We start from the raw sequence: 129,889 nt of genomic DNA, 5'->3' as shown, positions 1-129,889 counted from the left end.
GAAGGTGGAGAATCATTCTCAATTTAGGCTCTCGGTTTTAGCAGGGAGTCTTACATGGAGTAGACACTCAAGAAACTATAGCTCAGGCTGGATTGATAATACAGTGGGTAGGGCACTTGCCTTGCACGTGGCCGACCTGGGTTTTATCCCTGGCATCCCGTATGGTTCCCAAGTACCACCAGGAGTAATTCCTGAATATGAAGCTAGGAGTAGCCCCGGAGCATTGCAAGGTGTGACCAAAAACACCAAAAAGAAAAAAAATTTAAAAAGAGAAAGAAAGAAAAAGAAGCCATAGCTCTTTACACTGGCGCTGAAGCTAACCCGGCAGTTCATTCTCTAGTCTTCACCTGAACATTTTGAGAGCCTCCCATTCCACTTGAGGACGTTCTGGCCTGGGAACTAGATTCGGCCTTATTTGGAGCAAGACCATCTTCTCTTCCACCTCCTATGCTTCATTTGGGCTGTTTAATGTCTTGTTTTTCCAGTGATATTGTCCAGTTTCTTCCAACAGTTTTCTCCTGATTAATTTTCCACTTTTGGCCCTTGTTTTTCAGTTGTTTTCCTCTAAAAATTTGGCCCTATTTTCTTCTTAAAACTTGACCCACATGAGAAGTGCAGGTACACGGTTCAGTGATGGCAGACTCCAGGCCTCAAGGGATAGGGGATGGGCTGGTCTTTCTCATCCCCCCGTCCCCATGGGACCCTGGAGGTCATGCCCACAAATGCCTCCAGCTGCTACTAAAGCTCCTTAATGGCCATGATCCAGAGGCACACAAAAGAATCTCTCGGGGCTGGAGTGATAGCACAGCAGGTAGGGTGTTCGCCTTGCACGCTGCCGACCCAGGTTCGATTCCCAGCATCCCATACTGTCCCCTGAGCACCGCCAGGAATAATTCCTGAGTGCAGAGCCAGGAGTGTCCCCTGTGCATTGCTGGGTGTGACCCAAAAAGAAAAAAAAAAGAATATCTGAACCAAGAGAGCAGCTCGCTGCAGAGATGCTTCAGAACTTGAAGCCAGGCCAACTTCACTGGGGTGCCTCAGATAGGGGCAGGCATCTTCCCTCTACTTGCTCCCTAAAAGTCCTGGTGGCCACCAACTTCCAGAACCCAATGAGAAGTGCAGGTACGCAGGTTCAGTGATGGAAAACACCAGACCTTGAAGGATAGAGGATGGGCCGGTCCCTCTCATCCCCTGCCCCCATCCCCATGGGACCCTGGAGGTCATGCCCACTAACTGCCTCTTGCTGCTACTTAAGCTCCTTAACAGCCATGATCCAGAGACACACAAAAGAATCTCCAAACCGAGAAGCTTACTGCAGAGATTTCTTCAGACCCGAATGATCTAAAATTTTTAAATTCCAGGAGCTGCTCTTGCACATCTTATGCTATGCATAATGAGAAATACAAGAGAGAATATGGGGGAGATTATCTGCTATAGGAGCAAGGAGAGGAGTGGAGTGGAATGGGTGGAGGATACTGGGGACCTTGGTGGTGGAAAATGTGCACTGGTGGAGGGTTTGGTGATCGATCATTGTATGACTGAAACTCAAACAGGGAACCTTTGTAAGTGTATCTCACGGTGATTGAAAATAATAATAATAAAATTAAATTAACATTCTGAGTTTAAAAAAGCAATGTGGAGTTCATGCCCAATTCAATAAGCTCAGTTAATGGCTGAATAAATGGCAGTACTCCTACATTAATATCTCAAAAAAAAAAAAACACTTGACCCACAGAACCATACTGGCCAGCATAGAAAACAGGGGATCATAGTTGTGACTCCACACTGCAAAGGTGCTCATTTTGTTTTACCATTACATCATTTAAAGCAGACTTGTAGTATACTTGTGGCCCCTTCTACAAGTACAACTTCTACTTGTACCAGAGGTTTATAAATGTTAATATTTAGAGAGATAATTATTTAAATGTATGAATGAGTTATAAATATGGACCATAGGATGGACAGCTCTCTTATCATAGCAAATGAATATATTTCTGCAACCAATACACTTACGAGAATATAGAGTTGCCATCACTCTAGAAAGTTCTCTCATTCATCTTTCTAGTCAGTCTCCTCCCTGAACCCCTAATAGAATTACTATTCTGATTTCTATTCTTTTCCTTTTCTTTCTCTCTCTCTCGTTCTCCTTCTTTCTCTCTTTATTTCTCTTTCTTTCTCTCTTTCTTTCTCTCTTTCTTTCTCTCTTTCTCTCTTTCTTTCTCTCTCTTTTTCTTTCTCTCTCTCTTTCTCTCTCTCTTTCTCTTTCTTTCTCTCTCTCTTTCTTTCTCTCTCTCTTTCTTTCTCTCTCTCTTTCTTTCTCTCTTTCTTTCTTTCTTTCTTTCTTTCTTTCTTTCTTTCTTTCTTTCTTTCTTTCTTTCTTTCTATTCTTTCTTTCTTTCTTTCTTTCTTTCTTTCTTTCTTTCTTTCTTTCTTTCTTTCTTTCTTTCTTTCTTTCTTTCTTTCTTTCTTTCTTTCTATCTTTCTATCTTTCTCTTTCCTGTGTGTGTTTGGTCCACACCCAGTGATGCTCAGGGGTTACTCCTCTTTCTGCACTCAGGATTTACTCCTGGAAGTACCTGGGGTCCATATGGAATGCCAGGGATTGAATTTGGGTCTGCTGCATGCAAGGCAAATGCCCTACCCACTGTACTATCTCTCCAGTCCTGCTATTCTGATTTCTAGCCCCATAGGTGACTTAGTAGGTGTGTGTGTGGTGAGGAATATCCAGTTGTGCTAAGGGCTTACTCCTGGATCTGTGCTCAGGTATCACTCCTGGTGGGACTTGGGGGATACCATATGTGGTGCTGGGGACAGAACCCAGGTCAGCCATGTAAGGCAAATGCCCTGCCACTGCACTATATCTCTGGCCCCCATGAGTGACTTTTACAGTAGCAGAAGTGTTTTTGAAATACATATTACAGGAATAACAGAGTATCTCCATACCAGATTTTTCTCTTAATGTACACTATCACTTTCATTCAATGTAATTATCTTCATCTCAGCCTTTTCTTGCTCTTTTCTGTGAGTACTTTCATCTGGAATCCATCATCCATGTCTGCCTCATTTCTCCAACTTCATACCATCTACAGATTTGATAGAAAATTCTTTCTGGTCCTGGACTGGAGTGATAGCATAGCGGGTAGGGCATTTGCCTTGCAGGCGCGGCTGACCCAGGTTTGATTCCCAGCATCCCATATGGTCTCCTGAGCACCGCCAGGAGTAATTCCTGAGTGCAAAGCCAGGAGTAACCCCTGTGCATCGCCAGGTGTGACCCAAGAAGAAAAAAAAAAGAAAATTCTTTCTGGTCTTAATCCTGCATCTTATATAATGAAAACAAATAACCACTGATAAAACAAACCAAAGGTGGAGTCCTCACAGCTCTTAGCTACAACCCTCCCTTGCATGGTCAAGTTTGGGAGACAGTAAGCACAGCGGAAGTGTTGGTGGAAAAGAGGCTCAGGTATGTCATCCTTGTTGACATCAAATACTAAATTCTGCAGACATGGGCACAGGGAAGTAGACAGACACATCCTGGAGAGAGGGCAGGACTACAGTAGGTCTAAGAATCACATGCATAGGCTTGAGCACGGAGGAAAATGGTTTCCAAGTGGGGAGAACTGAGGGCCAAGTCAGACACCCTTAGTGGCCATGAAAGTTTCCAAGAGCATCTGAGAGGTCCTGGGATAAAGTCATCATTGTTATTGGGTTATCAATGGATATAGTTATCATTGGTTACCTTGGTTACCATTTTATCATTGGGTTTGATTTTATGTTTTGATAAGTCCTATATAAAGTCTGCCTGCTTATAAGGAAAGTTATTTTCCTAGATATCGGATCTACTAAGAGTGTTCAAATAATGAGGGACTCAACCTCCTTTGCACCACTCACCCCTTAACTTCACAGCAGTAAATCTGAGAAGAGGCTACTGGGTGGGGTGGAGGAAAGAACGTGCGGGACATGCTGGCCCTGGTTGTCTTTCAGTCAAGAGACAGCTCGGGTAAAGTAAAGTTCACCTTATCAAAGTGTTCCTTCAATATTTATTTTTGTTTAGGTTTGGTTCAGCGTCCCAGGGCCTCTGTTTGTGTCTCACACCCATGATTCAGGAATGCAGATGAGCACACAAAGTAGAACCAAAGAAACCTGAACTTGAACGTGCCTCCTCGACAGTGTTCTCAGCCACAGACAGATGACAGTGTGTTAGAAATCTGTCTGGAAAGAGAGGGACAGACATAGAGGGACTGCACTCATTTGTGGAGTGTAAGGTAGCATCACATGAGGCTGACACCCAAGGACAGTAGATACAAGGGCCAAAGGGATTGCCCCATAGCTGGAAGCCTGCTTCATGAGCAGAGGGGAGAAGGCAGATGGAATAGAGAAGGGACCACTAAGAAAATGATGACTGGAGGAACCAGTTGGGATGGGAGATGTGTGCCGAAAGTAGATAATAGACCAAACATGATGACTTCTCAGTGTCTGTGTTGCAAGTTATAATGCTGAAAAGTAGAGAGAGAGTATGGGGAATATTGTCTGCCTTAGAGGCAGGGGGAGGGTGGGAAAGGGGGGGTATACCCGGGATATTGGTGGTGGGGAATGTGCACTGGTGGAGGAGGGATGGGTGTTTGATCATTGTGTGATTGTAACCCAAACATGAAAGCTTGTAACTATCTCACGGTGATTCAATAAAATTTTAAAAAATTAAACAAAAATCTGTCTGGACATTAATTTTATCCAAACATCTCTTTAAAAAAATACTGAATGTAAATGCTGGAGGCGCAGGACTGGGGTTAAGTGCTTGCCTTGCACGAGGCTCACCCAGTTCCATCTCCAGCACCACATGGTCTCCCACACATTCCTGGAAGCAACCCCCAAGTAGAGCTGGGGATAGACCCCAACACAGGCAGGCATAGCCCATACCTCCTCCTATCCCAGTCCCTTTACCACACACACACACACACACACACACACACACACACACACACACACACTGAGTATGATGACAGGGTCTAGGAAGCTCTATTTTCTAAAGACTGAGATTCTGAGGCTTTGTTTGTTTTGGAGCCACAGCCAGGAGGGCTCAGGGCTTACTCCTGGGCTCTGCATCCAGGGGTCACTCTTGGTGGTCTTAGGGGACCTTATGGGGTTCCAGAGATCAAACTCAGGTTGGCTGCATGCACAGGCAAATGCCCTACCAACTTGCTATCATTGCTCTGACCCTGACAAGACTGAGATTCTGATATTGACTCATCAATTGATGTTGAGGAATCACTGAGATACTGGAAGGTTCTCTGAGAGTTCTTCCAACCTATCCATACGTGATAGGATAGTGTGGCTGACTGTAAGATACATTCTTTTTTTTTTTTGCTTTTTGGGTCACACCTGGCGATGCACAGGGGTTACTCCTGGCTCTGAACTCAGGAATTACCCCTGGCCATGCTCAGGGGACCATATGGGATGCTGGGATTTGAACCCGGGTCGGCCGCGTGCAAGGCAAACGCCCTACCCGCTGTGCTATCTCTCCAGCCCCTGTAAGATACATTCTTTCTTAACCATGCATATATTTCATTATCTCCTTAATTTGCATGTTGGTTAAAGGCAGAGGGTTTTTTGTTTGCTTTGCAGAGGAGCTTAAGTGATGATGGTGGCAGGAGTGGAAGGAGGCCAGGCACACGACTCAAGAGACTGGAGTGCATGCTTGTGTCCACATGAGCATGGTCCAAATGGTGCCCAGGAGAGACCCCCATGAACTGAGCCCTCTGGTTGCCACTGAAGTGGCCCATCAGGCATGGCTACAAGTTATATATACAGTGAGTCCTGGAAGTGCTCAGGGGCCACTGGGGCTATATCAGAAGGTGCTTGGTGAGGGGCGGGGGTTTCTGCAACATCGAGGATTGAGTCCAGGGCCTCACACCTACTAAGTATACTCTCTACCACTTTCAGCTGTCTCCCTGGCCTTGGAAACAGTCTTAAGGGTAGTTTACTAGTTCAGAAGGAGAATTCAAGCTTCCATATCATTGGCTTGAAAGAGTAGCACCCCGCATTGATTTCAAGATAGCGAAGAGACTATCTTGAAACAGATGACCTTCCTCCCTCAGGGTGGCTGAGGTTCTTTCCACCAGCTAATGTTTCCAAACAGATCTAGTGAAGGAAGGGTGACCTGGTGACACCCAAGAATTGAGTAGGTTTTATTCTTCACAACTGAAAGTCACACTTAAACCAGGAAGATAACTCCAAGACTGGAGCATGTACTTGGTAGGCCAGAAACTCAGGTTCTGGCCCCAGCACCACGTGGTTCTGTGTAATGGTAGGAGTAACCCAAGCTGTACATTGAGAAAACTCCCCTTTAACCAGCACTGCTGAGTATTGCCCCAAATTAATTTATTATTATTTATTATTTTCAATGTGTCACATTAGTAAAACGTCACAGACCTTTAGCACCATCAAGGAGACAGTATGGCAGGTAAGGCACTTGCTCGCATGCAGTTTACCCAGGCTTAATCCCCAGCACCACAAATGGTCTCCTGAGCACCAGGAGTGACTCTTGAGTACAGAGCTAAGAGCAAACCTTGAGCACTGATGGATTGACACCCCACCCAAAGCAGTTTATTTAAGTGAACCCCCTTAATGCCCAGGCTGATCTCCAGCATGACATATGGTCTTTAAGCATTACCAGGTGGTATCCTTGAGCACAGAACCAGGAATAAGATCTGCTAGGTATGGCTTAAAAACCAAGAGTAAAATAAAATAAAATAAAATAAAATGCTAGCCCTCATTCTACCTGCCTGTTAGTTTCTATACCTCTCTACAATTCCTTCTCCTTAGCACCAGACAATACACAGTGCATATTAACTTCATCATCATCATCATCATCATCATCATCATCATCATCATCATCATCATCATTATCATCATCCCGTTGACCATTGAATTTCTCGAGCGGTCTCAGTAACGTCTCCATTCGTCCTAGTCCTGAGGTTTTAGAAGCCTCTCTTTACTCATCCTTTCTAATGGTGTCGCATTGGAGGCTCTTTCAGGGTCAGGGGAATGAGACCCATCATTGTTATTAACTTATTTTTATTAACTTATTTTTCATATTTATTATCTTCCTCTTTCATTGAAAAGCAAACACCATGAAGGTTCCTGACTGTAGCTCCAGCCACCAGAAAAGGGCTGACTTTCTGGAGGAATTCAGTCCAAAATCTGAACACAGAGCCAGAGAGAGAGAGAGAGAGAGAGAGAGAGAGAGAAAGAGAGAGAGGGAGGGAGGGAGAGAGGGAGGGAGGGAGGGAAGGAGGGAGGAAGAGAGAGAAAAGTTTTTTTTTATTTTAAATAGGAAAGAAAAGGAAAAAGAAAACTAAAAAGTCACTTACTGATGAAAAAGAGGTAGAGAGAACAGCTCCATTTTGGTGGGTGGGGAAAGCAACTTGAAGGTAAGTCTACATTCTTACAGTCTTAAGACTTTGGCGGAACAGTTGTAGCCATTGCCCTCCTTCCATGAGACACTGCTAAGCAGAGTGCTAGGGGGAGCAGGGGGAGGCAAGGGAGGAGTATGGGGACAACAGAGTCTTTAGTGGAGAGATTTGGTTTGTGGGACCTCAAGCTTAAGTTCATGACCTGGAGATAGTCCAGGGGGTGTTTGCCTTACATGCAGACAACCTGGATTAGATCCCTGGCAATGCCAGGAGTACCTCTGAGCACGCAGACAGGAGTACCCCTATGTACTGCTTGGTGTGGCTCTAAAACAACTCATACACATACACACACACACACACACACACACACACACACACACACACACACACACCCCTCTCAAGTTCTCCATCTAGGGAACTGCGTTCAGACTTGTCGCAACATTGTGCAATCAAGCCAGGAGACAAGGAGAGAAAAGTGGGCCAAAGGCTGCTCTGGGTTGGTCCATTAGAGGTAGCTGCTCCCTCGGAGCCACTTGAAGTCTACAGCTCCTGCAGTGTCGTTTATTGACTCTGTTTATTTCCCTAATTTGTCAAGTACTATCTGCAGGCGCGAGCTTGTCTCCTAAGTGCTCTGCTCTGTCCCGCCTCGCAGGCTTCACCAATTCGATTAGCACACTCTGCTCTCCATCTTTGGAGTCATTAATGAAAACACTGATGACTACTCGGTATAAGTCAGGTCCCCGGGAGGCCTCCCCTGGGCTGTGTGGCCTCCTTGTCTGGCTAACCATGAGCTCAAAAAGACACCCCTTCTCAAAGAAGCTCTACCCCTTGCTCAAGAGTTTTTGTCCCATTTATTCATTCATTCATTCATTCATTCATTTTTTCACTTATTCCTTCATTCATAATTCCTGGCCAATAGGAATTTAAGAAAATGAGGAACAAAGGCAAGCTCTGACTGCCATGAGGTGCTGTGAGGAAATAAAGGTGTGTAGCCCCCCCCACCTCCCCGCCATAGTTCTCAGCAATGTGGATGAAAATATGAACAGAGACAGGCACTGGATAGAGTACATGCCTTGCATGTACGGGGCTTTGGGTTAAGTCCTCAGCCCCCAGAAATCTTCAGGCACACATATACAAAATCCTGAATAGCATATGTCACCTGGGAGATGCCTATGAGAGCTGGGCGAAGTAATCTGCAGGTATTATCTAGCCTGTGCTGGGCAGTACCCACCCTTAGATAGGCTAATGCTGGTCATGATAATGAGTGGAGACCAGGCCATCAATCTTACTCTAACTTTTCTACTTACTGGCTTAAACTTCATGGTCATAGTTTCTCTCCCAACATATTTACCTCATAGGGTTCCGATGAATAATTGCGCTATTAAATAAAATAACATAGAAAAACACTGCCTAGCAAGTAATCAGCATTCAGCACATTCTAGCTATTAGGTTCATGTGATACTGCAATTCAAAGTAAAGCACTACTATCTATATTTTGCCAACAATTAAACTGAGAGAGAGAGAGAGAGAGAGAGAGAGAGAGAGAGAGAGAGAGAGAGAGAGAGAGAGAGAGAGAGAGAGAGACTAAGGAATTTCCCCCAGTCTTATAGCCAGGACTAAACCTGGTTCTAAATCTGTTTGATGCCAGATCACATTTACTCTATATTACCCTAAAAGGAAGAAATGCACAAATGACTCTTTTATTTGGTTAAAAATCACATGAGACTGTAAGCATGACACATGTTCATTACCCAGGAGCTTCTCAATAAACAAGAGTGAATGATGATAAAATGGTATCATTTGAAGCTCTAAGGCACCAGAAGGAATGAAAATGATTTGCGAACAGGAAAAGTTAGAGATTTTCATGGAAACGTGACACTGGAGTTGTCTGTTATGTCTGATCAGAGTAGAAGGGTACGCATTAGACATGATAGGAAGAGATCAAACATCTCACACAGAAGAAACTGAGCAAACACTTGGCGATGGAACAGTTTGAAAAATGGTGATAACTCCCATTAGATAGCATGGTGTGTGAAAGGAAATCATTGGGAGTGAACTAGAAAGGAAGCACTGATAAGTGAGGCCTTGACTGAAAACCTGGCCAAAGCTGAGAGTTTTCTCACACTCCAAGAGATGCCTGAAACTCGCTTGTAGAAAGTTGGGACTTGGGGGTGGGGGGTGAAAAACAGAGTTTCTTTAAAATTTAGGTGAAGGGCAGGAGAGGTGGTGCAAAGGGGTTAGTGCATAACTTGAATGCAGAAAACCAGCCCTGCGTCATCCCTTAAAGATCACTGGATTGACCCTCAAGCACTGAGTTGGGAGGTACTTCTGAGCACCACAGGGTATGGCCACCTGAAAATTTAACATAAACAAAGCGTAATGAAAACTCTCTTCCAGGGAGCTGGAGAGATAGTACAATGGGGAGGGAGTTTGCCTTGCACATGGCCAACCAGGTTCAATGCTCAGCATCTCACACAGTCCCCTGAACACTGCCAGGAGTGATTCCTGAGTTACCCCTGAGTCTCAGGAATTACCCATCTGAGCATCGCTGGATGTGACCCCAAAACAATGTGACATTTTTCAAAGACAAAACACTCCTGAAATTCATGTGGAACAATAAAACCCCGCGAATAGCTAAAGCAATTCATGGCAAAAAGAAGATAGGTGGCATCACCTTCCCCAACGTCAAACTATACTACAAAGCAGTAGTAATTAAAACAGCATGGTATTGGGCTAGAAACAGACCTGCAAACCAATGGAACAGAATTGAATATTCTGTCATAGACCTCCAAATATGTGACCACTTAATCTTTGACAAAGGAGCAAGAAATGTGAAGTGGAACAAGGAAAGCCTCTTAAACAAGTAGTGCTGGGAAAACTGGATAACTACCTGCAAAAAAATGAACTCTGGCTTCTGTATAATGCCAGGCACAAAAGCCATATCAAAGTAGATTAAAGACCTCAATATCAGACATGAATCCATGAGGTACATAGAGGAAAATGTAGGCAGAACTCTCCATGACATTGAAGCTAAAAGCATCTTTAAGGATGAAACAGCACTGACCATGCAAGTGGAAGCAAACATAAACAAATGGGACTATATCAAACTAAGAAGCTTCTGCACTTCAAAAGAAACAATGACCAACATACAGAAAAAACCCACAGAATGGGAAAGAATATTTACCCAATACCCATTTGATAAGGAATTAATATCCAGGATATACAAGACACTAGTAGAATTGTACAAGGAAAAAAAACCTCCAACCCCATCAAAAAATGGGGAGAAGAAATAAACAGAAGTTTCTTCAAAAAAGAAATACAAATGGCCAAAAGGCACATGAAAAACTGCTCCACATTGCTAGTCATCAAGGATATATAAATCAAAACACAATGAGATATCATTTCACACCACAGAATCTGGCACACATTCAAAAGAACAAAAGCAACCAGTGCTGGCGTGGATGTGGGGAAAAGGGATGCTCTGTCACTGTTAGTGGGAATGCCGACTAGTCCAGCCTTTCTGGAAAACAATATGGACAGTCCTTCAAAAACTAGAAATTGAGCTTCCATATGACCCCGCAATACCACTTCTGGGAATATATCCCTACGATGCAAAAAAACACAGTAGAAATGACATCTGTACCTATATGTTCATTGCAGCACTGTTTACAATAGCCAAAATATGGAAACAACCCAAATGCCTTAGAACAGATGACTGGTTAATGAAACTTTGGTACATCTACACATTGGAATACTATGCAGCTGTTAGGAGAGATGAAGTCATGAAATTTGCTTATCAATGGATAGACATGGAGAGTATCATGCTAAGTGAAATGAGTCAGAAAGAGAGAGACAGACATAGAAGGACTGCACTCATTTGTGAAGTGTAGGGTAGTATCACATGAGCCTGACACCCAAGGACAGTAGATACAAGGGCCAGGAAGATTGCTCCATAGTTGGAAGCCTGCCTCATGAGCGGAGGGGAGAAGGCAGATGGAATAGAGAAGGGATCACTAAGAATATGATTGCTGGAGGAATTGGTTGGGATGGAAGATGTGTGCTGAAAGTAGATAATGGACCAAACATGGTAATCTCTCAGTATCTGTATTCCAAACCATCACTTCACTTGTATCACTTGTCATCCCGTTGATCTTTGATTTGCTCGAGCAGGTACCAGTAATGTCTCTATTTGTCCCTGTCCTGTGCTAGTGTAGCCCAATGGTATTCCAAACCATAATACCCAAAAGTAGAGAGAGAGAATTGGGACTATTGTCTTGGAGGCAGGGGGAGGGTGGGAAAGAGGGGGGTATACTGGGCACATTGGTGGTGGGGAATGTGCACTGGTGGAGGGATGGGTTGTTTGGTCATTGTGTGACTGTAACCCAAACATGAAAGCTTGCAACTATCTCACGGTGATTCAATAAAATTTAAAAAAAAAACCAATAAATAACTTCTGGAGTATCTGCCCATTTGAATTGGTGGGGGCAGGGTGGGCAGCTGGGTAGGGTTGGCAAATAGGTGTTTAATAATAAAGTACTCTGAACTTCAAGGACATTCTGCTAAGTGAGTCTGGCCTGTCAAGTACTCAGAAGGATGAATACTTTGGTTTCACTCACCTGACGTTTCTAAAGTAGTAAAAATCACAAGTAGAAAAGGGATGGCTAAGGTAGAAGAAGAGGAGATGAATGTTCCCAAGTGTGGAGTTTCAGTTTCCCAAGATGAAACGGTGCCAGAGCAGCCATGTGAGTGTATTGACATTGAATGCTCACCTGTGCTTTAAAATAAGGTCCAGATGATCAATTTAATATTACATGGTTTTATTACTCATCAAGTGAAAACAAAAAGTGAGGACTCTATCCTCCCCTCACCCCCTATATGTTGCCTTCCAGCTGGTACTTGTCACTGCTCTGTGCCACCTAAGGCGCCTTTCTCTCCAGGACCCCACAGTCTCCCTGGAGTGCAGCCAGGAGAGCACAGATGTCTGTTAGTTTGAAAACCCTTCCTGGGGCAAGGGGACTCGGCTTAACAGGCTTTTTGCACTGCATGGTTTTTTGGGTTTTTTGGTTTTTGGTTTTTTTTTTTTTTTGCACTGCATATTTTTTAGGATGGAAAAAAAAACATGCACAATTTTATCAATGAATGGAAGGTGCAGAAAGGGCGGCGGCTGCAGAGTATTGGGAAAGCAAACAGACCCACAGGCCCACACCCACGGGCCTTCCCGGCATTCCTCCTGGGGACTCCAAGGAGAGAGGAGCTGCATGGGGTTTCTGCTGAGTCATGGGCACCGGCCCTGCCCAGCCTGGCCACTGTGATCTTTGGAAATCTGCAGGGACCGGTCCTCAGTGAGTTCCATCCCCAGGCCAGGGACATCCCAGGATTTCTATCAAGATTGGGGCCACTGCCTCGATGCCTGGCACACCTTGGCGGGGTTGGGGGAGCTCCTGGTTTTCCTGGTGCTCCCAGCATCAGTCATCGCTGACCTCCCTTTCCATTGCTATGGGAGGTGCTGGAAAAACACAGTACTGCAGCTTTGGCCCCGGCATTTCTCTTCCTAAACCAGGGAGAGCTCGCTCTGTGGGTTCGCTATTGCTCCCCCATTACCATCTGCAAAGCTTCCTCTATAGCATTTGGAGAGGAGGAGCCAGCCTATGGCTGATTCTTTCCCTGCAGTCATGTGGCCCCCAGTCCTCCCTGATCCCGAGGAAGGGGGTCCTGAGGGGAGTCCAGAAATAGACCCAACTCCACAGGACAACTCTAGGGGGCAGCAGTGAGTGGTGCTCTAGGCTGAGCAGGGCCCTGAGCTCACCTTCTGCTGCTCTTTGCTGGGGAAGTTGCCTCAGCCCAAGGAGCTCAGGTGATGTTTCTTTAATAACCACGGTTGTCCTCATATAGAGAACCTTCTGGAAGACCTTAATGCATTCACTTTGGAGCCCTGTCCATGAGTAAATGACCTTGATCAGTGCTCCTTTACTGTGGCCCAAAGTCAGAAGATGGTTCTGCCAATTTGGGACTTTGTGTCTGTGTCCAGACTCTGATCTGGCTGCTCCTGCTCACCCCTCCATCTGTTTAGCCCACTTCAGACGGGAGCCACAGATAATTCCAGGGCAATGGGCACTAGCACCCACTTTGGGGAGCACTGAATTGCATCATCTCAAGCTCAACAAACATTCTCAAGGGCCAGACACTGCCCAAAGGGTTCTAGTGCCGGGCGGAGTTACAGAAGACTGTGCCCCTCTAGTTCAGTCCAGAGCGAATGGGACCCTAGTCACAAGCCCTTCCTCCTTTGGCAAAACCTATCACTCTGCCCTCACCCACTTTGTCTTGCTTGAAACCACAGTTAATTATTTACTTGTCTTACTTTGCTTTCCTTATAGAAAGAATAAATTAACTGCCACAGATGATTTATAAGTCTGTTTTGTAGCAGAAAGAATAACTGAGCCAGCAGATGATGAACGAAGCTGAAGCCATCTGTTGGGTGCTTCCGAGGCTGTGTGCCCCGTGAAGCCTGAGAAAACGCCTTCCCCATTCTCCTCTCCCTGGGCTTGGCTCTGGAAAGCTGCCGACAGCTCCCATTGCAGCCTCCCCTCGGGAAGGCAGTGCTCCGGGACACTAGGTTTTGTGCCTTCAGTGCTCACAGGTAGTAAAGCTTCTCTTAGACCTATTTCTGACCTGGCGGTTAACTCTGTGACTTTCAGCTTGGCCCTAACCCAGTGGCAAGCCGGGTTTACAATACTCATTGAAGCTGTCCAACTCTGCCACGTGTAGACTGCCGTTAGCCTGATTTCCAGATGGAGGAGAAGGGGGTGGAGCACAAACTTTCATGAACATGCCCAAAGTTGTGTGTGAGGAACAGGACCTGGATTGCAAGCAAAATCCTTCACCTTCAAGGCAAAAGTGATGGCATGTTCCAGAACAACATACACTGAGGTGACTCAGGACTGAGAGGCAGTTGTTTCCTCAGAGTAGGAGGAAGTGGACGGGGTGATGAAGAAGTGCATCACTAGTCATCAGAGAGATGCAAATCAAAACAACAATAAGATACCATCTCACACCATCGAGACTGGCACACATCAAAAAGAACAAGAATAACCAGTGCTGACACGGATGCAGGGGAAAGGGACTCTCATTCATAGTTGGTGGGAATGTCGACTGGTCCAGCCTTTTTGGAAAAAAATATGGGAATTCCTCAAAAAACTAGAAAAATTGAACTTCCATATGACCCAGCAATACCACTTCTGGGAATATACCTGGGGGAGCCCAAAAACACACAGCAGAAACTCCATCTGCGCTTCCAGGTTTATTGCATTCTATGCTCACAGTAGCAAGAATCTGGAAACAACCTCACTGCCCAAGGACAGACAACTGGATCAAAAACTATGGTACATCTACACAGTGGAATACTATGCAGCCACCAAGAAAAATGAAGTCATGAAATTTGCTTATAAATGGATGGACATGAAGCGTATCATGTTGAGCGATATAAGTCAAAAAGAGAGAGAGAGACATAGAATGATTGCACTCATCTACATGCTATTAAAAAGTATAATGTGAGACTAATAGTCATGGACAGTAAAAACAAGGGCCAGGAGGATTGGTCCACAGAGGTAAGCTTGCCACAAGTGGAAGAGCAGGGGGTGGGCAATAAGGATAGAGAAGGGACCAGTAAGACAATGATAGTTGAGATGATCACTCTGGACAAGAACTGAGTGCTTAAAGTAGGTAAAGGGATATACACGAAAATCTTTCAGTACCTGTATTTCAAACCATAATGCCCAGAAGGAAGGGAGAGAGAGAGAGAGAGAGAGAGAGAGAGAGAGAGAGAGAGAGAGAGAGCGCAGAAAAAAAGTATCTTCCATAGAGGCAGGCTGTGGAGGAGGAGAGGATGGTGGGAGGGAAAACTAGGGACATTGGTGATAGGAAATGTACACAAGTGGAGGGATGGGTACTGGAACGTTGTATGACTGAAACTGGATCATGAACAACCTCATAACTGTGTACCTCATGATGATTCGATTGCACTGTAACACTGTCGTCCCGTTGTTCATCGATTTGCTCGAGTGGGCACCAATAACATCTCCATTGTGAGACTTGTTACTGTTTTTGGCATATAGAATATGACACGGGTAGCTTGCCAGGCTCTGCTGTGCAGGCGGGATACTCTTGGTAGCTTGCCGGGCTCTCTGAAAGGGGCGGAGGAATCGAACCCTGGTCGGCCGTGTGCAAGGCAAACACCCTACCTGCTGTGCTATCGCTCCAGACCGATGATTCAATTAAAATGGAAAACTAGAAAAAGTGCCTGTGGAGAAAAGAGAGCAAAAAAGAGAGCAGAGTCCAACGCCAAAGAGGAACTGGGACTGGCTCTTCTGCACCCGGCAGACTGGGTTCTCATGGCAGAGGAAGTGAGTTAGGGTGGGAGGGGAAAAAACTGAGTAGAGAAGAAACCAAGGTCCTGGACAGAGAGGGAGTGAGCAGCCAGGCCCACGCCGAGACGGCGAACTTGCCGCTGAGTTGAGAGCAGTGGGATGAGGTCATGGCAGGGTCAGAGGCCTACGTGTAGGAGCCGGGAGTCACGCTTGACCTGGGCGTTGGCTGAGTTCAGCTGTAAGGCCTGATGACCACGAATTCATCACTGCAGCTTTTTCCAGTCTCTCCCTCTTTGCTGTTTTTGTTGCTGCTATGGTGATCATGGGGTGGAGGGCTCACACGCGGCTGACTGTGGTGTTTGCACACGTGGCTGTGATGCTCGTTGGGGTTCACTCGTCAGATTACACCCTCACACTCAGCCACTCAGCCACAGTGCTTGATAGATTTGAGAACCCTGGACAGGGGCTGGAGCAATAGCACAGCAGGTAGGGCATTTGCCTTGCATGTGGCTGACCCGGGTTCGACTTCCAGCATCCCATATGGTCCCCCGAGCACCACCAGGAGTAATTCCTGAGTTCAAAGCCAGGAGTAACCCCTGGGCATCACCGGGTGTGACCCCCCCCCCAAAAGCAAAAAAAAAAAAACAAACCCAAACAGACAGAGGAACAGAGGCGAAGAAGGTGAAGAAATAAAAGTTTATTATTCGGTGGAGACATAGAAAGGTGCACTCACAGGTGGAATCCACCCCCCAGCCCCTGGTGAGGCTGGGGTAGAGCCGAGCCTGGGAGAGACTCACGGGAATTTTAAAGTCTCTTTGGCCCAAAGGGAAACAAAGGACCATGTGGTTTCTCTGACAGGAAGGGGACAAAAGGAAGATGTGCTCTTGGCCAGGAAGGAGGTAGAGGATGGTATGGTTGGTCTGGCATTCCTTAATCCACAGAGGGCGAATGGGATGCAGCCTGGTAGAAATCAGTCTCGTGGAGGAGGGGGCACCGTGATTTTAAGAAAAACTTAGAGTGCTCACTGAGGATTGAGACTATAGCAGGTGACTTCCTTGAAGTAGGGGGAGGACAGATGGTAGTCTGCAGAGAGAGGAGCCTGCTTCCCTCTTTACCCACCTGACTACCCAGGAAATGCCCAGGGAGGTCTGGCATGGAGAAAAGTCGGCCAAGACCTGTGTGTCCCTGCATAGTGCAGACCTCATGCCTCACCAGCTCCCCGGGGCAGTCATCACACTGCAGCTGCGTCCCACTTGACCTACACGGCAGGGGAGTTAGCCCTGCCACCGCTGTTTGGGGGAGACGTTGGAACTCAGACCGGAGCGAAGAACTGCTCTTTATGGAAAATGAAAATCAGCCCTCTTTTTTTTTCTTTTCTCTCAGCGTCCCTCTCCTCTAGTCCATCACCTACCCTCTCAGAGAAGAATTTCAGGCAGGAGGTGAATCATGGAGTAAGTAAGTGTACTTGGGAAGCTTGAGGGGGTAGAGAGAGAGTTTCATACTCAAGAGTCAGCTTGCTCCAAGTGGAGAGATCCCAGCACACATCCCAAGCAGAGCTGCTGGTGAATGCATGGGAGGGTGAGTGCACCAAGAGGACGAATCTGAGGCAGCGATGAGGGTCATTCTTCCACCTCAGGACGGGGAAATACGTGTCTTTTCTGCCAAGTTAGTTCCTACTACTTTCCCAAACTGTCTCCCAAAGCCGAGTCAAGGGGGTGAACTTGGAAGGGTTGCAAACCTTCTTTAATATTCGTGTATAGCTCTTTGTTCCTCCACTAGGGTCTTTCCTCCGAGGGGTCCAGCCATGCTCTGGGCCTGGAATTCTGCACCTCAGAGGGGTGTGGGTGTCCTCAGATGCGTCCTGTACTTCAAATGTCTTCATGCCTTTGGGCTGCCTAGGCTTCCAGACAGAGTTTTTCCCAATCCATAGTAGACTTCCCTTCCCAGTGACCTGCAGTAAGATGCTTGCATAGGCGCTTCCAGGGATGGAAGGGTCACAGTTTTACTGTGGCTGTGCTCATGCGCACCACGCTGTGGCACAGCCGGAAACCTAGTGCCAAACTTCTCCAGGATCATAGATGGCAGAGATGCCAGAACCATTCCACATGGCAGCACTGGGGACTGAACTCATGACCTCACACTGCAAGTGGGGCACTCTAGTCACTGTCTCTGCCTCTGCCTCCTCCTCCTCCATCTTCTCCTCCTTTTCCTCCTCCTCCTTCTCCTTCCTCCTCCTCCTCTTTGTCCTTCTCCTTCTCCTTCCTCTCCTCTTTGTCCTTTTCCTTCTATTTCTCCTCCTCCTTCTCCCTCTTCACCCTCTCTTCCTTCTCCCCCACTCTTCCTCCTCCCCAACTCCTCTTCCTCTTCCCTCTTCTTCCTCCTCTTCTCTCTTCTGTGTGCTTTTAGGCCACACCTGGCTGTGTTCAGCCTTACTCCTGGCTCTGCTCTTGGGGATCACTTCTGGCAGGGCTCAGGGGACCATACGGGGTGCCAGCGGTCTAATCCAGGTTGGCTGTGTGAAAGGCAAGCGTCCTACCATTATGCTACCGCTCCAGTCCCTACTTCTTTCTTCTTGACCAAATTTGTGCCAGCAGCATCTCAACAGGGCACAGGAAAGAGAGGCAGGGAAGCGGAGATGACCAACCACTGATGCTTCTCCAGGCAGGACCCAGGGCAGGTCCAGCCTTGCTGATGTCCTAGCCTAGGGCCAAGACAAGCACAAGAACTGGAAAGCAAGCAAGAGAGGAAGGCCACCCCCAGGGCCCTGGGGATATCTTGTCAACCAGCCAGAGTCCTTTGGAAAAAAACCCCAGAAGCAACAGCAAAACTGAGACAAAGGATTTCCTTCCTCTTATGTGTCAGAAACTCCCCCAGGGCTCTCCCAGGAGCCAATTTCTATCTTTACAACTCTCCTGTTACCATCACTTGTTCTTCACCCACTCTTCCAGCAGGAAATGGAGAGGAAGCAAGAGTGAAAAGATGCGTCATTGTGTCTGTCAGAGCTAGGCCTGGTCTTGCCGTGGGGAGAAAAGTCGGAAGCTCAGATATTTCCGCCTGGCACTGAGTGGGGGTGGGAACATAGACCCACCGGAAGCCTAGAAAGCAGAGGGGGTCAGAGATGGTGATGGGGTGGGGGGTGGGGAGCTGTGGGAAGAGGGAGGAAGGAAGGAGGAGGAGGGGAAAGAGGTGGGTAGGAGAAATGGAATCATCAGTAGACTCTCTCCATTCCCATCCTCTCTCTGCATGAAGTTCTTGCCTCTGACCTTCAGTTACTCTCATTTATTTGGGGGTGGGGGTGGGGGATGCTCAGGAGACCTGGGACCGCTCCCTGTGATAATCCGCTAACCAGATGGTTCACTTTGATGAAAGTGATGATTCACACGTAGGCTGTGAATGCAGTGCTGCTCAGGTCCAGGGGCCACACCTGGTGATCCTTGGGGCCCTCTGGGTACGAGGCACATGCTCTAGCCCTTGAGACATTCCCCTAGCCCCGGTGCTGAAGCAGGTAGGCAGATGAGGGGGAAGGCTGGCAATGAGTTTCGGGAGATAATAAAATCAAGATATGATCTGAAGAAGTTACTGGGTCACTAGCCCCAAAGCAGCCCCAAAGCTTAAAGTCTGGGTTCCCTTAGGGGAGGCTCCAGTGCCAATCCAGAAAGGGCTGGACCCCTCTGGGGAGGATCAATTTCTGCCGGGGGTGGGGGGAAGACCCTTAAATAAGAATTTGAGATTGGATCACTGAAAGTTCAGTCTTTCCCCCTTGATAACACCCTAGCTACAAACTCTTATCTATGTGGAAAGCCCCAAACAGGGACAGTTGTGGGGGAGGGAGGGGCACTCACTATAAAACCACCTTTGCAGGAGCAAGCAGTGCTTGCTGAAGACGCCCATGTTCTCTCCTGAACATGTTTCTTTTTTTTTTTTTTTGCAATTTTTATACATTTTATTTTCATAAAGTAGTTCACAGTAGTTCATTACAGATAATATAAAAACACCCACCAAACAGCAAGCATCTTCCGACCACAATAAGAGGGAAGTGTGTAAAAGTTGTTGATTTCATTCTGGGGCCCTTTAAGCCCGTATATAAGAGAATACAAGCAAGTATGTTAAAACCAAACACATGTGTGCTGCTTTAGGTATATCAGTGGGCTCAAGTATAAGAGGTTGAGGCTTCGTGCTCCAGGAAAATCTGCGTCGCTCTCTTCGGGGAGCTTTGTTTTTTATAGTCTCTGGATCTTAGCCATTGATGAGATTATATGGCAGTTTGTGGGTGAGACTGTCAAGCTACTGGAAAACTGGGGATCTGAGGAGGCCCCAGTCCCGATCCACGCAGGCTTGGAGATCTCAGCCATGGGTCCCACATATCTGGTTCCTCTGCTGGTTCCTTCATGCGTGAGGCTTGTCCAAGGGTGTGGAGAGTGGCCTTGAATATGGTTGTGGCTGGGTTCTGGAGGTTTTCAGCTGCTGGGGTTCTGCTTGGGGTGGGAAGGGAAACTCATACCTCCCCTCTCCGAGGGGGCCGCCGTGAAGACAGCCTGTCGCAGGGGCTCTCATGAACATGTTTCTCTGTGTGTGTCTCTGTCCCTCTGTTTCTCTATCCCTCTGCTTCCATCCATCTGTCTCTCTCTCTCCTTCCTGACACTTCCTAAATAAAGCTGATTTACTTCAGCTTTATTAACCTCTAGAAATTCTGTTCTGTGATGTCAGCAAACCGGGGACACCAGGGTGGAGGCCAGACTGACTTTCCTTTTCTTACAAAAAGAAATCCTGAGACCAAGGCACCCCAAGAATTCGGGTGCGGGGATCATGTTCCACCCTAGTACATCAAGGGGTCCTCAGATGCAGCTTGACGGTGTCTGGTGGGGCTGGTGGGACCCTGCTACCATGCCATGTGGTTGTGTGTGGGGAGCAGATTTAAACTTTACCAGTCTGAACGCCCCCCCGCCCCGGACTTCCCTGGAAGATGAAGTTGCTCAAGCAGGAAGGCAGTATAATATGACGACCACCTTCAGTCCCCACACTCCCACCACACCAGTCTCAGCCCTGGCCCCGCCAGGGTCTACATGATGGTCTTCAGTTTGTCCATATGTCCTCTCTCTCCTAGATCAGCCTTTTCTATCCCCCTTTTAAACTCCCGTCCTTCCATCTGTGCCATGGCAAGACATGAGTGCCCTTGGTCCTAGAGAGATAGAGATAAGGTGCTTGCCGTGCTTGCAGCCAAACTGGTTCAAGGCACCCTTTATGGTCCTCCAAACCCTTCAAGAAGTGATTCCTGAACACAGAGCTGAGAGTAAAGCCCGAGCATCTCTGGATGTGGCCCCCAAACAAAACCAAACAAAAAAAGAAATGGGGTCTCCATAGAAAAAGCTCAAGGATTCACATTGTGCTTGTCCGGTGTTCAACAGCATTCCTGCCTCCTAAGGTATCCCCCTGGCCCCCTCCCCTTGCCCACCTCTTTAGGAAGAGTTTCAGTTGAGGAGTTTTAGGAACACTTCCTGGTAGTTTGTTTCTTATTTACTTTTTTCTAACCCCAAAGTAAAGCATTGATCCGTTTGCTAAAGTGCACGATGAAGTGCCATGATTAGGTGGCCTGGACTGGTGGTTTTCAACCTTTTCACATCTGTGGGCAGGCAGATGAAAAACACTGGCTTACATGATAGAAATCAATCTTCTTACAGCTCTGGAGTCTGGACCTCTGAGGGGTGGTGTCCCCTGAGGGGTCTCTCTTGGCTTGGAGATGTCTTTTCATACGCTCCCCCATCTGGACCGACCCATGTCTGAATCTCCTCTTTTCCAGAATTCCAGTCCTACTAGATCTGAGCCCACATTTATGAGTGCATTTGATCTCGATTTCCTCTTTAAAAGCTTTAGCTCCAAACCCAGTCCTGTCAGGAGGTATCAGGACTCTAGCTCTCTTTGGGCAGGGCTGGGGAAAAACAATGATGAGACACTTCAGCCCCTAACAACCCAACTGTCTATGAAAAGACACCCAGAAGTGAAAAACAAACAAAAGCAAACAAACAAACAAGATAAAACCAATCCTGGTATTAATGGACTCTTGTGCTAAGGATCTCTCGGTAATGCTTGACTCAGTTCCTCTTGCCAGCACTCTTGCTGTCCACCACTTCATTCTCTCTAGTTCCCCTCCTCCCTCCCTCTCACCTCAGTGAGGGCATCTGCCTTGACCTCCCTTGAAAGATTCTGTGTCCATGGTATAGGGGATAAGGTGCTTGCCTTGCAGGCAGCTGACCCTGCTTTGACCTCTGACACTGCACATGGTCTTCCAAGCGTCACTCAAGGTCCCCACAGAAGAATAACACCAGGAATAGCTCCTGAGCATGGCCAGGAGCATGGCCATGGTCCAAACCTTTGCCCTTAAAAAAATTAAATTAAAATGCAGTGTTCATCAATGTCTTCTTTTCTTATGCTAAAGCTCTTTTCAAGGCACTCCAGGTGACTTTAGGCCACAACCGCTATCGTCATGTATGTTCTGGTGCTCCTCAGAGCCACCGCTTCCAAGACCTCCTCTCAGCGGCTCACTCAGAGCACCAACAGGCCTCCTTGGAAAGCCCACAGGCCCAGCAACCCACACAACCCACCCTGGGTTCCCTTGTCTCCCCCGTGCATTCTCTCCTCCCCTCACAAGCACGCACACAGACCCTTCCTTCTTTAAAGATATCCTCTCAGGGAGCAATCTCTCTCTCTCCCTGCAATAAAACTCTCCCTTCTGAATCCAATCCCCACAGCTCCCCAAGTTTGACCTTATAATCCTTCTTTCTGTCCCTTTTTCTGCCCCTACACTTTGACCACTGACGTCTGTCAGAAATTACACAAACAACCTTTGTTCTAATCTCTCTGCCTTGAATTCTCTCTCTCATCTACAAACCAGTGACTTTCTGAATCATAAACACCATGATATCACTACCCTGATTACAATTTTGCTGTGGTTGTTTTGTTCGGGCGTTACATCCAGCGGTATTTAGAGGGGGTCCTCCAGTGGTATTTGGGGGACCATGTGGTGCCCGGGATCAAACCCAGGCCTCCTGCAGGCAAAGCAATGCGCTTAAGCCATTGAGCTCTTTCTCTGATTAAAAATTTTAAGGAGTTATCTTAGACAAAATCCCCCAAATCTTTTTCTTGTCTCTGAATTCTTGAAGCTCTGGGCCACTCTCCCTTTGGCTTTGTCCCTCTGCACCCACTAAACGCTCTGCTCTCTTCATTCGATGAAGTCACTAACAGCTACCCAGAGTTCTAGCCCGTGCTGCAGCCACCACGCTGCTCCGTGTTTTTATGCTGCCTCGCGTGTTTTTCACACTGTCAGGACGTCTTTTCTTCTCCTAGTTTATTTGATATTTCATCCTAAACTCATATTTCAGGGCTCAGGGCTGACATGACTTCCTCCAAGAGGCCTGTTTACCATTGATAAACAATTCCTTCATCCCTTTCCCAGGAACCCACCTCCTTCCCCCAGACTTCATGCACACAAAACCCTCCAACACTCTCCTGAGCTCTGGCGTCTCTTAGATTTGCTCTCAGATTTAGTAGCACCTTGAGTTTCCATTTACAGCTTCACCCTGGCCTCATGTGCGCATGTGCAAACCCTTTGCGAGCCTGTGCGTGAATTCCACCTAGGAATCTGTTAGTCCTCCTCCCTCAGTTCTTACATGACCTTTCTGTTGTGAGCCCCAAGAAGTTAATCTGACAATCTCCCTCCAGGGAGCTTGGGGGGAGAGAGAAGTCAATGTTTGATTCCTCCCCTTACCTGAGTCCCTCGCCTAAGGTGGCCCAGTTCTCCCACCCATTTCCACATGGGTCTCTTGTTCTGCCTCCCTTCTTCCTGCAACCTTCCCCGGTGGGTTATTTCTTTCTGATGTTCCTGGTTCCAGGGTATTATACATTCCCTTGTTTCTCTACACTGTGCCCTCTTTTTTGAAAATAGTGTCTCTTGCAAAATGGTCCCCAAATTACCAATTGCTAAGCTTAAAGTTAGGCAGGATCTGCCTAATTGCCTCTGAATCCTGGCAACAAGTCTAACACATAGATGTTGAGTAAATGAGTGAATGAATAATGAAAATAATCCAAACCAGTGGCTGGCTTAAAAAAAAAAAACTATTCCAATTTTGGGGGTGGAGAACTAAAATGAGACAGTTGTAAGTTTTCAAATCCAGGAATCCTGGGACTCTTTTTGACAGGAGGTGAGGTGTGGGAAGAGAAAAGTTGCTGTAGGGCAGATGCCTCTCACACAAGCAGCCCCCCAGCCCGTCAGAGAGCTTTGGGACCTGCAGAGATGGCTCAGAAGGCTGGACTACAAACTTTGCTTGTTGAAGGCCTGGTTTATTCCTGGTACCACATGGTCTCCTGAGCACCACCAACTGTGACCCCTGAAGTAAAATCCATAGAAATGGATATGTTTCAGTACCACAGAGATAGCTCACAGGGCTGAGAACATGTTTTGCATGTAGGAAGTTCAGGTTTGATCCCCAGCACTGTATGATTTTTCCCCCAGCCCCAGCACCACTGGGAGTGATCCTTGAGCACGGGATGGAGCCCCCAAACCAAAAGAAGACAAAAAGGGTGCTCAGAGCACTGAGTGTGTCTCCCTGTGACTCCCCAAGGATGTTAATTTCTTGCAGAGGGTACGAAGGACTTTCAAACTCTTTCTGTTTTCTCTTGGTCTTGCAAAAATCACTGGAATTGTGGCCTCCTCCTCCTTCTCCCACTCAAAATCAGGCAGCCTGGAATTCGAGCTCAAGAGTCTTGAGTGACGGAGAAAGGCTAATAGTGTTTGGAACAAAAGAGCTTCTGGAAGGCAGTTGGGATGGAGAAGGGAGTACTATGACAGAGATAGATGGAAATGATCATTCGGGATAAGAATTACATGTTGAAAATAGGCAAAAGAATAAACATGATAACCTTTCAGTATGTGTATTGCAAACCATAATGCCCAAAAGGGGAGAGAGAGAGAGAGAGAGAGAGAGAAAGAGAGAGAGAGAGAGAGAGAGAGAGAGAGAGAGAGAGAGAAAGAGAGAGAGAAGGAAAGGGTCTGCTATAGAGACAGGCTGCAGGGGGCTGAAGTAGAAATGGGTGAAAATCTGGGACATTGGTGGTGGGAAATGTACACTGGTGGAGGGATGGGTATTAGAACATTGAGTGCCTGAAACCTGATCATAACAGTTACTTTGTAACTGTATATCTCACGGTGACTCAATTTTTAAAAATCATAAATTGTATTAAAATAAATAAATTCATTTTCAGGGCTGGAGCAATAGCACAGCGGGTAGGGCGTTTGCCTTGCACTCGACCGACCCAGGTTCGATTCCCAGCATCCCATATGGTCCCCTGAGCACCGCCAGGAGTAATTCCTGAGTGCAGAGCCAGGAGTAACCCCTGTGCATCGCCAAGTGTGACCCAAAAAGCAAAATAAATAAATAAATAAATAAATAAATTCATTTTCTAAAAAAAAAAAAAAAAAAGAGCTTTTGGAGCTGAGTGAGGAACCAAGGTCCACACTTGTGGCAGGATCCTCCAAGATATACACGCACTGATCCTAAGGTGGGGCCCAGAGACCCCCAGAGCAGTCGGAGCTGAGAGAGACCTTGGTGCCCCTCAGCACTGGTACCACCTGGGCCCCAGGTGGGGAGTGGGGGTGAGAGGGTGGCAGTAGAGGGAGTGGGGAGTGATCCCCCAAGATCACCCACTGTAAGTTAGTGGCAAAGGAGGTATCCGGCCTCCCAACTGTCAAACCTTCCGTCTCACGGCTTCGTACACTGAGCTGCTTCCCAGATGCCAGGTTTCAGCAGAAGGGTGGGTTCTCAAAAGAGAGACACACTCACCCCCCGCCCCACAACTGTATGATTTGCAGCAGGAACTCTGTGGCGACAAACCACAGGCCCTCTACTCTGTGCTGCTCTGGGTCGGTAAAGGAACAAACAGGATAACCTCTCAGTATCTGTATTGCAAACCATAATGCCCGAGAGAGAGAGAGAGAGAGAGAGAGGAGAGGCTCTGAGCTCACACAAATATGGGCCAGAATCTCATGCAACACTAAAGAAATGATTCAACTTCTCTCAGCCTCATGTTCTTCTTCCGTAACATGGAGATGAAGACTATTTCATCAGATTCGGGGGAGGACAAAGCAAAATAATTCATACAAAGCGTTCAGCATATCTGAAAAACTGGCAGGGATCCAGCGCTCATATTTTAGTTATTATTTTTATCGACACCAGTTGTCTTTATTTAATTCTTACTTTCAAGGGAGAGAGAACAGAGACTTAGAGATATTTGTATATTCATTCATACTTATTAAGCTCCTGCCAAGAGCTCGCAGCCCTTCTATCCCCTGGGGATATAACATTAAACTCCTGCCCTCAGGAAGCTCTCCTGGTTGTTGGACACACGATAGACACAAAATCTAAATGGAGTCCCATAGTGTTGCTCAACCTTGATTCTAGCCTTGGCTGCCTTCTCGTCTTGCTTCCTTCCCGTGGGCACCCCTGTACTGACAGAGAATCTTGTGCCATGAAGCCCTATTTGCATGATTTTCACCTGTGACTGCTGGGACTCTCCTGTGGCACTGTTAGAGGATAGAGAGAGAGGAAGAGAAGGAGGAGTCAACTTTAGAGCCCCTGGGAGGGCCTCTGAGGACCCTGAACAAAGGTTTGAAGATGGGGTGGAGGCTTGTGGACCAGAGCTTGCAAGGAGCAGTGCAAAGGCCCTGAGGCAGCCAGCAAATGTTAGAGAAACAGCCTAGAGGCTGGTGTGTTGCAGTGCAGGGAGGTTCCTTGGGTGGAGAAGTGAGCCCTGGTGTTGGAAGCTACAATTTGAACTCAGAATTGATTCCCAGCCCCATGCACCCCTCTTTGTCTGCCTCTCTTGCTCGGTGCCTCCCCAGACTCCCTAGATGACTGAGGTAATTGCAGTGGGGTAGATTCCCGGCTCTGCAGAAGGATCCTGCGTGGGTCAAAGACCGCTACCAGGGAACAGTGAAAAATTCTATTTCCAAAATAAGGATAATGTCTGATCTTCAGAACCAAAACTTTGGCTGTTTCAATAAGTTCATAAATAAGATAAGACAGACTACTTAATTTGTGTTTTTTGTCTTTTTTTTTTTTTTTATCTTGGTTGGAGGTGCTCAGGGCGTACTCCTGGCTCTGCACTCAAGAATCTCTCCTGGAAGTGCTCCGAGGAACTATATGAGATGCCGGGGATCGGACCCGGGTTGGCCACAGGGATGGCAAGCACCTAACTTGCTGTGCTACCTCTCTGGCCCAGAACAGACTGTTTTAAAGCAGTACACCCAAGGACAGGATCGACTCAAAACAAGAGCAAGTGCTTTCCCAATGCCAAAGATGCAGAGCCATTTTCCTGGATTCATCCTGAGTGAGTAGCACCTGAAAAATTCCTCCCCGGGGGTGGGGAAGCGTGAACTCTTTCACATCTTGGACTTGCTGAAGTCGCAGCAAAGACCACGTAAGCAGCATGAGGAGGAGAGGCCCGGGGGGCTCCCCCGAGGTCTGGTCTATCCCAGAGCCCTGGGTGTGGGCCCTTTCCCTCCGGCAGGAAGAGGACTCTATCGGTTTCTACCTCCCCTGCGCTGAGGACATTGCCAGGAAGGATCAAAGAGAACTTCTTGAAAGGCCTGGCTCCCACTCCAGATAATTGCAGGTAAACACACGGTGTCTAGGTTGTAATGGGCCTGTGCGGGCAGAGCCGAAGACAGGAAGCGGCTCCTTTGGGGAGGGCCAGGAGCTCTTCCAGGCCATTACAGCCCATTCCGTTGCCTCTGCCAAGGTGAAATGGTTCCCTCGTGGCTCGTGACTCGGGCATGACCATCCACCATTTCTCGAAGCATTTCTGTTGATGCAAAAAACAAAGCTGACGTTTCAAAGAGAGTGCAGCTCCATGAGGGGGTTGGGGGGATTCCAGGCACCAACAAGGACCCCATGCCTGAGTTTCAACCCTGGTCCTGAGGCTGCCCATCAGTTGTGTGGCCTTGATCAGGCCAGAGAACCGCCCCTGCCCTCAGACATGTCCACTGTGAAATGAGAAGGCGGTTGTCCAGTTCGTGGTCAGCCCTGAACTCTGTGGTATGGAGCAGAAGGAAGGTTTGGGGTCTTTTGTCATGGAGTGACTGGGAGGGTTGTGAGTGTGCTGACATGACAGAGCATTGTGGGTCCAGAAACCCCGCCTGCTGGTTGTCATCAGCAGCCACATGGGATTGGCTGCTGGATTTTTGTACTTGGATTTTTGCACAGCAGCTAAAAACCACATTTAAGGCGAAAGGTCACTTTGGCCTGGAGCTTGAACACCCAAGGGGAGCTATAGACAGGACTGGGTCCCCTCCACCCCTCCACTTGGCCTCTGAATTTCAATCATAACGTCAGGTGATCACTAACACAAGCCACATCAACAAGTCGGTCTCCCAGTTTGTGCCAACAAATCCCTCTCCTTAATTACATGCCTGGAGCACTGCTATTTAAAATTCTGGCAGCCGTGGAGTGGAAAGCAGACTCACAAACAGGTCTTCCAGGCACCGCTCATATTTGTTAGAGTTTGTCCCACTTTCACCCCACAGCCCCCTCCTCCCCTGTTCCTTGTGCCCATGTGTTTGTTGTTCTCAACATCCATCAAGAGATCCGTGCTCGGGCACCAAACAGAGAACTACGCTTCCTTTCAGTGGGGCTTCTTCAGAAGTGCCACACCAGGACCCTGACATGGGACTGGCGGGGGGGTTTTGTGGCTTCTGTGTGGTTTTAATGATTGAGCGTGAAATGAGACGTGCCTTCCTTCTCCCACCAGCTCACTTCCTTTGCCCTTCCGGGTTGATGAGTGGAAGGCAGAGCCGAAGAGACTTCTGCTACCCATCAGAGATGTCACGGGGGCCGGAGTACTCGGCACTGCCACATTCACTCCCACACACCTGCATCTTCAGAGCCCCCTCTCCATATTAATCTCAGGGGAGTTTGCCTTAAAGTGTAACTGCTGAGCAAATGTCACCCCCTCCCCAGGGAGCGAGGATGGCACCATGGGGAGCACCGAGGGGCAGACTCTCCACATCAGATCTCGACAAGACCTGTCCTCTGTCCCCAGGGCGTGACTGACCATTTACGTCCCCCTCTTCTCTGCCCGTGCCATCTCCCAGGCCAGGCTGCCTTCATTTCTGGGTGTCGGGCAGACAGCTGTAGCCGCCTCCCCCGGTTTTCTCTATTGAACTCCAATCAATCCATTCATTCTACAGCCTAAATGAGCTCTTCAAAATTCAGTGCGGATTATGTCACCCCTGATTGAAAATCCTGCATTCTTTCTCCGTAGAATAAAATCCAAACTCTACCATGGCCTTGAAAAACCCCTCTCTGCAAACTCTCCCCCTCTTTCATGCCCCCACTGACATCAGTGGATCTCACCTGAAACAGTTTTGGTCCCCAAAGGACATTTGGTGGAGTCTGGAGACACTTCTGGTTGTCACAGACATGGTGGAGGGTGAGACTAGCATGGCCACAGGACTGCCCACCCCACAAACGTTTCACAGTAGGATATTAGTGGTGCTCAGGAATTAGAAAGGGGGGCTTGACGTCACCTCCTCAGAGAGGGTTTCTTCCCCGTCTGTCTGCCTGCAGCTGGCCCTTGCCCACCTTGCCTTTCCCATCCCCGAGCACACACTGTGATGATGTTTTTGTGGTTAAAACCATTGTGTGCTCTACCAGGTTGGAGAACAAGTAGGTCTCGCTCAGTTTTGTTGCCTTAGTGCTCACCCGTGAGCTGGGGCTCAACAAGTAGATGTGTCTGGAAGGAAGGGGGGGAAGGAAGGAGAGAGGCCAGTAAAGGTGAACTGGCACACACTGCAGCCTGCTTCTCAACTGTCATCATTATGTGCAAATCCCACCAACCGCCCCAATCTGTTTACTCAAGAATGAGCTCAGAAGACCCTCATATATGGGAAGGGTCTGTAGGGTGGTGTGGCTTGAAGATATCTACATTTCATCTGTATTGATTTTGTTTTGAGTACACAAGCCCCCCCCACCCTCCTTTAGGAGGACTGGTCAGTGGTTGGAATCAAACACAATTGTGTGTGGGACAGAGGGTAGGTAAGATAGAGAAGGGACCAGTATGACAATAATAGCTGGGAATTATCAGCTGGACAAGAATTGAGTGTTAAGTGTAGGTTAAAGGAGAGAGGGAAGGGTTGAGGGAGGGAGAGACAGACAGACAGACAGATAGATAGATAGATAGATAGATAGATAGATAGATAGATAGATAGAGAAAAAGAGAGAGAGAGAGAGAGAGAGAGAGAGAGAGAGAGAGAAGCACCTTCCATAGAGGCAGGCTGGGGAAGAGGGGAGGGAACCAAGGGAGACTGGTGCTGGGAAATGTACACTGGTGAAGGGATGGGTATTAGAACCCTGTATGAGTGAAACCTATAATGAACAGCTTTGTAAAGATCTATCTCACAGTGATTTAATAAAACAATTATTCAATAAAACAACAACCCCCACCCCTGCCGGGACAGAGCCAGGTCTATGCCAGTCTTCACAGTGGACATGCTGTAGAATGAATGCCCAGCATTTCCAAGGCACCCAGTGTTTGTGGCCAACTGATGAAGAACCAGAGGAGGGCGTGGAATGCCCAGCCTGGAGCGGGTAGGAGGGTTGAGAGCACTGCAGACCCATTTCTCCCACAGAGAAGCCACTGAGAGAGCAAGCCCGCCCATTTCTGGCTCAGTGCCTCTTCTGGGAAGCCCTCAGGGCACCCGAGGCTGGGGAGGTAGTCAGAGCACATGCATTGCGTGGATTCCATCCCTGACCACCCATGTCTCCCAAGCAGGGTGTGTGGCCCTAGAGGTCCCCAAACTCTGCTGGTGTGGTCCCTGGTGGCCCCAGAGCAGTAACCTCAGACCCTAGCACTGGACCAATTAGCAGAGAATAGCCAGGAGGTATCCCTTGAAAGGAGCACTGCCAATAGCTCCTTCCCCTCTGGAAGAGAACTCTCTAGCAGTGATTTCATAGCGAGCTCCTGAAGGAAAAAACTATTTGCTTTCAAGCACAGTGGGTAGGGCATTTGCCTTGCACGCAGCCAACCCGGGTGCGAATACTCCGTCCCTCTCAGAGAGCCCAGCAAGCTCAGAGAATATCCCGCCTGCACGGCAGAGCCAGGCAAGCTACCCGTGGCGTATTCGATATGCCAAAAACAGTAACAACAACTCTCACAATGGAGATGTTACTAGTGTCTGCTCGAGCAAGTCAATGAGCCACGGGACGACAGTGCTACATGTGTATTTTCTCAACCCCCCAAACTCAGGCTGTTTAACTGCTCTGCCCTCCAGAGGCCCAGCTTCCTCCCTCAAAGGTGACCCTCTCAGCCTGCCCTCTAGACCCCCTGCCCTAATCTCCTCAGCCTTCCCACTCAGGGCTTCCTGAGACCCTTGGGCCTGAGCTGCGGGCTGTGAGGATCTGCTAGTCTCCTCCCTGGGATAAGGCTGACTATGCTGCACTGCAAGACTCCAAAGACTAATCTTATCTCATTAGCAGCATGAAAATGGAAAAAGACTGGACTCTTTCAGTCTAATCTGCTTAGTTCCCAGGCCACGGAAACCTTCTCCAAGGAATATGCTTGGCTTTTGTTAGAAGTTTTTTTTTTTTTTAAAAAAAAGACCCAGTCTACTATTTGGCAATCTACAATTTATCTATTTTAGATTGGGAAAACCCTTTGATTAAATCTGGAGCCTGAAAGTTTGTTCCCAGTAGTCTACAAATATTGCCATTAGGAAATCTCATATCACAAAACTCATTACTGCAAATCCTACTTTTATATATTCTTTTCCCTTCCCTTTCCCCAACACACACACACACACACACACACACACACACTTTGTATTGTAGTTTTGGGGATACACCCAGTGGTGCTCAGGGTTTATTCTGGCTCTGTTCTCAGGAATCACTCCTGGTGGTTCTCAGGGGATCATATGGGATGCTGAGGAGCTGAGGATCAAACCTGGGTCAGCCACATGCAAGGCAAATACCCTACCCGCTGTCCTATCACTTTGGACACAACACACACATTTTGTTTTCAATAGTGCCATCTGGTGGTGACTCAAATCCTTTAGAATTGCATGTAGAACTTACTATCCAAGATCCCCCAAAGAAACTATATCCATTATACACATCTATCTTATGTATTATATGTATCGATATTATTGGAAAATAAAGCATAAATGTTTAACTGATTAAAAAACAGAAACAAACTATTAAGTGTTTAACATAAATAACATTATAATAAAGAATAGTGGCTATTCTTGCCTGGTGTGCTCAGAAGTAATCTCTCTGTGCTCAGGAAATTATATGTGATGCTGGAGATTAAACCTGGGGTAGGTACATGAAAAGCAAATATTTTAACCCCTGCACTATCTCTCCAGTTCATGAAATAACATTTTAATAAAGATAATTTTGCCAAACCCCCAAATATAAAAAGCCTGGTATTATTTTTTTTCTCTATAAATTTTGCTTATCTGGACTTAATAAAAGACAGCTCAAATTTCATATCTGCTTTAGCACTCAATCTTTTTTACATTTTGATTTGATAAAATATATGAAGAAAATATATATAAAAAGATATATAATTGGAAGAGAGAGGAGTATATCCCTCTCTCTCCTTTTTTTTTTTTTTTTGAGGTGGGGGAGCATGTGCAAGATGCAGCTTTCCAAACTTTTCAGCTACTTTTCACTTGGAAGCATGAATTTTATTATTGGCCAAAACAAATGCTGAGATTTTTTCCCCTTGAAGTCACAGTCTAATTGGTTTTTTTTTTTTTTGCTTTTGTGTTCTTTTTTCCCCTTCTCTTAGTTGTTTGATTTGATTTGGGGCTCATGGGTGCTCACATCTTGGTACATGTGGTTGCTCCTGACATTGATCAGGGGACTATGTGGTGCCAGGAGTCACACCTGAGCATCCAGCCTCAAGAGCTTTCTCTCTCTCTCTCTGGCCCACTTTACTCGTTTCTGAAATTATCTGTGTTAAATATGCAGGACTGGAGGATAATGATCAATAATGTTGATGATTATTTTAACAGTGTTCCAGGGGACTGTGTGGAGGGAAAGTAGGGGAGCAGCCAGGCTGGCTCGTCCTCAACCCCTTGGTGCTGTTTCAGAGATAACCCTGAACTTTCATGTCACAGAGGATTTGAAACCCTCACCGTTCTCACACAGAATGTTAAAGAGAGAGACTCATGAGTCGGGATAGGATTAAATTAGAGAGAGAGAGACAGAGACAGAGACAGAGAGACAGAGACAGAGACATATATATGTGTGTACATACATATGTATATATATATATATTTGTTTTATGGGGACACTCATAAGTGAGGCTGACATCCCTGTGAGTGAAAACAGAGGGCAGGATGGTGAAGGGTTCAAGGAGTCCATGCCAGTTTCCTGTCACTGCCCTGACATGCATTAAAGTGCCAGGAGTTGTGTCCGCCATGGCTTGTGGTCATTTTTGTGGATATCAACAGCATGAAAAGTCAAGAAGCAACTTAATACTATTGGAGAAGCAGGTTTGATCTCACCGACCCCAGTGGGGTCTATGAACCAAACCTGGAAAGCCAGTGGGCCGTGGGACAAACTTCCCAATCTGGGTTACAGCAGGTGAGGAAAATATCCTGGTGTGACATTAATATCACCTGTGATCAGTGATGAACTCAAGGAACAACCCCCCCACCCCCGCTCCCATGCCCAGAACCCTTCCCTATGCCCTTCTGTCCAGACACTGCTACCCAGGATCCAGTGTCCTTCTCTGACTCCCCATATACGGGCTCCTTAGAGGCACCTCACCCCAGAGCAGAGCTCAGCAGAAAGCACCCACTCCACCTCCTACCTACGCCAAAATGGATCTTTATTTAATCTGTCCCAGTTAGCACCTAACCTAACCCTGAAAATAAAGAAAAGACTTCAGCAAGAAAGTATGCTGTGAGGGGCCGGAGCGATAGCACAGCGGGTAGGGCGTTTGCCTTGCACGCAGCCGACCCGGGTTCGATCCCCGGCATCCCATATGGTCCCCCAAGCACCGCCAGGAGTAATTCCTGAGTGCAAAGCCAGGAGTAACCCCTGTGCATCGCTAGGTGTGACCCAAAAAGCAAAAAAATAAATAAATAAAAAATAAAAATAAAACACGTTGAAAAAAAAAAGAAAGTATGCTGTGAGGTGATCAATACAAGTAAGTGATTTGGCAGGGGTGAGGGGTAGAAGGGGAATCCCCTTGTCATGAGCTGCTCTAAATGTTTTGAATACCTATGACCATTGCCACCTAGTCATGTGTGTTTAAGACTTACTTAAAAGGCATTTTCAGTTCTCAACGAAACCATTTCCTATCTTTCAGATCTATCTACCTGTGATGATCCTAGTATTCTAATGGCCTTGTTGGTATAATCTTACCTGATTTATAGAGGTAGACATAGTTAGATGTAAATAGGTGTCACAGTAGCACTGTTATCCCCTTGTTCATCAATTTGCTTGAGTAGGCACCAGTAATGTCTCCATTGTAAGACTTGTTACTGTTTTTGGCATATTGAATATGCCATGGGTAGCTTGCCAGGCTCTGCTGTGCGGGGGTGGGGGATACTCTCGGTTGCTTGCCGGGCTCTACAAGAGGGGCAGAGGAATCAAACCCAGGTCAGCCGCATGCAAGGCAAACACCCTACCCGCTGTGCTATCGTATATCTAGTTATAAAGGTATATCTTTATCTAGTAGATCTAATTATCTAGGAGAATAATGTCTGCTGCTTTACCTGATTTTCCCCACAAGATGGTAAACTCCAAAAAAAGAAAGCATAGCAATCACTTTCTCTCTTTCTTTCACTCAGGAATTTTAAAACAAAGCAAATGTGTTTATATAATTTACGGGGATGGTTGGACCACGTCTGGCCATGTTCAAGGATTACTAGTGCTGACTCTAGTAAACTTGGGTCAACTGTGTGCAAGGTCAGCACCTTGATCCATGTACTCTCTGGCCCTGAGCATTTCTTTTCTAAAGTGGACACCTTTAGCCAGGCATGTCTCTGATCACCATAGTAACCATCACATCCTATCTGTCATAGAAAGATGCAATCATATTGGCACTCAGGCTCTGGAAATGGAATTTGCCAACTGCATCCAAGGCCAAAAATGAGGCTCTCAGGAGATTCTCTTGAAGTCTTTACCAGGGGTCAATTATTTTGATCTCTAGGTTGAGTAAGAAGCTAGAAAGCTAGCTAGCAAGAAGCTAGTCAGTGTTTCTTGGTGTTGGAGTGATAGCAAAGCGGGTAGGGTGTTTGCCTTGCATGCGGCTGACCCGGGTTCGATTCCCAGCATCATATGGTACCCTGAGCACCAGGAGTAATTCCTGAGTGCAGAGCCAGGAGTGACCCCTGTGCATCGCCGTGTGTGACCCAAAAAGAAGAAAAGAAGCAGCTAGTCAGTGTTTCTTTGAGTCCATGGAGCTTCACAACCTTCTTCAATGCTTCCCAGTATATTTGGTCTCGCCAAGGAGACGATGAGCCCTAGAGGGCAGAATCTCGTCTGCCTTTCTCCACTTTTCCTTTCTTCTCTTTCTGCTATTCAACTCTAACTTGCCCCTGTGCCCTATCTCCCACCTCTCTTGCCCCCCCAATTAACTAACCCCTGGTCAAATTCAACCACTGACCTAGTCAGTATGACTCTAGGTTGAGAAGCAGAGAGCCTGTTTCTGGGGCAGACAATTTCCCCTCCGGTGGGAGCGCTCAATTTCTCAAAGTTCAAGCCTTGAAGGAAATTATGACTGACTTGGGGGGAGTAGGGGGTGCAGTTTGGGACAAGATGAAAGGCCCTTGAGACCACACTATAAATGGCGTATATTCCTATAAACACTTGCGTACAGCATGGTCACACCTTATAGGACTCTATTTCCTAGAGTTGATGTTTGCCTATGACCCTTCCCTCCTCTCCAGTCTTCAGGGCCTGCTGCGAGATTGCACACAATTGGAAACATAACACCACCACTAACACGCTTAGGACGTAGATGACCTTAGGGCCAGACCATAGCTCAGCCAGGAAGAGCACATGCATCCCTTGTATGAGGTTCTGGGATTCATCCGTGGCACCTAAATAAAAGACCAGCTTGTGCACACGGCCTTCCCCGCTGGGCGGCTGCAGCATAACCAGTGTGAGAGGAGGGGCAGGGCAGGGCAACAGATGCCCACCCTTTGCCACCAGCCTACACTCCTTTGCCAAAACACGTTTCCCAACTTGAGCTGGTCTGACTAGATCCGGTGGGACGGGAGGGCTAAGCCGATTAGCACGGCAGTCCAGGCCTTGAAGGAAGTACATTCCGTAGTCAAGGAGACAGGGCGCGGTGCTCCGGCCCTGCCCAGCTCCCGTCAGAGGGGCGTGTGCGTGAGTGGTACATGTACAAGCATGCTGCATGCTGAGCAGCTGGGCCAGCTCTGCCCTCCGGAACCTCCTCGTGGAACTCAGCGGCCGTGTGTCGGGTCTAGCTTCTGCTTGCGTTCCGCACATGACCCAGCCATGCTCTCTCCCCGGGAGGAAAAGGGGAAGAAAGGGTGATGGGGACCTTTCACTGGACCAAGGTGCTGGCCCTGGCCCCAAACCCATTCTACTGCCCCCCCCCCGGTAGTTTTCTGGAACCATCTTATTGCAGTGTTCAAGGAAGGGGCCAGCCTTGAAGCAGGTGGTCTAAGCCCCTGGGACATTTGAAGAGGAATCTCGTTTCATGAAAATTATTTTGAAGCTATCCCAGTTGCCATGTTTTACTCAATGCAAAAACAACATACATTCACTATGTGTGTATGTGTGTGTGTGTGTGTGTGTGTGTGTGTGTGTGTGTGTGTGTGAGAGAGAGAGAGAGAGAGAGAGAGAGAGAGAGAGAGAGAGAAGTCCTTTCAAAGTAAAAAAATACTTCAAAAAAATTTGGGCCACACCCAGAGATGCTCCTAGCACTGTGCTCAGAGATCACCCCTTCGGTGACCACACGGGGTGGTGTGGATCAAACTGGGATCTGTTGTGTGTAAAGCAAAGGCCCAACCTGCTTACTATCTTTCCAGCTGCCCTCCAATTATATGAGATCATAGTATCACTTCACTTGTATCACTGGTCAACCCGTTGATCTTTGATTTGCTTGAAGCAAAGCAGGGCGCCAGTAACGTCTCCATTCGTCCCTGTCACGTGCTAGTGTAGCACAATGGTATCTGCTCGCTCCAAGAACACGAAGAGCCTCAAACCGTCCAGGGTTTTGATGAAGAAGTGTGACTCGTAGGTGGGCGGCCACGAGGTCTTTTGATGTCCCGTGGAATCCACTCAGTAACAGCTCTAGTCCAGCAGTCATCTCTAAATCACATTACATGTCTGGCCCATCTGATTTTCGACGTCTCGGCAAACAAGACAGCGTCCCTGATTCTTGATCGTCGACGGAGGTCGGAACTCCAGATTCCTTCTCTCACTTGAGTGAAACATGATACTCCTAGCATAGCTCCTTCGGTTCCTCTTTGGGATACCTGAATAGCATTCTCATCCTGTTTTTGTAGGGCCCAGGTCCCTGAGGCGTATGTTAGTGCAGGAAGAACGGTGGAGTCGAAAAGATGCGCCCAGGGCCGGAGTTCTTCGTCCTCTAACAACTTCTTCAATGCTCTTGAGGTGTTCCACGCTGCTCTCTTCCTCCTGCGCAGTTCTGGTGCCAAGTCATTCCTCATGTTGAGTTCTCGACCTAGGTACACATAGCTGCTGCATTTGGAGATGTTCGTTCCGTTTAGAGCAAATGGAACATCAGGGACTAGTTCATTTTTCGTGAGCATTGTCTTGTTGAGGTTCAGCTGCAGTCTGACCTTTCCACACTCAAGGTCAAAGTCGGCCAGTATTTGTGCCGTTTGGCTGTTTGGCATTATCAGAACGATGTCATCAGTGAAGCAGAGGTGGTGTAGTTGCTGACCGTCTATCTTCACTCCCATTCCTTCCCATTCCAGTCATCACACGATGTTCTCGAGGGTGGCACTGAAGAGTTTTGGTGAAATGGTATCACCCTGCCAAACCCCTGTCTTTACATCGATGATCATTTCCTTGTAGAATGGTGAGATCCTGGTGGTAAATCCGTAATACAGCTTTCAGAAGATCCTGATGTACTGAGTTTTAATGCCCCGTTTGGCTAGGGCTTCAATGACCGCTTCTGTCTCAACAGAATCAAAGGCCTTCTTTAAATTGAGGAACGTTAGAGCAGCATCTTGAACTCTAGATCATGGTATCTCTACATAATGAATAACAGCAGTTATCTGCATATAATTAATTGGGTACAACTGATTTTAAAAGTTGTTGTATCCCACTTTTTAACTGACATTTCCCTATTTCCGAATTCTTAAAATAATGTGATTTTGTTGTTGTTGTTGTTGTTGTTGTTGCTGTTTCGGGGTCACACCCGGCAATGCTCAGGAAATGCTTACTCCTAGCTCTGAGCTCAGGGGTTCACTCCTGGAAATCTTGAGGGATCATATGAGGTGCCAGAGATCGAACCCAGGTCAGCTGTGTGAAAGGCAAGCACCATACCTGCTGTCCTATCTCTCCAGCCCTGAATGTGATTTTATTACCTACATAGTATTACATAATGTTGTATCAAATGAGCAGAGATAGAATTCTAGGGTGAGGTATCACAAGTGGTTATTTTCAAAAGTTAAAAATGGAGCCTAGAAGGGAGATAGCTCAAAGAATTAAAGTGAGGCCCTGACAGTGTACACCCCCATCCCCAGGCTGAGAACATCACCAAAATAAGACTCATAGGTGGAGAGAGAGTACAGGGGGCATGCCTGCATGGAGCTGACACTGTTTTGGTCCCCAGTGCACATATGGTTCCGAGCATCACCAGGAGTGATGCTCTGAGCAAAGCCAGGAGGAAGCCCCAAGCACTACCAACTCCAGTGTCATCCGAACATCTGTGTGTTTGTTGATGTGAGAGGGGATCTTTGCATGCCTTTATACCCTGTCCCCTATGTCCCTGAAGCTAAGTCAGGTAACTCGGTCATGACATCTATGAAGCCTCAGTTCAGGTTAACCCCTGCTCATGGCATACTTCCCAAGACTATATTAGCACTGACGATATGATATAGAGCCAATTTCTTTTACTTCAAACTCTCCCAGAAGATCCAAAGGTGTTTTAGAATTTTTTTTTTTTGAGGGGAGGCCACCGCCAGGAGTGATCCCGGAGCAAAGAGGCAGAAGTAGGCCTTAACCACTACCAGCTACATTGTCCAAACATTTGTGTGCTTGTTGATGTGCGAAGGGGGCACATCTGGCAGTGCTCAGGGGTTGTTCCTGACTCTGCACAGCTGTGAGCAGTGAGCAAATGATCTGGGCAGGTAGATTAAGTGCTGCATAGCCCCCTGTGGTCTGACTGGGGTTCTAAGGCTCTTCAGTGAGTTTTTCACCCACCTCCTCACAAATCCATCTCTCCACAACAACTTTTCCCTTCCTATGGAAATTACCTCCCATAACAGCCAGTTACTTGGACGTCTTAAAGTAAAAGAGGCGAAGGGCAAGTTTACACAGCAACAGGCACACCGGAAGTCATTGTTATAAGTTTTATTCAAGTCTGTGTGTGCTCTGGTGGTGAGACCAGGCTGAGATCAGCGTTACACTGTAAATACGATAAGAGGTTTAGCCATTGAACCAAGCCTGCTTGGCATCCCTAGTGAACAAAGTACAGTACCTTGAAAAAAAAAAAAGCCAAAGAAAAGAACCTGATAAATTTCCTCAGGACTTTTCTATTTTTAAATATTTTTTTGACAAGTTACAATAACTTAATCCCAAAGCAAAATGGGAATTCAAGGACACAGGGTGAGGACACAGGGACAAGACACTGGAGCAGGGAAGGCTTAGTGGGGGAACACTAACGGCTAATTACAGAGGAGCAAAAAGAACACACGGGAACGTACACTTTCCCCAGATCCAATGGCTCTAATGGGAGGGGAATCCCATAGAAAGCTCCTTTTGCAAACAAGGTGAAAAAACCCCTTCATCTCCTTTCCTTGATCCTCCTCAAGATGCAAAGACAGACTTAGAATCGATGTGTGATCGTGTGAACATCTGAGTGTGAGAATGGATAAGCCTGTGTGTCTGTGTGTGTGTATGCAGGTGATGGTTAGTGAGGAAAACGAGAGAGGGGAAAGTTGACAAGCTCATCAATTTTCTTTGCTACCCTGGGTACCAAGGACACGTGGCTGGAGAGGACAAAAAGGCAAAGCCAGATTTCAAGTTTCCATGGAGGAGCTACGATAAGGCCTCCACACTCATGAGACAAGGAGGGCTGCAGCAGGGGCAAACAACAGGAACCAGGCCACTGGGGGTGGAATCGGGAGAGAGGCCCCCTAGGGCCTGTGATGGCACAGGAGACCTACAGAGGAGACCTTTGTCCCCTAGGCGGGACAAAGCCCTGAAAAGTTGTGGCAAGGAAACAGCAGAGGAGTCAGCAGCCAGGAGCAGAGAGAAAGCTCACGACTCTGAGCAGCTTACAAGTCAGGAATGACGGCAGATGACCCTTTAGCCACGGGACACTCTTCCTGGTCAAAGAGCGACTTTCAAGTCTTGCAGGACCTATGCGAGGCTGACTTTATCCCAGAGATTCTAAACAGTGGCCTACGATGTGCTCACGAGAGAAATGAGAGGCCACTTGAAAGCCACGCCGACCAGCTATGGGGCTTCCTAGCTGGGGCCTTGGGCTGTTACATCAGCATCGGAGCCTCAGTTTCCACACCCTGAAGTGGGGTGTAGGCCGGGATAAACCCAGGCCTCACTCTGTGATGGAGCCATTGCCAGCAAGGCGTCTGGAACTGGAGGTAGAGCTAAATGAGGAGGGCGACAAGAAGACAGGAGAGACGAGTATGGGGAGGAAAAAGTGAAGATAAGAGAGACAAATATGGGGAGGGGGGAGGACTGGGGAGGGGGCGTGGGGAGAGGGCCGAGGTGAAGGCCTAGCTTCCCCCTAGGGGCACAGCTTTGGGCAAGCAGCTGGGGTCTGACAACCCACCTTCACTTCAGTCCTTGCTGAAAATGAAGGAGCGAAAGAGGACAGGAGTCCCAGAGAGATGAAGACCAAGGGCGGGCTTTCCAGTAAAACCACCTTCTTTCCCCGACACACACTCGCCTCTCAGGGGCTCTGCGGCTGAGGGAGGCTGAGAGGAAGCCACCCCTCACTTACAGGGCCAAACTTAAAAAAAAAAAAATCCCGACACATGGTTCAGAAGGAGAATCTCATCTCGCACAGATGGAGACCCCGGGTTTGCTCCCCGGTGGCTCAAGGAAATAAGACAAATAAAGCAGACCCACTGTCAAGGACTCTCCTAGCGGCTTCGGGGTGGCGAACCCCAAACACTCCTAAGTGAAATGCAAGCAGTTTTGGGGCGCCGGCACCTCCGTCTCCAGGGGCAACCCAGAAGGAAGCAAGAGCCACTTCGCCAGTCCTGCCTGTGTGTCCACACAGCCAGGGGAGCGGAGGGGCAGGCGGGGTAGAGACCTGACGTGACCCGAGGGAGGTGCCCGCCTGGCCACACCAAAAGCACTTTGTCATCAAGACAAAAGCTATTCCACTGCAGACGGTTACAAAAGAGAAAATGAAAAAAAAAAATAGCTGAAGATGAACTCGGTCTCAGACATGTCAGGGTGAGGGAGGGTAGGGTCTGAAGTGTCGATGGCTCCAGGCACGTGGGCAGTGCCAGCCTTCTGAAACCAGGTGGGGGTCTTCAGTCCGGGCAGAGCCAGTGACAGCAGCACCAGCTCCGTCTGCCTGAAGGCAGGCCTGTCACGGGAGGCCCACCCTAGGCGGTCTCTCTCTTTGGAATTGTGTGCCCGGGTCCACCACCGCAGCCATGCCAGGGAGACTGGGCTTGTGGGTGTTTGCAGGGAGGGTGGGTGAGATCATCCAAGCTAGGAGGAGAGATGGCTCAGGTGGGGGGCCATTTCCAGAACTGAAGGGATCGGTGGGCCATGTTCCTGATTTTGTGACCCGTCAGGCCTCCAGGTCCTACCGTTTTCTAGCTGTAAGCTTGAGCCAAAAAAACCAAGACATACGGGGAACCCAACAGGCGGTTAGAACCAGGAAGGACCAGTGCAACTGGCTCGGCTCAAGCAGCAGGCCCCAGGTTCTGACACATGCCTGAGTGATCCGGACCCGTGACGGCAGACGGAGAGGAGGGGTGAGGCGGGAGAGACCAGACACTCAGTCAACAAGCCGAGAAGCTCTCCAGGTCTGGCTCACCAACCGGAAGGCCAGGTCTGGGCCAAGCTCATTAGGCACCTCAGCCTCTTAATTAGCTCGGGTCAGCCGGAACCGCCGGCTCTGCCTTACCTCCCAGCACCTGCGCCCCAATCTCTAAGGTTCAGGAAAAGTGTGTATGTGGCAGGGGGTGGACGGGGAGTTGGGGTGGGAGGCGGCCGGGGCTGCCCCTAAGTATCAGCAGGCTTTCCTTTCGCATCTAGATGTGTGAGCGCCCTAGCGAGGGAAACACTGGATCGAGGCACGTGTGTGGGAATCCTTTCCCGACAAGGACCAGGACTTGACCAGAGCTCACTCCCCAGGCCTGAAGCCAGAGAGAGGGGTGGCCGAACCCGGGGAAATGGCGGCTGTCTCGCTGCTTCCTGCTTTTTTCTCCTGTCTCTGTCTCTCACACACATACACACACGCTTTCTCCACAAGAAGCAACAGAGCAAGGTGACTAATGAGAAGCTCGCCCGGGACGCCAGCCCCATCCACTAGTTTGGGTTTGGGTGGGGTAGCAGGGAGAGTGGTGCTGGGGACTGGACCTGGGGCCTTCAGAGGCAAGGCATGTGTGCTACCACCTGGACCCCCACATTTGACCAACAGGATCCTACCTTTTTCTTTTAATGCTTTTTTGGTCACACCGGGCGATGCTCAGGGCTTACTCCTGACTTCGCACTCAGGAATCACTCCTGGTGGTGCTCGGAGAACCATGTGGGACACTGGGAATTGAACCCGGGTTGGCCACGTGCAAGGCAAATGCCCTACCCACTGTGCTATCGCTCCAGCCCCCAGGATCCTGCCTTTCAAAGTAAAGGGGCTCTGTTGTCTGTGGGGAAAACAGGCTGAGGCTGGGCTGATGTCCAGGGGAAGGGACGTTTGCCACATCACTGCTGCTGGTGGGCTGCTCCACTCACAGGCCCCCGCTGCTCCTGCCACCCATGCACTTACGATCACATGCCCGCAGGCTGACCCCACCGCAGACCCTGGCGTCCATCTCTGGCACGGCCCTTGGTGGAAGCCTGGCCTTCCGGCACAGTAGTGACTGCTTCTGCCCCCCCCCCACCCCGGCCGTCTCTCAGGAGACAACAGGGGCGCCGCTCGCCTGCCAGCGGGGCCCTCACCTGGGCCACAGACCCAGGGTTCATCAGACACGGTAGAGAAAGGCACTGGCTCAGCACCCACATACAGGGGGCCCCTGCAGGGACCCCCCTCCCCGGCACGCTGTCCTCCTTCCCTGCTACTTTGGTAGAGTTGGGCTGGGAGGCCAGGGGGGCTCAGGAGAGAAGAGGGAGGAGACCCCAGGTGGAAGCTGGGGAGCAGGAGTGCAGATGGTTGGGCGTCGGGTCCCTGAGCCCCCGTGGTGCGAGGGACTCCACCCCCAGGATGCTCTGTCCAGCACGGACACGCTGTCCCAAAGGCCAGCACAGGCTTTCCCAGGCAGCCTGCAGCCTTGCAACAGTCCAGACTCCAAGTGAGGACCCCAGGAGCTCAGAACCCCCAGCCTGCAGAGGTTGAGAGATGGGAAGCCACACCCGAGCCTGAGGCAGGGCTGGGTGAGGCTGGGGGCCAGCCTGGGCCTGATCACGCCTCCTCATCAGTCAGGCAAAATCCGCTCCAGGCCATCCTTCTTCCGGAAACCAGAGGAGGAAAGAGGAGGGTGAGACCCCGAGAGGTGCCGGAACCGAGCGGCCCTGGCGGTGTACTCGCTGTGCTGACCTGGTTCTGATCCCCGCTCCTGATGCCCTTGTGAAGGCGGCAGACCAGACGATGCTCATTTTTTACAGGAAGGAAACCTGAGAGGGGCTCAGAGAGCAGCCTGAGGTCAGCCGACAAAAGCAGAACAGGACCAGAGCCAGCGTGTGCAGAACGGAGAGCCAGGCTCACCTGACTCAGCAATCCGTCCCGGCAGCTCTGACATCTCTCTCCACACTTGAATCTCCAAGCATTTCGTTTTCTCTACCTGCCAAGTATATATCAGATGCGGGGGGAGGGGGCGGAAAGGAGATGCAGCTTTGTAAAGGTCAGGAGGCAAGGCCAGCCCTCTCTGAGTTGTCCGAATGTCAGATGAGATCGTCCATCACTACCACCATCACGACTACTCAAGGGTGAGAAGCTGAGAACATCCACTAAAGCCGGCTGGAGCACAGGCTTGATGGGAGGGAGCCCTGCGCGCTCCACCCTGGGATTAACCCCCGAGGCACTCCTGGGACATCCCATCACCCTTGTCCTCCTCTGCATGAAGGAATAAGCACTGGGCTCATCTTGAATGGCTAGTGGTCCAAGCCCCCAAAAGCAAAACAAAGCAAAGACCAAACGAACAGCACGTGAGCTCAAGCCTCTTAGAAATGGCCCACGAAGGGAGGCGGGACGTCTACTCAGGCCCTGGCAGAGTGGCCAACAGCCCAAGGTGGTGAACGGAGGATGCCTGTGTTTAGAATGAATGGAAGGAGCCGAAGACGTGAGGAGGAGGAGGAGGAGTTGGGGGTGTGGACTGTTTCCTGTCACCATCTCCCACAGAGTGAGCACCAGTAAGAGGAAAGAGAAGGCAGAGGAAAGGGGTGGCTGGGCACTGCCACGGCCGGGGGGTGGGGGGTGGGGCTTGATCCCCGCTGCCCAGGGGGCTCGTGAACATGACCACAGACTTAATGAGTCATAGGAAGCAACTGAGATGTCCTCTGATACAGATCCACACCCCCGCCCAGCCTTGGCCCGGTCCGAGACAGAGGTGGCAACCCCTCCATCTTCACGGATGCTCACTCACAGAAGCTTCTCCCCAGCACCCCTGCTTCTAGTGGGCACCAGACTGCCCTCAGCAGACACCCCGTCACCCTTGTCCTTCTCTGCAAGACTGAGGAAGCGGGTTCATCCTTAATGGCCAGTGCCCACCATTCTGTTTACACTCCACCTGTGGCAAGAACTCTTCCAACAAAAGACAGTTCCTCGTGGACTAAATGACAAGAAGTAGAGACTGAGCGCGGGGGTGGGGGGCGAGGGAGAGGGTGGATATCTCGGTCTCATACCCCAAGGCCTGCATGGCTCGGATGAGGCTGTGAGTTGCCCCCCCTGCCCCACCCACCCACCTGAGGACTGCTGAGATGTGCCTGCTGGGGACTGGGGCCATAGCGGGTCTGGGGACAGGAATGCCGGTGGCCCTGTCCAGTTCCAGACTGCTTGGAACTACTGACAGAATCCACATGTTTCTTTCCAGGCACGGAGCGGGGGCAGGGGAACAAAAACTCTGATATGCTGTTTTGTCTGAACAAAGAGAAGGAGAGAGATGAGGTGCGATCACAGAAACGGTTGGCCCTGGGGGCCCGGACGACCTCCTTCGGGGTGGGCACTTGGGGGACCACAGTGCTTGGGGGCTCGTCAAGCAAGGAGCACTTGGAAACCAGGGTCACTCTTCCTCGTCATCTTGTGGGGAGGCGGGTGCACAGGGAGAGCAGTGACGTGTGCATTCCCTCACCCCCTCCTCCAGGCAGCACGCCTGGGGAGCTGCAGGCCGAGCTCCCACTCAACAGGCCACAATGAAAGAGAGCAGAGCAGCAGCAGAGAGCGCAAGGGGGGTGGGGTGGGGTGGGGAATGACCTGGCTCGGGGATTCGACTCCCCCTCAAGCTGCTGTCCCCAAAAGACCAGGGTGCCCTCTGGACACAGGAGGGAACTCCTGACACAGCTGGACATTTCAGTTAAGGAAACACTTTCCAACGGTCAGGGCTAGCCTGGTGGTGTGGCAGAGGGCAGAGGGGGGTCTTTCCTGCCCAGCACGGGGCTACTTGTGCAGAGGACCAAGGGCTTTGGTCAGTCTCTCATGCTTGGGACTCAAAAGGCATCGCACTATGTTGGTGGCTCACTAAAGCATTTCCCCAGACACCAGCCCCCCCATCACACACGCTTGGGAAAGGCCTGAGTAATGGCTCCGTCCATCGTCAAGGGCTTCGCAGACTGGAGGGTCTGGCCGAGAGGGAATCCTCACCATGATTCCATGCCTGGAGCCCAGGCCCCACCCCTAGGGGCTACTCAGGTACAGACCCAAGATCGCGCTCTCTGCCCCAAATGCATCCCACCAAACCTGCTCCTTGCAGGGCCTCAAGGGGCGGCTGAGGGGCGGCAACATGACAGAGGTCAGACCACAAGTGGCTCCAGCTCAGGGACGTGTGTCTGGGACTGCAGGACCCTGGTGAGGGAGGGGCCCAAGCGAATGTTCCTCGGAGGAGCAGGTGTTTCTCCCAGAATGAGGTCTCAGGAGGTCCGGACCCCCAGGAAAGAGTCAAGGGGAGGGGGGGGCTTCAACAGGTTCAGGCTTCTGCCCCCTGTTTGAGTGTTGATGGAAGGAACAAGGACAGGCTGCTCTTCTCTGGGCGGCAACAGAACTGCATTTCTCCTAACTCCCTGCGCTTCCCGGCCGTGTGCATGGAGGCTGGTCCCTTTACCACCTGCTGGCTCGAACAGCTAAGTGGGGGCACCTATGGGAGCAGGACGGGCATGTGGGGTTCAACCACTCCTACCCCCTGCCCCGCTCCCCCACGGGGGGTGCATCTCGCCTCTATCTTCCTCCAGCTGGCACTACAGGACTCAGGACCCAGAAAAGTTCATTTCTCACACCAGATGCGGTTCCCATTCGTAGGTGTGTGGGGCGGGGAAAAACCTGGAAGAGGAGTTGCGTCCGTCACAGAACACCCCCCCCCCACAACAACTGGCATTTGGGAAGGCTGAGGCTGGGGCACAGCAGGCGCCCCAGGCTCTGGGTGGGCAGACGGGAAGGGGACAGGGCCGAGGAGAGGGAGCAGCAGACAGATTTGGCCGAGTGACGCTACAGGGTCACCCTGAAGGCGAGGAAGACTGTGGAGGGCAGGGGCATGCACGCAGCCCTCCCTCCCCTACATGGCCCGAGCTGCCGGCCACAGCTCCTCCCCGTAGTCAGGGGCAGGGATGCGCCCTCCTGCCACCCTGTGCCCGGGGCAGGAGACACTCCGAGGAGGGCTCACCTCCGCCCCTTCCATCTTCAAAGTGCATTATCAGTGCAAGAAGCCGAGCTGAGGGGGTCCAACGCTGAGAAATGGCTGTGCTGACCAGCTTCCTCCCACCCCTCTTGCCCCCGGCTCCCCCCCACTCCCCCTTGCCTCCTCCCCACGCTCCCCATGCTAAGACCAGAACTCTTGCTGGATCTCGTAGGGGGCGGGCCGGTGTGTGTTCAGCTCAGCCCGGCACAGCGGCACGGTGCTGTCCTGACTCTGGCCCTCCGCGTCCAGGTCCAGCAGCGTCCGCTCGGCGGGGGGCAGGGGCCCCGGCTGGAAGGGGAGCAGGGCCGGCAGCCCCGGGCGCTCCTCCACCGTGCTGCTGCTGCTGGCGAAGCACGAGTCCAGGTTGCTGGGTGTCTCGGTGCTGGAGCTGTTGGCCGGGGAGGCGCTGCGGGCGTGGCTGGGGGACACGAACCACCAGGGGTCCAGCCGTTGCCGGTTGGCAGAAGGGCGCGGCCGGGGCAAGAACTCCAGGGTCTTGGGTCTCTCCAGGGTGGAGTCCTGCTGTGTGTTCCAGCGGCGTGGGGTTGGGGGGAAGACCACATTGGGGTCGGGCAGCCGGGGGAACTCGCCTGGGTCTCGGCTGGGGCTGGGGGTTTTCAGTGGTCCTGGGCAGAGAGGCAGAGGGGGAGGCATTAGATCGTGGCGCCCTGGTTTCTAGGGCGGAGATACCCTCTGCCTGCCTCGCCGTGCCAGATTCCTAAGTTGTGTGGCTGTTGACACATGTGGCATCCAATGCTCCTAATGTGTGCCAGGTAGTATGCTGGGAGGCTCTGGGGATGGCACAGCATGTTAGGGGGTCACGGCCCCCGTACCTAGTAATAGTGGGACCAACAGGGGTCAAGCCAATCTGTCCACCCGCACTGAGCTCATCCATTAAACCCAAGCAGGAACCAAGCCACGTCTTGGCAATCTAAAGATGAGTCGCAAGGAGGCTCATCCCCCAAACAGGGTGACACACCTGAGCATCACAACAACAATAAACACAGAAAAAACAGAACGGGCAAAGGCCAGGGAGTTAGTACAATGGGGAAGGTGCTGGCCTGGCATGAGGCCAACCTGGGTTCCCTCCCTGGCATCGCAGTGTGATTCTCGAGCCCCTCCAGGAGTGAGCCCTGAGCACAGAGCCAGGAGTAAGCCGTGAGCAGTGCCAGGTGTGGCAAAATGAAGGCAAAAAAGCAAACAAACAAAAAAACAACCAGGAGGGGCAGGAAACCCAGTGGGTATGCACGGCTGCCTCACCAAAAGGGTGCTGCTGGGGGGAACGCCTGGGAAGGAGAGTGTGAGTCGCAGTGGGCACCAGTGTGGGCACAGCTACCGGGCCGGCTGCCCCCCTCCATGTGGGCAGAGTCATGCATGAGTAGGGGCCGAGGCCCAGAGGATGCCTGCTTGGGGAGCGTGTCTGTACCTATGCGGCAGGGGAGGCCCAGCTGCCTGACAGCGGACACCTCTCCCGGGGCCCATGGATTCCTGCTGGCCACTCCGTTTTCCTCTTCCAGGAAAGGGGCAGGGCCAGGCTCCTTCCCCTCCTGCCCCCTGAAAACACTGCTCCATGCACTCACAGCCCAGGTGCCCCCCTGGGAGGCTCCCCTAGTCTGATGCTTCCTGGAAACTGCTGCTTCCGGAACCCGATGATGGGGGACAGAGAGGGCGGAGGCCGAGAGCGCTCACCTGCTCCGGGGCTGGGGCTCAGCCCGCTGCTCGAGGGGCTCCTTCTGGCCGGGTCAACTGCGGTGGCGGCGGTGGTTGCGGCGGGGGGCTTGAGGGCCCCGTCAGAAGGAGTCCGCCGGTGAGCACTGGGCTGTGCTGGGGCTGTGAGGGTGACGTGGGTGGGCGTTAGGGACTGGTTGGGGTCTCGCTTGAAACGTTCCACTCGGACGTTGACCAGGGGGTGGTGGGTGCAGGGGGCCCGGGGTGGGGCCTCGGCCGGGCTCACGGGCATCTCGTACACCACAATCTCGTCGCTGTCGGAGCGGAGCAGGGAGCGGGTCGAGTTGCACTCCGAGATGGAGGAGAGCGAGAGCAGCGTGAGGGACGCCGAGGGGTCCCCGAGCAACAGCAGCGGCTCGTCCTTCTTGAAGAGCTTCCGGGACGGGGGGCTGGTGCTCCGGCGGGGCCGGCTGGCCCTCTGGAAGAGACCCTCGCGCCTCTGCTTCTTCTCCTCCCGGGCGGGCGGCAGCTCGGGCTCCTCCGGCGGGGGCAGCTGGCACCTGCCCGCCTCCAGGAGGTCGAAGCCCAGACCCGTGGCGGCGAGGACGGCCCCGCAGCCCAGGAGGGCCACCTCACAGCGGCGGTGCTGGCTGCCGCCCCGCTTGAGGCTGTTGGTGGGCGTCAGCTGGGGGGTACTGGTGGCCGAGTTGACGGGGGTGGGCTCCTCGTGGGCTCCGCCGTCGCCGGGGGGCCCATCCCCGTCCTCTGCGCGAGGGAACGGGATGCAGAGGTAGGACTGGTTCGGTGAGTGCTGGAGACGGCTCTCCCCGCTCCGAGGGCCCTCGCTGTCTTCATCCTCTGTGCAGGCGACAGGGGCGGAGGGGAAAATGGGCAGGGAGCCCCGAGAATGGGAGCCTAGCCCAGAGGGAGGGCCAGGGACACTGAGGTCAGAGAGGCTGAAGGGCGCTGCACTAAGAGGCCTCTCGACTCCTGGGCACTCAACAGGCACCAACCCGGGGAAGCCACTTCTGTTCTCAGAGCCTGCTGTCTTCGAGCTCCAGATGGGGCGATTTTGCTCATTTGCTACTTCGCTCACTGGGACAACCCCCCAACCGCAACCCCTCACCCCGACACAGGAAGTGCAGTCACAGGGCCTTAGAACATGATTGGGAACACCCGACTGAGGCAGACATCCCTCATGCTTCTGCACCTTAACCCTGGAAGGGACCTCAGATCTTTCAAAGGGCCGCCTCTAAACCAGACTCCAGTGAAGGCCAGTCCACTCTCGGGGCCGGCCTATGGTGACCGCAGGGATACGCAAAGACAAGAAAGACAGCAGTGCTCTCTGGAGACAGCCCAAAAAAGTCTGACCCATCCAGTAGTCAGGGGACAACACAGGACTGCTGCCATGGAAGAAGACGCAAGCCCTCTCGGCCCGGCGGGGTGGACTCCCACCTTAAAATACAAGGAGAAGGGGCCTAAGCCATAGTACAGTGGGAGGGCATTTGTCTTGCATGTGGCCAACCAGGGTTCTATCCCCAGATCCTATATGGTCCCCTGAGCCCACCAGGAGCCAGGAGTAACCCCTGAGAAGCGCCGGGTGTGGCCCCCCAAACAAACAAATAAAATAAATAATACTAAGAGACAGACCCAGGGAAGGCAGTGCCTGATTTAACACCTGGTTAGCACAGACCCAGAAGACGATAACTGGTCCCTAGAATCGGAGGTCAAGGACGGATCCATGGCAGCAGGAGTGAATGGTTTTGAGAAGATTCAATAAAAATGTGAGTAAGTAAACTGAGAGGGAATTGGGGTGGTGGAAGGAGCGGCGTAAGTAAGAGACAACAATCCCATAAACTAGTACCAGGGGTCCTTAAATCATCCTTCGTCACTAGGCTGAACAAAGAATTCCCTTGGGGAGAAGGCAGTGAGTGAAAATGAGGGCGATGCTTACCCATCTCCATAAGGCTGGTGAACCCTGGCAGAGCGGGGCTACTCCTTGGGCCTTTCCCCAGGTTGGGGGCGCTGGAGGACCACTGTCTGTATCCGTCTACCAGGGACTTGAGGCTGAGTAAGAGGACAGGAAGGAACTGTTAGCGCAGGTCACCATCCTTGGCTACCCTCAGCTCCGTGGGCCTGTGCAGATGTTTCTCGCTGTCTGTGTAATCACATCAGAGCCCACGAGCCTTGGGGTGCAGGCAACAGACCTCACTGAGCCTGCCTCCTTCATCGACAAAAGTGAACGCGTGTGTGGGAGAGAAAAAGCAGGGTATGACCCTCCCTCCCCTCTTCACATGCTGCATAAAACAATCGGGAGGGCAGGCTAGCAAGAGGGCAGAAGGAATGGGGACGCCTGAGTCCAGCCACAGACACTCAGCCCAGCGCATGGGGAACGTCAGAAACACAAGATGCAAAATCATGCTGCGCAAGGCAGGCACTGGCAGACCGGGCCAGGCCACTCCACTCACTCTCTCAATCTCTCCTCCAGGCTGAGGGCATGCTTGGGCAACTTGCAGCCAGCCTCTTCTCAAAAACAAACAAATGCAACAACCACAAAAACCAACAAAGCCACACCATGCTAGTGCACCCTGGGACGAACCTATGTGGACAGCACAAAAGCACTCAATCCCTTGGTCTGTCTGGGAATGGAGAGGACAAGGACAGAAGCTGACCGTCCAATCTCATCAGCCCACCCATTCAAAGGGCAAGGACTGAGTGGGCCCTCCACAGACCCCCTTCTGGGATGGGGGCATCAGAAGCCCAGAAGCACTGGTCCTGTCTCTGAAGGACAGTCACCAGGAGCTTAGACTGAGGAATCGGCGGGCAATGGTTGCCTCTGAGTTACCAGGATCATGACAAGAGACTGCTCTCATGGTGGGGTCAGAGAGAGTCATTCGAAGAAAATTCACTCTCCTCAGAGTCCCAACCCATTCTGAGGAGAGAGAGGGACCAACTTGTCTCTTGTGTCAAGTAATGCCACAAATACTCCTGAATTGGGCTGGAGTGATTGGGTAGGGCACTGGCTTTCATGCGGCTGACCCAGGTTTTACCACCTATGGTCCCCAGAGCCTGCCAGGAGTGATCCTGGAGTGCAGAGCCAGGACTCAGCCCTGAGCACAGCCAGGTGTGTGTGCCCTCCAAACAAAAATAACACCACCCCCCCCCAAATAATTAATAACTAAAGTATATTTCAGCTATGACTGGTTTCAACCAGGAGAGTCAGAAATGCTGCTCAAACCAGAACCAGGGGTTCTGGATACTCATTAAGCTAACAGAATAGCCAGGTTCTCATCCAGCTCTGGGACTCAGGATATCCAGATGAGCAGTATCAGAGCCAGGGTAAAGAGGGAAGGCTAGTCAGTCCAGTCTCCCTAACCCTATGGGAGCCAGGAGCACCCTAACCTTGGGAGTGAACAGAACAGTGAGGCAAGGGAGAGTCAGACCAACATAGACCTTTCCCAAGGTGCACCATGGTGTTGCTTCCAAAAATAAAGTCAGCACAGCCCTGGCAACAATGAGGTTTGGTTGCACGGGGTACACTGAGAAAACATGGACACGGAAGCAGGGATTACCAACGCATTTGACGGAAGGGTGAGGACTGGACTCACCCCAAGTGGAAATGTGGAGATTCTGATGGGACACTTAAGCCATTGGCTTTCTCACGTCTCTGAGGGGATCTTCAATGAATAAAGAGAAACAGTAGCAGGCAACAGTAGGGTACATCCAGCTCACCCATTTGAGAATGCCAAGGACGGACTCTGGTTCAAGAGCCAGCGGCCCTCTCCTTATCCACAAGCAGACAGCAAAGCCCACACCATGACAGATTCCTAACCAGACAGCCCTGCTTGAGCTGTCACCGGCCCAGGGCCTTCCAACAAGCGGCAGCAGGGTCCCTGGGCAGCCAGAGCATGACTGCAGGGGTCTGTGAGTCTCCACACAGTGCCCAGGGTTCCTGCATTGGTGCGCCATGTTCTTCCAAAGGGTGAAACTTAACAGCACTGAATTCACGGTGAGTTTATGCCAGAACATGCTTTCTTCATCAAGAGGGACTAAAATTAGAAATATCTTAGACATGCAAACAGTTCTAATATCAGAGAGGTCTTTCCTGAGACTGAACAGAAGGTACTTTTATTTCTCCAATAGGAATTAAAATCATGAAAGAGTAAGTCATGCTATTTTGAACTGCTTCAAAAGTCTATGAGGGCAAATCTATACATGGGAGGAAGGAAACGCCAAAGTTAATATTTGGTAACATGAGTCAGGGAGATAGTGCAGGGGGGTTAAGGTGCTTGCCTTGCATGAGGCCGATCCTGGGCTGAAACTCTGGCACTACACATGGTCTCCCAAGCACCACTGTGAGTAACCCCTCTGCACAATGCCAGGAGAAAGCCCGAGTAATGCCAAGTATAGTCCCAATAGCACCGCCTGACCCTCTGACCCAAGCAAAAAAAAAAAAAAATCAACCACAATATTTTGTAACATGAACTAAGGGAAATTTACTAGCAGCAAATAAAACAAACAAACAAAATGTGTTTAAGTGAAGCAGTCCTGAGGAACCACTGGGACCCATGGCTGACCACATGTAATCGAGAATCACACTGATTCAGGAAATACTAAGGAACTCATTCTGACTAAGTTTCCCACCCCCAGCTCAACCCTATTCTAGTCCAGGGTTCAAAGAACAAATGGAGGAGTTTGTTGCTCTCACAGAACTTAACAGAGCCAAAAATGGACAGATCCAGAGGATTTAATAAATGGATTCTCAAGTAGCTTAGGAACTTGCTCTATACTTCGAATGTTCTATTCTTCAGCCAGATGGTACAGAGGTGGGTGATTTGCCTTATTTGCAGCTGACCCCTGTTGAATCTTCAGCCCCACATGGTCCCCCCAACATCACCAGGAGTGAGGATCCTGCCAAGCACTGCTGGTTGTGGCCTCAAAGCTCCCCCGCACACCCCACATTAAGGAAGCAACATAAATGTTCTATTCTAAGGTATCCAGAGATTTCTAGAGCCTAGTCTTTTGCAAACAGGTAGTCTTTATGAACCAAAGTGTCATTTTCACATTCCACAGAAAACAGATTTCAGACATGGAAAGTTGCATTTGAATATGTACTGTGGCCAACTACAAATTCAAGGCACCTGTTATGTCCAATGTTAATGTCCAATCTCGGGAGCTCTTTGGAAAACTACTGAGAAGGGTGAAGGAAGTAGCTGCTTATCCTCACACCTACAAAAGCCAGGAAATTTGGTTCTGAATTCTAAGACCAAGCAAAGAAGGTATAAACTATTGTGAAACAGGATCCACATGAAAATTCTGCATGGGATTATTAGACAATAAATTATTAAATTTCTGCCTGAGATTACTAAATAACAGTGTCCCGCCAGAGTCAACACCATATGCCCACCCCAAATGCCAGCTCTGCATCCAGACACCTCACAAACACAAACACTGACTCCACGATGACTCCAAAGGACTGATCTGGAGACAGTGCCAGGTTCTGGGCCAGTATCATTCACAGGCACCACACAGCCCACACCCAGGCCTCTGCAAGTCACCAACAGTCTCCAGGAAGAGGCTGGCCTGGGAAGAACCTGAGGCTCTGAAGCCACAAGCCCCCAGTGAGAACCCAAACACATCCCAGGTACAAAGGTGTGCCCGGAGTTTTGCCCAGAGGGGTGTGCGGGCCTGAGATCCAAGGGAAGTTCTCCTAGGAAAGGTGCCACAGTCAGGGCTGGGCTATTCCACCAGCCCCTGCTCCAGGAAGAAAACTCCATGACAGTCAAGGAAACCCCACAACCTCTGCGCTTCCTTCTCTTTCCTCTCAATGGGTGTTCTTTTCGGAGGAAGAAATTGGTGGAAGTAGAGCACCCAAGCAAATTCCTCACATTTAGGGGATGCTTGGGGGGGCCCTCCCTACTCTGAGGGTACCCCCAGGGGTCGGGAAACTGCAGAGTGAGCCAAAACCTGCCACCACCTGCTCCTCTGAGGTTAGTCATACTCCGTCCACCTCTGTATGGTCCGTGGTCTGACGCTGCAGTGTAGGAGTTACAACAGAGACTGCCTGCCCACAAAGCCAGAAATACCCATCACCTGACCCTTTCTGTTCCCCCCTGCCTAGGTAGTTGCAGGGAACAAGCAGGTTGGAAAACTGTTGTAAAGATCAAGATGCCTATCTCTGAGCGTGGCGAAACAACAGAGGGGGAGTGGAAAGTGCAGTTTGCATTTTATAAAAATGGTGCCCCCATTTACAAGTAGAAAGAATAATTTCCCATCGTCTGTCTCTTACCCTTCGTCTCCTGAAGCAAGCTCCTTCTGACCCAGCGTTCCAGGCCCCCACGTCCGTCCCTTCTTCTTGGGGGCCCGCTTCTCTTCCTCCTCCCCTTCCTCTTTTGGGACGACGGAGCTACGGCCCCAGGTTTTGCTGCTCTCTCCTGGTGTCACTGTGAATAATAAAGGTTTGATGGTCTCTGGAAAACAGACATAGGACCCCCCCAAACTAGCCTCTATCCCACCAGGCAGGCACACACACGCAGGCACGCACACACACACACACACACACACATCGTGCACACATATACCCATGCACACACACAAATATTCCTTTACACACACACATATACATGCACACACACAGCTACACGTGTATACACATAGAATATGTGCAGGTATACACACATGCATGCACACACACCTATACCCACATAGGCAAAACATGCACACATTTGTGCAAATATGCATGTCCACACATGCACACTCGTGTGTGGAGACACATGCATGTGTGCACACGCACGCACTTGGAGCAGCAGGGAAGTTAAGACTTCTTCAATAACTCTCTCTGGCCAAAGGGAATCTTCTAGGCAAGTAATGGAGCTTTCAGTCACCAATCCGTTAGTACTTTCAACGAACGGAATCTAGGGGACACTCCCTAGATTCTCAGCCCCACAAAATGCTGGAGGTACAGACCAGTCAGATGGCAGGTTCCAACCAGGTCTGACTCAGGGATTTGTTTTGTTAGGTAGCACTGGAATGGGGATTGCAGAGGGGGGAAGCCAGTCGGTGTAAAAAATAAATCAGGGGCAAGGAAAATGTGGTACAGGAATTTTGGTGGGCAAGTGCTAAAACGGAAGGGAGAAATTCAGGACAATGGACAAGGAAGTGAGGTGTCAGAGAAGGGAAGGAAGAGGCCTCAGAGGTAAGAGGAGAAGGAATAGTTTTCTGCCACAGCTTACAGAGAGCAAGATGGGGAGCTACAGGCTCCTAAGACTGGGCTTCTATCATAAAATGACCAAATTACCCAGAAGTCGGGGCTGAGGGCCCTGAGGCACGCTATGGAACAGGGCGGAGCAGCCTGCCAGGCAGTGGGAAATCCACTGATGGGAACTAACTTTTCCAAGAAAGTCAGAAATCCACTCGTTTCATGGCTGCTGTTTTAAGACAAAAATCTCTCTTTAAATCAGGGAAATTATTTTATCCACACACATACACATGTACATGTGCATATGTACATATATGTGGTGTGTGTATATATAATTTCCTCTCTGTGGACACTGTAGTAAAAGTAAAATAGGTCCAGGATTAGCCTTTCCTAAACTTTTATCTGGCAAGTTTACTGAGGATCTATATTTTGAGAGAACCCTTTTTGGGAGCACGAACAAAAGGGAAACAAAGATGGCCCAAACACTGGAGAGTTCCCAAAGCCTCCAGGTCAGGGTACCAACCTGTACCCCTCCCACATACCAGTTCCCAAAATGCTCTGGGATCGACTGAAGCTCCTGTCCATACCCACAAACCCCTTGGCTGGTAAGCGACTGACAGTCAAGGGCAGAGGAGGCCGCGGTAACGTTCATGGAGAGAGACAAGGGGAGGGCTGAGGGTTTGCGTACATATGTGCATGGATAGACACATTGTCGAGGAGAGGTGGCAGAAGTTATGGATGGAGCAAGCCCGGACCATCGGTGGCTGGACAGAGCAGGGAACAGGTGCCCCTGGTGTGTTCTGGCCCCGTAATTTGGGAAACAGTCTCACACTGGATGGCTCGAAGGCGAGGGATGATGGTGGGGCTTGCAGGAGGGCTGGCACGGCTGCTGATGAGACTCTTCCTTTTGTCCATGGTGGGGGAGGCCTGCACGGTGAACTTGTGCTGGAAATCTGCTTGGGAAAGACAAGCCAGGTGTGTGCATTAGAATTTCTCTCCTCCCCCTCCCCACGTTCAACTCAATGGACATTTCCAGGCAGGCCTAAGAGGCAGACCCCCAGAAACACAGCAGTTGTTTCTGGAGGTTGCAGGAAAAGTTCTGTTTCTGAGGTGTTTTTTGCAAAAGGGGCATAGCAAGATGAATGTGGAGAAGGAAAATCATTACCATGGTGGGCCACATTCGACAGCATGGAACTGCCTAGAGACTGTATTATTAAGAACAGTTTAGAACAAGTTCATATGTAGAGGTCTGGAGCAATAGTAGAGTGGGTAGGGGGCATCTGCCTTGCATGAGGACAAACTGAGTTTGATTCCCAGTATCCTATATAGTTCCCTGAGCACTGACAAAAGTAATTCCTGAGTGCAGAGCCACGAATAACCCTTGAGCATTGCCAGGTATAGCACAAAAACAAAAAAATAAAAGATACAAAAATAAAAAGATCACATGTATAACAGAATCATGAGACCTTGCTAATCATTCTACAACATACAACTAAAACTTCTTTCCTCCTCCCCCTCCCCTCCCTTTCTATCCCTTCCCCTCCATTTCCCTCCCCTCCCCTTCCCTCCCTTCTCTTTCTTTCACTCATTCAGTCACACCCAGTGATACTCTGAGGTTATTCCTGACTCTGCACTCAGGGATCATTCCTGGTGGTGCTCAAGAAACCATAGGGGATGCCCGGGATCAAACCCAGGTCGGCAGCATGCAAGGCAAGTACTCTACCCACAGTACTATCTCTACAGCCTCTCAAATTCTTTGTTTTTCTAGAATCCATTAGTACATGACCCTTTTCTCAGAGACCAAAGCAGGAAGACTGAGGGATGCTTCTCACTAAGTGCAGCCAGGAAAGGGTAACAAGAACTAAGGGAAGCGAGGAAACCTAGGAAAGCGGGGGGCCCCAAGACCGATGCGTGTCACGGGCAGCCGCCCGTAAGGGATATGAAACACACAGCTCTGAGTTTCTCATCGACCAGCGAGATATACAAAACAGTCCTTTAACTGTACCTAGTCCCCCACTTCTGGTGACAAGGGCCCGGGGTGGGGACGCTCTCCCCTTCCTAGGCGCTCTCTCCTAGCCAGCAGTACACTGGCACAGGCTAGCTGCTTCCAGAGGGCTTAAGGACTGTGTTGCTGGCAAAGAAAGAAATGTGCAGTGGTAAACATGTCCCAGGAACACATTCACGGAATGTCACTGAACAAGTTCCCAGTGCTCAAAGCCATCCAGTGCTACTCACGCTGGGCCTTTCCCCTTTGGTTCCTTTAACTTCTAATTAGCTTCAGAATCCAATGGCAAAAAAAAAAATTTTTTTTTCCATCTTCAACACACACTTGAGCACTCAATTCTCTTCATGGGTACATTACACACCATCAAGATTCTAATTCATCGTTTCATATTTCTCTTGCACTTTCCCTAGCCTGTGCATGCTGCTGAAAAAGTGCCTTTGTTGGGCTACTGTGTTTTTGAAAGGTTACATGTGAATAAAATGAGTATACTTTGATTCTTACTCTCAAAAATGCTAGTGAAACCTAGCTCTCTAAAGACATCTGGAATGAGTTATTTTGCAGAGGCACGAGTTCTCTTGTCTCACACATACAAACTGGGCAATTTCGTCTCCTCCAGTGAGACGTGCCCGAGGCCTACATGAGTGAGCACCATCCGTGCAGGCCCCTGCTGCCTGGGCCCACCAGCCTCTCTCCTGACATCATCTCTATCCTTGGGGCTGGGAAGGTTTGGTCCAAACCTGGCAGTGTTCAGGACTCATTCCTGGCTCTGCACTCCTGGCAGGGCTCAGGTGCCTATATGTGGCGCTGGGGATAGAACCCGGATCGGCCACATGCAGGCCAAGTGTCCTAGTCACTAGACAGTCTCTCCAGCCCTGTCACTTCCTATTCTGTGTTTAGTCACATTCAGCCTCTCCCTCCACCTCATCTCAAAGGGCTGGGCACAAGCTTTATCTTTGGGAGCCCCAGGTTTGAGCCCCTTTGATTGCCAGAACCCCTAAGCACTGCCCAGGGTGGTCCCCAAACAGACAAAACTCAAGCAGGGGGTCCTCATTCCCACAGACCAGGCTTTCCAAGGGAGGGGCTGGCCCACTTGGATCTCGCTCGAGTCTGGGAGCCGGGGTGGGGGGGCGGGGTCTCACGTGGCCACGCTCAGTCCCTTGCTCCCACAGATCCCTCGCCACACTCCAGAGGCCGACCGGCTCCCAGCTCGCCCTGGGCCTGGCCACTGACCGGAAGGGAGGCTGATGCGGTTTCCGTCCTTGAGCTTCAGCCGGCTCTTGCGGAACTTGCCCTTGCGCTTCTTCACCCGCGGCTTCTCCTGGCACAGCTGGTGGATGATGATGTTGAGCTCCCGCTCCAGGATGTCGATCTCCCGCTCTGCCAGCTCCTGCTCTCGCCGCCGCAGCAGCTCCTCCTGGGTCTTCTGCTGCAGCGCGGCCCGGGTCAGCTCCTCCTCCCACGTGCGAAGCTCCTGTGCGGTGGGCAGCGCGGCCCGAGAGGAGAGTGGGGTGCTCAGTCCATGGGGGTACAGGGGACGAGATTTGGGAGCTCCTCCACCCCTCAAGGGGGCTCACTTGTGCGCTGGTGAATGACCATCTAACTCCCATGCGTGGTGAAAGGAAGACTCACAACAGCCCCCTGGGGGCCTCACGAGAGTAACTATGGCTACAGGCCAAGTGCCAGAGACAGAGGGACCCCAGGTGCTCCTTCCTCACTGGTGAAAACTACCTTCAAGGGACCTTGTCTGAGTCTGACTTGGCTACATGCCCCTCTGCTCCCGCCAGCATTGCCAAGTATGGCCTTGGAGACCCCCACACTGCCAGGGCTGCCTGGGTAATGCCCAGCGCCCACAAGGCCTTGAGAAATGCTGTATTCTCAAGTCTTGCATGGAATTGCTGATCCAGTTGGCTCAGCTGCCAGTGACCCCCCCTCCCCGCCCCCACCCCGGGCCTCCTGAAAAACCGCTTGGGAGGCCTCCCAACTCCCAAGTAAACATGAACTGCCCATGATTATGGGGAAATGAGGGCTTGGGCAGAAGGCACAAGCAAGCATTTGAATTTTACACCACTGGCTTGGTTATACTCCACCCCACCTCATAAAGGATTAAAAAAACCAAGCAAAACAGAGCCAACATAATGCGATCTACCTTCAAGCATGTCTGCTATAAATGAATCACGCTTCGGGCATAACTTAACATTTAAACAGGCATAAATAGATTTCCAGGGTGGCTAATGAGAAGGCAGGTGAGGTACGAGGCCTCGATGTGTTTACACAGTGAGCGAATCTACCGAGGCAAGCGGTTTGAATCTCTCAGCTGACGGCAAAGGACAAGTCTTTGCCAGGGAAGGCTTGTGACCACACGGCAAAGAGGACAGGGAACATTTCCTGCAGGCTTTGCCAAGTGCTCACCCTGGAACCAGAGTTGCTGCTGCTGTATCACACACCCTTGGAACTGTTCAATGGAAGAAAGGATGAACCTCAGAGCGGGACACATCTCTGGGGCGTCTCAAGGGCAGCGGTGACACTGGTCCACAGGAGAGTTGGAGCCAGAAGGCTGGAGGGGTAGAACTGGGATAATGCGCCATCTGGAGCCCTCATCCTCACCACACTGCTCCCTTCTGTCCTGCAGGGGGGCAGTACCTCTTGCCTGACTCTGCTGTTCCCTCTGCATGAACTTATAAACAAATCCAGTATTGCGTCCCCTCCACCAGGCCGGAGGATAGAGAACCAGGAAAGGGGAGGGAGAAAACAGCCAAGAGGACAAAGCATGTGAATCCAACGGGAAAATCTGGAATCTAAGCTGTTAACCCTGGTTTTCCCACGTGTGGGATGAAAAGAGAAGGTGGGTGGAGGAGACAAAATTTAAGAAGCTTTCATGTCAACAACCTGAGAGAATCTTGTCTGAAAAGGGGGAAGGTTCTTTGACAAGCAGCCAGGGCAACACTTTTGTGGTTGAAACTTTAAATGCAGCCATGAGATGATCCCTCGTAAGATGTCATTCTGGACTAGGACCAATTACTGTGGAGAGGAAATCTACGGCTACAAATAGTCTGGGAAAAGCTGAGTGGCGGGAAGAGAGAACAGAGACAAGATGGGAATAAAAATCTGATGTTGAGAAATTTTCAGCTTGTCCCCCACCCCGATCCCAGGAGACTATCAAAATAGGCACCAAAGTGATGGAGAAGGAGAGAAACGAGGGAGGATTTAGCACCTTGAAAACTGTCTGGTCTGTGGCAGATGCTCAGGAGTTATTGAGTAACTGTTGAGTCAGTGAATACATGAATGCAAAGTAAGGAGTAGATAGAAGGCACTTTCATGAATGCGATTCTTTATGGGAGCACAGATGCATGTCAAGTGCCTGAGAGACGAGCTTGAACTTGTGAACTTCTATGGCGAAATAAGGCCCCCAAGATTCACTGTTGTATGTAACTCAAATCTTTGCTTCCCTTGTCCTACCTACTACTTTGTGGGGTTTTTTTTTCCCCATCAGGAGAAAAACAACAAACACGGAAGAACAAGCAAGAATATTCTTGCTTGGTTGGTTGCACTGCTAGACGCCAAAGGCACAGGAGCGGAAGCTGCTGCTCGCTTTTCAAACCCTCCTGCTTGGCCCGCCCTTCGTCTCAGGGAAGATTTGGATTGAAGTCCCTTAATTTCAGGTACTCAAACAGCAACCCAGACACCAACCCACGCCCACAGGACCTACATACAGCAGAATGAAGGCAGCCGAGGAGTGAGCCCAATCTTGGCATTTGAAGAAGGCTGCCCAACAGCACTGAGTTGCTGGAAGACCCCCAAAGAGAGTCAATCCCCTCCTGTGAAACACTGAAGTGGGGATCGACTTCATAGCAGACAAACTACATCTTCCACATTCAGTAATTTAAGAGGAATCTCCCCAGAGAAAGTTCTTTTCCCATCGCCCTCTCCCTTACCGAGTCCACTACCAGAGTTTTAACAGAGAGGCAGCACAGCATAGCCAGGACTTTGAAACAAATGTATCAAATGGATGGTCCCCTCTAGGCAACTTATTACAGGCATCAGATACAAAATGTGGTGAACCGTACTGACATCACAGGCCTGTGTTATACCGGGTAACTAGTAACCGACCTAAAGATTATGTAAGGATATACACGGCTTTAAAACGCCGTGACGCATAATACATGTGCTACAAATGTCAGGTACTGTGAGAACAAGTTTGACTTTTCCTGGTAACTCCCAATTGACAAAACCCAACTTTGATTTTTCTTATTGACCTGTACCCTTTAATGCCATTGTAAGTAAGAGCCAGAGACTTCTCGGTCTACTAAGAGATTAATGTTTGGGGAGAGAGAGCTTCACGTGCAGGAGCCCCGGGCTGAATAGCTAGTACCAGAGTCTCTGTGCATCACCAAGAATGACCCCTGGGTGTGGTCCTCGAACAACACCCAAACAAACAGAAGGCCCACGACTCTGGGGTCTCCTCTCTTTGGCTCATCATTCAACCCAGGGGGCCCGGGATGGAGCTTAACAGCTTAGCATGCGGGAGGAGTGGGTTCAGGCCCTCCACGGGACAGTCTCCTGAGCACCGCTGCAAGTGACTCCAAGCACAGAGCCAGCCACAGCCCCTTTGGCCTATACTTCCAGATGTGACATTCCCCCCACTGCCCCCCCACCCCACCAAACAAAAAGGGGGGAAAAAAAGCATTCGTTATAGAAATCATCTTTTCCTCCTTCCATTCAGTGGTCAGTATAGATTCACCCCCTGCTCCTTCTGAGGGTCCCTCGATTTCACAGAAGCTCAGTCTCACCCCAGCACAGTGCTTAGTGATTTGATGGAAAATGCTGTGTTTAGAACTATAGTGTTGCGTGAAAAAGTTTAATCCCTTAAAATCAGCTCCAGAAAGGATTTTTTTTTTACTTCTTTGTTTTGAGAAATAGTAATATACTGGAAAGATGAATCTAATTAAATGACCTAAGTTTAAGGTTCTACTTCTTCATGTACACAAGTTATTGCCTCTTAGTTTTGAAATAAAAAAATAAACCACAACATCCACTTTATTTATTATTATTTTTTTAGCTTTTTGGGTCACACCTGGTGACGCACAGGAGTCACTTCTGGCTCTGCACTCAGGAATTACCCCTGGCAGTGCTCAGGGGACCATATGGGATGCTGGGAATTGAACCTGGGTCGGCTGCATGCAAGGCAAATGCCCTACCCACTGTGCTATCAATCCAGCCCCACAACATCCACTTTAGATGTTAGTGCCAGTAAGTACGCTAAGACCTCATGAATGAAATCCTGAATGAAAAGATTGCATCAGATCTTTATTTTGAGGAAAGGCAGCTATGCTTATCACCGTAACATCAAGGTCTCCTTTTTTCATTTTTGTTAAGAGGTGGGACATATCTGGTGGTGCTCAGGGGACCACATGTGGTACCAGGGATGGAGCCTGGATCGCCTGCATGCAAGGCTGGTGCCCTAAGCCCTGTACTACTTCTTCTGCCCATTCATCAACTCTTGCAAGGGTAAGAGCTGTGAAGTCATAAAGACATATATAATTTGGCTACTAAGTTCACTTTTTGGGGGGGTGGGGAGGACTGGGTGCCTCTCCAGTCCTGCTGGGGGCTGGGGGTCATCAGGGTCACATCTGGCAGTGATCAGGAAGCCAAGTGATGCTAGAGAAATGAACTCAGGACCCTGTAACTGCCCCAGCCCTTTGAGCTATCTCCCTAGCACCAACTTTAGTTATTAATATCATCCTGCTGTGCCCAATACTCCTATGGTGGGAAGCATGGAAGAAGAGAAAGTCCCAGCTATAACCCCTGCCTCACCCTTACAGGATGAGCAATATTCCTGTCTCTGATTGGCCACATCACTCGGACACTGGCCACCATGCAGACACCTGAGAGAAGGGCTACCAAGACAAAAAAAAAAAAAGCAGACACCTAGTGGGCGATGAGTCTCTGAACTCTCTCACTGGTTGGGGGCTAGAGTCCTCACAAAAAAACCATGAAAAACGCCCCTCCCCACCACTGCCCACCATTTCAGACCTGAGGTTATTTCTAGCTCTGATGCTATTTCTGATTCTTTTACCAACAGACGGGAATAGGGTATTCTGATACTTGTTCTCCGGGTTGTAGGATCCCTCCATCAGGAGCAAACCAGCCCCGGAACCTTGTCTCTTTCCTAGAACCTTCCCATTTTTTCAGTGGGCAGGGCTGGGCAGCTGTTGCTGTGATCGGCCCACTGGACCTCCTCTGTGGCCACTAAGGCAGAGGCCCTGGGAGGAGAGCCAGGGCCCCAAGGCTCCTCCACCTAACTCCTGCTATATCCTCAAAGAATGTCAAGCAGGTCCCGCTGTGCAGCACACCCGAGGCATAAAGAACCCTGAATGTGGGGGGGGGGGACGAGGGCAAGGGAAGTGCCACACAGAACAAACCACGCAGGGAGAAGCTCACGTGGGAATCAGCCCAGGGGCTGGAGTGGAGAAGGTTCCTCCGGTTCAATAAGGGCCTTATCCTTGTCTCATCTTACCTTTTCCTTGGCCCTGAGCTGGTCAAACATCTCCTGAATCTCATGTTTCCAGTCATCCTGCAGGCAGTGGAAGGAATCCTTGGGCATTTCAAAAAAACCAGACTCCTCGATGGTCGTGAGCTGGTCTAGGATATTCGTGAAGGATGGTCGGGAATGGGGGTCAGGATTCCAGCAAGCTGCGTGGAACATGTGAGCAGAGAGAATGAACGGTCAGATGCAAACACAGCATGCAGGAGAGCCTGGGACCTCTCAGGCCATAAGAAACCCTTCCTTTTCTCCTTTCTGAAACAGATTGGGATTTAGGTCACCTCAAACAGGACTTGGGAAGTCAAGCAAGCTGCCACCGACAGAGTGGAACTAGAAATCGAAAGCAGAGGATCTACTTTCATCTAGTCAATTCTGATTATTGATTCAGCGCAAAGAAAGTAAGTCCAGGCCAGGGCAGACAGTTCAAAGGGCGGAGCTCACGCACGGCATGCGGAAAGCCCGGGGTCCATCCCCAGCACCACACGAGGACCTGTGAGCAAGGCCAGGAGCAACCCCCAGGCTCCAAGCTGGGAGTAGCCCCCGAGCATAGCCAGGTGTGGCTCCCCACAATAGTCACTGTCACTGTCACTGTCATCCTGTTGCTCATCGATTTGCTCAAGTGTGCACCAGTAATGTCTCCATTGTGAGACTTGTTTTTACTGTTTTTGGCGTATCAAATACTTCACAGGTAGCAACAATAATACAAAAGAAAGAAAGAAAATCCTCGGGATGGGGCAATTCACAATTTCCTAGTGACTGCAGGACACAGTTCTGGCAATAAGCAACTGCACCTCAGGCTGATTGGAAGGCAAAGAGCAAAGGGACTGGAGAGTGAGCTGAGAAAAGTGAGTTCTTTCTCCTCTCAGCTCAGCCACTAACTAAGAGAAGTGGCCACCCCAAGGGGCTTTGGGGTTCTCACCTGCAAAAGTGAAGGGTTTGACTAGGTGCCTTTTGGCACTCCATTCTTTACAGATTTCCTTCATTTCTATGTGCAATACACTGAGACATCGGAAATAAAAGATGTTCTACTTTCTTGTTTCATACTAGAAAACAGTATTGGGGAAAACTGGGCCGTAGGCTTTACTGACTCAGCTCTACAGCCTTGGTATGGGTGGACGGGGGGAGGGGGGACCTTTCTGAGATATCTGTGGCAGGGTGAAGACGCAGCTTGAGGCATCTCTTTCAGTACTCACAGGTGCCCCCCCATGGGGTGACCAATAACCTAACCTCCTCTTGTAGTAGCCGATTCTGCAGAACTGCCCCAAACCAACCAAGGGCTGGTAGGTCGGTAAACGGTTTCCACTTTGCTTCAGGCCAGGGGCCACTTACCTTCCATGAGTTTGGCAAAAGGTTCTGGGCAGGTAGAAGGGATGGGAAGGGCCAGTTTGTTCATGGCCACTCCATAAGCCACTGCTAAGCCATCGATTCCTCGGAAGGGCACCTCCCCAGTGAGTAGCTCCCAAAGCAGCACCCCATAGCTAAGGAGAGGAAGAAGAGAGAAGTAATGAACCACCGGCACAACTTCACTGAGAGAGCAGGTGAGGCCATGCCCAGCACCCCAACAGGTAGGGAGACTAACAAATCAGATCTGCCAAGAGCCCCACTGACATGAAAGGGGCTGCAGACGGTTAGCAGCTAACACCTCTGGGGGCAGGGCTCTGGGCTTCAGGCGAGTTTCCCAAGTTCCCCAGCCCTTTGCCAAGTGCAGTAACACTACCAAGCTCACGGGTTGCCATGGTATTAAACACGTGTTCAAGCCAGAAATCTGCAGCCACAGCTATTCTGTTCTTGTTGATAATGTCATAAGCCAAGGGAAGAGGCAGCCTCCCAAGTCTATGCTTCTTTTTGCTTTAAGAAAACTTCAGGGGGCTGGAGAGATAATGGAGGGGTTTTGCCAAGTATGTGGCTGATCCGGTTTGATCCCTGGCACCCCACAGGGTCCTCCATGCACTGCCAGGAATAAGCCCTGAGCATAGTTGGGTGTGGCTCAAAAACCCACCCCCACTCCTAGTCATTTACACATGGCTGTGGTAACCGAGAAGTCTCGGACAGTTCTTTAAAAAAGACAGAAGGAGAGGTCCGAGTGAGAGTACAGCAGGAGAGGCTTTTGCCTTGCATACTGCCAACCCGGGTTTAATTCCTGGCATCCCATATGGTCCCTTGTGCACAGCCAGCATACTTCCTGGGTATTGAGCCAGGAGTAACCCCTGAGCATCATCAGGTGTGACCTAAAAGGAAGAAAGAAAAGAAGGAAGGAAGGAAGGAAGGAAGGAAGGAAGGAAGGAAGGAAGGAAGGAAGGAAGGAAGGAAGGAAGGAAGGAAGGAAAAAGAAGACTAAAACTTCAGTTTTAGTCACAGCTATATTTAAGCCAAGACTGCATGAGACAAAGGATTTGCTCCTCTAAAGGATTCTTTCAGTGTTCACTAGATTGACTCGTGAGCAAGTTCTGATCAGGGACCTCTGTGGCACCCAGGGAGCTGTCTGGGAGACCCAAAGCAGTGCAGCAGTTGGGAGAGCTTGGGCCCCCTCCCACCCCTCTGCGGGCTACACGAAGGCTGTCTTTCCACAAGTCTGATGAGATAGGATGGGGAGTATGAGGCTCAGTATGACAATTATCCTATAATTCACAGAAGCAGACAAAAGTATGAGCCAGAAAAAAAGAGGGTATGAACAGTCTGAAGAGTGGTGCTCCTTGAAGTTTCACTGCAAACCTCAAACCTCACCAGCAGCGAAAAACCAAAAGCTGCATAATATGGCAGCAAGCCCAATGGTTAGTTTGTCATGGTGTCCTGTGAACAAAGGGATGCTAAGGCATTTTAAACATCCTCTTGAGTCCTCACAACAAACCCGGTTAGAACCCTCATTTTGCAGATAAAAAAAATCAAGTTTGATAGGTGTATTGGTATAAACTGAGGGCATTTAGGGAATAAATCATGGTTATTCTTAAACTAACTCTCATCTCTTTTTCTCTTGAATGTTCTGACATTTCTCTGCTTGTTAAAAAATGTTGTCTTTCAGGAACCACATTATGTTCACATTAAACTTGGTCGGGTGGGGTGAAGGGGACAAGGTGGGGGAGGTGGGAGGGATGCTGGGACCACTGGTGGTGGAGAATGGGCACAGGTGGAGGGATGGGTACTCGATCACTGTGTGACTGAAATGTAAGCATGAAAATTTGTAAGTCTGTAACTTTACCCGACAGTGATTCACTAATAAAAAAAAAAAAATTCCTAAGCAGCAAGCTCAGTGTCAGGAGCTGGGACACAAGTTGGGGAAAAAGATGTTAGAGAGAGGGGAAGAAAGAGGGCCACAGGAGACACAGAGGAGCTGGCTGTGGCTCAGTGGTGGAGCATACGCCTGCCGTGCAAGGCCCTGGGTTGGATCCTGGCCTGGCGAGGAGCAGGGCGGGGAGAAGTCTCTAGATAGATGAGTCACAACAGACACGACGAGGGCGTTATCTAGTCCCCCAAACCAGAGCAGAGTGGAAGCAGGGCTAAACGTGGCCCTGCCACATGAAGGAAGCGAAGAGCCAGTGTCCCAGAGAGGGGATTAGCACACACAGAGGCCTGGGCTTGCCCTCAAGCACGCTCAAGTGGCCTGGCAGGGTTCCAGAGAGCCACATGCCAACCAGTGTCAGTGTCAGGCCACCCCAGGGGACCCCACACACGGAACCTCAGATCATGGCTGGTCTGCCTCTGTGGCTGCCTCCAGATACTACCATTTTCTCTGTGTGCTTAAAAAAAAATAAATTGGTGTGCACCCACAGAATTGATCACCATGAGATATAGTTACGAAGTTGCTCATGATTGAATTTCAGTCATACACGGTTCCAACACCCATACCTTCACCGGTGTATTTTCCCACCACCAATGTACCCAGTTTCCCTCCGGCATCCAGTCTGCCTCTATGACAGACACCTCTCTCCTCTCTCTCTCTCTCTCTCTCTCTCTCTCTCTCTCTCTCTCTCTCTCTCTCTCTCTCCCCCTCCCTCCCTCCCTCCTTCACTCTCCTTTCCTCCCTTCCCCCTCTCTCTTACTCCCCCCCCCATCTCTGTCTCTGTCTCTATCTCTGTCTCTTGGCACTGTGGCTTGCAATACTGTTACTGGAAGGGTATCACACATACCACTTTTTCTCCTTTCAGCACTCAGCTCTTGTCCAGAGTGATCATTTCCAATTATTTGGTCTTAGTGGTCCCCTTCTTTGTCCTACCCTCAGTTTCATGTGCCCCCCACACACCCTCACCCCCGCCTTGTGGCAAGCTTCCTACCATGGACCAGTCCTGGCCCTCGTTTCTATTGTCTTTGGGTATTATTCTCATATACTATGTTTATTTTCATATCCTGCAAATGAGTGTGATCATTCTGTGTCTGTCCCTATCCCTCTGATTCATTTCACACACATGATACTCTCCAGGTCCATGCATGTATAAACAAATTTCATGACTTCATTTTTCCTAACAACTGCATAGTATTCCATTGTGTAAATGTAACATAGTTTCTTTATCCAGTCATCTGTTCTCAGGCACTTGGGTTATTTCCTGAATCTGTAATAATAAAGGAAAACAAAGGCAGAACTCTCCATGACACCGTAGCTAAAGGCATCTTCCAGGATGAAACACCACTGACCAAGCAAGTGGATGCAAAGATAGACAAATGGGACTACATTAAACTAAGAAGCATCTGCACCTCAAAGGAAACAATGATCAGGATATAAAATAGCCCACAGAATGGGAAAACTTATTTGCCCAACACTCATCCAATAAGGGGTTAATATCTAAGATACATAAGGTGCCTGTAGAACTGTACAAGAAAAAAAAATCCAGACCCATTAAAAATTGGGGAGATAGAGGGACAGAAACTTCCTCAAAGAATAAATACAAATGGGGGCTGGACTAATAGGGCGTTTGCCTTTCACCCGGCCGACCCGGGTTCGATTCCCAGCATCCTATATGGTCCCCTGAGCACCACCAGGAGTAATTCCTGAGTGCAGAGCCAGAAGTAACCCCTGAGCATTGCAGGGTGTGACCCAAAAAGCAACAACAACAACAAAAGAATAAATACAAATGGCCCAAAGGCCTATGAAAAAGTACTTTATATCACTATTCATCAGGGAGATGTAAATCAAAACAACAATGAGATATCATCTCACACTACAGAGACTTGCACACATCAAAAACAATAAGAACAACTAGCGTTGGCGTGGATACGGGGAGAAAGGAACTCTCATTCACTGCAGGCTGCAATGCTGACTGGTCCAGCCTTTTTGGAAAACTGCATGAACATTTCTGTGTGCTTTGACATAAGAAATATCCAGCTGACAGCTGCTGGTCAGGTCTTGTCTTAACAAGGAACTCAATTTCAGCCTGAGGCCCTGAGAGTGAGTGCGTTGGTGGGTGTGGGAATGAGTACATGGTGAGATGCTCCTGTAGGCTACCCTTCGCACCTCGAATAATCCCTAAATGCCATCAAGAATTTTTACTGCCAAACTTCGTGCCATTGGGCTGGAAAGGTAGTACAGTGGGGAAGGCTCACGCCTTGCATGCAGCCAACTGGAGTTTGATCCCTCGTACTACATATGGTCTCCCCAGTCCTCGAGGAGTTATCCCTTGGTGTACAGAGCCAGGTGTAAGCCCTGAGCACTGCTGGGTGCTCTAAAACAAAACAAAGAAAACTTCCTGCCAAAATTATATGACTCAAAGTCAAAGTCAAAGTAGCTGGGCAGTGGCCGGGCTTGGCAGCTGCCCTCAGGTGTCCTCTCAGAACTGTCAGCCCTGATGGTAAGATTCTTAGGCTGGGGCAATTCTCATCTCAGCACCCACCTACACGCACCTTCACCCCAGGGACAAAAGCCCATGGTCTCAATCTCTTGACTGGGTCTCAAAGCCCAAGCGCTCCTCTCTTCCATGGAGGCACAGACCATGAGTGTCTGCTCCCTCACCATGTGGAGAGATGGGGAAGTGTTTCTCTCTCTCTCTCTCTCTCTCTCTCTCTCTCTCACACACACACACACACACACACACACACACACACACACACACACACACACACACACCTCATCTATACCTTCACATCCACCCGTGCCATTGACAGAGCACTGGGCGCCCCACAGGGATACTTCAGCCCACCTGCAGAGGGCGCAGCCCAGGAGGTGCCACTGACCCCATTCCCCAGACCCTCTCCGCCTCACCAATCATCTGCCTTCTTGCCCTTGAAGGATGTGATGACAAAGAGAAGGGACAGAACTGCAGAAAAAGATGAAAACTGCTGGGCTCCCTCGTCCGTCTGTGTCTGTATTGTCCGTGAGACACGTCCCATGCCTGCCTGTTCTCTGATACATCTAAGGGGAAACAGTCCCTCTTCATTGGCAACCCACTCTGGGATCGATCCATTCCCTCTTGGGAATTCTTCTGCCTGGCCAGCACCCTGGTCTCCTGCTGCCAATCTCCCACAGCCAAGAGACAAGAGCCTGCCCCAGGTAACGAACTCATCTTGGCTGGACCCTAACTTTGATGTCCACCCAGAGCTTTGGGAAGGCCAAGAGACATCTTCAAGACCATTCACAAGCAGCCTGGAAGATCAGCTCAACTAGAAAACTGCCCCAGGGTGCCCCAGCAGCTGGACCAGACTGCCACCAGCGCCCAGGGCTGCTGGAGTCTCGCAGGTGGTCTCGCTTGCCAAGCTTCAACCCTCAGGAATTCACCTGGTGTCAATAATTAACCACAGCCAGAGGCACAGATCTCCATGCGGTGTAGCAGGGGCGGAGGGGGGAGGGCTGCTTCGCAGTACACAGTAAGGATAAGCATCGGAGTGGCTAGTTCTGCGCCAGTGTCAGACGGCCCAACTGTCAGTTCTAACATGCCCAAGACCTCTCTGAGATGTGACCCGGAGGGTCTTCCTTGAGTGGGCTCCTGCTCTTGGTAACCAGATCCGCCCACATTCTGGGGCTGACACCAATGAGTTTTGGCCAAGGGGACACATGACAAGTTCTAATCCCAGATTTACCTCTACCACCTAAGCCGAATAGGATTTAAGCCCTCTACGTCTCCGTTACCTCATCTCAAAATGGAAATCACAGGACCTCTGTGGGGGGGAGTCTTGTGAGGAAGACATGAGATTAGAAAGGAGACCCAATGGGGGCAGGGATCAAGGGGACTCAGGGACATGGGTGGTGTTAAGAAATGGGACAGCTGGATTTCCAAACCGCCGTCAACAACGCTGAAATCCTGAGTCCCAAACTTTAATGACCAAAAGGTGCCTGTCAAGAGGGCAGGCTGGGCTGGGGCTGGGAAGGCAGGGGTGGTAGGGCACGTGGGAACACTGGTGGAGGGAAGCTGACATGGGGTTGTGGGGGGCGGGGAGGTGGAAGGGGCGGTGATGGCACACTGTATGTCGAAACCCAACTATGAATAACTTTGTAATTCACAGTGTTTTAATAAAACTTTTAAAAAATTAATTTATTTTTTAATTAGTGAGTCACAGTGAGGGTACAGTTACAGATTCACACATTTTTGTGCTTGTTTTTCCCTCATGCAATGTTTGAGAGCCCATCCCTCCACCAGTGTCCATTCTCCACCACCAATGAACCCAGTATCCCTCCCACCCTCCCAATCCCATCCCCCCACCCCACCCCGCCTTTGTGGCAGGGCATTCCAATAAAACTTTTTTAAAAAAGAAAAAAGATGCAGTCTTTAACACAGTCTAATCTATCACAATCTGTACCAGTAATTGCAGTATCCATGCCGTCACAGACACATTCCACAATCGTTTTCTCCAGGAAAGGAGCAAGATCATTTGGAGCCACTTAGATGAAGTCTTCTTCTTTTTTTTTTTTTTTTTTTTTGCTTTTTGGGTCACACCAAGCCGATGCTCGGGGTTACTCCTGGCTCTGCACTCAGGAATCTGGCAATGCTGGGGGACCATATGGGATGCCGGGGATTGAACCTGGGCCAGCCACGTGCAAGGCAAACACCCCACCCTCTGTGCTATCACTCCAGTCCCTAGATGAAAAGTCTTGAGGAGGGACAGATCAAAGGCCCCTTTAGTGGGTTCAACAATCATGTTCTCAAAGGAAACGCTGTAGCATGGATGCTAAGAAAGCTGGAAGGGAGCAAGGTGGACTGTTTTCAGACCACATTCACCCACCAAACTAGTATAGCAACAGACCCTGTGACCATCTTTAAGCTGCCTCACCCCAAGTGCAGTGGATTTGGAATCTGCTTCCAAGCTCCTCCCTCCAAAGAGTACAGTAACATGTCAGCCTGCTTTCAGGATCCGTGGCTGCAGGACAAGACCTCAAAGTTTGTCCTCGAGGACACTCTGGGTACAAGTTGACAGGTTCTGCCACCTTCTATGATGAACAATCCCCAGTACTCGTCTTGCCTTTCCTTCCCTAACAGTTCTGACACCCTTCATCAGACTTCTGGGCTTTCCCTTCCAATAAAAAAAAGTGTCTGCACCCCAGAAACAACTCTGCCCAATTTAAGGTAGGAGCAGAAGTCCTTGGAGTGGGTGACACTAAAACCTAAATGATTTCACAGCCAAGCTGGCAGAAGAGATGAGCAGGAATACAGGAAGTAGCAATGGATCAAGTGGCTGAGGAGTCACGGTCTCCCCTGGAGAAAAGTAAAGCTGAGGGTGGTCACTGGATGGCTGTCCCCTCCCCAAGTCTATTCTTTTTACTGGTGTTAAGAATCTTAGCAGAGGGCGGGAGCAGGGGGACAGGGAGATCACTCAAATGGCGGAGATCATGCTTAGCACACGTGGCCCTGAGTTGAGCCCCCAGCATAGCGTGGCCCTCCAAGCACTGTGGGGGGTGGCCATGGAAGCCCGGGCATGCCACTGAGTGTGGCCTTTGGACACAAAGGAAGCAAGGAAGCAGAGACTGAGCCGGGAGCATGGAGGTCTTGTGAGAGCCTCCATTCATCTGCACCCTGGAGCTAGGTATGCCCACATGATCCCGAGCAGCAATAGCTGTGCAGAGTGACACTCGCACCTGCAGAGTTGCCTCCAAGCCACAGCTGCTTGCTGCATTGTGCCCTGCAAAAAGGAGTCCCTTCTCTATCACCCGAGTCTCTATCACTCGGACATAACTGCTCGGACTAGAACAATGTACTGAGAGCCTGAAACAAACCTGAGTTCCTGAATGATTCCTGGGGCAGAGCTGCCCCACCAGAGACTGGTGTATCCATACACAGCTCAATCTAACAATTCCTGATCAGATATTTTAAGGACAACTCTTGTTTTTCACAGCAACTTCACTTTGGCAATTAATTTGTGTTGAAATAAGAATCCAATATATAGACACTGCAGAACATATTGAAAGCAATTAAAGGAAGCCTAAATACTTGGAAAAGACATTTCACATGAATGGAAGGCAACATTAAGAGGAACAATAACTGGGGCTGGAGCGATAGTACAGCAGGGAGGGCGTTTGCCTTGCACGCAGCCGACCTGGGTTCAATTCCCAGCATTCCGTATAGTCCCGTGAGCACCGCCAGGAGTAATTCCTGAGTACAGAATTTCTGAGTACAGAAATTCCTGAGTACACCCAAAAAGAAAAAAAAAAGAGGGACAATAACTTTCTAACAAGAGCCACATATTTAACATGATCCCTATCAAAATCTCAGTTGCATATTTTCTGAAAGAAAGAAAAGAAAGAAGAAAAGAAAAAAGAAAGAGAGAAAAAGGAGAAAAGAAAAGGAAAGAAGAGAAAAGAAAAGAAAAGAAAGTGGGAGGAAAAGTGGTAGAGCCCATGTTTTGTATGTGTGAAGCCCTGGGTTTGAGTTCCAGCAAAACAAACACAGACATGCTTAGCTCGAGTAGCCAGCATAGCATGGCCCTCCAACACACACACACACACACACACACACACACACACACACACACACACACACACACACACACAGTAAAAACAAAATCCACAGAATGGAAAAATATTAAATATTAGCAAATCATATACCTGATAACAGACGTACATTCATAATTTATAATTTTTTATGTGGGGTCTGGAGCAGCAGTTTATGCAGCAGGGTGCTTGACTTGCACAGAGTTGATCCAGGTTTAGCCCCTAGTATCACATATGGTTCAGCCCCTAGTATCACATATGGTTCCCCAAACCCACCAGAGTAACCCCTGAGCTCTGCCTGATGTGGCCCAAAAATAAATAATAACTTTTGGTATAAAAATAGAAGCAATATAACTCAATTTAAAAATTTTCAATGTTTTAAATTTTTGTTTTGCTTTGAGTTTGGGGCCACACCCCGATGCTCAGGGGTTACTCCTAGTTCTGAGCCCAGGGGCCATCCTAGCAGTGCTCAGGGGACCATATGAGTATTATCTCTCTGGCCACATAAACCCCAATCTTGAAACTGACAGAGGATTTGAGCAGATACTCAGAAATGATACGCAACTAGCCAAGTAAGCCGCTTTAAAAATGTTTTACATATGTTTACATATGTTCTAAAAGATGACCTTTATGTTAGGTGAATGCTATTCTGATAACGCTTCCATTTAGACTCCACACACCTGGGGCCAGGTGATGTCGCCATGGCAAGGCACCTGTCCCACCAGTGTAAGGCTGCAAGTTCGATTTCTGGTTTCACCACCTGCACTGAGCACCACCTGGGCACCCCTGCCTTTGTCCCCGGCAGCGGTGCTGTCTGACATCCCCGGGACTGTAAGTGGTTCTGGCTGCACTGTTAGCAGCTGCACTTTAGCACCATGGCTCCAGGGTGTGACCCCTGATGAGCACCACAACTAAAAAGGGGGGTGAGCACCAAGGCCAGGAATGCGCCCTCTGGTGAGCAAGGCAACCAGCATGAGCAGAGCACCACAGTGGAATGGAGCCCCAGCCAGCACATGGGCAGGCACGACAACCAAAGTGTGGCTCCCCGCTACCCCCACGAACTCTGCAGCTGGGCAGCTAAGCACCACCCCTAAGACTCTGCAGGCTCCACAACTTTGCATGTGTGGGACCCCTGCTCATCACAGGACCGGTATCGACAGGGGGAGGGGAAGGGGCTGGGGGAAACATACTCACGGCTCTCTTTACAGCATACCCCTGGGAAGCACCAACTTTGGGGATGGAATACAATGAAAGCCTCGGACCCCTCCTTGTATTCCAGTGACCCCAGTGCTCCAGTCATGAGGCTGTCTCTCGGCCGAGGCCTGCCCTCTCAGGAGTGGGGACAAGTTCCACCCCTCAGGAGAATTGTTGGTCTGATCTCTCACTCTGAAGGCCTGGGTGCCTGCTTGGGGCCCATCCTTTCTCAGTTCTCTATCAACAGACACAGCCTTCATTAAAAAAGATTAAGTAGATGATGACCTGGAAAAAGTCATTTCTGGCTCCCTGCCTGAACTCCCCACCTCCCCCACCCCCTCAAAAAAGGATACCGCACCAAGAACACACACCGGCTCAGGAGCTTGCATTGACAAAGCCAGGAGTAATGGACACTGCTACTGAGGAAGCCAGGGAGATGCTGCCAGGGAAGGTCTCCAGGAGTGACCGCTGCCCTCGCCAGACTACAGGCGGGTCTGGGTGGTAGCAAACCTTCCCCCTGGATCCCACTGGTCTTTCCTAGGGAGCAATCGCCAACACCAAAGGTCAGGCATCGACTCGGCACTTGCCACTGCATTGGGGGAGGCTTTTGTAGCTAACAACACTGAGTACTGTCATCGGCAAGGTGGGAGTTAGTATACGCTGCTCTGGAGGAGCTGCTGAGACTTGGGGTGCCCAGAACTCTGCGTAACCTCATTTCTCCATGTCCTGAGACACGCAAGCGACCCCACAGACCTGAGGCCCACAGACAGGGAACCCCCGGGCCTTACCTCCACACATCACTGCCTTTGGAGAACATGGACGCACGGATGACTTCCGGGGCCATCCACGCGTAGGTGCCTGCGGCGCTCATCTTGGTGGTTCGGTGCCATTCCCGGGCCAGGCCGAAATCAGTGATCTTCAGGATCTTGTTGCTCAGGTCTCCATTCTCCACCTTCTGGAGGATCAATACTGGGCAAGGAGGGGAAGACAAAAGGCAGGGAGAGAGAACAGAGACTGTGCATTAGTTACAGGGAGTCAGGAGCATCCAGACTCCTCCTGCCATGCCCCTTCGCTCCTCTGCGGGAGCCCCCCGGTGCTACCACAGGACTGATGGTAGCAGGCATCATGTCTTACTCACCTTATACCATCCATTTTTGTGCCAAGGATTTTATAGGCATTATCTCTAACCTGACAACAACCTTAAAAGGCAGGGGACCAGGGTCGGGGGATAGTACAATGGTTAAGGTGCATTTGATTTCAGGCATCACAGGGTCCCCGAAGCATTGCTGGACTGCAGCCTGGGAGACTCCCCATCACTGTCAGGTGTAACCATGGGAACCCCCCAGCACCCCCAGGGTGTTCTGGGTATCCTCAGCACCACGGGGCCTGAGCAGCATCACATCCCCAACCTCAAAAATGAAGGAGGTACTATGGAAATTGCCCCTCACCACCAAAGAAGAGCCAGATTCAAAATTAAAAGCCAGAAAATTTATGGGAAGGGACTTTAAGAAGGGTACTGTCAGGCCCAAAGAATAGTACCGTGGATAAAGGGCTGGCCTTGCATGTAAAGAAAGTGGGTTTGATCTCCAGTATCCCCTATGGTCCCCTGAGCACCACCAGGAGTGATTAAAAAAAAAAAAAGAAAGAAAAGGCACTGTCATAACTGCTCCTTCCCCCTAAAGCCTTTCACCAGGAAGATAACCCTTAGTCTAAACTCTTTGATTAAGAAGCACAAATGTGTCACAGAGTGAGTGCCTTAGGGGACCAAATGCATGAGAATGTATCCATTAGCCTGAAGGTATCCCCCCCAAATAACCGCATTTCCCTGTTTTTTTTTTTCCTGTATAATCTGTTTCTGAAGAGCATGCAAGCAAGCAAGATGGCTTTCCCAAAAATGTGAGCTCAACCTGCAGGCTTAATAACGCTCTTTCTTCCTCCACCCATTATTTGGCCTCTGTCTGGCTGCCTGGAGCAACAGTGGAATTACACTATCACCAGCTTCAAATTATAGGTAAGGAACCTGAGCTAAGCACCTTAAAATGCATTTCCCAAGGCCACCCCACCAGTCATCCAGGACTGAGCCCAGGCAGCCTGAGGTAAGTTTGAGATGGGGGGGTGGGGGCATTCATATACTCAGGGTTTCAGGACCCCAGCTGAGGACAAAACACGGGTCACGCTCTTATGCCCCAGAACAGGCTTCCCTATCCGGACCTTTCCGTGAACCTCTCCAAGTAAACTCTCCTAAGTTGTTTTAGTTATTGATGTTGTTGTTTTTGTTTTGGGGGGCCAAACCCAACAGTGCTTAAAGCTTAGTCCTGGTCCTGTGCTCAGGGATCACTCCTGGTGGGTTTGGGGGGGACCATATGGAGTGCTGGGGAGGAGCCTGGGTCAGCTGTGTGCGAGGCAAGGGCCCTACTCACTGTACCATAGCTTCAGTCCCCTCTAAGTTTTTAAGAAAGCATGCCTTCTGGGGCCGGAGAGAGAGAGTGCAGGGTTAAGATGCTTGTCCTGCATGAGGCCAACCTGGGTTTAATCCCCAGCACCCTGTATGGTCCCCCAAATCTGCCAGGAGTGATCCCTAAGCACAGCCAGGAGTAAGCCCTGAGCACAATTAGGTGTGTCCACAAAACAAAAAAAAAGAGGAGGAGGAGGAGAAGAAGAAAGAGAAGAAGAAGAAGAAGAAGAAGAAGAAGAAGAAGAAGAAGAAGAAGAAGAAGAAGAAGAGGAGGAGGAGGAGGAGGAGGAGGAGGAGGAGGAGGAGGAGGAGGAGGAGGAGGAGGAGGAGAAGGAAGGAGGAGGAGGAGGAGGAGGGGGGGAGGGGGGGAAGGAGGGGAAGGAAGAGGAGAAGGGAAGGAGGAGGAGGAGGAGGAGGAGGGGGGGGAGGGGGGGAAGGAGGGGAAGGAAGAGGAGAAGGGAAGGAGGAGGAGGAGGAGGAGGAGGGGGGAGGGGGAAGGAGGGGAAGGAAGAGGAGAAGGGAAGGAGGAGGAGGAGGGGGGGGGGAGGGGGGGAAGGAGGGGAAGGAAGAGGAGAAGGGAAGGAGGAGGAGGAGGAGGAGGAGGGGGAGGTGGGGGAGGAGGAGGAGTAAGGAGGGGGAGGAGGGGGAGCAGAAGGAGAAAACATGTCTTCGGGGCACACAGACTTCTCCTTAATACAGGAATTACTTAGACCATATGTATCTCCCCATCCCAGCACCACAGTCCGGTGTCACTGCAGCCAGCAGCGCGCCCTCCAGTAACCCAACGTCCCTAGATGGCACAAACACCCTTGATGACTGAAGAGCCCCCATGCCCGGCCTGGCCACAACCTGGACCTGTGGAGGTCACACCCTCACTCCACCATTGGGCGGGTCCCCAGGGCCCGCTCTTGAGGGCCGGATGCCGGGCCACTTGGAATTCAGAGCTGTGTGCATAGCTTTCAAGCAGGGGAGGGGCTGCCGGCCCTGCCATTCAACTCCACAGAGGGAGAATGGGGGAAGGAATCCGCTAAGGACAGAATTAACAAGAAAAATGCCAAGCTCATGCCAGCCGGCCAGCACTCTTACGGTAAAAAAGATCTAGGCTGTGAAGAAACAACAAGCCCTTGGGTGCAGGGGTCCACCCTCTCTTGGCAGGTTCTCCCTTTCTCCCATTGAGGGGCCCCCAAGAAAGCTCTCTGACCTCTCTCAGAGGTGTCTGCATTTTACCGTTCTCATACTTTCAAGAGTGCTTTATTTATTTATTTTTTGCTTTTTTGGGTCACACCCAGCGTTGCACAGGGGTTACTCCTGGCTCTGCACTCAGGAATGACTCCTGGTGGTGCTCAGGGGACCATATGGGATGCTGGGAATCGAACCTGGGTTGGCCACATGCAAGGTAAAAGCCCTACCCACTGTACTATTGCTCCAGCCCCTAAGAGTGCTTTAGAGGGTTATGTAGGTGGCAGGGCAGGGTCCCCTAAATCTCACAACTGTTCCTTTCCTGATCCTTCCCTTCCACACACGTTCAGTGAGTCGCTACAGACCAGAAGGATGAGAGCCAAAGAGCTCTGGGTTCTATGTACGTCTCAGAACCCCAGCAGTGAGGAGGAGTCAGAAGCAGCTAGAGAGCTGGAGGCAGAAAGGAACAGTGCCCGCCTTGCCCTGAGAACTAATGGACCGAGTCGCTTCCTCCACACCCTCCCTGCTCCCCAGTCACAGTCCTGCCCCATGCCCGGCTTCCTGTACGGCCCCAGGTTTCTGAAACGCTTGAGCAGTTGGAACAGAGAAAACTGCATTCTCATCAGATGGCAAATAACTTTCCAGATTCTTCCATGCCTCTCTCTCCTGTCTCTTTAGGCAGAGATGACAAACAAACAGGCACTCAGAACGCTGGGCAAGTGGCACTGGAGAAAAATCCCATTCCCTCAACAGGCGGCCGCTAGCGGCTGGCCATTCTTCAGAGCTGCCCTTTTGCCCAAAGATTCAGGGGGCCCTTCCCCTGACACGGCTACCAGGAGGATTTCTTAACAGCAGTGTCCAGATATGCTGTTACCAGGCTGGTGGAGCTTGTGAAAGCTCGTTTATTTTTCAGGGCCATGTTGCATGAATGTCTGAGGCCCGCTGGATGGAAGGGAGTGGCTGGTATTAGGCAGAGCTGGGCTATACTCACCTTATCTCAGGGCATTCGCACATGGTCTCCTGAGCACTGCCAGGAGTCCCTCCTGAGTCCAGAGCTGGGAGTCAGCTCTGAGCACCGCTGGGTGTTGTCTAAACACCGCACATGCCCAGTAATGGTCATCAGGGACCAGAGAGAGGGGACAGAGGTTAAGGTGTTCTGCAGCATGAACCCAAGTACCCTTGATTGCGGCTTGAAGGCTGGTTGACTTACTCCTAGCTCTGCACTCACAGGTCACTCCTGGTAGTGCTCAGGGAACAGATGCAGTGTTGGACTGAAACCTGGGTGAGCTGCGTGCAAGGCAAGCGCCTTACCAGCTGGGGTGAATTTCCAGCCTCTAGATTTTTGTAGTCAGATACATTTTTTGTTTGTTTGTTTTTGGGGTCACCCCCAGATGTGCACAGGGCATACTCCTGGCTCTGTGCACAGGGATCACTCCTGGCAGTGCTCAGGGAACTAAATGGGGTGCCAGGAATTGAACCCAGGTTGGCTATATGCAAGGCAAATGCTCTACCCACTGTACTATCACTCTGGCCCCCAATGCAGTCACATAAAACTCTTATACCATGAAACGATTCATTCTGAAGTGAACAATTCAGAAGCACTTTGCATATCCATAATTACTCTGGTCAACCACTTCTATGTGGCTTTAAAACACTTTCATCATCCCAAAAGGAATCCTTGGTCATTACTCTTCAGTCTCCCGTCAGCCAAGTCCCTGGTGACCACCCCAAACCAGCTGCTTTTTATGAACAGTTCATACGAAAGGAATCAAGACATATGACCTGGTGTGACACATCTGACTGTCTCATTTGGCATGATGTTCTCAAGACTCATCCAGTTACAGTCACGTGTCACTTGACAACAGGGATGTGAAGTTCAAAGGAATAGGCCACGGAGCAATTCTGCCGAGGTACAAACCTGGATGGCAGGGCACACCACTCCCTGAGGCTAGACAGGATAAAGCCTTGGGACCACCACTGGCATGTGGTCTGCTGATGAAGGAAGCAGGCTATGATATAAGGAGGGAGAGCTTCATATTCATTCCCCTTAACAGCTACTAAATAGCTCACTGTGTCTATACTACCAGTCGCTTATCAATGTGTCCACTAATAGATAAGTGGGTGGTTCCTATCTGTCACTAATTGTGAATAGTACATACCCAACATAGGTTGATGTACATTTGCATTCAGTTCTTTGAGCCATATACCTAGAATTGGAATATTTCTATAAAAATAATAATAATAATAATAATCCTTTAATGTAGTATGGTACTTTGTTCATTTTGGGGGGACTCTGGTGGTGCTCAGGGCTTACTCCTGGCTCTGTACTCAGGGATCACTCCTGATGGGGCTCAGAGGACCATATGGGGTACCAAGAATGAAACCTAGTTCAGACGTGTGCAGGAAAGTGCCCTACCTGCTGTACTATTGCTCTGGCCTCTATTATAATAATATTATCATTACTTAACTTTTTGAGGAATGATCAAGCTTCCTAGCAGCTGAACTATTTTAATATACGAATAAGGGTTCCAAATCCACAGTCTTGCCACTTTGTAATTTCCATTTTCTTCTTCCCTTCTTGGTATCTCATTATGATTCTGATTGATGACTAATGGTATTGAACATATTTGCATGTGCTATTGGCCATTTGTTTATCTCCTTTGGAGAAATATCCATTCCTTGTTTATCTTCTTACTGTTGAGTTATAAGAATTCTTTTTATATTCTAAATAGGAGATACTTATAAAATATTTTCCACATTTCATAGACGTTTTAAAACCTTATTTGATATTATCTTTTGATGCACAAAACTTTTTAATTTAGATGAAGTCTACTTTATTTATTTTCTTTTTATCATGCATTCTCTTGGTGTAACAGTGAAGAATGCATCATGATATCCAAGTTCATGACTTACGTGTTTTCCTCTAAGGGTTTCACGGTTCTAGTTCTTTTATCCATTTTAAAGTTAATTTCTATATATTGTATGAAATAGGGGCCGGGTTAACTTAATCTCTCATTTATTTTAAAATTTGGGGGCCATACCTGAAAGTGCTCCTGGGTTTACTTCTGATTCTGTGCTCAAGGCTTATTCCTGGCGGGGCTCAGAGGACCATATGGGGTGTCAGGTCCTGTGCTGGCTGCATGAAAGGCAAGCATTGTAACCCTATATTATTCCTCCCAGCCCAACTTCATTCTTTTATACATGAATCTCCAGTTGCCCCAGCACTGTTTAGTTAAAAGGAAAACCTTCACTCTTCAAAGGCAGTGATGCACAGTTCTCTCCCAACACCCTCTACCAGGTAAGCCAGGTGACCTCACAGGGGCTTACTCATCCATGCCTGTGGCGAGTCTACTCCAACTACTGACAAATGATTACGCTTTACTTCTTGGGAAACTTAAGAATATCTTTTCAAAGAATATCCTCTCGCAATACATAAAACTGGTGTGTAAATTCCTCACATTGGGATATATTGGGACAGGAGAACAGACACTAAATGAATTTGAAAAGATGCATCTGAGGGCTCAGAGAGGAGTTAAGGTACCTGCCTTGCACGCGGCTGACCTGGGTTCAATCCCTCACACAGCATGGTCTTCTGGGTATGACAGGGAGCAACCTCCATGCACAGAGCAAGGAGTAACCCTAGAGGACCACTAGGTAGAGTCCCAACCACCCCCCAAATCACTTGTCACTTGTCATCCCGTTGCTCATTGATTTGCTCAAGTGGGTGCCAGTAACATCTCTATTTGTCCCTGTTGCATGCTAGTGTGGCCCAATGGTGTCTGCTAGCTCCAGGAACACGAAGAGGCTCAAACCATTCGTTCAGGGGTCTTAATGAAGAAGTCTGACTATCTCATAGGTGGGCGGCCATGTGTTCTTGACGTCCCATGGAATCCAGTCAGTAGCAGCTCTAGTCCAGCGGTCATCTCCAAATCACATTATGTGTCTGGCCCATCTGATTTTTGACACCTTGGCAAGTGAGACAGCATCCCTGATTCTCAATCATCGATGGAGGTTGGAACTCCAGATTCCTTCTCTCACTTGAGTAAAACGTGATATTCCAAGCATAGCTCTTTTGATTTCTCTTTGGGATACCCGAATAGTGTTGTCATCCTGTTTGCATAGGGCCCAGGTCTCTGAGGCGTATGCTAGTGCAGGAAGAAAAGTGGAGTAGAAAAGATGTGCCTGGAGCCAGAGGTTTTTCATCCTCTTAACAACTTCTGCAACGTTTTTGAAGGCTTTCTATGCCGCTCTCTTCCTCCTATGCAGCTCAGGTGCCAGGTCATTCGTCATGTTGAGTTCTTGACCTAGGTATACAAAACTGCTGGATTCTGAGATGTTTGTTCCATTGAGAGCAAATGGAACATCAGGAACTAGTCTGTTTCTCATGAACACTGTCTTGGTAAGATACAGCTGCAGTCTGACCTTTCTACGCTCACAGTCGAAGTCGGCCAGCATTCATGCTGCTTGGCTAATGTTTGGTGTTATTAGAATGATGTTACCAGTGAAGCAGAGGTGGTGTAGTTGCCGACTGTCTATCTTCACTCCCATACCTTCCCATTCCAGTCATCGCATGATGTTCTCGAGGGTGGCCCTGAAGAGTTTCAGTGAAATGGTGTCATCCTGCCGAATCCCTCTCTTTATGTCGATCACTTCCTTGTAGAATGGTGAGATCCTGGTGGTGAATCCGTAATACAGCTCATGGAGGATCCTGATGTACTGAGTTTGAACACCCTGTTGGGCTAGGGCTTTGATGACTGCTTGCTTCAGTCTCAACAGAATCAAAGGCCCTCTTTAAATCAATGAAAGTTAGACAGAGAGGCATCTTGAACTCTTGTGAAACCTCAATGAGCTTGGTCACTTGTGTGGATATGGTTGATCATTCTGAATCCTTTTCAGAATCCGGCTTGCTTGCATGGTTGTCCTTCATCTAGTGTTCTACCAATCCTATTCAGGATGACTTGAGTGAACAACTTGTACAAGACCAACAACAGGCAGATCGGGCGATAGCTGCCGATGTCGTGGATGTCTCTCTTCTTGCACAACAGGGTGGTCCTGCTTATTTTCCACTGGGACGGAACCTTGCATTCGGACAGGTAGCGTGTGAAGAGCCGAGCCAGTGTATTGATGAGTACTGGTGGCATATTCTTCAGGTGTTCAGGTCTGACCTTTTCTGGACTGGGTGCTATACACTTCTTTACCGACTAAATGGTGTGTTGGATTTCGGAAGGGAGAACGTTGGGAATGACATATCCATCCTGCGGAATTTGGTATGTGGGCAGGTGGACATGGCTATTGAAGAGATCCCAGATAAACAAACCCCCCAAATAAACAAAATGAAATGCACTTTCTTTTCAAAATAGAAAAAAAAATGCCTTTGAATCGAAAACCTAGTGATGAGTCAGAGAGACAAGGATTTTTCTTCTGTTTTCCTTCTTTTCCTCCTTGCTCCTTACTTTTCCTCCTCCTCCTCCTTTTTTGAGGCACTGGGAATCATAGACAGCAGGGTGTCCAGGCTCTATCCGCCAGAAGAGCAGCCAAGATCATGGCTGGAGACTTGAACTCATGGCCATGCACTCGCAAAGTCTCAATGCAGGTACTCTAAGCCACTGTTATTCCTTCAGGCCCATTACCTCTGCCTGTGGTGCGGAGGATCCATCCCCGGATCTCCTGTCTACTGCGGAGCTGTATCTCAGGTTCTGATAGAGGAGTTTAGACAGAGGAGTTCTCAGTCTTGTGAAGAGGGTGATGAGACTGTGGAGGGCCTGACTGAGAAGCTGAGAATGAGAAGCAAAGTCCATCTGAGGAAGACTAGCTCAGTAAGAAATGATGCATTCAGGGGCTGGAGCAATAGCACAGCGGGTAGGGCGTTTGCCTTGCACGCGGCTGACCCGGGTTCGATTCCCAGCATCCCATATGGTCCCCTGAGCACCGCCAGGAGTAATTCCTGAGTGCAGAGCCAGGAGTGACCCCTGTGCATCACCAGGTGTGACCCAAAAAGCAAAGAAAAAAAAAAAGAAATGATGCATTCAAATTGGAGCATATAATTTCAATCCCAAGCTTGACCCTTCCAAATGACCTTAGAAAAGTCTGACAAACTTTGCTGAGAGAGAGAGAGAGAGAGAGAGAGAGAGAGAGAGAGAGAGAGAAGAAAAGTGCCTGCCATAGAGGTAGGCCGGGGGAGAGGGGAGAACCTGGGGATACTGGTGTTGGGGAACGTACACTGGTGGAGGGATGAGTGTTGAAACACTGTATGACTGAAATCTAATCATGAACAGCTTTGTAAGGATCTATCTCACAGCGATTCAATTAAAAAATTAAAAGAGAAAACACTTTGCTCCTTTATCTTCAATTCTATAAAATGGGGATAAAGATGAAAGGTGCTGGAGCAGCAAAGCACCCAGCAGAGTGAGTGACACATAAGCAGCCACCCAGGACACTGCGGCCATCATTACCACCATTATGACTAAGTGTCTCGCACACAAGTGGGAACCATGAGACTCCACACTCAAGCTTTTGATGTGGGGAGCCCTGACACAGAACCACACAGTAACTATTTGCTATAAAAATAAACGGAGTGGTCGGCTAATTAATCCTAACTGCCACCTTCGGACAATCATTTATTGTGAAGCCGCCTGATGCTCTTTACATGACGAATGCAAAACCGTTCACAGATGTCACCTGTAATTGATCCTGCAATCAGCCCGGTGAAGGCCTATTATTATCCCCCCCTCACCGCCCCCCACCATACTGAACCCAAAACACAGAGAGGTTAAGTCAGTGCGCAGTTAGGAAGGGGTGGAGGGAGGTGGGAAGTCAAAGCTCCACCTGCTACACAGTCCAGAGCACCATTTCTCCACCGACTGGAGGCCAAAGGAACCCCTTTCCCCGCCCCCCCCAAGGACATTCCAAGGGTAAAAATGGCATAAATGCGGTGGTGGGAGGAGGATGACACAAGGCCAGCAGGACAGGGGCAGCACGGGAAGGAAGCAAGGTTGGGGGAGGGGCACGACGGGAACAGGGTGAGAAACACTGATCCAGAAGGGAAGAGAGGAAGTGTGTGCATGCGGGATGGAGACTTATCTCCACTTCTGCCCAATCACACAAGCTGACCTTGACTAGTCTCCTGTGTTTTGAATAGTCCTCCGAGAACCAAGGCCCCCAGTGGCACGTGACTTGTCAGCATTCCCAACTGCTTCAATGGATGTGTCTCATTCTTTTGCTCTAGAACGTTGATAGCTGTGACTCCTAAAGGCCGGTGATCCTTCTCAAGGAGCCCACCCCTTCTCCCCCCACACCTGAGCTCAGAACCAGACTCTCTAAAGGAACCGACCTCTCGGCGGTCACTCGCTTGACTGAAGGACCATGTGTGCGTCTACCTCCACTTCCCCAAATCTAGTGCTACTAGGTATCGGAGCATCAGCGCACAGCACCCGTCCCTGAGACAGCCAAGGGGGATGGATGCACACAGGCCAGATGGCCCAGCTGGTGGCGGAAGTCGTCACGCTCCCTCCCTTGCTACATCGCATGCCACCAAGGCTTGACAGGGCTGGGGATTCTGCCTTGCCACGGCCTTCTCGAGGCTTGGGAAATCAGGGCCCGAGGACGAAGCTCAGTGGTCAAGTACGTGCCTTGCTCACACATGAGACCCTGGGTTCAAGTCCCACAACTACAAACAAAAACCAAAAGGAACAGCAGGCCCCGGCAAAGTAAGCATCATGAAGGACCACATTTTGCCATAATCAGTAAGATCATTATAGTTTTTCCAAACCACGGTGACCCAAAGACTCCATTCTTGATAATTTCCAAACTAGGACACCAACTGTGAACCATTCCGTAATTTTTCTTTAACTTTGAAACTTACTAGGAGAAATTTTATACCATTATTACACACAGAAGAAATTGTCTCCTAATATTAGGTGACCTGTACAAAGAAGATGAAACCAAAAATAAATGCTAGGATGTCTCTGGAGATGTTACCATTATTATTTGAAAAAAAAAACAATTTAAAATTGAGTTCTGCAGTTTATAATACTGTTAATGATGGTTTCCCATGTACATAATTCTAACATCTCACTGTTACAGTTTGATACTGCAGATTGCTTTGTTAGAAAGAAAAAACTGGAAGGACTAAACGGGGCTGGAAAGACAGTACAGGAGGTAAGGTGCTTGCCTTATATGTGGTCACCTGGGTTTGATCTTGGCACAGCATCCCCTGAGCCCAACAGGAGTGATACCTGAGCACAGAGTCAGGAGTAAGCTTTAAGCACAGCCAGCTGTGATGCACCCACACCCCCTAAATAAAGACAAACTAGCACCAGAACAAATTCCAATCCTTCATGAATATAGGGGTTGAATGACTTTCTATGGGACCTGAAACTTTTTTTTTTTTAATATAGATCACTTATAAGGCCCTTAGGCCATCACCAGAGAGAGAATGCGCATGTATGGGTGGGGGCTGGGGGGGGCACAAATAGGCTTCATGAGTCTGACCTAATATTTAGCTGGAGGCCAGGCTCTCAATACTTGGCATAACTAAGGAGACTCTCCCATTATGTCCTAATGGTAAATTTAGCTTTGGTTGATGATTTATCATTTTGAAATTTCTTATTTATTATTCATCTCCATTAGCTTCAAGGGCTCCAATTTGCTAAGTGCTCACCTTGGCACCGAGGTGCCCATCCCTAGGCCCTCATTTGGTTCAAGTGATTCAGCATCATCTCTCCCGGATTAAGTAAACTGAGCTCACTCTGGAAGGCTGTGTCTTGCTCCACTGCCCCAACCTCAAATCTACTGTCAACTGTATAAAAATCTAGAAGAGTATATAAAACATGAATGCAGGTTTTAAAGAAGCTAAGAGTAAAACTCAGGACTCATCCAGCCCCCAGGCTCCTGTGTTCCTCCCCAGTATACCCCTTTGATGCTCCCCAATTCATAAGCTTGACTTTGGCTAGTCGTTCCTCTACTTCTCTTTATCTTTTTTACCACCTACATATACACCCCTCAAGATCTTGTTTAGTTGAGGGAGAGAGAGAGAGAGACAGAGACAGAGAGAGACACACACACAGAGAGACAGAGAGAGAGAGAGAGAGAGAGAGAGAGAGAGAGAGAGAGAAGTACAAGAAAGTGAACTCATTCTCTGAGGCTGCCATAATAAACACAGATTTACAGATTTGGTGGCTGAGAAAACCACAAACCACATTGGAAGCTGGGGCTGTCGCTCAGTGAGGGAGTCCTTGCCTTAAAGGCTTTATATGGGTGAGGTTCTGAGAGGGAGGGAAGGACAGAAGGATAGGAGGAAGGAAGGGAAGAAAGGGAAGGAAGGAAGAATGAAAGGAAGGAAGGAAGCAAGGAAGGAAGGAAGGAAGGAAGGAAGGAAGGAAGGAAGGAAGGAAGGAAGGAAGGAAGGAAGGAAGGAAGGAAGGAAGGACCCACCCTTCCAGATGCTAGAGTCCAACATCCAGATATGGGCAGAGGGGGCTCAAGTAGCTCTTGGGCAGCATCTGCTTAGTCTCTTCTAGCTTCCAGGGACTTCTGATAACTCTTGGTGTTCCTGGGCACAGGGAAGCCATCTCCAGTCTCCTCAGGTGGCCCCTGGTCTCTGGGTATTGGCACAGTTCTCACTTCTCTGTGTCTGCGTCCAAACATCCTTCCTTCTTGGAAGAGCACCAGGCCCGGGGAGAGGGGCCTCCTCATCCCACATGACCTCTCTGTCACTCAGTCATGTCTCCAGGACCCTGGCTACGAGGAGGGTCCATGCACAAGTGAGGACTTCCCCTCACTTGAGGGGGGCACAGGCTGCATGCTTGGTATGCGGGCGCCCTGAGTTCAGTTCCCACCACATCGCCAAGCACCACAGAGCTTGTCCCTCACAACCAAAAATCAAATCAACCAACAAAAAAAAAAGCCTCCAAGGTCATTTCCCTTGAACTGGGCAGCTCCCGGAGAGCAGGACTCAGTGGCAGTGCTCATCCCAGCTATGCTGGGAAGCAAGTCACCAGCGCGTGCAGAGAACTACTTCAAGGCATCTCTGCAAGGCACCCAGCCCCACACTGCGCAGCTCCCCTGTCCAGAAAGGACTACAGCCCTTCTGAAAGGAAGGGGGCTGCAGGGAAAGGGGGGAGGAAGAGACCCATGGGACCCACGTGCATTTCATTCAGTTGCTCCCCAATCCTTTTGAGTTCAGCGCAGCCCCGCTCACTTGCTGACCCCATTTCCAAACCGGCTCCTAGACTGCTTAGAAGCTTGTTGGAATAAAATGTTTGGAATAAGGTGACTGCTTCTGTGCGTTCAAATGTGGAGTACCCGTATGCGTTCGGTCTGCCCTCAGAGCCTGACTTCAGGGTTGTTTGTCTTTTAGGAGGGAGAAGGGAGGACGAAACGGAGGTATCCACAGGTATCCTGAGAGGGTTCCCTCTTTCCTTGGCTCTCCCACCTCTCCCAGCATGCAAAGCCCGCACTGGCACCTGCACCCGCCCAAGCTCGGAGTGCAACACAAACTTTGCTAAGAACTATCAGAACTCAACCAGTGCCTTGTATATCCTTGATGCTAACTCCTTAGCCTAGGGGTATTGGGTGAGTATCCTTTCCCATTCTGTAGCCTGTCTTTGTATTTTGGTTACTGTCTCTCTTGAGGTGCAGAAGCTTCTTAGTTTAAGATAGTCCCACTTGTTTATCTCTGTTTCTACTTGCTTGGTCAATGGCGTTTTGTCCTTGAAAATGCCTTTAGCTTCAATGTCATAGAGGGTTTCACCAACCTTTTCTTCAATGTACCTTATGGAATCTGGTCTGATGTTGAGGTCTTTTTTTTTTTTTTACTTTTTGGGTCACACCTAGCGATGCACAGGGGTTACTCCTGGCTTTGCACTCAGGAATTACACCTGGCGGTGCTCAGGGGACCATATGGGATGCTGAGAATCGAACCCGGGTTGCCACGTGCAAGGCAAAAGCCCTACCTGCTGTGCTATCACTCCAGCCCCATGATGTTGAGGTCTTTAATCCACTTTGATCTGACTTTTGTGCAATATAAAATAACATAATAGGAAAATAACACCTAAAGATAACACTGTAGCACTGTTGTCCCGTTGTTCATCCATTTGCTCAAGTGGGCACCAGTAACGTCTCCATTGTGAGACTTGTTTTACTGTTTTTGGCAATTCGAATATGCCATGGGTAGCTTGCCAGGCTCTGCCATGCGGGCAGGATACTCTTGGTAGCTTGCCGGGCTCTCTGAGAGGGGTGGAAGAACTGAAGCCAGGTCGGCCGCGTGCATGGCAAACACTCTACCCGCTGTGCTATCGCTCCAGTCCAACACCTAAGGATAGTAGAGATAAAGGCCAGGAGGGTGGCCCTTTCCCCCAGCCAGTCTCATGTGCTGGGGGAAAAGGCAGGTGGGAGGGAGAAGAGACCACTAAGCAAATGATGGTTGGAGGGATTACTCGGGATGGTAGATGAAAGTAGGCTATGGACCAAACATGATGACTGCTTAGTGCCTATGTTGCAAACCGTAACACCCAAAAGGAGAGAGAGTAAGAGGGAACGTGTCTGCCATAAAGGCAGGGGGTGGGAAGGGGTGGGGGTGTCGAGAGGGACACTGGGAACACTGGTGGTGGAGAATAAGCACTGGTGGAGAGATGGGTACTTGAAGATTGTTGGACTGAAACGAAATCAAGAAAATTTGTAAGTCTGTACCTGTATATCACGATGATTCATTAAAATAGAAAAAAAAAACCGTCAGAACTGAAGCAAGACAGAAAGAAGCCCCCAGTGAAAACCCAGAGCGATGGGTTCTGGCTCCACCACTGTCTTCAACCATCTCCCCCGCCCCCCAGCCACTCCCAGAGTCTGTGGTTCCCTGAGAGCCCTGTCAGTGTTTGCTGAGAGGCTGGAGACAGTGTAACCCAAGAACAGAGAAGAGTGAGGCGATAAGGCGCCACCCCAGAAAAGCAGCCGGGCCCCAGGGCGCCTGAGTCAGCCCCCGAGACATCTGCTTCCTGCAACCCCTGACTCCAGTGGAGGAAAGAAGCTCTCAGGCGCCAGCCCCACCCAGCCGCCAGACTGCCAACCTGCGGCTCAAGGAGCTGGCCGCCTCCCTGCTCACTCAGCAAGGCCTCCCCCAAGGGCCTGCCCCGGGGACCCCTATCGGTACCCAGCAGAGTGCGTGTAAGCACACACGCACATGCACGTGCACACACAGGCACACACACACATACACGCATGCACACACACACATGCGCACGCACACGCACACGCACACACACACGCACACACGCACACACACGCGCACACACACGCACACGCACACACACACGCACACACGCGCACACACACGCACACACGCGCACACACGCACACACGCACACACGCACACACACGCACATGCACACACACACACGCACACACACACGCACACACGCACGCACGCACGCTCGCCTGGGCCTGCGCCTACTCTGCTACTCCAGGCCATGCCAAGAGGCCAGACCTGCTCACTGAGGTACATGATTCACCTCCAGCTCTCGGCCTCGGCAGAGGCATGGTGCTGCCCAGAGGTGGCAGGGAGAAGCTGGCAGCAGCTAACACCCAGTGGGTTCAGCATCATCCTCAGAGCTGCCTTCTTGACAGTCGGGACTGCCCGAAGGCGGACGGACTGGTCCCCGGATGTGCTTCTCTGTGGCAGAGATGACAAAATGAGGGAGAATGGTGCGTGCAGGGCACTCCTGGCAAAGCCAGAACACACGCAGTCCAGTGACCAGAGCTGGAACAAAGCTGAGCACAAAGGCCCCGTTCTTTATGCCTGCAGGCTCCCGAGGCGGAGATAATCAATGGTCTTGACTTGAACAAATGAACTACACACCAGCCTCAAAGATTTCTGATGAATCAGGTCACGTGGTTAGTCCCCAAATACCAATCAGAGTGCTGGCTACCCCAGGGTCACCACAGGAGCTACAGACACGACTGCCAACCTTTCAAACGAGGCCCACCTCTCCGGTTTCTGAGATGGGGTGGATCCCAAGCTGTGCTCAGGGTCCCCCCAGGACCACTCCCTGGGCCTCCCAGACGCTTCAGTGCTCAGACCTGGTGGTAAGATGACACTTGGGCCCAGCACTGCTGAGAGACGCCACAGCCATCCTGGCCGTGCTTGCTGGGGCTCAAACTTGGGGTCTTTCCCCTTGCCAGGCACGTGAGCTATCGCCTCGACTTTACCTATCCTCTTAAAATATGTCCCCATCTCTCCCCACAGGGCCTCCCAAGAAGTGCTCAGGAGGCCTGGGGCCCCTCCCAGAGATTCTTGACCAATGAGAGCGTCTGAGGATGTGGTGGTCACCTAGGCCACCAGGGTGGTGCTGCTCCGGGCCTCCAGTGGTGTCCCAGGTGCTGTTCTTTATAGCCTGAACAATACTAGTATGGGGCCTAGAGGAATAGCACCGGGACTCAGAGAGCCTCCCTTGAAAGCACACAGTCGTGGGTTCAATTCCTGGTGTTCTACATGCACTGGTGGAGCCTGGCCTCTCTGTGGTCTGTGTCATTGGAACTGCATGCAACTTCTGGCCACATAAGCACCACAGGAAGGGAGATGTGACTATTCCAGCAATTTCTCTCGCTAAAACGATGTGCAAGAACCACAGCCAGGAAGCTGTGATTCCTGACAAGCCCATAGGCGAGCACCTCGACCACGACTCAGGCCTCAACTAAGAGTGCTCCTACCACAAAGACAACATCAAACACAGCAGCAGCAACCGAGGGAAGGGGCATAGAGGTGGATAAAACGAAAGAATAAAATCCTTTAAACCCAACTACTTAGAATATGCTTTAACCACAAAAGTGGTTGAACTTTCAGAGTACACTGATTTTGAAGAAAATAATCGGGCTGGAACAATAGTACAGGGGGTTGGACATTTGCCTTGCACACGGCCGACCCGAGTATGATCCCTGGCATCCCATACGGTCCCCCCAGCACTGTCAGGAGTAATTCTTGAGTGCAGAGCCAGGAGTAACCTCTGAGCATTGCTGGGTGTGACCCAAAGAAGAAAAAAAAAAAGAAAAGAAAATAATAAAAACAACCAGAGCTAATGTTTGGGGCGGGCCTTAGTGTGTGCTATAGACAGTGCTAAGCGTGATTTACATCTAGATCTGGGGGGTGTTGGGCCACGGGCAGTTATGCTCAGGACTTACTTCTGGCTCTATGCTCAGGGATCACTCCTGGCAGTACTCGGGGGATCAACTATGCACTTCTGGGGATCGAACCACCATCAGCCAAGTACAAGAACCATTGGCTGTACTAACCAAAGGTTAAACCCCGTCCTATCTCTCTGGCCCCACAGATCCCATTCTTATTTGATTCTCTCAATAATTCTGGAAGAAAAAAACAATAGTAATAGTTCTCAAAGACACTTTCAGATGAGACTGAAATTCAGAGAGGCTGGCGCACACATGGTAAGAGGAAAAGAAGGGACGTGAGCCAGGATGGGATTAAATTAGATCCCCACGCCATTCAATGCCCACCAAAAGAAAGGTCTTAGATGAACATGTGCTATCTCAGCACGGCCGCACCCACGCACATCTGAAAAGCAGCAAGAGGAAAGCTCACACCTCTGTACTACCCCGTTTAGGTGGGAGGGTGCTTGCACCAGCCCTTGTCCCCAGCGGTCTGCTGCCCACCAGCCAGAACCATTCAGCCCATTATGCAGAAAGCAGCTGGTTACTGTCTCGGGGAAAGACCTGCCTGGCTCTGCCATTCACATCTAAGCATACTTCTTAGGGCCTGTGACCCCCAGGCAGTGGACGTGGGTGACAACTGCAGAGCTGAGTCAGCAGCATTCTTGAGAACAGGAAGCCACGGCAGGAACAGATCGCTCCCTGAGCACCGCTGGCACACGCCGTGGCAGGGCAAGCAAACGACTCGGCAAAAGAAGAATTTGGAATCTGTGATTTGGGGCCCAAGTCGCCTCTTGGCGTTCTCTCCTCCGGTCACAACAAAAACCTGCATTTCAGCATGGGCACAGCCCAGCCGCTTACGACATCAACCACACTCCTTATTCCAACCCTACAGAACCCAGGGGCCTGTAGGAAGAGAAGCAGCTCAGGGACTCTGGCCATCCACCCCGTCCACTGCACCACCTGGAACATGAGCGGAGGGTCCAGCTGCCATCTCCATCCATCTGATCACCACCCTCAATCTTGGCTGAGCGGAGAATGCGGAGGTGCAGGGAAACCAAACCTGTGGCCAGATATTTCTGTTGCAAGGGAAGCAGAATTTCTGCCACTGTTTGCTGTTTGTTACTCTGGGCATAACAAAATACTTTTGTTATTTCTTACACCTAACCTAATCTAAGGAACACCAAGTTCAATTCCACTACTACAAAACCCCTTCATAATAAACACGACAATGGGATGTCTCAACCAAAGGCTGTGTTCCAGCCGGTAAAATGTCTATTGCACATGGCCAAAGACTCAGACATCCTTTGATGTTTTATAATGGATCCACTTTAAACGTGTTTGAGCTGCATATTTCTTCAGTGGCTTGTCATATTCTCTAAGTGTAGACCTAAATTTTCCCACTAAAGGGAGTGCTAAAAAAAAAAAAAAAAGGAAAAAGGTCCACATGTGTTGTGCTAAGTACAGGGTGTTCACATGTGCTTCCAGGCCAGAGTGATAGTGCAGTGGCTAGGTACTTGCGTTGCATATGGCCAACCAGGGTTTCACTCTCGGCACCTGCCCTAAGGACCAGGAGTGATGTCTGAGTGCAGAGCCAGGAATAACCCCTGAGGACAACCATGTGTGGCCCCAAACCAAAACCAAAACAAAAATCCAGTACTTCCCTTCGGGATCACTAGCCCGGAAGAAGATTTAGGGAGTTAAAGGGGACCTCTGGGGCTGGAGCAATAGCACAGCAGGTAGGGTCTTTGCCTTGTATGCTGCCGACCTGGGTTCGATACCCAACATCCCATATGGTCCCCTGAGCACCGCCAGTGGGTAATTCCTGAGTGCAAAATCCAGGAGTAACCCCTATGCATCGTCGGGTGTGACCCAAAAAGGAAAAAAAAGGGGGGGACCTCTGTCTTCCATGGTAAGCCCGAAGACATCACTTGCACTGCATACCAGAGGTAAATTATTAAAAAAGGTGTATAACAAAAAGATGTGCTAAAAGCAAATGAATATATAACTACATTCAAATAAAGCATTTAGAGAAAATACATATGCTTTGATCAGATTCCTTTTCTCTCTCTCTCTTTCTTTCTTTCTTTCTTTCTTTCTTTCTTTCTTTCTTTCTTTCTTTCTTTCTTTCTTTCTTTCTTTCTTTCTTTCTTTCTTTCATACTCTGTCTACTACTTACACACAGGAATACCCTGAAGCTTCTCTACCTCAATGGTTATCTATGGGCACCGGGACCTGGGGTGACAATCTGTCTTTACTGTCAGAGTCTATCGTCAACATGTCATTTTTTGTTCACATAAAAATTAAGTTCCATGATAATAATAAAAATTGCAGTGCTGCCCCTTCTCGTGTGCCTGTTATGTCCCAGGCACGATGCCAGGACATTCACATTTGTGCCAGTCTGCAGGCAGCCCTGGGAGATGGGCCTGAATACATTTTATACAAGTGGAGGCTGGGTTCAGAGGCGACGTTACTTTCCTGGAAGAGAGTCAGGACCTGAGTCCTGTTCTGGCTACTATGTCCCTACCCCCTGAGCACTGCTGAGTGTCACTCAGGAGACCCCTGAGCACTGCTGAGTGTGGCGCTGGTGGCTCTAGAGCATAACTTGCCTGAGCGGTGCCTCATCCTCAGCCTTAGTACTGATCTGTTCTACCCTGGCTGGCAAAGTATTCGGAAAGTGGGCCCTAGACCCTCTGAGCACTGCTTGGAAGAGCCTACCAGAAAAAAAAAACAAAAAAAGAAAAAAAATCCACAAATCTCAAGAGGGGCCCGAGTTGGCAGGTGGTAAAGCACCTGCCTTGCAGTCATGAGGTGATGAATCTGATCCCCAGAGTGCCACGGGTGTTAAGTGTGAACCTGGCTACTCTGCTGGCACCCAGCAGCGCTGCCCCGTGAGGTCCCCAGTGGTCGCTCCTGCGATCCGTGGCTGTCCTGCAGCTGGGTATGGTGGGCACCTGGTTCTCACAGACAGGCCGCCATGGGGTGAGCTGGGCGAGGCCTCCCAACTACACAGCCGGGCAGGGGCTGTATCACGAGAGAGGGCTTCCGCTGCCACGCGCTTCCCAGGGCTCCGAGTCCACGCCTGCCCCTCCCGCCCACGCCTCTGACCTGGAGCATTCCCCCAGCAACTGAGAGCCAGAGGAGGAAGAGTCCTGGATGGGGAGTGCTGCCCTCAGAGCTGCAAGGCAAAGACAGGGCTTAGTCCCCGGACGGGGTACGGGTAGGGCAAGGCCACTGGGGAGGGGCAGTAATGTGATTCCAGGGCATAGCTCACACCTGTGTGCATGCGCTCACACCTGTGTGCATGCATGTGTGTGTGTGTGTGTGTGTGCGCGCGCGCACGTGCTCGCATATGTGTAGGAGAGTATATTCAGGAAATGGGTCACAGTTACTGGCAGCTGAGAAGAGGGAAAAGACAGGCCAGGCACAGGCCAGGAAGAGGAGCCTGGGATCAAGTGGCCACAGGCAGCCCTTAAGCAGGGAATGGGTGTGATCTGAATCGTGTCATACGGAACCAATCTCCTGCAGTGAAAGCAGGAGACTGGCAGTAAGCGCACAGTCAGTGACTCATGACACACGTCCATGTGGAGAGGGGGTAGGAATGGACTGAGGAACTGGGGTGGTGGAGGCAGGACACCCAGAGGTGGCAACATGATTACACATATAGGAGGAAGGCGGTCTGTGAGCCCTGGCCAGTCTCTCTGCCGTCTCAGGCCTACTTTGTTTCAGTGGCACTCCAGGGCACCCTTCATCTTATGGAATGGGGGAGCCATTAATGAGGACAGGGTCCCAGGTCACTATCATCGCACCAACAGGGAGCCCTTATCCACTCTTCCTTTCTACCAGGGCCTGGAGCCTCTCACCCACCTTCCACCTAAGCCACCAACTCAGGCCCTGCCACCTGCCACAGCCGGGGCCACACAGTGCAGGCCCCGCATCCCGACAGGCCCAGTGCAGACACTACATGTCAAAGCAGCACCCTCTTGCACTCCAACAGGACAAGAGGCTGGCAACAGGGTGCCAACAGTAGGGCTCAGGGAAAGGCAAGGCTGAGAAACTGGGCCGGTCAGGGATAAATGACAGAGGAGCACCCCAGGACGGACTCTCATGTTGCTCTGCAGAGTGTGCCTCACAGGCACCTGGGCCTCAAGTGCGACATTCTGAATCAGGGGCGGCTGGCCCAGTGATGCTGGGTCCTGGGTTCAAGTCCTGTGAGGGTCCAGGGCTCCAGGAGGCCACTCCTGGCTCTCACTGGCCATCTCATGAGCAAGTACTAAAGGGGAAAAGATCAGCTGTGAACACGTGCGCCCGCACCTGTGAAACAACTCAAGGCACCAGCTGTTTACTTATTTATTTTTTCCTTAAAATTGTGCAGGGCCCCAGATGGAAGCCAGGATCTCCCACGTGCCATTCATGTCGCACCCACGGCCTTGGTCCCTGCCTTCCTCAGAGTGCACCTGACTCCTGGGCTGGCCACGTGCATCCAAGGTGGGTCTGGGCTGCCATGAAAGAGGCCGGGCCAGGGCCGAGCCGTGTCCAAGGGGAACAGAACCCCTCTCAGGCAGGGAGCACGGCTCCTTGGCCTTCGTCGGTCGACTTCCCACATACCACTCCCCCCACTGCAGCTTTCCACTGGCAGTTCTTGTTTGGATGCTGGACCCCCCTTTCCACCTCCTCACACTGCTGAGTAAAGGTTTTCTAGATGACAGCCAAGCTTCCTGCGATGAAACAGCTAGCTGGGTGCCACCCAGGCTGCCCCTCCTACTGTCTGTAGAACCCCTGGTTTCTGCTCATCCAGAACAGATCCACTGCCAACGACTGGATAGGCATTTGCACAGCCCTTGCCGCCTTGTGCAGACTCAGCCCTGATCACCCATGTGTCGCTAGCCCTGAGAGGATCCAGACGTGGATGCCACTAGCAGGAGAGAGGCTGGCAACATTGCTTTCCTTACTAGAGAAGGTCGCTCAAGGGCGGGAGATGGTACAGAGGTTTGAGAGCATGCCTGGCATGTGTCCAACCCGGGTTCTAGTCACATGGTCCTTGAAGCATCCGTGGGTGCAGCCTGGGAGGCCCCCAGCAAGGCAGGAATAGCTTGAGGGTTGCCAGACCAGCCGCATCACTTCTCTGGGCCCCTGGATGGAGTCTACGGTCTGGATGGCAGAGAATGGAGCCCCAGAACCTCCTGAGCATCACTTGGGAGCCATTTCCCACCCCCAACACCCCCGCCCCCACCTAAATAGTGCACATAAGAGCATCTGTCCAAGAGTTGCCTGCCTCAGCCCCTTGCCGGCTCAGAGGGACTGGGAAAGGCTCCAGACCTGCCCTGGAAGGCACCACCTACAAATGATCCGAACAGGCAGCACATCAGACCCCTGAGTGTACACACATACACACACACACACACACACACACACACACAGAGCATGGGGCACAGCTGCCACGACCTTGTATCCCCAAGCTCTGCCACCAGCAGATACACTTCTCCAGGTGGCACCAGATTCCCCATCATCTGTGTTTCTCTCCCCTGGGATTCTCCTGCTCCCTGCCCTCACCTCTCCACCTGCATTCAGGTGGAACTGAGGCTCATTTTTTGGTTTGTTTGGGGGCCACACCCCGTGGTGCTCATGGGGCTACTTCTGGCTCTGTGCTCAGTGGTCACTGCAGGAGTCACTCTTGGTGGTGGGGTGGGGGAACTGTAAGTAGAGCCAGGATTCAAACCATGATGGTGGCCATAGCAAGTCAGGTTGAAATAAATAAGCACCTTAACCTTTGTCCTGGGCTGGAGCAATAGCATAGAGGGTAGGGCGTTTGCCTTGCACGTGGCCCGGCTGACCCGGGTTTGATTCTTCCGCCCCTCTCGGAGAGCCCGGCAATCTACTGAGAGTATCTCGCCCACAAGGCAGAGCCTGGCAAGCTACCCATGGCATATTCAATATGCCAAAAACAGTAACAAGTCTCACAATGGAGACGTTACTGGTGCCCACCTGAGCAAATCGATGAGCAACGGGATGACAGTGATACAGTGAACCTTTTTCCTATCTTGGCTGCCCAAGACCCATCTTAAATGAGAATAAGGTTGGGAGAACCAGCAGAAAAGCCCAGACAGCTTCTGCCTGGTTCATGGGCAGCCTCTGCTCTAGGCATTGACCAGGCCAGCAGCCTCTGAGATGGCCACGCTGATGGGAGAGGGACACAGGGGCAGCCCATCCCCAGTCCTGGTCCTCCAGTCCTCCCACCCTGGCTCCAGAAAAGAGGGAGCTAGTCCCTCCGCTATCCCACCTCAGTCGCTTCATCTGTGGCTTCATATCCTGCCTCCGGACACTGGGAAACAGGAACCAGGCTTTCCCATGGAGACTCCAGATTCTCGACCCAAGCTCTGGGGATGCATATCCATCAGGATGGAAACACTCCTTCTATGGAGCAGCGGTCCTGGATGGGACAGCCTGCGAGGGCTTACACGCAAAACTTTGTCCACAGCTTTACAAGTCTCCAGGTTCACACTAGAATTATCCCCCTCGCAGAAGATGAAACAGGCTCTGAGGTTGCAGACTTTGCCCCGAAGTCAGAACAGGCTGATTCAGGTGCCATAGTTCTGCCACGCTATTGCTCTCTGGCGACTTAAAGATGTTTTGAGATGAAAAGCTCGGCTACTTGGGAGTGTTCAACAGTCCAATTCTGGAAATCTCCCAGAGAACCTGGGAGGCAGGCCATCGAATCAAGTTCAAATTGGCTTTGAGCAGGGTCAGGCCCACCTGACAGCCAAATCCCAGCAGATGCTCTTTTTTTTTTAAGGCTTCACACCCCACCACAGTCTTTCAGAGGACTCTGCCTTCTCCAGCACCACCTCGTGTCCCCTCCACAGCCCATCCCACACCACGTCAGGCTTGTCGGCCTGCTACAGCTCCTGGGCAAGGGCCGGACATTGCAGACGCCATGGAAGACATGTCTGTGTTTCCCAGAGGGGAAAGTGACTCTTGGCCATATTTTCTGAAGCATCTCAACAAGAGCAAGGACTTCAGGTCTCCTAAAACTCTGCTGGATTGCAGAGGCCACCCTCCTGCAGACAGGCCCTGGCTCCGCACCTGCGCACTTCCCAGCAGTCTACCACAGAGAAGGAAGCATGAGGGTGGAGAAGGAAACAGCAAAGGCTGCTCCATTACCCATCGTGCAGGCAAGGAAGCCCTGAGACAAAGCTCAAAATAACGGGAGTTGCCACTTTGACCCTCGGGTGCCTTGGAAAGCTCAGAAACACAGAATAATGTTTCCTATCAATCACACTTCACCCTCTTGGTCTCAGAGTAGGGAAGGACCGAGTTCAAGTACTTCTTCAGGCTAAGACTACCTTTGCTCTGTCACACTGCTTTTCCGTCTGTGCAACAGATAGCTGTTCTAGAACCTTCCTTCCACCTCCAGCACTACTGAATCTGACCTTGGTGGCTATCAGCAAGGCCTGGCACTCCCCCCCTAAGCACTTCTGGAATGATTCCAGATTTCAAATCTGTAGAACTCTAGTCTGGTGAAATCTGTAGGACTTAGTCCACACCATTTCTCCTTTCTTCCCATCACAAAGCCTTGAAAGTAGGAACAAAGTCCACATGCACTTTCCGATCTGGGACACAGCTGGGCAGCTGTCCATCTTAGAGGCTGGAGTGCTTCCCGTCAGGCTGAGGAAGGCCAAGAAGGCCCGAGTTCAGTCCCCCTCACTGCACGGTCCCTCTAAGGAACTGTCAGGAGCAACCCCTGAGCATGGAACCTGAGCAGCACCAGGGGTGGCCCCAGAATCAGAGCAAAACAAAACGAAAGGAAGGAAAAGTAACATTTCATCTTTCAGGATATTAATTGGAACATCTAAGTGGACTCCAAAAAACCACACCTTGCTCTCCTCTGTGGGGAATGATCTATGTGATGCATCTGGTTACAGACTCGGGCCAAGGCCTGGGAGGGTTTACACACCTCCTAGATGGCACGGAGCTCAAAAATGGTGGCAGCTGCATGGTACCGTGGTACTCTCACAAGCAAATGTGTCCAGATACTTTGGGAATGTTTACATGATCTTTTTTGGTTAAAAAAAAAGTTTGTAAGTCTGGACTGGAGAGACAGTACAGGAGCTAAGCCTTGCATACGGCTGCCCTTGGTTTGAATCCCTGACACCCCATATGGTCCCTGAGCCCCAGCCCCCTGGATACAGAGCCAGGAGTAAGCCCTGAGCATCACTGGGCATCACACACACACACACACACACACACGCACACACACGCACACACACGCACACACACGCACACACACGCACACACACGCACACACACGCACACACACGCACACACGCGCACACACGCACACACATGCACACACGCGCACACATGCACACACATGCACACACGCACACCTGTTTCTAAGCACCTATGAATTTGACTGAAATATATCCATACTTGTCTTATTAATGCAAAACCAAAACCAGCACACTAGTATAAGGAAAAACAAAAATCCGATGAATTGGAAACTTCTAGCATGGTTCAAGTTTTGAACAACTGTAGGCAGCATAATCTTGGCTCAGTCCAATGTTAGCAAGAAGCAAAGCTGAGGTGACAAAGTGAGCTAAGGTCCACCTCAAGAGAAGAAGAGAAATGAGATCCAAGCTGTCAATTCAGGGAAGCATTCCCTCCCCGCTGCTCCTGCTGTGTGGATAATCCGCCCCACAAAGGGCTGGATTTAAAGTGGGGACACTGTTCCAGTCATATCCAGACTTGATAAGTCCCTAAGTCACAGTCCTTGCAGAGTAAGCCTGGAGAAAGCCCCCACCTGTGACCTGCTCCCACAGAGCAGAGCAGACACAACTCAGAGAATGCGGGTCAAGCGCTGGCTCCCCGGTTCTCTAGCCCTGTGCTCTCAAGCAGAACATTTAACCTCCCTGACCTTCTCTCCCTTCGCTCTGAAGTGGGGGGAACCACTACCTCTGTCTAGAGCACTTTAGACAGGTACCATTTCACTGTCACTGTCACTGTCATCCTACTGCTCATCAATTTGTTCGAGCGGGCACAGTAACATCTCTCGATTGTGAGACTTATTTGTTACTGTGTTTGGCACATCCAATACTCCACGGGTAGCTTGCCAGGCTCTGCCGTGGGGGCCGATACTCTCAGTAGCTTGCCGGGCTCTCTGAGAGGGGCAGAGGAATCGAACACGGGTCGGCTGTGTGAAAGGCAAACGCCCTACCACTGTGCTATCGCTCCAGCCCATTTCACATTCACTTTTTTTTTTTTTTTTGCTTTTTCGGTCACACCCAGCTATGTGCAGAGGTTACTCCTGGTTCTACACTCAGGAATCACCCCTGGCGATGCTCAGGGGACCATATGGGATGCTGGGAATCGAACTCGGGTCAGCGGCGTGCAAGGCAAATGCCCTACCCGCTATGCTATCACTCCAGCCTCACATCTACTCTTAAGCACCAGATACAGAACATGGCCACCCTTCAGGGACTAGAGGACAGTATAGCACGTAGGGTGCTTGCCTTGCATGAGGCCGACTCAGGTTCGATCCCCAGCACCCCAGATGGTTCCCCTAGCCCACCAGGAGTGATCCCTGAATACAGAGCCAGGAGTAAGCTCTGTATACTGATGGGTATGGGGGGACGGGAAAAAAAAGCCCCAAAACTCACATAACAAACATGGTCACCTTCATGCCATTTCAAGGAAGACCAGAGATGGAAGCAGAGGGTGAGGGGAACAAAGGGGCATTGATTGTCAGCACCAGGAATTACAAACGAAGGGGAAAATCAAATAATGCCACATTTCACTGATCATTAAAAATCATCTGAGACAAGCTCTTTGGGAAAATCTTTGACTAGTTTCACAGTCCCCCTGGGGACTCGATGGGGGTGTTTCTCCTTCTTGCCAGCTAACATGCATGTGGGAAAGACTAATTTTATTGTTACTCAACCCAAACCATTAGAAATGGTACATCTCCTGTGGCAAGGAAAGAGGTGATGTGTCACTGGCAAAGGGAGTGTGACTGACCCTCAGATTCCTCCCCTGTGCACAGGCTTGCTGACAGAAGCCCACTGATGACACTGAAAAAAAGGGCCAAGGGCTGGAGAGAAGGCATAGTGGGTAAAACACGGGCTTCACATGTGGCCAACCCCATTTCAACCTCCAGCACTGTGTATGGTCCCTCCCAAACTGCTACAAGGAGCAATCCCCTCGCAGATTCCAGGAGTGACCCCTAAGCACAGTTGAAAAGGTCCAAACCCCTCCCCCACAACACCCCACACAAATAAATGGGTGGAAGATAATATTCACATAAAATGTAACAAATAAAGGACTATAGCATATGTAGCCCATGTATATTTAATTCAATGACAACAAAACAATCCCCATCAAAAAATGGGGGGAAAAGGCCAAAGAGATAGAACAGGAGATGATGCATTCATCTTGCATGGAGCAGACTCTGGTTCAATCCCTGGCATGGGTATGGTCCCCAGAGCACCACCGGGAGTCACTCCTGGGTACAGAGGTAGGCCCAGTCCCTGAGCACAGCCCAGTGTGGCCCAAAAGATGGGGAGAAGAGCTAAATACTCTTCACCAAGAAAGACAGACAAGTGATCACAGGCACATGGGAAATAATGCTCATCATGGCCGACTCTTAGGGAAATGTAAGTCAAAATATCAGAGTGCTGGAGAGATAGTACAGCAAGTAGGGCACTTGCCTTGCTGGCCAGCACCAGACTCAATCCCTGCCACCACAAATGGTCCCATGAGCACCTGTAAGGGTGATATCTGAGTACAGACAAGATCGGGCTGGAGCACAATAGCACAGCGGGTAGAGAGTTCACCTTCCACGTGGCCGACCCAGGTTTGATTCCTCCGCCCCTCTCGGAGAGCTCGAAAAGCTACCGAGAGTATCTCGCCCGCATGATAGAGCCTGGCAAGCTACCCATGGTGTATACGCTATGCCAAAAACAGTAACAAGTCTCACAATGGAGACGTTACTGGTGCCTGCTCGAGCAAATCAATGAGCAACGGGATGCTAGTGTTACAGTGATCTGAGTCAGTAGAGTCGTAGAGTAGAGTGGAGTAGTGCAGAGTCAATAGAAAGCCCTGAACATTGTCAGTCATGCTCCAAAAACAAATAAAGTAAACTAGCTAGCTCCTTACACCAGTAAAAATGGCCTATCAAAAAAGCTAGAAGAAACAGGCCCACATCCCACAGCCACTGCCAGGTAAGCTCATCCCCAGCCCGGCTTTACAGATTCAAGACTAAATCTTGGAAGAGACCAAGCAACCTGCAAAAAATTTATGGTACACTGATTTCCCGGCTGAAAACTCTGGGGTGCCCTGGGGGGGGGGGCTGGCTGAGTGCCTGCCGAAGCCCCACAGCCACACTCACACCCCGACAGCTGCCGCCATGCCAACAGCCCAACTTCACTGTGTCATGACTAATCTCTATAGAGACGCCAACCTGCTGATAATTCCAGGGAGGGCTGGTCTTCAGATTGAGAACTCCGGAGTCTTCTCGGAGTGGGGGCGGGCAGCCTACCCACACCTCCTAATACTTCTGGAAGCCCCGGCAGCCACACCCACAACCATGGCCCAGGTAAATGTCCTGGAGTTTTTGAAGTGTGCAGCTGCACTTGGGGCACAACACCTCCAAATTCTACAAGGCTGACATCCCAGATGGAGTACACCAAATTACATGGGGAAAATGACACAGAAGCCAACTAAGCTCAATAAACAAAAGTGGTAACACAGAAGGCTCAACTAGCAATAACAGCTAAGTAAACCCTCAGACAAGAACTTAATGACTTCATGGTGAGATATAACAATTTTCTTTCTTTTTGCTTTTTTTGGATCACACCCAGTGATGCTCAGGGGTTACTCCCAGTTCTACACTCAGGAATTACTCCTGGTGCTGCTCTGGGGGCCATATGGGATGCCGGTGATTGAACCCAGGTTGGCTGCATGCAAGGCAAATGCCCTCCCTGCTATGTTATTGCGCCGGACCCTGAGATACAACAATTTTCACAAATTTTCTTTTACTGAAGTAATTTTTGATAATTCCACTAGCCATTTAGTTATAACAGGCAATATAAAACAAATTATCTTGTGCCTGCTAAGGGGGCAGGCTTGGAGAGGGGCGGGGAAATGTTGACAATGGTGGAGGGAAGGTCACACTATTGGTGGGACTCGTGTTGAAATATTGGTGGCCTGTATGTATCACGAACAACTTTGTAAGCTACAATGTTTAAATACAGGGGGGAATATTAAAGGAAGACTTTGTATATATTTTTTAAAAGCCAGAAACAACAAGAGCTGGTGGAGGCATGAATGGAAAATAAAAATAAATGGGAGAAAAAAGCACTGAACAAAAAAAATCATTGTTGGTGGGACTATAATTTCATCTATCTAGTATGCAAAACAGTACAAAGATTCCTTTAAAAAAATGGTACAGAATTACCCTAAAATCCAGCAGTTCTATCTTAAGTACCCAAGAACACAAAAGTACTCATTCTGAGTAACAGATTGCACACCTGTGTTCATTTCAGCATTATTTATGACAACCAAGACGCATAAACAACTTGAGTGCCCCAGGACAGATGAGTGAATAAAAAAAGCTGTGGTATATAAACAAAATGGAACAGCATTGGCCTGTAAGAAGAGATGAAATCTTACCCTTTGTTACAACCTGGGCGGAACAGAAGGGAGTCATTGTAAGGGAAATTATTCAGAAGGAAGATAAATGTGGGATTACCTAACTCCCACGAGGTATATTAAAAAAAGAAATAATCCACAGGCCAGAAGATGATTCAGTGGCATCAAACATTTGCCTGGCAAACTCATGGACATGAGTTCAAACTTGGGGCCACTGCATGTGCTGAGCCGATCAGGACAGTCCCTCTGTTTGTGATCTCTGGTCAGAAGGGTCAAAAGATGTTCAAGAGCACTAGCCTGTCACAGGGTCTTGAGTTAAACTACAGTCGCTGCCAGCAAGTACCTGGAAAATCCTGCCAAACTGCTATTTGTGGTCCCCAGCGAGATGGGGCGGGAATGAGAGCCCAGAGCTTAAGAAGAGGTCTTGAGTTGCATGCCCAGTGGGGTGCACATTCCAACCCAGAGTCTGGGGTCCCTGGCATGGGGAAAAAAAAAACTTAAAAAAAATTGGGGGAGTTTTGGGTCACACCCTATGCTGTTCAGGGCTTACTCCTGGCTCTGTGCTCAGGGATCACGCCTGGTGGTGTTTGGGGGACAGTATGAGGTTTGCCCGGGAGCAAACCTGGATCTGCTGTATTTGAACCTCCATATTATGACTCCTATCCAATTTATTTTTGAAACAAAGAAACAAAGCAAGGGAATAGACAGTATCCGAGGAAAATAAATTAGACACAGAAAAGAGGTGACTTAAAGGGGGGTAGGTCTTATGGACCACAGTGGTAGGGGGGATCCATACTAGCATTTCAGGGGTTACTTGGAGGCGGGGGTTAAGAGGAGCTCCTAAGCAGTGCTCAGGAGACCTGGGCGCCCCATCAGAGATACTCAGCCAGCCAGGCCGATGGTTGAGTGCAAGGATCAGAGGATGTGGTGTGGCTTGCATCCTGCAGTGCTGTGGCCACCTGAGTCACCTGGGACTATACCCAGGGATGGTCAGGGGACCACATGGTGCTGGAACTCGAACCTGGGTTGGGCACAGGCCTAGCACATGCCCTAACTGCTGTATGATCTTCGGGTTCGGATATTGTTATTTTTACTGATTGGCACTTTGTTAATGAGTATGGGAGGAGAACATTATACTCCTAATACTTTATGTAAACATTTACGGTCTGTGCAACAATGTTACCATAATAAAGATTAAAAAAAAAAAAACAGAGGCCATAAAAGAAAAACAGACATGTTTTCAAACACAAGGCCAACTGGTATGGGAAAAGGTGCCCAACCTCACTGGCCATCAGAGAAATGTACATCAGAACCACCGTTAAGACACACCTCACCCCGTCACACAGCTGTTATCAAAAAACAAGAGAACAAGTATTGGCAGAGAACTGTGGGCACTGTTGGTGGGAATGTAAATTAGAGCAGCCACTATGGAAACAGTACGAGATGCCTCGAAGAACGAAATGGAGAGCTGCTACGTAATGTGTGATTTATGAATCCCATTCCTGGAGGAAGAGAGCGAGGACAGGGTGGAAGGTGCTTCACGCGCCTTGCGCGCACCAACCAACAGATTCAATACCTGGTCCCATGAGCACGGCCAGGAGTGATCCCATGAGCACAGAGCCAGGAGTAAGACCTGAGCACAGCCATGTGGCCCTTCACAAAACTAAAAACAAACAAGCAAAAAATTCCGCTTTTGGGTCTAAATCCAAAGGCAATGAAAACAGGATACTCCCGTGCTCACTGCCGCATTAGTCACAGCAGTCAAGGGAGAGAAGCAGTCTAAGAGCCTGCCTGCGGAGAGAGAAAGTCAGCATATAATAACACACCAGCAACGGAGTATCATTCAGCCACAGAGAGAAGAAATCCATTTGCAACAATAGCAATGAACCCTGAGCGCAAAGCGCCATGAGAAATGAGTTAGAGAGAAAAGTTAGAGAGAGACAAGTCCTTAAATCAGACTCTCGGGACGCTGCTGGCTTAGGGACAGCAGAGTGGAGGCTGCCGGGGGTGGGAGCAGGGGAGATGGGGGGGAGGGGCGGGGTGGAGGAGTTGCCCAAAAGTTAACAAGCTTGCAGGTATAATGTAAGTTCTGGGAATCTGATGGACAACGAACATGGATGGATTCCTGCTTTCAAAGGGGGAAAAATTATTCTATGAGAACAACCCCGCCCAAAGAGAAAGGCCAGAAGACTTCACTGCATTTGCTTCTCAGAAGTAAACGTAAGGTTTAAGCAAAGTTATGAGACTGACTTCTGTGGATTTCAATTTTGTCCTGTTTCCATTCTGCGTGTGCCTTGCATTTGGAATTTTAAAACTCTGAGGTGCACTTGGAGAGGATGAGAATATTGAAACAGGACCAGAATATTGAAAATGCTCAGACAAGACAAATTATACTCCAAAGTGCAGCCCTAAACTGTGCCTCTCAGTAATGAGGGGAGAGCAGAGGAGACCGCTGGAAGGGCTAGTGTGCATGCGCTTTGCACGAAGGAGGCAAGGTTCAGACCCCCCGGCTACAGGGTCACCCATGCACCTCCACCAGTGACTCCTGAGCAACAACTGGGAACTATGTCTGAGTACCACCGGGGATGGCCCCAAGTCTAAGTAACTGCAGTTGGATAGAAGCCGTGGCTGGAATCCAATCATACTGATCATTCCATGGAGCACATACGAAGAGCTTCACTAGATGATGCATCTCAATTCTCACATCTTCCCTGTCAATGAGATGATCAGGGTTGTTGCAATGGTCCCCGTTTTACAATTACAAAAGCTAAAGGGAGCCACAGAGAATGCCCTCAAGGTTCCAGCTTAGCAACTAACATGAGCAGGACTCAAACCCAGAGCTTGTGTGGGCCCCTCCCTAGTGGAAAAGGGTACTCCTATCCATAATGTGGGCCGCAAAGGAGGTGGTTTGGGGGGACTATCTGGAGAATGTTCTGGCAAAAGGGTCACTACCTTCCCAGCAACCCTTCTAGGACAAAGGCACAATGTTTGCATCTGTGTTGGTTAAATCACCACCACTTCTTGAGCACCAGCTAAGCACCAGCAAAAGCGGCTTGAGATTAGCTGAGGGAAATGAAGTCCCATCCAAAGCCAGAGAAGGAGCCACCGTGCTCCATTCTCCTTCCACGGCCACTCTATAATCCCCAAACTCAAACCTCTCCAGCCGCCCTAACATCCCAGAGTCTTCAAAGAGGTTGTGCAAGAACAAGCTAAACTAGAGAGGTCAGGAGGGGCTGGGACAGCAGGCCTTGCCTTTGACCTCAGTGGGCAGCAGACTAGTACGGCCAGCAGGGGAGGGAGAGGAATGTGTTGCCTTTCTCCTGGGGCAAAAGCATTTTAATAATCAGCCGAGAGGCCAGCAATGCCATGGTACCAGCCAGCTGTCCCTGTCCAAGAAAGCCAAAGGCCACAATAAGGAGCAGCAGCACTTCTCAAGGGACCAGAGGCTGCAAGTTAAAGCTGGGCCCAGAGGAGAGGAGAGGCGTAAGCCTTTCCTGCAAGGGCCCAAGGAGCCAAAAGGGGCTTGAAGCTAAGGAGAAAAGAGCATATTCCTCATCCATCTTTTGAAAAGGGAAAACCAGATAGCCCGACAGGAGGGCAGGCAGGGTGCCTGCTCTGCTTGTAGCCCACCCAGGTTCAATCCCAATACCATGTAGTGTCCACCAAGACCCACCAAAAGAGATTGCTGAGCACAGAGCCAGAAGTAAGCCTGTGGGCACAGCAGGGTGTGGCCCAAAAACAAACCCCCAGAGCTTTTTTATTCTAAAAAGAGAAAATTAACTATATTCTATGTACACTTAAAATAACAAGAAACAGAATGTTTCTCCTACTGAGTGAAAAGAGGAAGAGACTGAGACAGATGATGGTAACTGAGGACATGCTTTGCATGCAAGAGACCCAGATTAGATCTCCAGCACCTCATGGTCCCCAGAACACTGCCAGGAGAGACCCCTTGAGTACCGAGTTGGGAGTACCACTGAGTGGCACTCAATTTTTCTTTTAGTGAATTGTTAAAGAAGAAAAAAAAAAGGAAAAACTGTCTCCACACTGGTGAGCGTGGTCCTGTGTGACATGAGGCACCTAGAACTTCAAGTCTGCTTAGAAGAGGTGACACGAAGAGGGATGGGGGCCTAGGCACTTGGGTGAGTGGGTAGGTGGGGTACAGTGACTTTGTATATCAATGTCATATACTTGAACACTATGGTTACCGTGTCACCTAAGCTGTCATCCCGCTGCTCATCGATTTGTTCGAGCGGGCACCAGTAACGTCTCTCATTGAGACACTTATTGTTACTGTTTTTGGCATATCCAATACGCACGGGTAGCTTGCCAGGCTCTGCCGTTCAGGCTCGATACTCTCGGTAGCTTGCCGGGCTCTCAGAGAGGGGCAGAGGAATCGAACTCTGGTCGGCTGCATGAAAGGCGAACGCCCAACCACTGTGCCATCACTCCAGCCCATCACCTAAACTGTCACTGTCACTGTCATCCCGTTGCTCATCGATTTGTTCGAGCAGGCACCAGTAACATCTCTCATTGAGAAACTTATTGTTACTGTTTTTGGCATATCCAATACACACGGGTAGCTTGCCAGGCTCTGCCGTGTGGGCTCCATACTCTCAGTAGCTTGCCTGGCTCTCCAAGAGGGGCGGAGGAATCGAACTCTGGTCAGCCGCATGAAAGGCGAATGCCCAACCACTGTGCTATCACTCTAGCCCGTCACCTAAACTATAATTAAAAAATATTTTTTAAACGACAGCAGCAACACAGCTCACTTCGGTACTATACCCAGTTTATAAGAACCATGAAGCTCTCAGTGTTGGACTCCAGAAGGACAACAAGCTCTCCGATGAGGAAAACGTCCCAGCAGACAAGAAACAAAACACCTGCTTTACTTGTTGATCTGTCCCTTGACCATGAAATCTGAAGATCCACTGGACTGACAACTGTAACTCAAAGCCAAGCAAGCCAGCGCACCTTCCGTTAGACCCCAGTGATTCTCCAAACTGAGCCGGAGGGGGAAATGCTTTCTTCTTAAACACGTTTCCAGCCTTCCCGCAGAGAGCAGCATGTCTGAAAAGCAGGGAGGGAGAGGCAGGTGCCCACCCGCTGCTGACATCCGCCCTCTGGTGAGGCTATATCTGGGGTTCCCCAGCAGGGGCAGGTAGATTGACCCAAGTTCCATTCAGCTTTACCCCTATGTCATAAGCCAGGAGCAAAGCTCCAGGACAGATATCAGGAGGTCCCCCCCTCCTCACCTCCAAGGACAGAAGTGACATCTGACTGCGTTTGGCTTACAGGATAAAGGCTGCCCTTGTTTTACTGGGTCTCCGTGTCCTGCTGCAAGTGGCTGGATCCGAAAGGCCATCTGCCACGCCTTGGGCAGCAAAGGGAGTGAGGGAGCCCTCTGGGCTCTCAGCGACCCTTTTCTCAACTCACAGCTCCCAAAGAGCCCCTTCTCCTTCCCACCCCAGCAGCTTTGGTCTCTGCAAAAGGAAACAGGGATCGGAGAAGCCTGGGCACGCAGGGTCTAACACAGATTTGGGGGGAGGGGGAACATGTAGTCCCCCTACATACTTGCACCCTTGGCGTAACAGACCGTGCATCCTGGGAGGGGTGGGGATATTCCTGTTTGAAATGAAGTAATCGGAGACTCAGACGGGTCACAAGGTGAGCCTGAAGTGTCCAGCCAGTCAGAGCCAAGGGGTTCAGTCAGACCCTGAACCAGGGGTTCCTCTCTGCACCCCTTTCAGTGCTTCCCAGGACCTCTTACTTTTCCGAGTAAGTCCCCCTCTTACCCAGACAGATGCCCCGTCTAAGTGGTTTTCTGTGTGCGTTGATAACAGTGCTCATTTACCCCAGAGTCCTGTATTTGTCAGAATTATGACTCTCTCTCCCAAACTACTCAGTCTGCGAGACTCCAGGCTCCCAGGCCCCTGCGAATCCTCATCAATGAGAGGCAGAAATGTGGCGGTAGAAGACACTAATGGGGGTATTGCAGGGGACCCCATGGCAAAGCTGGAGAAGTAACCTAGGGACGATGACCTGGGGAGAAATTATCTTTTCTCTGGACTGAGTAGTTTTCCCCCTTAAGAGGCCCTGAGCTACCTCATGGGAATGTGGTCCAGCACCAAGTTACGGATGGAAAGTTCCCCAGGAGAGCAGGAGATAGGAGACCTGTGGCTCTTGTCTTGCCTCTTGGGAGATAAGGAAGCCTAAATCTTGATCCTGAGCCACAGGCCATTGGCCAAAGATAGATGTCAGTCCACAGGTGATTCCAGGTCTACCTGGGGAAGAACACAGAGAAGGGGACAGACAATATACTTTCAAAGCAATCGTGGTTCAAATCAGGACAAAGATGATAAAGGGGATAGGAGAAAGAATCACCTGAAAACCAGAGCCCAGAGACCTAAGTATACCTATCTTTCACATAAGCTAAAGCTCTCCCAGAGTCCAAAGGTAGCTACCAAGGGGCCCAGGGGTTAGCTCCAAGACAATGAGCCTGCCTGGTGAACCTGCAGCAGTGAGTGCCAGCACTTCTGGTCCCCAGCAGTCTAGCCCTGTGATTTGCGATTCCCCAGTACCACAACTAGAAGTATGCAAGCACCACCCCAGGTGTGAGACCCTGCAACCCAAATGAACATCTACAGAACCAAGGAAGGTGGATCGCAGTGACAACAGAGGGGCCTGCCTTGTATGTGGCTGATCCAGGTTTCATTCCTGGCACTCCATATGGTCCCCTGAGCACAGAGCCAGGAGTAAGCAAATTTTTCACAAACACATCTTTACTCTGCAAGACAACTGCAGAATTACATGAGAATCAACCAAAAAATGCCGAAGACATTGCCTGACCTGTGCCGGGGACTGGATCAGTGGTAAAGCCCTCAGTGGGCGAGTGTGCGGCCCTGAGTTTGATCCCCAGCACTGAATGCTCCCCGGGCCCCTGCCCAAGCACCACTGGGCGTCATCAACTGAGCCATCAAGTTGATACTAGGCCCTGAGCACCACTGGCTGTGGCCCCCAAACAAATCAAAAGACAGTGTCTGACCGAAAGGGAGCAGTGTGTGAGCACTGGTTATTAATACTGTCATCACTCACGATCACTATTATTTAGGGATTCGGTTTCATTTCTTAACGAAGGAGCAGAAAACTGCACAACTGCTCCAGATCGCACAGAGAATATGTGTCTGCAAGAGAAAGTGGCCCAGTCCCCGGACCAGGCGGGGAGGGAAAGCTGTCACAGGCGGGATGGGCATTCCGGTTTCCTGCGTGAAAACAAATGCTCTCAGAAGAACTGGACAAGCTTTTGCCTCTCTGCTTTTCCATTTTTGAAAAGAAATGGAAATTTCTTTTCATTTTGAAAAGAAATTATTTAATAATAAAAGTAATAACACTGCTTCCTATGATCCCATTCTTTAGACTTGTTTCGCTTTTAATGGTCAGTTTATTAAGCTGCTATTCTCCCTTTGAGCCACATTACCTACTACACAAAATCCTGGAATTTCTCCTTTCCTGGAAAAAAACAACCTTTCCACCTAAAGACCACTCTTCACAAACACCTTTGTTCACAAGCATGGAACTGGTTTCCCCAATCTGGGCAAACAGACCCCGTAGATCTATTTTGATATCCAAGGGTTTTTTTTTTTTCTTTAAAATGTGATATTTAAATCAATGCACAGTGTGGTCAAGTAGGATAAACCAATGGTTCTCAACCTTTCTTTCCAACCAAGGCCCTTCCTGACTTTGTTTCCTTCTTGTGTCCTCTCCAGTCCTAATGTTGGCCCCCTAGTCTCATGCTGTGTCTCCCCACTCATGTAATGTTCACCTCTGACCCCCTTAGAGTATCCACCAGGAGGCATCTGCACTGCAGTTGACGGAGCATGAGTTCAATCAGGAGTCTTGACCACCACCCGGCTAACTTTCTGGGCTATCTATCTCATTCTAAGCATGTGAGTTAACCATTCTTGGCCGCACGCAGCCTGCACTGAGATTTCATGGCAAGGCAGCTGCTGCTCCCCCGCCAGCCTTGCTCTCCCTCTCACTGGAAAAAGACACTGAGCTCACTGTCACCCAGATACAAGCCTCCCTCTCCCAGCTCCTTTGAAGTCAGCCCTGGCTCTAGGACTTCATTCTGGCCATTAGCACAAGCAGGTGTGTGATGCGCAGAAGGTTCTGGCAACCAAAGACCCAGAAGCACCTTTCTCTGTGCTTCTGCATCCCTCCTTCATTCAGACCTGTGACTTGGATCAAAACCTTAGTGTTTTGGCAGCAATCTTGGGCTGCAATGCCACCCCAAGCCATATACAAGGATAGTAAATGTAAACTAGGACTCCTGGCACACTGTAGAAGTACCCCTAAGCCCTGCAGGCTTCCTCAGAAACACAAAAGAATTAATACCTAAACCACTTTTTGGACCAAACCTTTTGTAACAATGAAATACTTATCACTACTACTTTTTCCCTATCAAAACTGTATACACACACACACACACACACAATTTTCTCTAATGACCCAAAGTCAACTAGCACACAGATTCATAGATTTCTGTCCTCATGTGACAATGACCCTAATTCAACTTTCTGGAATGCCTAACACAACAGACCTGTGTTCCCCAGGTCTGCAAAACACAAAATTATGACTCTCAATCCAGAGGCAGAGAGGTATCATGTTTTTATTGTGGAAGCACATGTCTGAAATGGTTTTCAAGTCAGGCACACACAGCAATGGAGGAAAAACAATGGAGCCATCAAGGCTTGAGTATATATAAATAAATATATACACATACATGTATGCACATATACTGTGTGTATATTTATGTGTGTGTGTATCTACAATCCCATGCTAACATTCACCCATGTTAGAATGGCACAGCACTACCTACACTCATGTACAGAATTTATAATAAGCAGAAATATCAGCATAAATAAAGGAGCGGGGTTTTGCCCCCTGGACTATAGCAGTGGTCTTCAACCACTGGTCCATAGACAGGTGCCCGTCTGTAGGGGTAAAAAGCCTGATGAGATTCCAGAACGCCATACTGATTCCCAGTTTCCGGTCAATAGCAGAGCACTGGCAAGTAAGCAGTCCCCTTCTAAGGGCCTGGACTTCCAATAAAGGCATTTAGAGCTTGAAAATGTAACCTCAGTTGAAGAACTTCATAGAGGTAACACTCACCATTCCATTATCTGAGCCTACTTTTTTTTTTAAACTGTCTTGCTTATGTAACATAAAGAACTTTGCCCAGTTCTCCCAGCAAAAGAGGAGGAAAAATGAAAAAAAGAAGGCAATTCAGCTTCCGTGTTACATTTTCTGTTGATACATCTGTTTATTCTTATCCCATTACCCAAAATGATCTCTGGGTAGAAAATTACTTTAAAAGAGGTCAATTCAGTGTAGTCATTTAAAGAACAGACTTTCGAAGGAAGGATAATTATGTGGTAAAGAGGTTAATGGCAGGAGGCAAGGAGAAATCAGACTTTATTTTATGTAACTTAAATCCTTCACACAGATTATAGCCACGAGTCACTTGACCACATTGCGGTCGATGCTGATTACATACACGAAGGCAGTCCTGAGACACAGCATCGGTGTGAAGCAGGCCACACCAACCAGGTTTGTGCACTTACACTCAACTACTTTCACACGGCCGTGAAATCACCTAATGACACATTTCTCAGACCACAGCCCCATCATGTAGTGACACACGACTGTATATCTAATATACAAGTCTCAGGGGCCGGGCAGATGGTTCAAAGGGCTGAAGTGCATGCCCAGGAGACATGAGGTCCCACATTTGATCCCTGATACAGCACGATTCCCCAAGACCACCAGGTGGAATCCTGGTGTGCCCCAAATATTGCCAGGAGGTGCTTCCCCTGCCCCCTAACAAACATCCCTCATAGTCTCGCAAGGATAAATTTTCTTCTATGTAGGAGAAAGAGCATATAAGTCAAAGAAATGACGTTAATGTGTGCAATTTTAAAGTAAATTCAATAGTATATTTGTATACATAAACTAGACAGATCTTCAAAATAACTCAAAAGGATATTCCAAATATAGCATCATTACTGTGGATTATCTTTCTCTTCATTTTATTTACACGTACACATTTTCATGCAACAACCAAAAAATCTACTTATATCCGTCCCAAATGTACTTTTAAAAGTAAAGTTGACAAAAGATTGTCAACAGCATCAGCAGAAAAAATAAACCGTATCTGAACAGTTTGGAGGCTAGTCTGAAGGATTTCTGGGTCCTAAGCCAAGGGAGGCAGGGAAGAAAGTTTCTGAGCGCACACACCGCCCAGGTCTCAGGTCTTCCTCCCTGGGAAGGATGCTCAGGGTCCTCCCAGTGCAAACCGCTGAGCCAACGGCTGCCTCTCTACATATTACCACATAAAAGCAGCCCATTCCCAGCCACTGACGATGCAGCCGAAGAAGGAGATGGCCTTCTCTACCAGCTCATCACCTAATTATATTTAACACTTGCTTTTACAATCAGGTTTATAGACTCTGGATGTTTCAAAAAACAGTTCCTGCTCAATTCCCGGCAATTAGACACCTGGCAGTTATGGCAATTTATAAATTCTTCCACCAATTAATGAGTTCATCCACCCTGAGCTATTAAGAGGTCTGTGACCCAAATCACTGGCATTGACCTCTGAACCTAAACCACTGACCTGCCCTTCTGAACACCCCTTCTCTGTGGAGGGAGTACCCTCAAGTGTTGTGTTTAGGGAAACATTCAAACAAGTCATGCAGGTTTGTATTACCAGCCACTCCATCAAAGAGGATGATCCCCTTGGGATTATAAGAGACACACTTCCCTCGAGTGGGAAAATTTATCTATGAGTTTTGGAGTTTTGGCTTTCTGCAGGAGATTGGCACCATTCCTTGCCAACCCAGCGTGTTGAGAAGTGCTCAGCCCTATCCCGAGACCCCTCAGGCTCCTCATCCTTCCCTCCACCAGACGTCGTTCCCGGAACTCATTCTACCCCTGTGTTTCAGCTGCTGGAGGGGAAGGCTTTACACCGGGAGTTCCAGGACCCTACTAGAAGGCACACAATTAGAGACCCTGCCAGCCCGTCGTCGCCCCATACTCACTGTTGCTGGACTTAAGGTCACGGTGGATGATGGGGACAATGGCCTCATCATGTAAGTAGTTCATCCCTCTGGCAATCTGTACGGCCCAGTTCACCAGGATGTCCGGGGGGATCCTCTTTCCAGACAACACTCGATTCAGAGGGCCTCCACGAGCAAACTCCATGACCAAGCAGAGATTGGGTTCCTTCAAACACACACCCCGGAGGGCAATGATGTTGGGGTGCTTCAGCATGGCGAAGAGCTTAGCCTCCTGACGGACATTCTCGATGGTCTGGCTGATGTCCTCATCAGGGTCATGGCGAGCGGCTTTCACGGCCACCTCGTCCCCTCCCCAGAAAGCGCGATAGACCTTCCCAAAGCCTCCGATGCCAATGATCTCTTCCAGAGTCAGCTCCGCAAAGTCAATCTCTAACACTGAGAAAAGACAAGGGGAAAAGAAGCAAGTCAGAACTGTGATCGCCCAGTGACCTGAAGGGTCACCACTGCTCAGTCGGGGCCTTCCCCGTGACAAGCGAAGACCCAGAGAGGCAGGAAAGGTGACACATTCCTACACTAAAGGACCAGCACACAACACACATTTGATAAATATTCACTGGCAGGATCAGGTGCACAAACCAACACTTCTCACAAAAGGAAAAATTAGGAAAGATCACTGTAGCACTGTCGTCCCGTTGTTCATCAATTTGCTCGAGCGGGCACCAGTAACGTCTCCATTATGAGACTTGTTACTGTTTTCTGGCATACTGAATACGCCACGGGTAGCTTGCCAGGCTCTGCCATGTGGGCGGGATACTCTCGGTAGCTTGCAGGCTTTCCGAGAGGGACAGAGGAATCAAACCTGGGTTGGCCGCATGCAGGGCAAACGCCCTACCTGCTGTGCTATCGTTCCAGCCTGGGGAAGATCATTCTTATGAAACTTCCTCAGCTGTTCCTGTGGGGCGGTAGAAATAGAGGACAAATGCCCACTGGTGGCAGGGTATGAATGGGAGATGCCTTCTCGGTGATGGAAATATTTGAAATGTTTACCCTAAAGCATGAGTAGGAGTGACCCCAGTAGTCAATGAGAATCGAGGTGGAGAAGGACAATTCCAAGTGGAGAGCAGGACATGAGCAGGACACGAGCAGGAACATGGAGCAGAAGAGGACACGACTCATCAGAAGCTGTAGGGAGCCCCATGCAGCAAGCTTGCATCATTCAGGTAGGAAATGATGCTCAAAGTCTTGTGCGAAGCTACCAGATCATGAAATGCTTTCAAGATAGTCTGAGGGACTTGAACTTCAATCTGGAAGTGATGTGTTCCATCTGCCTTTTCTGCCACTATACTCATCATACTGAACCTTCAATAGGTAACCAAGGGACAGATGAAATATGTCTCTTTAAGTTGGGCATGAAAGAGAGTACTAGAGTTAAGGCTCTTGCCTTAACTGGTCAACCCTAGTTTGATCCCTGGCACCATAAACTGACCCCCAGGCACCACCAGGAATGATCCCTGAGCACAGAGCTGGGAGTAAGCCATGAGCAAGACTAGGTGTCATCTAAAAACCTCAACAGTCCCCCACCGCCCCCCACAAACATATATACACCCCAAAAAGAAGATGAGGAGGAGGAGGAGGTGGAGGAGAAGGAGAAGGGGAGAGGAGGGGGAAGAGGAGGATTGTTGCTGACCTCTGAGTTGGGAAGGAAACCACCTCTGGCAGCCATGTGTAATAGAACCCAGAAGAGAAGCCACACACAGTAAAAGGAGCCTCTGAGGAGGTCAGAGGTAACCCAAGCAGGTGAGTTCGAGGGTGTTCCATGGAGATGGGACCTATGGGGTAGACTGGGAGACTTTCAAGGCCTGATTGTGCAATCGCTTTCTGGTGACTAAGACCTGGTGCATGATTCATCATCTTCCAGCAGCCTTCCCAGCCACAGCTGCACAGTCGTCCCCAGTATTACACCCAGCACATCTGGCCAGAGTTCGAATCTAAGTTCGAATCAACAACTTCAGTGATGTCTTTCTCCCAGGAAAGGTTTCATGAACAGGCAACGGCAGCTACCAGGGATTCAAAAGTGTGGGGTACATGAGGTCCTGCTCCATGAGAAAGGTGCTACTTTATGTTTCTCTTAGGAAATTTTTGTTCTGTCTACTCAGTCTCTTTGTCTTTACCTGACTCATACTCCTTCCTTAGGTTGCTGAAACATCCAACTCCTAGAGAAACTTTTCCTAACCCCTGACTCAAGAAGGTCAGGCCCTCATCAAGCACTTCCATAGCAGTCTCTCTCTCTGCCAAGATTCATCAAGGTTACAATTATTTGTTCAGTGCCTGTCCCCGTGCTACAATGTGGGATCCAGAAGGCGTGTTCCATCTGTCTTTTCTGCCACTGTGCTCATCACACTGAACCTTTAACAGGTGACCAAGAGACAGCTGATATATAATGGGGAGGGACGTGAACCTAATGCAGATCTGAACACATAGCAACAACACTGAACTGAACCTACTGAATCAAATACAGAGAAGAGCAACATTCGTCTAACACACACACACACACACACACACACACACACACACACACACCATGTATTTTTGGACATTTCATGGACCAAAAGGGGAAATGCCCACTGCAACATTACAGCACTTCCACACTCCATGCAGAAACCAGTAGGGCTAGAAACTGTTCCTGTTTAATTGTGGTACTTCCCTCCTAGTGGGAGGCTACAAATAAATAGTCATTCATTTGCATTTGGTGATATAACTGGCAATCTGCACCAAGCAAACTCTTAGGAAAAGAGAGCTGTATAACCCATTTTGAGTCCTGAAAAGTTCCCAGTATTCAAGCTTACCACCTCACCCACCAAGTCCTCTGCCTGAAGCATGAAAGGTGTGGTGGCTTCTTCCATAGACTGGCAATCCTTTTAGCCTGTCAGCACTCCAAAGGCTAGGAAGCTCAAACCCACATTTTCTAGACGCCCCAGTAGCAGGAGCACTGGCTCAGACTAGGTTCTGCCAATAGGAAGCATGATATCTGAAGGGTGGAATTCAGCTGGAACTATCCTCGAGCTGCTTCTCAGAGGACGCATGGCTTCTGAGAAGTGGGGTTTCTGCAAGTGCATGCCAGCGTCCAGTCACTGTGGGTGTGAGGAGGAATGTTGTGTGGCCAAGAAGTTGCCTAATCTCTGAACTGCAGCTCTAGCAAGGTGTTCTTGAAGTCAACAACTTCAGTGGCAACTGAATCCTCCCAACCGGAGAGGCAGTCACTCACTGGCTGGGTCGGGTCTATGGTGTTCCAGGATCTGCTCTGTCGACCAGCTCACTGGCCTCCCAATAATTCCATAAGCACCTCCTTTCCTGTGCTAACTCATTTTCTGCCTGTAATAGCTTGAAAATGGACTCTAAAATGAATCATGGAATGGGAGATATTGGTCAAGAGGTAAAGCATTTGCCTTGCATGTGGCTGTGTCACCCATGACCCTGGTTCGAATCCCCAAAACAGTATTATGATCTCCTGAGCACTGCCACAGTTCACTCCTGAACAGGAAGACAGGAATAAACCCTGTGTACTGGGTGTGTGTCTCCCATTCTACCCCAGTAAAATAAAATGAATCTTGTCTGATGATCAATTCTTGCTTTTTCTCATCTATATAAATGAGAAAAGTATGCCTCTGCTTAAGAGGGACTAGATATCCTCTTGGAAATATACATGGTACAATAGAGGAGAAAAATAAACATGTTTTCCCCATACCAGCCCCAACACTGACAAAAAGATACAGGGCTATTTAATAAATCTGCATTTACAGTTACCATTTTCTCAGTTGAATATTTTCATTCCCCTTAAGAAAATTAACTATTTCCCTTGTGCCCCCCCTTGTTCCCCTGACTAATGCATTGGTTGTGAGCACACAGTAGGTGCTCAATATTTATTTCCATGTGTGAGGACTGAAAAGACAGGATTCTATAGGGGTGCTGAAAGGACAGCTCCTTGAGTGAGTAGCATTTCACAGAGGGCCATCTCTGTCCAGAAGGCAGAGCAGTAACTCCTAGCTGGGCAGAATGTAAATTCTCAGATTCTTGCTACTTTGTTCAGGAAATATTAAGACCAACTTCCAAGCAAAGGAACTCAGCTTTCAAAAGATAGAATGTACAGTAAGCGAGGCTTCCTTCCTTCCCCAATGAATGTGTCCTCTGGGAAGGAGGAAGATGCTTTAGTTACTGCTGAGGACCTTGGTTCTCCTTCCCTTCCCCACTCCAGTCAAGACCTGGTTGTAAGAATTAGGTCAAGCTGTGGTCACACAATTTTTGCATTTCTCTAGAAGGGTATTTTTCAGGACCATTAGGAGTACAGCCTTCCCACTGAAGTCACAGTATTAACTGCCCCTTCTTGACTGTGTTTTTGGAAACTAAATATATAGACATGTCTAGGTGGGCTGGGTTGGGAGCAGGTGAATGATTGGAGGAATTGAAAAATCTGAAGTACATCTGAACATAAATCTTTATATTTTGAATAGATAATAACCTTCATGTACACCCTACTGAGAAACAGGCATAACTCTCCAATAATAGAAATGTTTTTTTTAAAACCTAGAATTACATATCTCTAACATGATAAATTTGGAAGTGCATATTTTTGTCTTTTCACTGAAAGGAAGAAGATGAGCAGACTCCTGGCTTATTTATACATTTGCTAGTCCCGTGAGGCGCTGGAGTCTAATACTTATACTGGAGAGAATAAAAGCATTATATTCGTTCATATTAGTCATTTATGATCACTATTATTTATTTATTTTTTATCACAAAATTTAACAATTTCTCCCTCTTCTGTTTGAAACAAAATTATCACCTTGAAAAGCAGTATTTGAAGCTGTAATTGAAAATTACCACTTATCTGTCTTCTATTCTTGAGCTAATGTCATAATACATGCCCCAGAGGGTAACTTCAAAAGGCAACCAAGGAAAAGTTGTCAGTGGCTCAAATTCATTCCAAGTTTTTGAAGTCCAGACTGTCAATCATCTTTATTTGCTGAGAGACACTAAGCGAACTGGAAGTGGCCAATGCTGACAGGTCAGAGGCAGAGCCCTCGGCAATGTCCTGTGCAGCTTTCTCACCGAGCCCTGAGCTCATGCACGTACACCACCCACTTCCCTCGGTGCATTCAAATGACTCCCTGATCTCACCATTCATTTATTCCCTGGTATTTAACTCAGCTTCCATCTCTCACTGGGTATAGACATTGATCTCTAACTGAAGTCAAGTTTTCTGAATCACTAAGAATAAATTTCAGCCAGGATGAAACCTCTGAATAAGGTGAAACAAAACCCCTTCCTTCAAATGCCATGCTCTTCAAGTCAAGTTTTCAACCAGCACAGGAACGTGCTACTCTGAGTTCGAGATACATGGAATCCATTGTCAGGTCACTAGCTGACTCAGTGCCCCAGCACCTAACAGCGAAGGAGCGAGTGGTAGCTGGTCAGTATGCTTGACTTTCACTGGACAGGTTCTCTCAGCCCAGGTCAGTCATGCCTCACTGCACCAAAAGCCAGAGGCACACGTTGTTCAACTGAGTTCTGCCCCATGAACCTCCCATAACTTCTCTGCTGAGTCTTTAATGTTTAGAGGGGCGGGGGAAGAACCCACAAACCCTCACCCACTAAGAACCTTGAAATCTGACTTCTGTTTAAATCTGCAACTGTGTTTTACTTTTTGTTTTGTTGGTTTCTGTTTCAGGACCACATCTGGCAGTACTCAGGGCCAACTTGTGGCTCTGTGCTCAGGGGTCGTTCTGGCAGTGCTTGAGGGACCATCTGTGGTGTGGAGTGAATGAGGTCAGCAGGACACAAGGTATGCATCTTGGTCCTGTACTATGTATGTTTTCTAACGTATCAGACCTGTCTTCCAATCTCTGACCAAGTTAATCTTCAACCCTATTCCCAACGCTATGCTAGAGCTCTCGGTCTTATTCTTCCCAGTACTGGTGTCAAAAAGACGTAACACTTAGAAACAGTTTCAAGTAATTTGTTGCCTCCAGGTATTCTCAAGAGCTCAATACAGAAAGAGATAAAGAAAAACAAAAAAGATAATCATCTGAACATCAATTTGACAGACAAAGCACCAATAAAAATGGAGTAGAGAAACAAGAAAGAGGTTAACATAAATGTTAACATAAAAGGATAGTTATTTTTAAAAACATCTTCAAATAGGGGCTGAAGCAATAGCACTGCAGGTAGGGCATTTGCCTTGCACGTAGACTACCAGGTTCGACTCCCAGCATCCCATATGGTCCCCTGAGCACTAACAGGAGTAATTCCTGAGTGCAGGGCCAGGAGTAACCCCTGTGCATCACCGGTGTGACCCAAACAACAACAACAACAACAACAACAAAATCTTCAGATAAAGTAACATAAGTTGTTCAGGTGAAAGCTGTAGGGCCAGAAAGGTATCTGTTACACACAAAATTGAAAAATTAAAAGTTTAAGGGCTTCGAGAACAGATGACTGGTTAAAGAAACTTTGGTACATCCATATAATGAAATACTATGCAGCTGTTAGAAAAGATGAAGTCATGAATTTTGCATATAAGTGGATCAACATGGAAAGTATCATGCTAAGTGAAATGAGTCAGAAAGAGAGAGACAGACATAGAAAGATTGCATTCATCTGTGGAATATAAAATAACAGAGTAGGAGACTAACACCCAAGAATAGTAGAAATAAGCACCAGGAGGTTGGCTCCATGGCTTGGAAGCCGGCCTCACATGCAGGGGGAAAAGGCAGTTCAGACAGAGAAGGGATTACCAACTAACCTTTGGTTGGAGGACCCCCCTCGGGAGGGGAGATGCATGCTGAAAGTAGACTATAGATTGAACACGATGGCCACTCAATACCCCTATTACAGACACAACGCCCCAAAACAGAGAGAGAGATCAAAAGGGAATGCCCTGACACAGAGGTGGGGGGGGTGGAATGGGACTGGGAGGTGGGAGGGATACTGGGTTCACTGGTGGTGGAGAATGGACACTAGTAGAGGGAAGGGTGCCTGAACATTATATGAGGGAAACACAAGTATGAAAATGTGTAAATCTGTTAATGTACCCCCATGGTGATTCACTAATTAAAAAATAAAAGAAACACTAGAAATATAATGCTGGTGTTTATTAATAAAATCATGATAATAGTGTCCCCATTTTATAATCACAAGTTTATGAGTACCACTTCCACACATAACCCCATTTTATGCAGTTCATAAGCATCTTTATAAACTGAAGTGAGGAAAGAAATAAAAAGAATACAGAAGAAGGTAAAAAAAAATAGTTTAAGGGCTAGAGCGGGTAGGGTGTCTGCCTTGCATGCAGCCGATCTGGGTTCAATCCCCAGCATCCCATATGGTCTCCTGAGCACTGCCAGGAGTAATTTCTGAATGCAAAGTCAGAAATAACCCCTGTGCATCGCCGGGTGTGACCCAAAAGCTAAAACTAAAACTTTAGGGACCAGAGAAATAGCTTCAAAGAGTGGAGTGGCATGCTGACAAGCTGAAGGTCCAGGTTTGTTCCCCAGCCTCTGATGAACCCTGAAGCATGGCCAGGAATAACTCTGTAAAGTCACCAGATGTGGCCTCAAAACCCAAAACAAAAAGGAAATTAAAAAGCTGAAAGTTTCAAGTTAGCCTCTGTAACCATGTGGATAAATCAACTAAGATGCAAAGTATACACTATGAGGAGTAAACAACAATCAATATATTCTAACAATACTTTTTAACAGGAAACAAAGGAAGCCCTGAAATCTAAAGTAGCGCAACTTGCACAACCCGAGAGCTCCATCTTTGCTCTGAAACGGCCTAGGATAAACTTCTGAGATTCTAATGGCAATTTAATTCCATTGGGGAGGGGAAAAAAAAGAAAATTTCATTACAGAGTGTGGAACTGGATACTCCTGGGAAATCGGTGAAAACCAGGGCATAGAAAGAAATGCCCTGGGAGGGACCCTTGGGCACAGTCCCCCTGAGGTGTGGCAAGTACCAAATCCAAGCAACGCTCTAGGATGAGAAAAAGGGAGAGTACTTGGACCAGTGTCTGACCAGTCTAGGCATAGACGCAGGAGTCTGGGACTTAGGCACCACTGTACTTTGTGCCCCTGATCTCTCACAGGGAAATGACACACTTTTCCCTCTTTAATCATTTCTCTCCCCCAAGGGCCTGCGAGGGAGCATGCGCATGCACACAGGCACACCCGCACAACAGAGGCAGAACACACTCACAGACACTCAGAGACACTGTCACACAGACAAGCACACATGGAGACATACACCCACAACACACTCATAGAAGAACACTCAGACACACACAGGCACACTCATACACAGTCACACATATAACATAGACACAAACATCATATACACTCTCAGACTCTGGGACACAGACACACCCACACACACCCAAAGAAGCCCACACGCACTCAAATGCAGAGACACACAACACAGATCATATAGACACACATAGACTATCTCACAGGTACATTCATGTGTAGAGACACACACACACACACACACACACACACACACACACACACTTCTCCACTGGGCCCCGGTAGGCACAACTTCTGAACTACAACATTAGGATCTTAGAAATTTCACACTTCAGCCAAGAGTTCACACAGACTCCGAGAGCTGTGAGCCAGCCCCGCCGTCGGGGCACACCAGCACACCCCCCAAACTCCTCCAACCAAGAAAAAAAAAAAAGCCTTTAAAAGGCGATGTCGCCAAGGTCTCTGACTTGGGGACTAGGGTTAGGGCCGGAAACACCAGCGTGCCAGATATCCGTCCCGATCTGTGGAGCAGCGGCCGCACTGGTCAGATGAAGGTTAGGAACCCCGAGTGTCCGGAGAGGTTCCCGGCAAGGCCTGCAGCGTCGGTCGGTGCCGGCTTCTCCATCGCACACCCCAGAGCCGGCGCTGGCCGAGCGCGCGCGTCCTCACCCCCCCCTCCCGGGACCCAGCCGTCCCCTCCCACCCCACCCCGGCCCCCGCGACCCCGCCTTCGCCTTACACTGGATGGGCGGGTAGCAACTGGGGTCCTCGCCGCCGGGCTGGCAGCGGCTGGAGAAGGCGCTGCGCGGGGTCACGTAGTTGCTGGGGAAGATGCCCACCCGCTGGTTCAGCTGCCCGGTCCACCAGCCCTCGTCGCCGGACACCTGCGAGTCCTTGGACAGCACCTCCACCACGTCGCCCAGCCGCAGGGTCAGCTCGTCCTCGCCCGCCGCCTCGTACTCGAACACGGCCGTCCAGTAGGGCAGCGGCGCGTCCGAGCCCAGCTCCCCGGGGGGCGCCGCCGCCGCCGCCTCCTCCTCCTCTTCCTCCTCCTCCTCGGCCCCGGCTCCAGCCTGCCCCGGCGGGGCGGCCGGGCAGCCGAGAAGCGCTCTGGAGGGCTCCATGGAGCGGCCGACCCATAGGGTGCGGGGCTGCCGCCGCCCGCAGGAGCCGCCGCCGCCTATTGTTCATGCGGCTCCGCGGAACTGGGGGCACCCCCCCGTGCCCTCCCCCCGACGGCCGCCGCAGGTAGGGCCCGGGCTGGCGGGGCGGGGTGTGCCGGCGAGCTGGGACTGGGCGCGCGGCGGGCCCGGGCCCGCACCCGCACCTCTGCGCTCGCCCCCTGCCGGGCTCTGGCCGCCGCCGCCGCCGCCGCTGCCGCCGCCGCCGGTACCTGCTCGCGCCACCGCCGCCGCCGCCGCCGCTCCCCTCTCGGCGCCCCGCCCCCCGCGCCGCGGGCACGCCGAGGACCACCTGACGCGGGCCTGGCCCCGCCCCCAGCCCTGCGCACCCTGGGGGGCGGGGCCTCCGCGCTAGGGCCCGCCCCCACCGCCGGCGCGTCTCCCCATTGGCCGGCGGCCCGCTACTCCTTCTCGCCCCCGCTCGGGGCGGCTGAGCCTAACACCTTTGGACGGGTCCGCACGTCGTCGTCCCCGCGTGCCCGCCCCCCAGTTCCCGGGCTCTCTCTCTGTCTCTCTCTTTCTCATTCTTAAACCCCAGGTCGACTCTTGTCCTCTCCCATTGGCTCTCGCCGCGGCTCCGACTATTGGTCCGGGGCACCTGTCCATTTCCTGGGTGAGTTCGACACCTCCCGACTGGAGGAAGCTGCGGCCTCATTGGGTGCGTGGAGGATGGATGGGTGGGTCCTAAAAGGTAAAGCCGAGCCTGTCTTCATTCATCCCTAAAAGATTGGATGGAGGAAGCCTTTCTCTTTGTTTGCTGTAAATAGGTACGGGCTCCTTTGGGAAGCACCGTGCCCTTGATACTAAATTGAGGTTTTTTTGAGATCAGAAGAGCGGTCACACACACACACACACACACTCACACACACACACACACACACACACACTCTCACACATGCACATGAGCAGAAGAGCGCTTATCACAACACACTCTCTACCCCACACCACATCACGTACACACCCTGGAAAGCGCTTTCTTCTCCTGTTCCCTCCTAAATTGAATTCTCCCATCTTGAATCTGCCTTAGTCCAACCGAATGAATTCACTTCCGCTCCGACTCCCAACTCGTTTTGTTTTGGGATGACTTCCGGGGGTGCTCAGGGCTCACCCCAGGCTCTGGGCTCTGGGATCCCTCCTGCAGGTGCTCGGGAGACCATATGGGGCACTAGGAATTGAACCCGTGTCGGACGCTTGCCAGGCAAACTCCCTACCCGCTGTACTATAGCTCAGCGTGCCCCCCCGCCCCCCAAAACCCATCGTTTGAAGACGTTTAGTGTATTTGAATGTTCACCAGAACAACTCTTAAAACTCCCGTTCTCTCCCTCACGAAGACTGCACACGGTTGGCCCTTTCCAGGGTCCTTGAGAGAAGCAACGCCAATACCATGGTGTTTCAGGATCCGGGGACTAGAGAGCTCCTGTACGGGAGTGTTTAAAAGCTGTTGGGGCATGGGGGTGGGATGGGGGTGGGAAGCGGCTGGAGCTCTTTGGAGACTCAATTTTCGTACAGTCATGGTTTTTTGTTTGATTTTTTCCCCCCTAAGATCTCGGTGACCACTAGATAAATCAGTGTGAGATTCGCGGTTGAAGAGAAAGGATTGACCTTTCCTACCAACCTTGTTAGCTGACATTTCTCCAGCGTGAAGAACAATGAGACCCATGGCCGTCTCTAAACTTTAATCCTATTTTAGCAGTACAAGTGAGAAGGTTTGCTGACATTTCGAGATGTTTGCCTATTGGTGCTGAAAAATCTGGCTCCACCTCTTCCAAAAGACCTTACCTCCTCTCCTGTGGTTAGGAAGAAACAGGAAGCTAGTACTTCATTATTTTTCGCTTAACTTTTAAAAAATCTCTTGTTTGGGGTTAACTGTTAGACAAAGCACGCGGAGTAAGTTGGGAAATAGCTAGAGCTGGCATCTTCTTTCTGCCCCTCTGCAGGTCCTGGTTGAACCCTTGACACTGCTCCTTGCAGTGATGGCGCTAGGCTGAGGACCACCTTACTTTCTTGCAACCAAACATTCTATACTGAAATTTCTTCTTGCCTCCATTAGAGAGCAAGACATCTCCTGCTTTTTAAGATTCCAAGAAAGAGAAGAGGACTGTTTTGAAGAACTTCCAAAGTAGATCCTGAAAAAGAATTTCTGAGGAAATGCCTGAAAACAGTGTTTTTAGATGCTTAGTGTACATAGGCTGTGAATTAGACAAGAACTGGGTGAGTCTTTGATTAAATGCTCCAGGTGTTAAGACAAAACTATTCCATCTTTTCATAATAAGATTACGGGGGTTCATAGCTGGAGACTGCTTCCTGAGTGGAGGGGAGAAGGCAGATAGAATAGAGAAGGGATCACTAAGAAAATGATGGCTGGAGGAACCAGTTGGGATGGGAGATGTGTGCCGAAAGTAGGTAATGGACCAAACATGATGACCTCTCAGTGTCTGTATTGCAAGCCATAATGCCCAAAAGTACAGAGAGAGTATGGGGAATATTGTCTGTCTTAGAGGCAGGGGGAGGGTGGGAAAAGGGGGGTATACCGGGTTATTGGTGGTGGGGAATGTGCACTGGTGGAGGGATGGGTGTTTGATCATTGTGAGATTGTAACCCAAATATGAAAGCTTGTAACTATCTCACAGTGATTCAATAAAATTAAAATTTTTTTTAAATTATAGGGATTGGAGAAATAGTATAGAGGTTCAGATATTTGCCTTGCTTTGAACTGCCAACCCTTTTTCTTTTTTCTTTTTTTTTGCCAAGAAAAGTTCAACCCCTTGCTTTGATTTGTTTTATTTTGTGGCCACACCCAGAGGTACTCAAGGATTACTTGGTTCTGTGCTCAGGGATCACTCCTGCTGGTGCTCAGGGGGCCATATGTGGCACTGGGTTATCTGTGTACAATGGAAGTGCTACCCCACCCACTGTGCTATCACTTTGGCACATTTTTTTTGTTGTGGTTTAAAGGTTATGGAAATGAGATTTCTGTGATAAAATTTAATTCTAAGAGAAAGTGAATTATTCAAATCACACACATAAGAGAAATCATACATGACATTAGATAAAAATAAAATACAGAACTTTCAAAATAGTAGGATGATGGGTGATCGGGCAATTTTTTTTTCTTTCTTGGTCATACCTGGCAATGCTCAGGCATTACTCCTCACTCTGCACTCAGGAATTACTCTTAGTGGTATTCAGCGGACCATATGGGATGCTGAGGATCGAACCCAGATCGGCCACATACAAGTACAAGCACCCTACCCACTGGACTGGCTCCAATTAGGCGATTTTTACTTCCATTTTGCTTATCTGCTATAGAGTTTCGTGAATTTCCTAGCTCCCTCACCTCCTCATGCAAAAAGAGGTGGTGATGTATCTTTCCCTCTCAGTAGGAAAAGTCTCTCTCCCCACATAAGTTAATTCTTTAATCCT

General features: G+C 49.6%; 1 protein-coding gene across 1 annotated transcript; it reads right to left on the bottom strand.

Moving 5' to 3' along the window:
• Positions 1-47,159: 47,159 nt before the first annotated feature.
• Positions 47,160-126,688, bottom strand: MAP3K9 (mitogen-activated protein kinase kinase kinase 9). The gene is made up of 12 exons (XM_004612312.2): positions 126,025-126,688; positions 117,010-117,423; positions 76,269-76,449; positions 65,772-65,920; positions 64,416-64,591; positions 59,132-59,372; positions 56,727-56,849; positions 54,988-55,141; positions 52,307-52,375; positions 50,653-50,765; positions 48,720-49,556; positions 47,160-47,656 (listed from the first exon to the last, which is right to left on the bottom strand). Exons 1-12 carry the CDS (start codon positions 126,407-126,409, stop codon positions 47,172-47,174), a joined length of 3,327 nt encoding a protein of 1,108 aa, XP_004612369.2. The 5' UTR covers positions 126,410-126,688; the 3' UTR covers positions 47,160-47,171.
• Between the last annotated feature and the right edge of the window lie 3,201 nt (positions 126,689-129,889).

This window comes from Sorex araneus, chromosome 3, assembly GCF_027595985.1.
Source record: "Sorex araneus isolate mSorAra2 chromosome 3, mSorAra2.pri, whole genome shotgun sequence".
Taxonomy (NCBI): Eukaryota; Metazoa; Chordata; class Mammalia; order Eulipotyphla; family Soricidae; genus Sorex; species Sorex araneus.
Note: the sequence above shows the minus strand (reverse complement) of the source record. Positions and strands in the feature narration are given on the sequence as shown.

What these genes read in the sequence shown, in the direction of transcription:
- MAP3K9 (XM_004612312.2), bottom strand. Translation starts at nt 126,409, where the DNA reads ATGGAGCCCTCCAGAGCGCTTCTCGGCTGCCCGGCCGCCCCGCCGGGG. An exon ending in CACCAGCCTTATGGAGATGG is followed by an intron (nt 49,557 to 50,652) that starts GTAAGCATCGCC and finishes TCGCCTGCACAG; the next exon opens with AGGATGAAGACAGCGAGGGC. An exon ending in GAGCCCCAGCCCCGGAGCAG is followed by an intron (nt 47,657 to 48,719) that starts GTGAGCGCTCTC and finishes CTCTCTGCCCAG; the next exon opens with GACCACTGAAAACCCCCAGC.